This window comes from Lepisosteus platostomus, chromosome 1 (genome assembly GCF_059453375.1).
Source record: "Lepisosteus platostomus isolate fLepPlt1 chromosome 1, fLepPlt1.hap1, whole genome shotgun sequence".
Classification (NCBI taxonomy): domain Eukaryota; kingdom Metazoa; phylum Chordata; class Actinopteri; order Semionotiformes; family Lepisosteidae; genus Lepisosteus; species Lepisosteus platostomus.
Genome location: NC_142611.1, coordinates 59787360 through 59931538, shown reverse-complemented (window position 1 = coordinate 59931538; position 144179 = coordinate 59787360). Strand labels below are relative to the sequence as shown.

At 36.2% G+C, this 144179-nt stretch overlaps 2 protein-coding genes across 5 annotated transcripts in view; one reads left to right on the top strand and one right to left on the bottom strand.

Moving 5' to 3' along the window:
- The window catches only part of glrbb (glycine receptor, beta b), a 26581-nt gene extending 21569 nt beyond the window's left edge, over positions 1 to 5012 (bottom strand). The window contains exons 1-3 of one of the 3 annotated variants that reach the window (XM_088633252.1): positions 4671 to 5012; positions 1825 to 1976; positions 83 to 189 (exon numbers count right to left, since the gene is read on the bottom strand). In XM_088633252.1, coding sequence (XP_088489378.1) covers positions 83 to 189; positions 1825 to 1976; positions 4671 to 4673 — 262 coding nt within the window. In that variant the 5' untranslated portion in view covers positions 4674 to 5012. Of the gene's footprint in view, positions 1 to 82; positions 190 to 1824; positions 1977 to 4327; positions 4468 to 4670 lie in introns of those variants that run through there. The other 2 variants (XM_088633253.1, XM_088633255.1) reach the window with 2 other exon arrangements.
- Positions 5013 to 23187: 18175 nt separating this feature from the next.
- On the top strand, positions 23188 to 132953 carry pdgfc (platelet derived growth factor c). Of its 2 annotated transcripts, XM_088633250.1 has the most exons (7): positions 23188 to 24058; positions 75676 to 75871; positions 85173 to 85353; positions 101583 to 101738; positions 123972 to 124179; positions 129530 to 129747; positions 130838 to 132953. In XM_088633250.1, exons 1-7 carry the CDS (start codon positions 23947 to 23949, stop codon positions 130952 to 130954), a joined length of 1188 nt encoding a protein of 395 aa, XP_088489376.1. In that variant the 5' UTR covers positions 23188 to 23946; the 3' UTR covers positions 130955 to 132953. The 2 variants fall into 2 exon arrangements, with proteins under 2 accessions (XP_088489376.1, XP_088489377.1); XM_088633251.1 differs by lacking the exon at positions 101583 to 101738 and having other exon boundaries at positions 23189 to 24058.
- Positions 132954 to 144179: the final 11226 nt, after the last annotated feature.

Genomic DNA, 144179 nt, shown 5'->3' with positions numbered 1-144179 from the left:
ACTCTAATATTTAATGACTGCCACAAGAACGAGCAATACATTTTAAAAAACAAACGTTTTGGAAAAAAAACAATAAACTGACCTTTGAAATTTGGTCGAATTCTGGGATCATAACTGACCAGCAATCTGTTCAAGATGTTACTTGTGGAGTTTGCAGGTACCCGGGCAAGATCCTCTGATGATAACTGTCTGTGGAAGTTTGAAATATTATTAAAAGAACATGGAAACATTGAAGGGTTGAAATGGAAGTCTGAAACTAATAAACCTCCATCTAGAATTCTGAGACTGATAAAATTAAATCTACATTCCATCCTTAGTTTACAGCTGTGGCAAATCAAATCCTAGAACACCTACAGTACAATCATGCTCCTCAGTTTTGTATGTGGAAAAAAACCCCATTAAATGTTGCAAATAAAGTGTCATATAGTAACTGCTGACAACCTTAGTAAATGCAACAGGGACCACTGAGGTACAGTATCTGCATTTAACAAACAGCAGAGCTAGTCAACCTGTTAAATGACAAAAACTTGCTTCAAGGTTAGTCTGAAATCAATGGTGCAACCAACACCATGGGTTTGCTCTGGAATCAGATTCAACAAACTAATAATGTGCTTTTCTCTGATTAATTTAAAATTAAGATTTTTCTGAGCATCAACAACGTTAACCTGAAATGTGTGCTTCAAAGACAATCTTTGCCTTTTGGTTGAGCATAAATGTGATCTGATTAAAGGATGGGAGGGAGATGACCAGAATTTCCAAGGACAGAGTCAAACTGTGATTATTCCAATGAGATGTTGATGCAATGCAGTCACTGATAAAAGCAGACATACAGTACCAAATGTTGGACCCTGTCTTCAGGGTCAAGTTAGGTTCAAAAAGTAGATTGCATTGTAAGACCATAGGGTGTAAAACAATTACCTGAAAGTAATAATCATAAATAAGAATTGTACAAAAAGCATTTGCCAACTAACAAAAAAAAAAAGAAGGCTTATTAATATAAGGTGGAGCCCCTTTAGGACATCTGAACTCTGGAGAAATGTAATACAAGATCACAAATACTGTACAGTATCACTCAGAGGTTTTTCTTGCATTGCTTTTCACCATAAAAATGTTTTTAAAATTCCCTAATTTGAAATTATTTTTCCTTGTGTATATTCAAATTAGATTGTACATTTATTAAAATACACTATATATAACATAACTAAAAACATCACAAATTACAGTGAATTTATAAAGAAAAATGGTGTTGTAAACAAAAAGGCTAAGATCAGCTAAATATTTTCTACCATTCTCTAGTTGTGGACCTCCATCTCATCTGACTCAAACGAAAGGAAATGACAGGAAGTGGGAATCAGCATGGGCTGAATCACTTGGGTGATTCTGTTTACCATGACAACAAATGATACATAAGTTGGTAGTTGTGGAATGCAGAAGAAATGAGGTTACCCAAATCAAATATGCATCGGCCACAAATTATTGGCTAAATGGGCGATCTGAATAATCACTGTGAGCTGATGAATTCTGCAGGTGCTAAAGACATTGATGACATTGGCCAGAGTGAGTTTCAAGCCACTGAAATCCAGATTCTTGACATCTAAGAAAGGTGGACATGTTCTGATTCCCTCAATGCATTAAGAAACCAGTAAAAAACCTAGGTAAGATGTTCAACAGAGGCTGCATCCTTCAAGCTGCTAACAAGGCCAACAGGCAAGACAGATGTTTTAGGACAGTGGATACATGCAGTACACATTACAACCTATAAATCAAACTTATTTTGTATCCAACAAAATCACAAAATCCAAAAGTGATCAAGAAAACACATACGAGGGGCAGAGATGTTGTTTCCTTTTTCCTTTTCCTTTCTTGGATGACTTTTCCTTTGTAAAACCTTCTTCCATCCAAATGGCGAAGACAAGGATCAGAAAGGTCAGCTTTATCACTTTCATTCTGGAAAGCACCAAGCTCACCGAAAAAGGCTGGAATAAAAAGGCATTGACAATTGTAACTATAGTTATGCAAGAGGTTTTATGTGGTTTCTGTGAAACAAAACTGTCATGGCAAATCTTTACATAGAAATCAACATGCAGAATGTCAACCAAGAAAATAGGCCTGTGCTTTTTCCTGCAGCAAATCTAACACAAGCCAAAAGACTAATTTGACAGTAATTAGTTTTTCATTTTGACATTCAAGAAAATTAAAGTATGAGGAAAAAAATGAGTAGGTAAAAATGTGTGGATGTTACTTTAAACATCATGTAGATTTGGCTGTTTGTACTTTAACCTAATTAAAACTATATAATTCAGGATACCAGGAAACAAACAACAATGTGGTTAGAAAATTACTCTGAACAGTCAAGCCTCTATGCAACAAATTCCTCCTAGTATCATTTCTTACTGCCTGCATTGTGAAACTTAGTTCTTGTTTCATTGTTGAAAACGAAGTAGTGGTCAAGACAAAGGAAATGAATAAAGCCTCTGTGTGACAAGTGCCATTTTCTTTTTTTGCAGGGTAATGACCAAAATTAATGTATACTTATTTCTTATTTTAAGCTTCAACATTGCAAATATTTGAATTTTAAGATTTACTGTTTTGGGGCAGGACTGAAAAGGTGTTGTATTGTAACACAGTACTTTTATACACATTGATACCTTAATTAATCCAAGAAGAATTTCTAAAAGCAAGGAGTTGCATGCAGATGTGGTTTAATCATCCCTGTACAGCTAAGTTGATTTTGTCCCAATGCAAATTAGGAATGAAATCACTGGAAACACCCTTAATTATTTAACTCCATTAAATTAATTTGTACACTGAATCATATAGCATCCATTACTGGAATGCTTGAGGAACATTAGATATGAAAAAATGATTGTATTTTTAAAAATAATATATGGAATAACTTGCAAATTTTAAGTCCACGTTTTATGTTAATATAAAAAAAAAACAAAAGGGCAAAGTTTTGATTTGCTGTGGAAAATATTAGTTGCCACAAATCTTCAGAAATGTAACAAACAAAAGGTAGTGAGTATTTTTGGTTACACAAATAATGTTAAAAAATAAACAATTAATAAAATGGAAGAAAATTCTGTTCACTGATACATACTGCAGTAAAACTTTCATACAAACCACAGTTATGTTGAATCTTCCATCCTTAGCTGTATTTAAATTAGAATGTCAGGAGTGTAATTTGTCAATTACAAATGTTCAGTATATTTATATTCACACATGCATAAGAAGTTCAACAGACAAGCAAAAAAGATTGCTACCGGATCCCCAAAACAATCTATAAAATGGCAAGAAGATGGAATCAGGTTTGCAGGATGAACTAACAGTACAACTGAAGGTCGGAAGACTAGGAAACTGCTATGGTAGCCTTGATACATTGGACAACCAAAGTCTTATTATAAGTATATTTACACAGCTGTGAAAAGTCTTAGAGATTCTAGACATAAGGTTCACAATGGATGTATGTAATGAGCATCTACTGTACATATTAATCAAAGCCCCACTAGTGTTTTCTATTTTAACTTCGATACTAACAGTTTAGTTTGGGTGGAAAGAAACCAAGATTGCCATTTATCAATCTTTAGTTCACACTGATCAGAATCTTCAAAAACTTAAGTTACCTTAGGTAAACTATACATGATCATCAAACATGAAGTGTTGTGGCTAATTTATCAAATTTTCTAACCAAATTTAATTGACTTGTCAGGTGTTTTTTGTCATCAAAACTATTTGTTCTGCTCTCACACTCATAAAGGTAACAGTAAAAATACAAATTTATCAGGATTAACTGTTACCGTAAATCTAAGTGGCTAAATGTTTAGAAGATCACCAATGCATTGTTTTTAAACAAAAAATGAAAAAACACGAGAGTGGAAAGAGCAGAATGATAAAAAAAATCTGCATAGCATTGCACACAAATAATGAGCATGCAGCATATTTCAAATAGGATACATATGATTCATTAAGGCCTGCAGTGAGCACACAGGAGATTGTCAAAATCGATCATTTCACAACATCCCATTAGACTAACACATTCTTCATGTACTCCTCAACCCCTTTACTGTACAAAATGCTACCAGGGAAACTGAACAAATACTTATTTGCCTAAGCTAGCTATGTGAATCTTTAATATAAATAATAAAATGCAATAAGCCTATAGTATATTCAGTGTTACTTGCATTATCGTTGCAAACCAATCCAAACTGTAATTCTATTGTCACCTCTACCTGTTTCACCTTAAACTTCTGCAATACATTTAGCGATAACAGCCGGGCAGTAAAGGTAACAACAATTATTTTTTTGTTTTAAATCAAGGATTATTTACTTCTTGTACTCACGCTTCCAGACAAAACGAAAAACCATGAACAAAATTATAGAATATACTGGAATTGTGATAAATCAATTCAGATGATACACGTTTGTCAAAGATTTTTAGAAATACAACATAAAGTTACTCTCTTCACCCACAAACCAAAAATAGTTGTAAAGATCGCGCCGACATAAAAGCATCTTATCCACCGTGCTGCGTAAAAAGAATGCGGGAATGCAGAAAACGTCAAGAGGGAAAAAAAAACATCAATACTGACTTGAATGGCGTCTGTTGCGCATAGTTCAAACACAGTAATAACGACATATTTACAGTTACTAAAATTATAAAGTACACTTACCATCCAAGTTTTTATTTTTTCCCAAGTAACCGTTTTTGGTACCTTGTAAAATTAAAAGTAAACGCTACAACACAGCTGATTGTGCAAACAGTAGAAAGCCATCACTTAAAAAATGCACACTGTTTTCTTCAGTTAAGACTGTCTACAATTTACACAAACCTCTTAATCATATTTTTTTTCGGACTGTTTTCATTTCTTCATTCTGTCCTCTATCTGTAGCTCAAACTATTTTAAATATTATACATTTATCCCTACCCTTTCCATCTACATCAAAATGCCCAAGATGGAGGCTGCGTGCACCTGCTACATGCGCAGTAGCTCCAAGGCGATTAAATTAATGACTGCCTCAGCAGCAGAGCCGTCCGGCTCTATCATTATGTAAGACAGACTTCTGCTGTTGTTGTAATTCCTTAGTACTACAATACGGTAAACCCCTAAAGGGCTATCCATTTGAAATCACGCAGGGTCGAGCAAAACGCTTCAAATGTTTTGCCAGTAAAACGCTTTAAAATTACAGCGAGTTTAGCATGAACTGTGTAGTATGGTGTGTGTCATAATTATGTTTTCATCAGATGGAATGTTCTAAAATCAACAATTTGGACAGATTCATTCGCAATCATTGTTGCATAAATGTTATGATATTTTGTGATAATACTGAACTATTACCATTTGTTGCCATGAAGTATGCCAATGTTCTATGTATGAGACGATTATTAAAGTATCCGACTTTTTCCAAGGGTAGTCTCTAATGAAGTACTGTAGTAATATAAACTATTATACGAGAACAGAAATCAATTTAAAAATGGTTTTGTTTTTATGAGCCTACTATAGCTACAGTACAAGAAGATATTGTAACGCTATGGGGTTCACATAATATTGTGATGATTCATTTCTGTATTAATAGCTCTATTTTTTAATAAATTGAGCATACATGCTTTAGCTATTTAATGCGGCACATTATTTTAATCAAAGGTGTCTTGATTTTCAAGTGTTTTATGTGTTTCAGACAAACTGTCAACATGAAATACAGTACATTCCACTTTCATTCTTGAATAAAGTCCATCTAAATCTCTTTTTGACAATCTGTGATTTATTCACACTTGTTCAGTCAAGCAAATACAGTTTCCTTTTAGGACTTTTTTAAGCATGTGTCTGGTTTGATTTATTTAAAAAAATTATATAAAAAAACATAACATTAAAAACACAGTAGGGGTGGCTCATGAGTAACTCAGCTACTAACGGTACTTGCTAACACAAGTTGAGGTCCATAATCCAGACATGTTCTGCTTGAGCCAGGGATGCATTATCCAACTGATATCAAGATTCAGCAAGGACATGCCCACAACTGCCTGAGCACTGCAATGGTTGGATGGTCTTTAGTTAATCAGGTTACTTTTAGATTTTCTGTGCACGGAGTGATCCCTGGAACTTTCCATCTTGCCCTAGTCTGCCATTAATAAGAAACAAACTTTTCCCTTTTTAGCTTCTGTGAACAGTGTACAGTAGATGACAAATGGTGAAGATGATCTCTGCAATTTCTACACATGCAGCATTCTTTCCTGACACATACTGTCCTAATTCTCTTACAAAAATAAAAACATAAGAACATAAGAAAGGACTGCAGATGAGAGGGGAACATTCAGCCCATCTTGGTCGGTTGGTAAGTGTGTAGCTAAGTGAATCAAACTTCTTCTTGATGTTTTTTGAAAGTACCCATAGTTTGGGCCTCATCCTGTCACGATCGTTACTCCTCCTCTTGAGGGCGCTCCAGCCCTTCCTCGTTCTGTCCCATTCCCCACACCTGTTCCTTATTCCAGCCCCTCTTTAGTTCCACCTTTAAAGCCAGATGCAGGCGTTTGCCTGAGGCTTCTCATTGAATCCCGTTTCGTGAGAGCCCGGGGTCCTGCCACGTTTGGTTCCGTTATGGTTTTAGTTTCCTGTTCCTGATTCCCTGTCCCGCCGGTCCCGACCCGGTTCTGGTTTTTAAATTACTTTAGATGGATCCCCTGGTCTTGGACTCTGCCTCTCGTATTGGATTTCCCTTTTGGATTTATGCTTGGATTGTTTACCCCAGACTCACTTCCCCTGGACACCTGCTCACCTCGGACACGCCCCCCTGTCTCCTGACCCGCTCCTGCATGATATTTTTCCCTATTGTTTCTTCACCTTCCGGATCGTGTTGTCCGCATAGGGCCCGGAAAGAACTGTTCTTGACACATCCACCTGTCTTGGAAGCCTGTTTCAGATACTGTACCCACCACTATTTAAGTAAATAAGTCTTTTTTTGTACATCCTAAATGTATTAAATTGATTCCTCTTAGGTTTTGAATTGTGACCCTGCGACCTTGGAGCTTGATCTGTAATGTGGTGTACAATATGTATTTAGATGTTGTCTATTTTGAACACCTCAGTGAAATATTCATTTAAAGTATATTTCATGTCTTCATCATTATCTATTATTAGTCCCCTATTATATTGTAGACTATTTACTTCCACTTTTACTGTTACTTTGCTGTTGAAGTAGCAAAAAAGCACTTTGCTGTATTTTTTACTTTATTTTTCGTCTACATCTTGACAGTTCTAATATATTTAGTCAGCTGCTCCTGTAGTTCTAAAGTACTGTATATACAGTACAGTACTCTTTTTCTATCTCTGAAACATGGCCACTTACAGTATATGAACTGTGTGGAGTGCTCCCTTATCTACTATTTTTTTATCATCTGTTTTTTTATAATTATCAACTCTAATTTTAGACTATTCTTGTTGAGTTTTGAAGTATACATCAAAAGATACTGTAGTATCCACAGAGTCACACCAGGGCCAATTTTCCCAGAAGCCAATAAAACTACCAGTGCATCTTTGGACTGTGGGAGGAAACCGAAGCACCTGGAGGAAACTCATGTGAACACAGAGAGAAAATACAAGCTCTACATACTGTAGAACCAGGACCCCTGTGCTGCGAGTCACCAATGCTAACTATTGTGCCAACATGCCACCCCTAATTTGGACCTATTCTTAAAGTTGATACAGTATATTTGATATAATAATGTGGCTATTCATAAGACGGGAAGGAAATCTTAGTATCAATTCCAAAGCTAGCTTGCAAAACTGCCAATTTATTCACTGAATGAAACAAAAAGAGAAGGTAGTAAAAAAAAAAGGCAAAACAAATGTTATTATTATTAATGGCATGTTTCCAAAAGTCAAAATCCATTGTCTCATTTATTATGGCTGTAATACAGGCTGTTAAAATAGACGTTTCTTACATAACATATTTGTTTCATTCTAGTAGTTCTAGTGTTTTTCCTAGCTGTTGAGCAATGTAAATAATGACATTGTAACTTTTAAAACATTCTGGAATGTCTGAAACCAGCATCAAGAGAAATGTATTATTTGTATGCATGCACAACAACATTAGTGAGAGTTTATTGGGCACAGGTGAGGAAGTAATTTAACCTGCTGAATTTTAAGCATGAAGACAATCAAGAATGAAAAATGGAGAAAGGAACCAATATGCCTTAATTATCATCTTATCAAGAGAGAAGCACTTAGATATCATTGGTGTTGGTGGCTGCACTACCTCAGTGCACTGTTCCTTTCAATCTGGGATGTTCACATCCAGCAGTTTTTAAACTGGCCATAATTAAAAGCCAGACTTAGTATCTATTGTCTAGTGTAAAACAGGTATCACAGATGTATTACTCCAATCAGTGGCCACACATAGTGCTAGGTGGTGACTTTCACAGTAGACCACTTGTTGATCAAGCTTCCTCATGATAAATACTAATTAATATAATGAATTTACATATATCATGTCTGTTCAATTAAATGTCAGTTCAATTATGTCACTTTCATGGAATTTTGCTTCAGTTAAGACTGTCAAATGTATTTTATGTTTATGGCATGCCTTATTATATCAGTATGCTTTCATAACCCCAACAAATGGCTTCTATGTTTGCCATGAAATTTCCAAAAGCTGCAAAATAGAATTCATCTGCAATTAAAACACTGCACCATTATTTTTGTCATCAGTTCAGATACTGCATTGTCCACCAAAGTCAGTGATTATGATGTTCAACTGAGTGGTTCTCAAGTATACAGTACACATATTTCTGCTAATAGCATTCTACAATCATTCTGCTGATTTGCTTAGTGCTTCTTAGTGCAGTTTCAACTGCTGTTGCCACAGTGGTTAAAAAATCCCGAGATACAGTAAATGAATGTATTTGATCTGGACAGCATCATCAGCTGCCTATCCTGATATGGATTATCTCAACAAAGCTGATTTCTGGTATATTAAAGTTGAGTTACTCTTAACATAAAGAGGTTGCATTCAAACATGGTGACATTTAAATTCTTATAAAGATATTTTATAAAAGATATTTAATAGTTTAGGCTTTGTAACTCCATTTGTTCAAACAGTTTATTATGAAATTAACATTTTTTAAATTGACTTTAGAAAGATGGATGATACCATGAATAGTTTCTCAAAGGATTTTCCTGGCTAAATATATGAATTGATCTTTTAATTGATTGAACATAAGGCAGTGTCGAGTTTACCATTATATTATTGAGTATTAGGGCAGACATTGGAATTTATATTAATCAAAGAATCTCATTAAACTAAAGTGCTGAAAATGCTTATTTTATACACAACATTATGTAGGGATTCTTAATAACATTTCTGTATTAAATTGACTAAAAAATATAAACATAGAACAATACATAAAAGTTCATATCTTCTATAGAAGATAGACTTTGAAAGTTAAATATCTGTAATACATATATAAACATTGGAAACATTAAACAAAATGAGCTTCTTATTCTAAAGATACAATGTTTCTGATAATGAAACCTGGTTGGCTTTAAAATACTGTTAGAATATAGTGCAGATGTTACTTTTAAAATTTAAACTTTATTGTAAGAAATACAGCCCTGCAAAGACGCCAGCATCTGCCAGGTTAAGCTCCTAACCTTAACTCAGTAGACATAGAAAATGGAAACAAGCCAGAAACATTTACATTAACTTACTATTTATATACTATACAACGTGGGAAAATATATAAAATGTCTATATGGTTAAATAATTTTCTTAAAGTATTGCAGGCAGAAATCTGACTTGGCAAAAAATCTAGGACAAAGACCTCCAAGCACCAACGCAGTAATACTTATTGGTCACTCCACATCACCTGTTATTTAAATGTTTTGGACACTTGTTACAAGTCTCGAAAAAACAGATTTAATGGTTACCTGTAAAGCCTGCTGGAATGGGGGTCAACAAGGACCAGGGCTAAAGAACTCTAATCTTTATTACCCTTTAGTTGAGAACAATATTTTTCACTGTACGCTTAGCAAATATTTCATACCTTCAAAGAGCTTTGCTTGGTTAATGAGAGCATGTCAAAGCACAGATTATTCTTTTTATTACACACTAACAATTGCAACACAATAATTCAGACTCATTAAAGTCATTAAACAGTAAAGTTCACAAGTAGATCCTGTTCTTAAGAATGTACAGTATATAAGAATGTATACAAATGAGAGGAGGGCATTAGGGCCATTTAGTTCACTTGGTTTTAATAAGATAATTGATCCAAGGATCTCCTTTCAATATATAGTATGGTATGTTGAAAAAAGCCAGGGTATCACTTTCACCAACATGGCTGGAGTGTTCACTCCCACTGTTTTGTGTAAAAATACAGAACCTTCTGTTCCCTGTAGTTTCCACTTACAGTATGTCCTCTGGTTCATGTTTTGTTGTGTCACTCTAACAATGCCTTTGAGGATTTGGAATACTAGAATCAGGTCCCCTTGTAATGTCATCTTTTCAAGAAATGAACTCTTTTAGTCTGTCAAAGAAGACCATCTGGTTTCAGAGCAGGAAATCCTTTTTGTATGGTAATAAAAATTGTACATACAATTCTAAATGAGGTTTTGCTAGTGTGTTGTACAATTCCTTAGTGAACATACTGTATGTTGAGTTAAATTCTCTGCTTTTAACTACATAACCCAGCTTCTTTTTGCCTTTTGTATTGCTTCCCTACATTGTCTGAAAGATGAAAATGTGTAGACAAACATTCATGTCAGTCTTATAAGCAGCTTCTTAAAGCCCAGTCTTTCCTATTGAACAAACATAAGGTACAGTAAGTACTGTAAGTACTCATAAACCACCAAGGCTTGGTGGGACTTACAGGACCCAAATAAGTGGAACCGCTGATTTATGGGAGGTGTCATTTTTGCAGGTAATGGAAAGACAGGGTCATCAACAGTAGATATGTTCCATGGTTTATTTTTGATAGTTTTAAAAATGAGAAATACTTTGGCATAGTTTTCTTGACAAACTGTTATGGTGGCACTGGGCAAGTACAGCTAGTGGGGAACAACTGTACATTAGTTATAAGCTATAATATTATATATTATTCAGTATACACTGAAATGAATGAAAACAGCAAAACGTGGATAAAATAGAATAATGCCTGTTTGCTGATCCTACATTTTCATTAAAGCTATCTGGCTAATTTCAGTAAGGTGTTAACTACAGCCATAGACTATAGCCATTTCTAGTTTGTGGATCATTAAAATATTTTTATTTCATATTTCATTTTTCATTTTGCAGGCCCTAAAAACATGTCAAAGCTGTTTTACATTGACAAGGACACAGCAGACAAAATGACAGCAGAAATGCCCTCAAGTCTTCCAGTTCTCAAAAATACAGAATCATCAACACTTACAGTAGCTCACATCTCTTTATGTACTGTAGTCTTCCCTGATCTTTAGTCAGTATAACAAGTGCTGGAATGTGATTGGGGAAAGCTGAAGCAATCAGCCTTCTACTCAGTTTTGTTCCAGAGCCACATGTTATTTAAGAATTATTTGTTCTTACTGATTAAATAACCTATAAATTACATATTGCCTCAAATATGAAAAGTTGTGTTTTCTGAAAGGTTTTGAATATTTTAGAATTCAATTATATTAATTAGAAATAAACTACTGTTGTCAACTATGTTATTCTCATGTGAGCTGTACTGTCTTCATATCAACTGTTATACTATTATACATTTGTCTAAAATGCAAGAGGAATCACATCTAATTTGCTCAACTGTATAAAAAGTATTTGATCTTTGTGGGAAAATAGTCTATTTTTTACTTTTCACAAAAACCTTTCACTCAAAACATTGCCAGCAGTTGGCAAAAAGCTTTTTGGAGTTAAATTGCATGAGAGGTGGTTTTATCATATAAATCAACCCAGAAATAACTTATTATAATAACTCATTGCCTTTAGATATATTCCTTGCTTTTAGGAGATTCTGATATTTGTAGTATCTGCTATCATGTGGGAATTAATCAAGAGTTTTCAATTGAAAAAAATCATAATTTTTTATGATTATAAAAATCATAAAATGGCCAGCAGCCATATCATCCTGCAACTCACAACTGGCAACCCACTGAAGCTAAGCAGGTGTGAGCCTGGTCAGTACCTGGATGGGAGACCTCCTGGGAAAAACTAAGGTTGCTGCTGGAAGAGGTGTTAGTGGGGCCAGCAGAGGGCGCTCACCCTGTGGTCCATGTGGGTCCTAATTCCCCAGTATAGTGATGGGGACACTATACTGTAAACAGGCGTCGTCCTTCGGATGAGACGTAAAACCGAGGTCCTGACTCTCTGTGGTCATTAAAAATCCCAGGGCGCTTCTCGAAAAGAGTAGGGGTGTAACCCCGGTGTCCTGGCCAAATTTCCAATTGGCCCTTACCAATCATGGCCTCCTAATAATCCCCCTCTATGAATTGGCTACATTACTCTGCTCTCCTCCCCACTGATAGCTGATGTGTGGTGAGCGTTTTGGTGCACTATGGCTGCCGTCGCATCATCCAGGTGGATGCTACACATTGGTGGTGGTGGAGGGGAGTCCCTATTACCTGTAAAGCGCTTTGAGTGGAGTGTCCAGAAAAGTGCTATATAAGTGTAAGCAATTATTATTATTATTATTATAATTAATAAAAGCTTTATTTTGGAATAAACTCATTACTTGTTCCTTTGCAGCCTACGCATGCTGATGCAGCTACCCACCTGAATAATTAATACAATAAAATTACCAGTTTTCAAATTACTATACATTCTCTACACATTTACTCATTGTTTACAGTATACACATGATTTAAAATTCTGTGTGGATCTTTGTTACATATTAAAATAATTCACACTTACAGTAGGTAAACCTGAAAAAAAGATACTATATTAAGAACAGACAATAAGGTCCCTGTGCACAGGCAAACAGACAAATTTACATGAGATACTGCTTACATCGGCACCAACAGGACTCACTTCATAAAGGCATTACTTTGTTGGCTATTGCAGCAATTTGACATACTTGAATTGTTTTTGGGTTGCATTCCCACATTTCGTTATATTCATGTCTGTGCAAACTAGCACAGCAATTCTGTCAGTTTCTTCTCCCTTTACATAACATTTCTCTGGCCTTTTACTGTGTAAATCGATATTTGAATGAATGTGATATACTGTAAGCATAGGCTGAAACCTTTTTGTGCTATTATGCTTAAATATGGAACTACTGTAAACCAACAGAAGGTATAAGACTGATAGTAGTCATCGTAAATATATTGTTGTTCAGGTGGGTAGCTGCATCACCATGCGGACTCCCCACTTTACAAGAAAACAAAAGCTGGCTAGTGTGTTCTCACGGGCGCTGGTGACACGCTTCACTCCTCTCTTCCTGTCACTGTCTCAGCCAGCCTGTGGACTTGACAGACTCCTTCTCACTGCTGCAGCAGGATGGACATTATATTGTAAATATATTGTGTTCATCAGTCATTGGAATGAAATTGAATAGATTAGGCAACAACCTATCTACACATTTTTCTTCACATTAACAATAAGTTTGTAAAGCTGTAACTTTTCGACCTTTGACAGAAATTGTGAAAATGACCTATGTTTAACCCAGGAATGCTCGTAAACAGGGAATTAAATTTGATGTATAGAAAAGATTACTAATTTCCACAAAAGGGAGTGTTTTTTGGTTAATTAAACTTTCCGTGGGGCAATATTATTGCATGTATGACAATATATTAATGTACATTGGATCGATCTACAATTATTTTATTGTTGCTTCTGTAGTCTTGCAGGTCCTGCAGTCACAATTAATTAGACTCCACTGGAATCCATCTGTGTGCAATTAAGGTGCTGAACAGCAGTTAAAGTTAAACACACCTACCTGTATCTCTGGAAGTCACACAATTAATTTGTACTTCTCCCAACAAAAAACAACATCATGAAGACATGATCTGGTATAGGATTTCTGGGTTAACGGCATGATGCTTTGATGAGCTAGGGCCTGAAAAACTTCTAAAGATAAAAGGCAAAATGTATGCAGCAAAATGCAGAGAAATCCCTAAGGAAAACTGCTGCAATCTGCAAGAGACATTGGACTTGGGTAGATGATTAATCTTCGAGGTCTCCATACATACAAACAAAGTCACACTGGAATGGCTTAAAAACCAAATGTCAGTGTTATGGATTGGCCCAGTCAAAGTCCAGACCTCAATCCAATCAAGAATCTGGGGCAGGATTTGCTGTTCACCAGTGGTCCACATCCAATTTAAGAGAGCTTGAGCAATTTTGAAAAAAATTCAGAGTCCAGATGTGCAAAGGTGATAGAGTCTTATCCTAGAAGACTTGTGACAGTAGGATCTTCTGCCATAGGTGCCTCTACCAAGTGACTCAAGACAGATGAATACTTGTGTAATCAGTTATTTTCTGTTTTGTAATTTAGGAAGATCTGTAGAAGTTTCTTTTCACTTTGACAATAAAGATTTGTGATGATCAATCGCAGAATTAAATTAAATACACGATCCATATTATAACAATGTGGAAAAAGTCTGGAGGGGATGAATGTTTGATAGCCACCACACATCTAACATATAAAGATCAAAGATATAGAAAATGTATATTGTCTATACAGTAATCCCTTCCCATTCCTGAAAACCCTCTCAGTAGGTAGATTTGTCACGAATGGTATGAAGAACCCTATGCAGGTCGGGTAGCGAACTAATCCAATAGGATGAGACAAAGTCGGAGTGGGAAGGCAGGCAGTGTCGAAATCCAGGAGGGTGAAGAGAGGGTTCACAAAAAGGTTTTGAGGGTAAAGAGCCTAGGAAAACAGTAGACTGTTTAATACCAAGTGGTGAAGTGAGGGTTGAAGAGGTTTATATAGAAGGAGCGGTGAGAGGCGAGAGACTTGATACGATGATTAGATTGTGCGCTGTCGTTTTCAGGAATTGGATGGGGCTGGTGTCTGATTGACTGAGGTCATGGGAATGCGCTGGCGTGTATCAGAATTCTGTGACTGGTTATGTGAGCGTGTGACAAGATTCATAAGACCTTATGGGGAAAAATAAGGTTAAGAGAACAGAAGTCATGATTCAACCTAATAAAATCCCTCATACATTTTTTTTACCTACTGTATAACAAAGTATAGTTTCTTTACTGTTATTTTTACAATAGTTCCAAAATATATATTGTTTTAATGAATTTGATATCATTCTTACCATTATCAAGATAATGCCCATGTAGATCATGTCATGTGGCATGTACAAGACCTTGCAGGTACAGTATGTCTACTAAACAAAAGAGGCTGAGAAAGAACGAGACCATATGATTGCTCTCTCTCCTTGTAAAAAGAGCTTGTGCCAGCATGCATTACATGTCATGGATGCTTCTTGACTGATAATCAGTCTGGGAGTCATGCAAGGAAAAATGGTATACAGAAAAATCTATGGGGATACTCAAAACTCGGTAAATTAATTTACAGCAGTTGGACTGTATTAAATTGACTGTTTACAAAAAAATGTAAATGGAAAGTTCTTGACTGAATATCACATTCATTCTTAGCATGGATGAGCAAAAATCCTAATGCAGAGTATTGACTAGACCTGGCATTTCCCTAAGCATACACTACAGTCTAAAGCTGTTTTTCCGTGGTTGAGCCACATAAGGAAAATTGAAGAAATGCATATGTAAAGCTTGCAGCAAGACCACAAAAAGTGCTGAGTGATTGCAAATATTACAAGCGATTTGGCCCATCACTCTTGTTTGCTTCCAAGCAGTTAGTCAGAGATCTTGACCACTTACTTCGCAAAGTAAGCTGTAGTATCTGATTAAGTAACCTACAGTAGCTCGGTTGAATATGACAGCGACCAGTGTAACTTAATTTAACTGGAATTTGGGGTTAGATATCAATTTAAACAAAAAGAGTAGCCCAGTCAAACATTTCTGAATTCATATATTAATAACTGATATATAAACATACAGAATATTGTAACGCAACGGGGGCTCAGGCGGGTGCCCTTGCCGCATCTGGTCGGCCCAAAGTATAGGTGGCTCGAACCCGGGACTTCCGCGTCTCTCTGCAGCGACTTAGCCCCGTGAGCTAGAGAGAGATCTCTCCACAGCCCAGTAGCTGTGGTCCTGCTATCACAGGGAAGGGCGGTGACGTCACCCGCTCTGGTACGCCGGCTCTTACACACAGTGCTTGTCGGCCGTAAGCGTTACACTCTCCCCCGCTTAAATCGCCGTCCCCGGCGAAGGGCTATCCCATCCCGCTTCTGACACCAATGTAACGCAACGGGGGCTCCGGCGGGCACCCTTGCCGTATCTGGTCGGCCCCATCCCGACTGGAGGCTAGAACCCGGGACTTCCGCGTCTCTCTGCAGCGACCTAGCTCCGTGAGCTAAAGAGAGATCTCTCAACAGCCCAGTAGCTGTAGTCCTGCTATCACAGGGAAGGGCGGTGACATCACCTGCTCTGGTACGCCGGCTCTTACACACAGTGCTTGTCGGCCGTAAGCGTTACACTCTCCCCTGCTTAAATCGCCATCCCCGGCGAAGGGCTATCCCATCCCGCTTCTGACACCAATGTAACGCAACGGGGGCTCAGGCGGGTGCCCTTGCCGCATCTGGTCGGCCCAAAGTATAGGTGGCTCGAACCCGGGACTTCCGCGTCTCTCTGCAGCGACTTAGCCCCGTGAGCTAGAGAGAGATCTCTCCACAGCCCAGTAGCTGTGGTCCTGCTATCACAGGGAAGGGCGGTGACGTCACCCGCTCTGGTACGCCGGCTCTTACACACAGTGCTTGTCGGCCGTAAGCGTTACACTATAAAGGATTCACGTATATACGTATATAATTATGAGATTTTAAAATTCTGATCATTTGAATGCAGTAATTAAAACTCTGCTTACCATCATATACCTTTATATCTTTTGCAAAACAGTTTTCAGTTCTTGTTTCACAGAGCAGAAACAATGTATTTACTTTGTCATTGATGCAGCAGTTATGCTTTTTTTACCGTTGTCTATTTCTTACATTACTCTCATTTTACCATGTCATGCCAAATATAAAATCACTAATTACTATATAAACTTACTTATAAATTACCTGAATAAATCAGTGTGCTGTCTAATAATGATTTACAGTATTTGTTAAATACCATAAGTACTATATTTTCCAAACATGCAATATAGCACATACAGTAGAGAATGTCGCAACAGGGCTCTCAAAATAGACAGGTCCAGGATAAACACCAACAAAGCTGAAAGTTTCCAAACCAGCACTCTATTTACAAAGGTGGGGAAACAAACCAGTTATACCAAAATAAAAAGCTAGCTTGTATCTGAGCTCCTACCTCACTTATGGTCTCTAACATCTTACTAGAAAGCTACAGTAGACTACTTACCAGCTTCAAAACAGAAATTTGAAGTCACAGAGACTCCCCAGAAAAGCATCATTTCTCTTCAGTTCTCAAGATCCAGGACCTTAGTCAGTCCTGTTTGAATGCACACACACAGAACAACTACCTTCTGAAATATCACACAACATTCCTCCCACTCACTAAGCTGACTGAACTCTTCATTATAAGATTATTAGTATTCAAAAAATTCTACCTGTTTCAAATCATAAATCTTTTCACAAGCCTGTTGATCTGAACTGATGTATTCAAAACATTTATTGAGATTTGCTTTTAAAAAATCAGATGAAAGTTTACTTATGAAGTTTACAAACAAGAAAAGGGCATTCCACTCATCTATGCTTTATTTTAGTTAGAAAATAAATGATCCAAGGATCTCATCCAGAATCTTGAAAGAAACCAGGGTATCTGCTTCAACAACATGGCCTGATAGCTCACTTCACACTCCCATAACATGAGATAAAGAAGCTCCTCCTGTTTTCAGTTTTAAATGTACTTCCATGTAATTTTTATTTGTGGGTCACATTTCATTGTTCACTGAATAATCCTTTGGGGTGTTGTGACAAGGTAAAATGCCACTAATTTTGTTGCTTTCTTTCTTATTAGCAAGCTTTATATGGCAAACTTTGTGGTTGTTGTGCTGGTTTACACAGTTACTTACTGTGGAAAGATCCCCCTTTCTGATAGCATGGCAAGGGGTTCTTCACATGAACCATAACTGTATATTTCCCCAGATAGCAGTGGCAAGAACCTCACTCAGTCGATTCTGGTTGACCAGGTGCAATCATTAACCACCTTCTTATTTACCGGTCTCCTGACCCAGAAGGCAACCGAGGCTGCTACCAATATTACCCTGCTATAATCCTTCTGTGATTAGTTGTACCAGAAGATCTCTCTACCCTCTGAATCTTCCTTTAAACTGCTCACTGTTCTTTTTAACTCTGAGGATATTTCTGCTCCAGGAAGTGCTTTCATTGGAAGCTAGGGATTCCAGATGCAGCAAATTCAGTGATTTGCTCATGAGAATTTGAAGAATATGGCTCACCTAAATGAGATGACTCATCCCCTTAGTGATTCACTGATGCTCCCAACACCTACAGTACACTTACCTGTTTCCTCAGGCTGTGGGTGCACACACAAGTTGGAGAGGCAGGCAGGGTAAATGTACTGGATTTAGATGAATACCTTAAGACATGTACAGTATAGAGGAAAGGCAACAATATACCCACTTTATTTTGTATTGGTTTGCAAGTTGCTTTGGCGGGTTAATGAGTCAACTAATTTCAGGCCTAGTTCCTGCCTTTCTCCTAAGGGCCCTAAGAAGGAAAAGGACACATGCTTTTAGTAGGCCTCTTATATGCCTGTGACACATAAAAATTGTAGGAATTATGAAGGATTTAAGATATTTGATATATTTTTGTATTTTACTGTGTTGTTGGTCTATTATTATTAAGTGTGTAGCAATCTACAGTAGATTGTTAATATATGTTTGTCTGTTTTATGATTCAAATTATTCCATTGAGAATGCTATGGCCCAAAGGTATATAAAGGGATGCTGAACAACGTTCAGGTAGTTAGTAATAATTACTCAGGGAAGAGGAGAGGTCTAGGAATAGTGATTTAGCCAATGTGTACAGTCTATAATTACTAATATGTTTGTTGTTACTGTACCTTCTCTCCAACTGATATTTTTGTTATCCTTTGGTTTTTTTGTTTATTATGGTTGTTGTGGTCCCAGTTGGCACACACACACTTGCAAATAAATGGGTAAAGCCACTTTTTTAACCTAACTGTTGACTTTACATTGTGAAACTTTCACTAACACTTTAATCCAGATCTGGTGGTCTATTCTACCCATTGAGGATCGTCTAGTGTGACAGTTGCCCAATAGTCTTCTCTGTTCAATACTAAAAAGGTTCAGTTCTTTTGGCCTGTGAGGAGATACATTCCTTTAAACCATGGAATGTATCTTGTTGCTCTTGACTGGACTGATTTCAGAGTGGTAATACCTTTCCTAAAATGTGGTGATGAAATTTATACACAATATTCTAAATGAGGCCTTCTTAGTGCTATGTAAATGATGTGTCAACATAAATACCTAAGACTTTTGTGTTTTTGCACAAGAAGCCTGCCTTTGTATCCTTTTTAACTTACAAAAATGAAAATAAATTAAACAAAATCAGTAACAGAGCCACACCGGTATTATAGAACTGTTTAGTTCACAAAAAAAATGTAATGTCATGTTGTGGAAGTTTGTATGTTTTCTTTTATTTTTATGAGAGAGAGGTTAAAGAGAAAAAAAGTTTTGGTGTACAGTAGCCTCAATGTTTCTATTTTTGCATTTATAGTTCTTGTTTTTACTACCTTTGCCATATCTTGCTATACTTCTCTACATTAAATGTCATCTGCCAGGTGTTTGACAAATCTTGTATTTTATCATTTTTTATTTCATTTTTTGCTTCTACAGTGTTTGATAATCCTCCTGATTTGTATAATGTGTGAATTTTACTAGTTTACTATTTACACTGGAGTCTAGATCACTGTGTTTTGGTTGAGCTTTTTCAATTCTAAATACAGAAAAAAAGCTGAAATCAAATTATCAGAGACATGAAAAGGAGGAGAAAGAGGTGCACATATTTATAAAAGCATGAAATCATTTTTTCTTTTTTCAATACATACTGTATTTAAGTTGTATTTCAGTTTTTTTCACATTTTATTTTGTATGAGTATTTTTTCTGCATTACTAAAATGCTCACATCTATGCAAAAACTGTAAAATCTTGGAGAACATCTAAAAAATTAAAGTACACCCGCTGTACACATTTACTGCATAGCTGGCAGTTCCTGATCTTTTGTAACGGTACAAAAGCATTCAAGGCAAGTTTCACGAAATTAACTCTATACGGTACACAGAGAAAACAGTAATGCTACGACAAAATTAAGCCACCAGGTGGCTCCAGGCGCTAAGCACTGAGTAAGTACCATTCCAGGCAAAAGTGAGTGAGTTTTGGTAGAACTAGCATTCAAACTTTTCGTTATTCTTAACATGTTTTCTTACTCAAGAATGGTTTTTATTTTACGCTTATGAAATAAACTTAGAATTTACAAGTTGTCAAGCATTTATTCTTGAAATTCTGTAAATATACAGTATTGTGGTAGCTAAGCATGTATCGCTCATTTTACATTGACAATTTTAATGAAAAAGTGAAGAAATACATTGTTTTTCAACAATAACGTTTTTCTAGTAATACATATAAACCAATTATTATTAATGTCACAGTTCTAATTTACTTCATTTTCTTCATTAGAAGAAGAGGTACTGTACAGTATGTATACTATAATTTTAATTACACTGCAACTTTAATGACGGATTCAGTGCCTAATTGCCACATTTAGTCTCATAAATTATATGTTCAACAGAGCAAAAAGATATAAATCATATAAATAATATTTTGCTGGGTAAACGAAGGGGGTATTTACTAGTTTTACTGGGTAACTCACCAACATCCTCAAAGGCATTGACAAAGTTAACCTTCTTTGGAATCAGCAGTGAAACATATTCAATTGGAAACAAGTGGAAATTATATGAAAGTGCATTTTACACAAAATGTTGTGGGATTATAGATCTAGCTACTCAGCCTCGTCGTTAAAGCTGATATCATGGCTTCTTTCAAGAAAAGAATGGATGAGAACTCTAGATAAATTAGATATTAAATACAAATGAGCTTCTGTAGATGACACTCCTCTCATTCTTATTTAAATAATTATTGTTCCTATAAGAGTTATTTTTGGATGTGCTGTGGTGTTCATTTTATATAAAATTAATAATACAATAAAAAATTTCATCTTCTGTATAAATTTAAGGATAGCCCCAATTATACACTTTAGATTAATTTACGATCATGCCAAAATGTATGCTTTGTACCCAATACACCCTATTGTTTTCTTTTTAGCCACAACTCACATTTCTGAGAATGCCAGAATTTAAAATCCCCATCGATCTAACTGTCTTGGTAGTCCACAATGTCCCTTGGAGCAATATATTTGTCTTTTTTTATTTGTGGAATTTCATTTTCTAATATTGGAAGCCAGCTGGATCTGTAAACCAGCAGAGAAAATGAAAATGCTGAGTTATGGAGACAAGACCATTGAAAGGGGAGAAGAGATTACTGGATGCTGAAGTGCTGACATTTGCAGCAGACTCTGGGGAGGAATGTGATACTTTTTTATACATAAAAGTGCAAACCTGGAACAGACACAGAAAGGTTGAAATATGATTGCTGATTTCTAAAGCTAAACTATGTGTATTATACAACATTGAATTATTAGTGTCCCTTATTATTAAGTTTAATTATTAGTTATTTTCTTGTAATTATTCTAATGTGAGGTGTTAGTATAAAGATCATTCACAAAATATTGTGCTATTTAATATCTTGTGAATTATCATCTTAATTCATGGATATTTGATCTATTTTATTTTTTCTGAAATTGAAATACATTTTTAGACCACTGGTATCAGAATCTGCTCAGAGATAATCCTATCACCCCAGTGTTTGCTCTGTGTTTTCCCTCCTATTTTACACATCTTTGGATAATCCACTAATAGGGAAAACATTAGAACTGGATAAAGAAGTTATAGTTATAGTAATTTACCATAAAGTGGCAACATATGGAAAAAAACAGTAGTTGCAGGCCTGGACGATGATGATGATGAACATGGGACAATGCATGAAAAAAAATGTCAGTTGCACATAACGGAGTATAATCTGCTGTTAAAATAATGGTTTAGTATATGATCACTGGGAAACAACAAATATTTCCTTCATATGTTTTGTCAAAAATATTCTTAAGAATTAAGTCTTGAAAATATTACTTTTAATAAGGGAATAGTTGCATTTGAATAAAGTCGAACATGCAACATAATCCTATATATAAATAGTTAGGCTTCAATATTTCATGAAACAGGTGGGTTAAATGGATCCACTGGGTTTGGCATCGATCATTCATAAATGACAGATGTTAGCTTTAAGTGGGATCCTGAAATCTATTAAGACCAGCTGCATGCACTCATTAAGTAGTAGTTATGCCTCATTTTAGGGATGTATCTTTGGGTGCCAAGCATGCAAAAGCAGAATGTTAGGAGTGGATGATACATAGAGGTACATTTTCTCAGACAAGCATAATGTAACAATAAAATTTAAAGTACTATGAAGAAACATATATCCTAATAAAAATAATAGGTTGAGGTCTGTCTGACTAATGTAAATTATTTCCTGTTCTCCATAAATATGCTACACAAATTTGGTCTTTTCCAAAGATATGTGGAGATAGAGGAAGTAAGGTTAAATAATCCCTGTCTCTGCAAGAAAAAGTTTCATTTTGGGAAATCACAGGGTTCACAAATTTTCAACAACAAAAAAAAAACTTCCAGTTTTAAATATTTAAGTAAATATGGGTTGAAGTGGAATTTAACTTTAACTTAACATTTAACCATTTAGATCTTTTGATTCAGTCCTTCCAAATATTCAACTATTAATCCCTAAAAAGTTTATACTTCGTTATTCAAAGTGTTAATGATAGAATAATTTCTCAGCTTTAGGAGTCGATAGTTTTTTTGATTAGCTTTACACATACGAAAAATCCAAAAAGCCCGTGTCAAGCCCTGTAACCAGAATAAAAAGAATTCAGGACAGCAAATGAAAGGTTAAGTACTTCCCTGGGGGAGTTTCCTGTGTTGGGAAAGTTTTACTTTATGTATAGCACCTGTTGTGTCGCCAGTTGGCAGTCTGTGTTCACCCAAGATTCAGACCCTGCAGTCTCAGCACTACAACTCAATTCCATCTGCTGTATATGGGATCAGACTTCACACAGCACTGGGAATCCTTTTTCTTTACGGGATCATTTGGAATTTCACTAGTCTACTGACAGTTAAATCTTTACCTACGGCGCGACATCCATCTGTGCCTGGAATGCACGACTTGAGAAAGCACTTTTGAGCCTCGGACTATAACAACTCCAAAAAAACATTCGGATAGCAAACAATCACTGTCTAAGGAGAAGTGAGTCTTCTTTAAAATCAAAAGTGCTGTTTACAAGCTTTATTTGTATGGGAGTGATAGACCTCGCCTGTTGTAAAAGCAGTGCAACAGTTTGTACAGTATCAGTCGGAAAGTGATCTTGAAGTTTCTCTAAGTCGTGCCAAGTTTTTATAAAGTTGACAGGTGCTCTGCACTAACATCTCGCCCGGCTTCGTATGCGCGCCTGACTTGAACACCCATCATTCCAGGAGTATTGTCTTTGGTCTCTGGGTGCTAGCGCGAGTCAGGGATACTTTTATCACTTTTTAATGTAGACGCAGAGCCTTTTGGTTGGGATTATGTGGATACTACCCTGCGATTATCTACTACCAATGTTGCCAAACCAGGATCGGTGCTTTCTTCCATCCGAAATTTGTGCATGTTGAAATTAACATCGAAGCGACAGACTTGAAGTACATTATACGTGCTGTTTACAACAAATCCAAATGATCCTGTCATTCTTATTCCTCGTTATATCGTCAATCCAACAACATGGATCGGAAGCTGAATCCAGCCTCAGCAACAAGTTTCAGCATACCAGTATGAAAGAACAAAACGGTAAGATTTTGTTGATCTTTATTGCTTTGAGAGTGTAAAAACACTTACAGTACCAAAATCTAATCTCAGTTCTGAAAAAGTTAAGTAGTTCTCAAAAACCTTCAAACAATCATCCTATCGCTTGAAAATAGCACCAGAGGCAGCAGTATTTCTTGAACGTTAATGTATTGTAAGTGAAAGAATACCTTTTGTTCAGTACGTACAGCATAATCCTGCATAGGAAACGAACATTACATTTACCTTTCAAGCGTACCTCAAGTGTTTACAAAACCCTCAAATCCCGTCTCCCTTAGGAGCAAGTTTTCCTAAAGATGTGAAAGGTTTCTTTCATGCATGGAAGACAGCTTCAGGGTGTGTAATTTGCTTATCCTTTGAACCCTTCCTATTTTAAACAGTTTATTTCTCCAAATCAGTTTGTTTCCGGATTGCATTTACTTTTTAATCTTGCATTAAAAATCGAGATTATGGTGAATTTATGATCCAACAACAAATGTTGAGTTAATATTTCATCCGTAATTTCTCCCTTGTAATTCTTTTAACTCTTGTATATAATTAAATAGTAGTCTATTAAACCTCTTTTTCACATTGACTGGTCACAGTGTAATAACTCATGCACATTTTAATTCTGCTTTAATTTACTTCGCATAAAAACGCTTCTGTTGATGCCCTCCATGTGGCTCAATTTAATTTACTGCCTTTAATTAAACTTTGATTTTAAAAGAGAGTTAATGGATCCCTTTCATCCTCTACACCCCAGGCATATGTGAACACAACCAGTCTCTTATGAATTTAATGAATTTCTATTAATTTATCAGGTCATGTCTCAGTAACTGCATACACGTATAATGTATTGTTGAAGGTAACACAGAAAGAAGTTTTCATTTTCAAGTATGAACCTAATCAAAGGTTTACTTTCAAAACAGAGACAGCACAAAATTATTTCTTGATTTCTGTTTAATTCCAGGAAAACACTCCACTGCAGTATGTACTGTTATATTTATCCACCTGTTTCCAAAGATAATTTTTTGCATATTACACTTGGTTCAGATTGTAAATAAACATGGTGTCCTATATTAGTTTTATGGTAATGCTTATTGATAATAACTTTATGTGAAATTTTTATCTGGATTTTACAGCATCTTTGGAATTCCAGTACTCATTCTATTAAAACCTTTACCTTGATATATGAAATCGATGTTTTCTTAACTAGTTCAAGGTTAATTTGAGCACTGTAGAAGTATCCATTTGATTTTGTTTTTGTTAATATAGGAATATCTTATCTCAACAGTTGTTGTGACTATTGCTTAAATCAGTCTGAATAAACAAAAAGAAAGTGTGACATTTTAAATCCAAATATAAATTATAATGCATAACCTTGTTACAAGCATTTATATTTTAAAACATGTTTTTGGTCATGTTTGAACTGTTCACCATAAGACATTTATGTACTTCCTTTTTTATCAGTGGCATGACAAATTTGTTGTGGCCTTTCATAAGCAGTTCACAAATAAGATGCTTATTTAAGCAGACGACCTTGTTATGCTGGAGGAATGAATGCTGTCACTCCATGCTGTTTGTTAATGCGATGACATGTAGCACCTGCAGACTGTGAGGGCTACTGATCAAAGCCCTGCCCCAGGATCAATGTATAATCAGTGTGGCTTGGGAAAAGCTGGGTGGGGAAAGTGATCAAAAGAAGCTGAAAACCAGCAACTCATTGAATGAAAACCAGCCAGAGTGTAACCTTTGACATGAACACGCAGTGCTCTTTTTTCGGTTGGCTGATATTAGATGCCAAAAGGCAAGCTGCTATTGATCTGTGAAAACTAAGAGCTGGGCCTGCATGCATAGTAGAAACAGAATTTCTGGCCTCAGAGCTTCCATTCATTTATGCAGAAAGTGCCACGTGATGGCTTTATCAATGCAGTACATGCACAGCTGGTGACCTATACAAATTACCTTATACTGTATAAAGAAGCTTCTTTACAAAAACCAGAAGCTTTTTAACTAATTACTTCTAAACAGTATACGGTCCCTTAATTAGTAGTATAATTTCTCAATCCAAGAGGAAAACTAAATCTACATGCCCCTAAACGCCATTTGTTGTAACCACATGATTTGGCTTGATTAAAGTTTACCCACAAGAAGATGTGGAATCTTCTTAGCTGTGGAATGTAACTTTGGGAAACTGTTTTGTCAGTTAAGTATAATGTTAACGCAGAAATAAATCTGAACTTTTAGACAAATCACTAAGGCTATAACAATTGAATGGTTAAGGGGCTATTATTGCTGTTTATATGCAAAGTGTTAATCTCATGCTTCTCACCTGATATCCCTCTATATAGTTTGTGATACAATGCCATTGCTTTGAAAAAATGTTCTTCTTCCTTGGATACATGTATTTTTTAATAATCAACTCATGACACAAGGGTAGTAACATTTCATCATTATTGTTATTGTTATTATTATTATTGGTATGCTATTGGGAAAAACACTTTAAGCTGGTGTGTTGGGCTAGTGATTAACATTATCTTTAAATGATTTTTATCTTTGCAAATTTGTTGTTTTTTAGTCATATAGCAGACTTGTACAAAGTGGCTTTCTATGTACAGTACATATTTTGGGGGGGCTGCTGTACAGTATATATATATAACAATAATACAAATAATAAGAAAAGGGGGACGGAAAAGGAACTATTTGTAAGTAAGTAAATTTTGTAAGTTTCAATTCCAATACCATATATATGCTTTGTATCAGTCTCTTATTCTAAATGCCATGTTTCTCACTGTGCAGCTCTTAAGAGAGTAATTACATTACTTTATATAGTATATTCATATACACTATAAGAGAGCAGGTAAGGATGAAACTAGAAATAGAATGAAGACCAGATCTTCATAAAACCAAAGCTTTATTTTAGAGTTTATTTCTAAGATTGATATCTTAAGATAGAAAATTAACCAAAAAGGAAAAAGAGTCAGGTTCAAGTATCACATATATACAATATATAGTAGTTCAAGTAGGGAGCTGCGTCAGCGTGTGTAGGTTGCAAAGGAACAAGCAAAGGTTTATTCAATGATGAAAAGAGTGTCACACCCGAAGAAGGCTCCGTAGCCGAAACATTGTGTTTCTTTTCCTCTCTTTTCAGTATGGAATAAACCTTTACTTGTTCCTCAATGTTATATAGTATACATACTGTATATCATGTATACATTGTAAATGTACAGTATGCATATTATTGTTGCCATGATTAAAAGCAAAGAAAGATAACCAGACTGTGGTCAACTACTGTGAAGTTTATTTTTTCTCTTTTGCAGTGGTTAGATAAGATGATTTTCTATTTATGTAATATCTTTCCATTAGCTGATTACCACAGATTTTCTTCACTCCCTACCACAGTAAGTGTAAATGTTCTGCTTTTTGTGATAAACAAAATATTACATTACACTTGTTAAAAACATCTGGCACATACCATTAAATTCTGTTTACGAAGGCAGAGTATATAAATTATAAATCATAAAAGTGCAGTTGTTCCATTTAGTGCATCTAATAACATATTGCTTGAGCCAATACATGCAGCGACACACATGGAGGTAAATGAAACAGTGCCCCAAAATAAACTATGGCTCTTCTTTGTAACAGAGAGGATTAGAAACCAGTGGACCGGTTCAGCAGTTGAAAACCATTACTCAAACATGACACCACCATCTCCTCCTATCACTGTCTGTGAAAGCCCACCCACTGCAGGAGTGTTCTGCATAGCTGTGACCACATTTAAAGAACCAGCTGCAGACACTGTATTAGAAACAGCTTATCTCTTCACAATTTACATGCTTACTTTCAGTGCATTTGAAATGAAGCAAACATGTGAAAACTCCTTCAAGAATTAACTCAGAACAAATAGTCGTATCCTAAAGTTAGATTATGGGATTGCTGTCTTTTGGGTTTGTGGTTTACTCACGTCTTGTTTCAGCCACATTTATGCTATATGCTGTAAACCATGCTGAATACTTTTCTTGCTGTTTTGGGAATTCATTATGTTAAACATCCCTCATAAAATTTTGTATTTTAAACATCTAAAACCTATTTTAGTTATAATCAATCATTGCAGCAAATCCATGTTTCATTTACATATAAAGAGTGAGAAATAAAGAATGATGCCTTTTAGTGAAAATATTCTTTTAACCCTCTCTAAATAATGTGTACGACCTCTGTTACAGGAGCAACTAGAAAGGTCAGGGCATTTATTACACAGGGGTTTGAATTATTTGCAGCCACAGTTCATCCCATTCCACAATTCCAGCTGGATTGCCTATAGTTGAGATTGTGAAGAAAGTAATGGTATGTGGGGAATGAACAACATGTTTTACCGGCTCCAGGAATTCCCAGTAGGACTGAGATCTTGGCATTGTTCTGGAAATGAAAGGTGAAGGACTTTAATTGTATATTTGACTGGGGTTCCTAATATTTTGGCTATTGAGTACAAAATGGAAATCCTTTTAGAAAACTACTTTTTTCTAAATCTTAACTTGCATCATCGTATCCATGTTGAGAATTATGTTTAGAATGGTTCCAGGCTGACCTGATCATAACCTTTTTCTCTGAATTTCTTAGAATCTGAGACACTAACACACACTGTAAAATTAATAACTATCCAGAACCTAAAAGTGGATTTCATTGTACTAGCTCAAACATTTTCAGTGTAATATAATATACAATACATTGTACATTGTAAGGTATAAGGAGAGATTGATTCAATTGACTTTTCCATGTAAAAAATACTTCCTGTAACAGCAAACCCCATTCTGTTATCTCTGAGGGTAGAACTACTATGCTACCTTTGTCAGACCTTTGTGTGGGGGGCAAATGAAAACAACAACTAAAATGCTCTGCACTGGATGGCAGATGCCTGTGCAATAATGTTTTTGATGTAATTTTATCGAATGCTGTTCTCATAAAAAATAGTCTCCTTTTAGAAACACAAACTCACAAGCTAAAATAGTACATTACCTCTCGTACTGTTCATTTTTTTTCTGTTCATCTCCCAGGTCAGCAATATGGTGGTTTGTCACCTACCCCTTACCAACTCTCCTGTCAAGCTTTGCACATAGTGTTTCTGTGCGGTTATGGTCTGGTGACATGGGAGGCCCATTACTTTCAAAAACTGTCACTTGTCATTCAGAAATATTTCATCTACATTTTTTCCGGCTTTGTTTTGAAGGTTATTATCAAATCAAGTAACAAAATCTTTCTGTGGACATTGCATGAATTCTGAATTTCATTTACAAGCTTGCTGGTTGTTTTATTAGATTTCCTCTCTGAGCACCTGCAAAACAATCCTAAACTAACATTATTAGATCCATGTTGTACTACAGACAAAATAAAATTCCCCTGGTTTTCTTTTCATATTATGTTTACTCTTGGAAGGTATTATTTCCTTATCACAGCCAAGTTTTAAGCTACAACTTTCCTCATCACGCCAGCTTCACTTTAATTTGTATGTGCAGTATATAACGACTTTAGAAATTAGAAATTAGCAGGAGGCTGATTTTTGGCTTTCGAATATTCAGTCTGTCTTTAATTGTACAGATGCATCAGTGTTTTGCATTCTGAATCTGTTGATTTTACAATGCAAAACATTGACCCTTCTTCCGATATGCACACTTCATAATTTGGGGTATGAGATCATCACAGTCTGCGTCCTTCCTTGCTGCCATGGTTACTCACTCACCATATAGTCCTCTACTCTTCTTTAGGTTTCCTGGTTGAAAGATTCATAAACAGATTGCCTCGCCTATCACCTGCTGACATGTCACCATTTTCAATTTTTTTGTGTAAGTTGTCATCTGTTTCTGTCTTCAGCCATCTGAATGAATAGGTAATTAATGTTTCACTCTACATTGGGTAAATAGGGTAAACACTGCTATAACATATTCACTTTTACAATGTCTTTTCAAAGGAAATTAGGCCCAACCTTTTGCTTAAACCTATAGTTTAAGATGTATTTCCCTTCTTAGTAAAATATTGACTTTGAGGTAGCCCCATAATTTTGACGGAAAATGTTTTTTGACCTGCTTAAGTGTATAACATTTTTTCTATTTAACTTCTACACTTAGCTGGGTTTATTGCCTGTGATACTGTTAAACAGGATATGCACTTCAACAACAAATCTTTTTATAATCAAGTGCCCACTCTGTGCTTACTGAGTGAGGCAGTAAAATAAAGCAAACACCCAAACCATAAAGTGTATAGGTTAACCTACTTATGTAATACTATTTATGTGATTTAAACAAGAAAATGAAAATTTTCCCTCTTTTGAAATTAAATTTTATTGTTTTTGGAACATTTTTATGAGTCTAGTGAGACTTCTGATGTTGTTTCAAAGAGGAAGACAAAGTGTACATTGTAGCCGATTACTCTGAGGCAGATACACGATACACTGCTTTCTTTTAAAGAGGTCACCATTGATAGAATATGGTCTTTCACAACGCTGCTGGAGTGTCAGTTCCTTAATACTGTACATTAAATGATTTTGTCTTGATGACAATAGCATTGGACATCTTCTGTGTTGCAAATGTTTAAACTCAGAAACTGAGTCCTTCCCAATTTAGTGCTGTAAAGGAGAGTTTGATCTTCTAGATAGTAACCTTAAAATGGCATCTTAAAAACATGTTTTTCTTTTTTACAGTATTCACAAATTGATCTTTTTAGCAAATCAACCCCAAGCATGGTAAGTATAATCCTTTGGATGGTAGTATTCAATTTTACAGTTGTGTTCCTGCATAAACTGAGATGGTGGCTTGGTCTGTTGTAACTACAACTTCGAATTTTCAAAACTCGGTTATAGACTAACCTGTTTCATGTTTGTTAGCTATAAGCTTTAACACATACTGTAGTTACTGCAAAATGATATGATATTGTCAAAAATGATCAAACTCTTTCATCCATGCTTGAATGAATCAAGGCTTTAAGGCCTTGCAGTGTTTGGACCCTGGGTTCAATGCTGGGTTCTGTGTGGAGTTTGGATGTTCTACCTGTGTTCATGTGGGTTTTCTCTGGCTCCCCTGTGACACTGAATTGGACAAAGCAGTTAGGAAATGGATGGATGTTTGATTAAAATGAAACTTTGAAAGTGAAAGTATTTTCCATATATTTAAATGGGTTTTTGTATCTTTTTTAGACTAGCAATCAGGCCTGAATCAGTCAGCTTTCATTATGCCAGTACTATGTGATTTTATCAGAACCAACAATAATCTTACAGCAGTCCAGAACTAACAATGAAAAATGTATTAACAACAGAAATGGAAGGAAAAGGAATTTCACTCATCGTTTTTTTTTTTTCATTTGTGATCCATCAATGCATTTTCTAACCATTTTATTCAATTCAGTGTCACAGGGGAGCTGGAGCCTGTCCTGGCAAACAACAGACAGACACAGACATGCACACGATTTTCCAGAATCCAGTTAACCTACCAGTATTTCTTTGGACTGTGAGAGGAAACTAAGATGAACATACAATTAAACCCAGGACCCCAGCTCTGCAATGCAGCAATGCTAACTAATGTGCCACCATACTCCCCTATATACTGTACAGTATGATGCCACCTCCCTTATTTTTAACAGATTTTTATTCAAGAAACTATTGTTATTACCCATTGGTTTATAATTATTTCATTCAATAAGAATACCATAATGACAAGGGAAACTGTATATCCTTTTTTAAAACAGGGAATGGTATACCAATTTTCTGAGTGAGCCTTAATGTATGTGCACTCAAGGTACAGTACATGTACGGTACATTTTAGTCTGGAGGATTATCTATACTGTATGTACATGAATTGTATGGGAAATTATGTTATAAATCGGTGTGTGTGCAAAAGAAACAAATGACGAGCTACCGAAAACAAACGTAGGCAACATTGTCAAACTAGTCAGACACAAATAGCTAAAATGTGTCTCTGTGTGTAGTTTAATATTACTGGAATAGGAAGGTCCTTGGCATAAACAGGCAATTAGCTGATACTATCTCATGGCAGAATTAAATTTAAACATTTCAGCCACAGCAGACAAAAATAAACTTGTCGGAAAGAACATTAAATATTTGTGTCTTCTTAGCAAATCAAAAATGAAAGTACATACTTTCTGAAGTGTTCTTCCTCTTAATTATGTCTTCTAGAATTCTAGTTTGTTGGTGGGCTAGTATTTGTTACATAAAGCTTTTTTTTCAGAGGTGGTAGGAGGGGGTGCATTTCACTGCCCTGATTGACATTGCCCTTACATTGATATTGTGCCCATCTGTATAAAATGCAGACCACCAGCAATGTCACATTGGCAGTTGTGTAAGACTAATGATCTAGCTTTTGTTTTTTCCAAATATTAGGCTTAGTGAATTTAACATAAATGACATCACAGAAACCAGATGACTGTTTCGAGCAAATGGATATGTTTTAATTAGTTGACATGGTGGTCCACATCTGTGGTGGGTTTTACCTTGAGAAACATAAATACTGTGTAGTGTTATGCTAACGTAATACGTCAGATTCTTTTAATAGGACGATTGTCACCAGTTTGCTGAACATTGTTTTTATCCCCTAGTGAGCAGCAAATGAACAGTGCAAATGATAAGAAAATTAACTGCCTTTACTTATTGCAGGTAGTGTAGAGTATTCTAGATAATATTTGCATTCTGATTAAGTCACAGAAAGCACAAACCTAAAATAATTGTTAAAATAAACTCATGTGTCTTTTTATTATCTTAGAGACTTTAATTTAAGTACAGTAGTTTTAATTAATTTATGTAGCATGGTTATGTTTATGTTATAAATATGACCAAAGATGAAGAACACTGAGAATTTTCTGTCTGAAAAACCATCTAAATTCAAATGTTCTGCTTGTTTTTTCAAAATATAACCCCAAGCAAATGTATACAGTAACTCACTGTGTAAAACCATAAGATAAATATAAACTAACTACAAGGCTTTTATGTAACAAAACCTGTTTTTAACAGTGGAATTACCTAAAATATATAAACATTTTTTAAATGAACTGTTATGTTAATTCTGGATGTGTTCTGAACCGAAAGACAAATTGGGGTGCTTTGATTTATAAACTATCCAACTTTAAATGGGATTAGGATTTTAATCAAACAGGATTATTAAAATGTGTGATGTTTTGAAATAGATGGTAGTATTATTAAACTATTTATTCTGAGTGAAAGTATGCATAAAAAATGTCATGTACGGTATTAGACCACATGCCAGTCAGAAAACTGAATCATAAAAGTGCATTTGAAAATTCAAAGTAATGAACAAAGCTGTAAAAAAGTAATGTTGGATGTGATTACTACTTATATCTGCAGTCACATAAAACAAATTCTGACATTGAATAAATTATACACATAATTACATAGTTATTATTTATTTTTATTTTATTAATTTATTAATACTGTACACTAGGGTCTCAACATTTGCAAGAGTTCAGTGCAGAAAACCACTCCAAATAACCAAATTCATACAGTATATAACCATGTCCGTCGCATGTATACAGTACTACAGTATTTTGTATGTATGGTTAAAAGACACAAGTAACCCTGCATTATATGATAATTAAAGTATTAATGCATTGTTTATAGGTTATTTTAAATAATATTGATCAACTGAAATAAACAACAGTAATAACTAATTTATAGTAATCGGTTAAAACAAATGACATGAATCCCTTCTCTGTGTTCAGCAGATTCCTGCACTTTCTCTGCCTCTGTGATTAGCACACCCCACTGTAATGAAATGGGCAATTCAACTCTCAGAGAGCCTGTAAAGTCGTCTCCAGCCTGTCATTCACTACTAAGCCGATACAGAACAGGATATGTTTGTTACAATATTGAAACAAGACCATGCTGGGATACGGACGTTGAGTAGTGGCTACCTGGGCAGGTGGCAGGGAGAGTCTCACTAGCTGGATTTGTTTCACCATCCTAGTCTGCTAATTTGAAAGTTGTGATTAACAACCTTCATTTCAGTTTCATCCCAGCTTTGCTATTCTTACATCCGAGACACCGTTGGCTGGGCTGAATCACGAATAAACAAACCTGCGAATGTTAAATTCACAGCTGTGGAGACTGGAAGTGGAGTTGTCTAGTTGTGTGATTGGCACATGACACTTACTCATTGTCCTTAAGAAAAAGGCAACTGATCACCCAAAGTGTCCACACAAGGAGACACAGCCATTTCTTGAAAGAAGCCAAGATATTGTCACTGACAAAATGTCCTCCTCTCACTGGGAAGATGACAAAGGATTGCAGATCATTCCCCATTTTCTCCTATTTATATGAATCTACTACCTGTATATAATATCTTAACATCTTGTCTTTTTATTGCTTTCCTACCTTGAGAATTACGTATCAACAAATACATATTTTCAAAAAGTAGTCTTTTCACTATCAGTGTTTCCCATTTTGAATTTATAATACATGTATTTATTACATAAATGCAATATTCTGGAACAACAGTGATACTAATACAAATCCTTGTGGGACTCCCCTAGTTACTGTACATCACCCCAGATTGAGCATTTACTATTTATCTGCACTGTTTTCCTTATCTTGAATTACTACAACTGAAGAATTAATATTTTATGAGGGACTTTATCGAAAGCTTTCTGAAAATCTAAATATGCTATGTTATACTGTATGCTCTATTTGTATCAATTTATTACTGTTGCTTGTTTAAAGAACTTTTTAAACTTTTTTGTTTAAAGGTTTTTTAAGCAAGACCTACTGTACCTTTAAAAGTCAATGTTGATTCTCCCCTAGAAAATGATTGCCATGCAGATGATCTTCTAGTTTAGTTCTAATTATCATTACAATAACCTTGCATGTAATTGAAGTAAGACTTATTGGTCTTATTTGTCATCCTTTATATATTTGTGGATACTAGGGATTTTCCACTCGATGGGTATTGCCACTGCTTTGAGAAACTGCTGGAAGAATTAATGGTCTATGAATAACATCTCTTGTAAATACAGATTGTAGAATACTTGTCCTGGAGTTTTGTTTATCTTAAATGCTTCTGGAATCTGTAACACATCTGCCTCTTAAACACTAATATTACTTAATATAGAACTTTACAGCCTGAGGCATGTTGCCTATTTGTTTTTGGTAAAGTGAATTGTTAGTCATTTAATACATCAGCCATTACCTTTTCATTTTCATTTATGATTTGGCTGCCCTCATAAATTACTGTTGCAAAGTAATTAACAATTGTAATTACATAGTGTTAGGATTTTCTTTCTGTACTGTATTTAACTTGATACATTTTATCGCAGGTTGTCATAAAAGGAAAATAAATGTGTGTTGCACTGAGCAAGAGGTATGCTATATACAGTACCTAAGAATGTTGTGTACTGTCTAGTATATTAGCCAGCAGCCATATCACCCTGCAAATCACAACTGGCAACCCACTGAAGTTAAGCAGGTGTGAGCCTGGTCAGTACCTGGATGGGAGACCTCCTGGGAAAAACTAAGGTTGCTGCTGGAAGAGGTGTTAGTGGGGCCAGCAGGTGGTGCTCACCCTGTGGTCCATGTGGGTCCTAATGCCCCAGTATAGTGATGGGAACACTATACTGTAAACCTCGGTGTCCTGGCCACATTTCCCATTGGCCCTTGCCAATCATGGCCTCCCAATAATACCCATCTATGAATTGGCTTCATTACTCTGCTCTCCTCCCCACTGATAGCTGATGTGTGGTGAGCGTTCTGGCACACTATGGCTACCGTCGCATCATCCAGGTGGATGCTGCACATTGGTGGTGGTGGAGGGGAGTCCCCATTACCTGTAAAGCGCTTTGAGTGGAGTGTCCAGAAAAGCGCTATATAAGTGTATGCAATTATAAATTATTATTATTATTATATTGGCAGTAGTATTAGATGGTCTTCCATAAACCGTATTAACACACATACTGTAGCTCACAGTGCTCCAGAATGCTGCATCACTTTTGCCTTTTTATAACTCTACTAAAATATGTGCAGGACAAACATGCAGCAATCCTCTGCATGTTTGCACCACATTGTGGATTTCTACAGACATGACAGTGTCTCCAGTCAAGATAGAATATAGCCTGTAATAACAGTGCAGTGACTGCATACTGTACTAAGAACCTTTGTCCCATTCTCTGGTAGTCTTATATTGAACATTCAGTTACCCATATTGTACCTCTTACTCAAGGCTGGATAAAGGTGTTAGACCTATATCAGTATTATAAACAATATCTGAAAATAAATATTTTACCCCTTTAAATTAGTGTTTTTCCTGTTTCAGTAGGGAGGTAGGGCTAAAGACGAGTGCATTCTCATGTAACATCAAAGCAGCTATTACAGGATGCAGGGACAAGCCCAAATTGTATATACAGTATGACCTGTACTATATACAGTACTGTATATAACCTTAATTTCTGTTGTTATAAACTAATGAAATGAGAACCTTAAACCTAAAACCCATTTATTCCATATTAGGAATAGTGTATCTCCCTAGTTGTTAAATGGTGGTTTGCATGCTATAACATACAGTATATGAAAGGTAAACCTAGTTATTAAAATGTGTATGTTATCAAAACCAAAATCTGATCTACAGCACTTGTCCCTGTATTTACTGTAAGTATCTCGATCAGTGTCCAAAAGCGCAGAATTGGTAGTGTTGTGGTTTTTGAATCAGTAACCCAGCTTTCTGTCTTTTAAAAAACAATTTATATATAAAAATGATTAACTTTTCTACTTTGTACTAGCAATTTCTTCCTGAATGTTTTTGCTACAAACCAAGCTTGCTATACACTAGTCTGATATTCTTTGCCCAACATTAATGTACAGGCATGTCTATTCATACATCTATTACATTTATGCTTTGAAGATTCTTTGGGGTGTTTCCAATATTATAAATCTGACTCTGTAGCTGTTCCCTCTACTTCTGCCTTATGTGAGGTGCTAGACTTCAGAGTTCTAGCTTGGAAGGGATCCATATTGCAACATACATTTCACAATATAATCTCTACCATTATGTATAGTCGACAAACAGATACAGAGAAATATCTCTAACCGTTTATTTTTTAAAATCTTACATTTGTATTTAACTTGAGCTTGCATGGTGCTTGATTGATCATTGTACCATTTTACCTTTGGCTCTTTTGATCTGTCATCACAAGACATGCCCTTTGAACCTGGAATATGCTTCATTGTCCTCCTCTGTCTTCTCTGGCGTTTTTATGGGGGGTTCCATGTGAGTTTCTAATGTTGCGTTTTTTAATTTTGTTCTTACAAAAAGAGGTACAGATGAACAGATACAATCTGGATCTTAGCTAAATCATACAGTGTAAAAAAAACTGTAAACCTGTAAACCCCCAAACTACCAGGAATTGTCCATAAAGGGTTTTTAAAAAACTATAGACTAATGAAACTAATTATGACTGTTAATGTACTATCTATTAATTATTTTTCATTGTATATAGTGGGAAAATATTTTTGTCTTTGATGGTATATAACTTCTTTCATATTGGCACTGTTACCTCATTTCTAGTGAACTAGTAATTGCCTGAGGTTGGAATTGTAACAAAAACTAGCTGTGAAAGTCTACAAGTTATCTTTCCTCCTCTGTTTGAGAACATAGGAATAAATACCCTGAGGTACATTAGACGTATTTGTTTTAAGAATCTTTACTTTAATCCTTTTAGTACAGATGTTTCCTCTGTACTAAAAGCACAGCACCTCTTGTTGAACCCTTATCTTAAAAGATTATACCCTTCAGTCTGCATTTTCTGATTATTTAGCTTTATGCATCATACTGTATATCTATTGATTTGTTTCTTTGTAGAGTGCGCAGCAAGTCAGAATATATAATGGACTATCATGAGCATCTGCCTCTTCCTGCAGATTACTTTAGTTGGTATAGCATTAGGTAAAAGCTGTTTTCATGTTTTACAAACGAATGCACTGAAAGTGAGTTTTCTTAAAGTTCTGATGAAAATTTTTACATGTACGTTTTCTACTCTAAAGGTACTTAAGATAATAGATAAGACTCAGAAAGATGTGTAGAATTTATTGCCTGCTTGAAGGCCAGACCTCAAATCTTCAATGTCTTTAGATCTTTCTTGTAGTAACATGATCTGTGTTTATTGCAGATGTAGTGTATTTCACTGTACGTTGGCCTCATGGGAGGATAAGATTTGTGATTTTTTTTATTTGTGATCGTGAGATTAAGATGATTGATAAGTAAAATGCCTTTTACAATTCCAATTCCATGCCTACATTTCATCACATTTGAACAAGTATTGTCAACAAGTGTCAACAAGAACAAGTGGTCAAGTATTGTAACACAGTTGCACAGTTCCAGAGGCCATGCATGACATTACCTCCAGAATGCTTAATAGATGAGGTAGTGTTCTCTGGAGCATCTGCGGCTTTCTTTGCCCGCATTTTAACTTTGTACCAGGTTACCATTTAAAATGTACCAACAATGTGTAAAGTTAAAAAAGTAAAAAAATTCCAAACTTTCTGTGACTTGAATCATCTTTTTTATATTATCAAATGAGTTCTAAACAGCTTGCTTCATGTCCTGCCATAACTTTTTATGGGATTTAGGTCTGGATTTTGACTTCCAATCCAAAATGCAAAAGTTCTTCTTCTGCCATTCTGTTATAGAGCTGTTTATATGTATATAAATGTCTTGTTATATGACCTATAATTGGCTCTGCTTCGGCTGATAAATGAATGGCCAGACATTGTCCTCAAATTTGCTTTTGTAACACTGGATTTATCTTGATTCAAGCTTTCCAGGTCCTAAGGCAGTAAAACAGCCCTGAAGAACTCTCATCCCCATGCTTCATGTTCAGGATAAGGTTCTTTTGTTGGAAGGCAGCATTAATATATAAAGCTTATACAGTATAGAAAAAAATCTTTTTTTTTAAATCAGTGTTTATCCATCCAGCATAAACTTCACTTGGCTCTGAAACCTATTCTTTCTATAAACATCTCAACCTACCTCTCTCCTACCTGCTCTCACCATTACTGTAGTAGCTCACTGTGCTGGGCTTTTGCTTGGTCACAAATCTGAAATGAAATCACACTCATTCTATTCCAGGAAAGGTTTGATGCATGCATACTACCCATGAGTTGATGTGATCTGAGGCCTCCTCCCCTTTTAGTGTTGTTGAAGAGATGTCAGGAATCCTCAATGAAAAGGTATACAGATCCTGTGCAGACACAGGAGCAAGTAGATATTGAGACAGGCGAACAATCCGGAACGTCATGTGAGATCGTAGTCAATAGGCAAAAAGTAGATCAAAATCCAGGAAGTACAGAGAGAAGCAAACAATTCAAAACAGAAGGTGAGGTCCAAAGTTGAGAGGTAAAAGGGAGTTCAGTAACCATTAAGCGAGATTCAGAGCAGCAGGAAGCGGGTCAGGATGGTTTAAATAGTGCTGCTTGCCACACGGTAGAGCGTGTGCTGATGAATTAACACATGTGGCGGCGCTTGTTATTATTAATCCGCTGCTGGTACTGGTTAGTATACTTTTGTGAGTTGATCTCCGCTGGCTGGTGGTTGTGACAATTCTGGCTATTTGTTAGCACCCTACAGTTGTAATTGTTCCTAAGAAGAATAGACCTAAAGCTCTCAGTGACTTGAGGCCAATAGCTTTGGCTCCATTAGTTATGTAGACTCTTCAAAAAAATAATCAAGTCACATATTGTGGCTGCAATAGAGTTAGATCTTGACACTCTCGAGTTTGCCATCCTGGAAGGGGAGTTGACGATGCTAAATTTTTTAACTCTATGTTCTTCACAAACACTTAGTGTGTAAAATTCTTCAGTTAGACTGCTTTTTGCTGAATTTCCATCAATGCAGAAATTTTTAATACTGGTTTTAATACTTAATATTTAATATTAAGTTAATATTAAATATTAATAATAATTAATATTTAATATTTTTAATACTTAATACTGGTATACCACAAAGCGTTATTTCTCCGCTCCTTTCATCTTATAATACTGATTAATCTCTCTCTGTGGAAATCACTATATCATCAAGTTTGCTGATGACAGTGTATTAGTCTCTCTTCTCTCAGAGCCTAGACGAACAAATGAACCTATCTTGGTCACATTTGTCAACTGGTGTGACACTTCTTACCTTGAGATGAATGTGTCAAAAATAAAAAAAGCAATAGCATTCCCACAACAATCCCCAGTGAGACTGTTGGTATAGTTCACAGTTACAAACATCTTGGCACTGTGTTTGATGATAAACTTAAGTTCACTGAGAACACCGATGTCATTGTGAAGAAATCCCAACAGCACTTATATGGTCTGAGAAAAGAGAGGGGTCATTTGGAGTTCAAAAAAGAATTCATCAACATTTGAAAGGTTTTTAAAATTTTATCAAATCAAATTGTATTACATTTTATCAAAAGTGTTTTAACATTTTCTTTTATCTGCTGGTTCACCTCACTCAGTCAAAAAGACAAAAAAACATCTTCAGAATGTTGTAAACCTCAGCTCTAAAGTCAGTGGTGAGCCTTTAAGACTCCTGGCACAGTTGTATGCCCAGCAGATCCTGAAGAAGGTCTTATCCCAACATTGAAGACCCATCTCATATCCTTAATCAGTCTTTTGAACTTCTGCCTTCAGGAAAAGGTTTTTGCTGTCCACATTGTCAGACAAAGGGACATTTTATCTTTGTTCTAGAGGCCTTTAGGCTTGCAATGAATGTAAAGAAGTTTTAACACTATGATCACAATTGGATAGAGCCCCCTCTACAAATGTGCATGTAATATCTTCTTAAATACTACACACTCTTACCTTCAATTCAATTCAGTCGTATTTGTATAGCACTTCTTACAATGGACATTGTCACAAAGCAGTTTTACAGATTTCCAGGCCTGGACCTTTAGTTAGTAAGCCTAAGGCGACAGTGGCAAGGTAAAACTCCCTTAGACTAAAGTAGGAAGAAACCTTGAGAGGAACCAAGGCTCGAAAGGGGGAGCCTATCCTCCTCTGTCCGGTACCAGGTTAAATTAAAATAAACACATATGAGAGTCATCTATAGTCTATTACATGGTGGGAAAAGCACAATCCTGTATGGCAATGTCCAACAGCATTTGGAATGTTCAATTGGTTTCCTTCAGTTGAGATTTCTCTGCGAAGGGCTTTGTGGAGGATCAGCTGTTGGTTTTATGACCGGTAAAAGGAGCTGGATTCTGTACCTGGGCCACCAAACAGTCCACCTCCGAATGGATGGATAGAAAGTATTAGTGAATGACTGTGAAAACAGAAATTGGTAGTTTGCATGTCTTGTTTTTCCTAAGTATTTATCTGAAAGCTTGACTAAAAGTCTCTTGTTCATGTGCTGGGTTTTAAGTATATTTTTTTCTTAGTAATGGTGTTTGATTTGTTATGTGTTGTATGTTGCACCGCTTGCTTCGTAAATTGCCCCACTGGGGCTGCTCCCTCATCAGGACCTCCCTGAAATGTAGATGGTACTCTGAGGTTTGTTGTGTCTTCACGGATGATTTTCTGTGTTACTTTTAGGAAGATCTTGGCAGGACGTCCAGTCCTGGGTAGATCACTGTGGTCTTGAGTAGTTCCAGTTGAGCTACAACATTTTAGAACTGGTTCTGTTACCCTTTCCTGAAATATGTGCTTAAAATGACTTATTTTCTGAAATCCTTTTGATTGTGGTATGACTTGTTTCCACTACCCTGTATGATAAAGACCAGATTCATTAAATTCCTGACCATCATACAGGAGACATCTGCCAAACAGTACCCCTTGCTTCCTTGCTGTCCAATTATTTAATCACCTTCTTATTTTAATTACTGTACCCCCTTATTCGTACTTAGTAAAGCAGTGGTTCATTAATCATTTCTTATAAACACTGGTTCTTCATTTTTTTCTACTTCATGCAGCCTTTCATTTTGAAAAAATCTGACTCAATAAATTTAATTTTTATTTCAGAAAAGACCAGTTGCCGTGATCAACAATAATATCAGGGCAAGAAGTTGGAATGCCCATAATTAGTGTATATTAGGAGTTCACAGGCTTTTTCTCTGTGCTATATGCAAAACCTGAAAGATTAAAATTAGCATTCAGAACAATTATATTCTTCAGTTAATATAAAGTGTCTAGGTATATACAGTAGACACCTTAACAAAAGAGACATTTCACTCTGTCATCTAAATAGAAGTAGGTTTCAGAGAGAATAGTTGGTTTCTGTGATAAGATAAATGCCTTTGAGTAATTTGCTAGACACTCAAACTTGCAATACTAGAGACTCAAACACATTAGTAAGTGCAAGGTTTCTGATCTCCATTTAAGCCCTAACGTCCAGGACTTGAACTGATGGATTATTGGCAATTCTGTCTGATTTTTTTTTTTAAATGAACTGGGCCATGATCCATATAGTCTCAAGGGCACAAAGAAGTATAGATATATACATGTTGCTGTTTTGGGGATTGGTTAATTTCTTTTATCTGTATAGTTCTGACATCAGACAGCTTTGATGAGTTGAGCTTTCTTTCTGTCTCTACAAGCTTTTGCAGAGTGCACACCTACATTCCTTGCTGGATTTCATCACTTTTTGACAATGAAATCTCTTAAAAGCTTCCTATTTCTGCTCATTATTTTATTCATGCATGTGCACTGTTTGCATATTACCTTTACTTGACAGACAAAGTGATCAGAGGCCCCAGAGTAAACAATGATAAAACCTTTAAAAAAGCAAGCAATCATGAGACTGCTTGCTGTGTATTGCTGCCAGTACTTTACTGTGTAGGAAATTAGAGGTTTTCAGCATGTAACTGCAGGTAACATAATATAAAACCATATGTTTACTGCCCTTTTCTGGAATGTTGGCCTTATATGTCAGTCTGAAGGCAAAATGAAGCTGTACTTAAGTTGTTATTTTCTCCAACTTTTGCAATTACGGTGACATGTTATATATAGACAAGAACAGAAAGGTGCTCCTAGGCATAAGAAATGATAAAAATAAGAAGAAACAGTTGGTCTATACATTATTCTGATTGTCTGAAGAAGAATTTAAAAAAATATTTGACAAGGCTTGGGATTTCTTGTCCACTTTCTAATCTTAAAAACATGATCTTTGAGATCTGCTTACTAATAATTGATGATATAGTGAGTATAGCTGAAAGACTAGCACATGGTTGTTATTTTAAGATAAGTGCCAGTTGCTTTAAATTCTTCAGGAGTAAATGGCCTTATAATGGAGGTGTGTCAGCAGCACCTGATGGACCACATACTTTACATTGCACATATGCAGTGTACATTTCAAAATTGTACATACACAGAGCTTTATATTGAAAGTGCAAGTTGTTTCCTGATATAGACCATTTCTATTTCTATGTTGAAAATATTGATAAACTATTAAATAAAATACATATTTTAAAACTAAAATCTATTTGTGTTAGACATTTTAATTTGAAGTTATCAAGCAAACTGGGTGTCTCAAGTACAGTATTCCAGCCTAAAATAATGTATTTTCCTGCTTGTTTTCTGAACATAAAGACTAATGGTGAATATGTGGAAAAATTGTGTTTTTTGTTCTTTTTCACATGCATACTAGAAAACTACTGTGACATAGTTTTATATAGTAAATACATATATTTTCCTGAAAATTGTTTTTTTCATTTTTCAGTTAAAAAATTATATAAATCTCCCTAGTTGCAAAAACAGAATTGCTCTTGAAATACAATTGTAGGTTGCCCAGAAACCACTAGAGTTGTTTGAAATTTTAGCCAGCTAAGAGTGGGAAGTGCCACTGGGCTTGGGCAAGTTCTTTTTCAAGCAACGCTGTGTTGTGTACAGGGGTGTTCTGCAACAACCCTTTGGTAGTGTCCAAGTCTCTATCAACTTGCAAGATGATCACCGAGAGCAGTGCTAGTCCTCCAACTGAAGGTGGACTGTATTGTTTGTGCCAATAGTCTGCATTAACATAACGGAGCAGACAATTGCAGTGTACATTTCTCAGGATCCATACATGTAAAGGCATGCCATCTGTGCTTGCAGAGGGGCTGTAGTGCTGAGTTGAGTTCCACAAGATTTATTGAGTACAATAGAAACATTAATTTGAAAAAGAAAAGAGAGTAGATAAAAATACAGTGTGGTTGCAATGTTTTTTTCTTTAGAATAATCCTTAAAGTTGAAATTTTTTGTCCAAAACCTGACTGGAAGGTGGGTGTGTAAACTTATTTTGTGAGTTTAACATGGAAATAGATACAAAGTGTTGTGTTTTACAGGCTAGTCATTATAGTTTTGTAATGAACATTAAACTAATTTATAAGACTTGATATTTGATTGTTCAGTGTGTGTCTCTTAGATGTCTCTTAGATATGGATGTAAAAATTGATTTTTACAGCCATATTTTATTTTGCATCAATTAGTAGTCTGTCAAAAAATAAATTAACTCAGACACAGAGGTTCATTGTATTCTTTGTCATAATGAAATTTTCTTTTAGACTGAAACATTGACATTATGAATTTTTGGAGTATCTGAAGAGGTTTGTTGGAAATGTATTTTCTCCAGTATTTCTCAAATACCTAACATCTTAGAAAATGTTTGGATTTGCTTTTAAAATCTTCTCTACACACACACACTGCAAGTCTGACCAAAGCTAGCTGAGAAAAAGTCCAGGTTTGAGTTGAGGAAAAGATGGCAAAACTATCCCAGGCTGGTGATTCTGGGCTGTTGATACAGAGGTAAAAAAACCTCCCAGTAGGACCTAATCTCTATTATATTCTGAGGCAGGACTAAAAGAAATTAATATGTATCCTGAGCATTAATCCATCTATCCTGCCATTATCCATAACCGTTTCATCCCATGAAGGGTTGTAACATTAGCCTTATGATGAATACATATTGCAGCTGAATTACTTTATGTGCATATGCCAGTATAGTATTCTTTAGTGATGTTCTGAATAGCTTTACATGTATCATGAAAATGAATAGAATTAGATTTAATTTTGGTTTTGCAGTTATGGACAGATCCATAAAAGAAATGCATCACTGAAATCTTATGTCATTATCCTTCCTCTTATATAGCATTTCTAGATTAAGGCCCTCACTGATGCTGAAATATTCACTTCAATATAAGACTACCATAACTCCTTCCTTTGGAATACTTTCTAAGGTTCTAAATAGCCAGAATTCTGACTCGTTTACTAATGAAAAGTGCATAACTGTAAATTGCACTCCCTATAAAATTAAGAATGGACTTTAAAGTTTTCCCCCTCATGTATAAGGCAAACATTTTGAGTTTGTGGAAATTTGCTAAATACCTTCAACTCACAAATGGCAACCCACTGAAGCTAAGCAGGTGTGAGGCTGGTCAGTACCTGGATGTGAGACCTCCTGGGAAAAACTACTGGAAGTGGTGTTAGTGGGGCCAGCAGGGGGTGCTCATTTAGGGTGGGTCCTAAGGCCTCAGTATAGTGACAGGGACACTATACTTTAAAAGCTGCCGTCCTTCGTATGTCTAACATTAATGGCTTTGGCAAGTTGGTCTCACAGCTGTTTTATTAGGTTCAGGTCAGGAAAAAGGGTGACTAATGCAGGACCTTGACATTGTTTTCTTGAAGTCTTGCCATTGTAATCCTATTGTTAGTTGCCCCTCCCACCTCAGTATCACCTAAGACCACCTTAGCAGGAGAAATGTATCCTATGGAAGACTGCAAACTATGAGTTTTAATTTTAGCACTTGTATGATAGTTCTTTAGTGTTTAGTGCTTTCTAGATACTCTACCACAAATTATGTTCTTTTTTCCTGAACATTAACTTTGTTTTATTGAGGCCTAGAAAATGATTTAATTTGTGATATTATGAATGGGTTTCCTATTGTTAAATTCCTATTGTTAGAGCCTACTCTAACAGCTCTTTTTCCTTATGTGGAAACCCATTGCATCTGAGTGTCCCTCCCTCATTCAGACCAGCTGTGCCTCATTCGCATGTTTTCCCAATTTACCAGGTAGCCATCTTGGCTCAAGGCCACATCACAGGGTCTGAGTTTTGAACCAAGATAGCCACTTTCTCAATAAATCCACCTCTCACTATAAGACTATAATGCCTGTTCTTTACTCTGTGCCTTCTTCCAGTCCACTACCCTTATTATAATATCCACTCTGCTCATCCACTCCATATAATGTAGGAAGACTCTGATTCTCTGATTGCAGTTGTTAGCCTGTACAGTATGTACATATTTTATGTCCTTGCACGATAACAAACAAAAAATGCTGTAACACTCCTGCAGAAAATATGCTGTATAGATTTGATCAATGTTATTACTAAAGCAGACTATCTTTCTTCTTTAATTTCCTTCCTCTGATCTTTCAAGATTTTAGAACCAAAGGACATATCGTTTTGCTACCATCTATTCTTGGCTATATTCCTTCGTAATCCCATATGCCATCTCTTTATAAATCTACAAAAAACTGTCTCAACGTGTAAATATTAAAAGCATTCAAGCTGTCACTGTGCATTTCTCCCTAAGCAAACTGTAGTTGTGCTATGCTGCTTCAGTCCACAAGTTTGCTCCTGCTCCCCTCTCACTGTCAAGCTACAGATTCATACTGTATATTCCTGTATAACTGGATTTAAATCATTAAGATGTGGTAGTAAAAGAGATAAATATCGCTCTTGTTTTATTTATAACAGTTTTGTGGACAAATACTGCTTACTTTTTAAATCTGCATGCAAATCACGTTGGAACATTTCTGCGGTGAAACGTCTGTTGCACAACCTGGACTTATTCACTCGTACATTGCAAACATTAGTCATTACATTGGCCAGCAAGCAGGAAGGGCTGCATCACATCGCTATTTGTGGTGGTGAGAGACCAGGGGTTTCTGACAACATGGTGACTTACAGTACTTTCACAAAGTTAAAAGTTTTGTGCTGAATTTGAAATTTGTATTATTTTTTTAGAATGTCAGTGAATTTAATTTGTTACCAAGATTTAACTAATTGCCTGAGAAATGGGGACTGCAGTTCTCCTTTAAGGAAAACTTAATATTGCTGTCGTCTTTGTGTATGTTTTCATTTTTTTTACTTTATGTTGTCATTTTTTATCTCCACTCCAAAAGTTTTGATCTTGGTTCCAAAACCTTAGTGGAAGTACTGTAATTCCCTTGATCATGAAAACATCTTCTCTGCAAAATGTACTGTACTAATGTTATTCTATTTGTATTTTGTATGTTTGGAGCCCTTTATTTACAGTAACTGTTGTTTGAAACTGTGAAAACATTTGTTCACAGATAATATAAGGCTTTGCAATGCAGTTTTAATTACAATTGTCAGCTTGTAAAAAATATTTTTACTTTCCATATAGAAATTCAGCAAATGTTTGATTTCCATATGTTTATATCTAGTCAACCGAGGTATTCTAGTGAATTCATTGTTGTGCTATTTGGGACCTCAGATTGTATACTAATTAAATACTTATTCATATTGAAGAAAATAAGAAGCTCTACATACTGTACAAAGGGTCAATTACAATACAAATAGAATCTCTTCAGTTCAGGTTTTTGTTTAATATTTATATAAATATTTCAAAAATTATATAATGAAGTAGTAGCATTTCCCCCATTAAAATCAAATCACTGAGTTTACAAAGAAAAGGAACATGAAATTGACTACAGATCATAGCATAAAAAACCTAAAAATGTCTTTGCTGTAATAGAAGTTCACAAGTTAGATAAGAATTCTGTGTAAAGACATTCTATTAAACAGCTGAGAAAAAAGTAAGATTCCATCATTAAACTATTTTGACATTTTATTTTAATAGGAATTTCTCTGTTATTTCAAATACAATATTAATGCTTGTGAATTAAATACCATAATAGAAACATATTTGATGTTTCAATTTGGTATTTGATATTTATATTTTGAAAAATATTGGATATGTTTTATGGAATTTTTGAACAAAATGGCAACAAAGTATTAATAACATGACATCATATAAAAAGAGAAAAAAAAGATTAATACATAATTAGGTGTTTGATTCTTATTAAAGTACTATATTATTATTTACTGGTGATTTTGTTTAAATTTGATTTTTTTAATGTGTAATCTGTTCTACAAAGATAAGTTTGTTACATTCATTGTGATCTACAAAGATAGTTCTAACTTACAGTACTAATCATTTAAGAAAAACATCAATGGACTTTGTTACAAACTACACATTAATATAAAATGTGGTTAAATGTTTCACAATGCATAGGTATTTGTGATGGCATTTGTTTTGGATCATTTGTGGTGCAGCTATTTATATTAAGTTAATTAAAAGAGTAATTTTGATAGCTAAGAATTTTGTTCTCCTCTTCTAACCCTAAATGTCTCTGTTATCCCCCTATTACCCTCCAATACAGTACGTCTGCCTTTGAGAAAAAAAAAATGTTGCCTGGAGCTGTGTATAGATTATAGAGATTCAAACAGAAAAAAAACATTCCTAACCTACCGACTCATCCTTGAGTGCAGGATATGGAAATGCTTGGTATTCATTGTTGAACCAAGGGAAAGTCTGCCATTAAGGCTTCATGTCAGAAGGAATCAGGCCCATGACAGTTTGTGTAACACTCTCAGGATTGCACAAAGAGACTAATGAAGACACCAACAGTATTTCAACAACATTATAGTTCCTGAATGAGGGGTGAGGTCTGCGTGCTATGTGTAGATGACACCTTTGTATTTAGAAAAATGTGAGAGCCTTGTGGAAGATGTTAAGATGTAATTATAGTGGCTGAGATGGTATGGAATTAAGGTGCAGCTAAGCAAGTCAGACTTATTTAAATCTGTGTTTTGATCCAGCGATGGTACAGGCTTTGAAAGATAAACCAATTTTAAAGAGATGGTGGGTGAAAAAAGAAGCTTTTAGGATTACTCTGCTATTTTAGACAGCATTTCAAAGACTTTACTTGCATTGCAAATCCCTGGCAAGATTTATTGGAAGCAACCTCTGTCAACAGCAAAAAAACCCAAAAATGAATAAGTAAAGAGGAAAGCCACAAAGAAGCGCAGTGGAGTACCATAACCCCATTGCCTAGACTACTAGTCACTAATAAGTTTTAGATGGATTGATAAACTGATGTGAAAACGTATCTCAGTCTTGGAGAGAAATACTCTCATGGTTCAAGGCCATGAAAGATCAATGCATACTGTTGCTTAGAGTAAATGCAATTGGTGACATCAAATGTGATGGTTTATTTCACCAGAAACTAAAGGTTTTACAAATTGTCACCTTCTACTTTTTTGAAGAGCCAACCAAAAGGCTGGTTTACTGGAGCATTGTTTAAAGATTATTTTTCAGATCAATTTGATTTTTTTTTAGGCATTTGGTATTTAGAATTTCACTACTTCTTAATAATACTCCAGTTCCACCCAGTGTGTGATGCCTCAATCTTGATATCAATGCAAACATTATGGTACTATTTGTGCTACCATACAAAGCCTTCCTCATTTTTCCCATGGATCAGGGCATTATTCAAGCTTTATGAATATGGCAGAATCGAATGAAAAGAGAAATATTGAAGAATTTTGTAAGACATTTAACATCATGATGGGTACTGACATGTTCAGAGAAACCTGGAAAGGTGTTATGGATCAATGCCTTAATGGTGACTAAAATGCATTTTGCCTGTTGCTGTGAATGATTTGTAAGGTTTTGTTGCAGGTGAATTAATCAGTGATCAAAGGCATGAGATTGTCAAGAAGGTTAATTTTGTGGGTTTTGATTAGGTCAAGGTAGAACACATTACAGGGTTGTTTGTTTAACATACTGTAGGAAGGAACAGGTCAGCTGGATAAGGAGTATCAGAAGGAAGAAAAGCATGTGAAAGAAAATTAAAGGCCCTCCTCCAAGTTCTCATGATTAAATGCATGGGTGGTGCATTGGAAATGTCTAATGGTTACCTAGCATTCTTTGACAAAAATGACCCCAGTCATGAAAGATGTGCTGAGGTTGCCAGTGTGAAAAAGGAAGCCAAGGATGCCTGCTACACTGAGCCTTTCAGGGAGAATTAGTACAGTCTTCCTTGTACACATTTTTTCTGGAAACATTACATTCTTCATTTAATCAACTGGCTCATGACACTCCATTTCCTGGTGAGAGACAGTTCATCCCAAGTCCCAGGCTCTGCACACACAAAACAGTACAATCCAAAAGTCTTTATTTTATTTATTTTTAAGGCATCAAACAACAAACACAAAGACAGCGCTCAAAAACACCCAACCCCACTCATACTGTGCATTTCCTTTTTTACCAAACACTTCCGTAATATATACAGTACCAAATACCATCATGTAATTACACCATTGTGACAATGTGCATTCTTAAACCCTTGACCAATTTACTAGTAATTAAACAATTCCCTCTAGTATGGCTATTTACAAGATATTTATGTGCAGTGTAATTACAACAATTACAGCCCTTTCTTCAGCTGGCCTGCCACACACCCCCAGTCAATAGATATTGCTGCCACTTTATGGTAGGTCCAACCTCCATGAAGATTAGGGTCCACGTTGATGAAAAATGGATTGAAGATTGATGTAAAGTATGTACAATTTGTATTTTTATGTGAACTGGGTTCTTGGAAGTAAAGGTTTTTTCATTTCACTTAACAATTATATCAATGATGCCCATAAACCATGTTATCTGTAGTGAAGGGAAAGAACGTATTTTTTTCTTGGAAATTACAATCAATACCAATTTCTTTACACAAAGCATTGTGAATACAGTAGGTGCAGTACAGTTGCAACAGAAACAAAGATTCAGATCCCAATTATGACACTGCATTTGTGCCCTCGATCAAAGTACTTTACTTTCAAAGAGAAATTGCTCTACTTACTGTAAATCCTCCACTACTGTATATAATCAGGTTAAAATGTTTGTTGTTTTCAATAAAAGCATTAGCTAAATAAATTAATACTAATATGGACAAATGAATGAACATATTTATTTCCAGGATAACAGGGAAAGAGGTATGGAAAGACATAAAAAGTAATATTTTTCCTGTTAACATCATTTTTTTGTAAGGCAGAGCAAATTAGAAAATGAGTAGTGCTTCAGTCAGTTTGTGATGTTCTCTGAAACAGAGGAAGACACGGAAAGGTATTTCACGATACTTGGAGGGAGAACCTAGAGGGAGCACAGAGCAAGGTGAAGTCTATTTTCTACGTGGGTAAGAATTTGGTTGTCAGATAGCTGTTACTGTAGCCAGTAGTTTCCTGTTAATCAAAAGTAAATTATGTTTTCTTTTGAATGATTGAGGAGCATTAGACTACCAAGTCCGTGTTTCAGGAAGAACTGGAAAGGTGTTAATTGTAGGTGTGAAGGCTGACAGCATTTAATTTGTAGAGAAACAACACAGCTGTTTCTCAGCTTTACATCTCTAACATGTAGTTCTTTGCATGAGGTAAACTACATATTTAATACTTCAAAAAATAAGTTTAAACAAAAAATCTGTAGCTTATGTGGCATGTGGAGCATTCTGGAAGAACCGTAACAGCTATAATACATCTCTGGTAACGTCTACAAAATCCAGATCCTTTAAAATAAAAGGATCCAGAAAACTGGATTATGTACAAAAGGCACTCAAAGGGCTCCAGAGACTGATGATTGATTGATTAAAACCAACTTCAGGGAGATGTGCATCCTGGATTGTAGAAGAAATAGCTTGGAGAAATGAACTGTGAAAAGCTGGTTGCAGGTGTTGAAATTTAATGAATTTCACAGGCTCATTCAAACAATACCATCCAGCATTACATCGCCAAACACATTTTCTGAACTCCAGGACCTGGAATAAGATGTGAGAGATCAAGGACAGGGTAGCTCCATCACTGACAAGAAAACTTAATCTCTGGTCACAACTAAGAATACAAAAAAAGATTTGGTGATTATTGAACATGCCATTGTCTGGGATACCACAACCCAGATTTGCAGATGCCATCTGAGATGGCAACAGTTTGCTTATTTCCCTGATTCTAAGGTATTATCCTTTATATTTGACAGTCTTCTAGTTAGGGCAGTCAAAAACCCAGCAGTTATTGTCTATGAGGGCATTAATGACATTGGATTTGTGAGAGTGCAGTAGGTTTGGACAAGAAGCAGTGGGAAATGAGTTGCTGCCCTTGGTCACCTGTCCAGTTGTGGGAAGACAATTGGTCGGATGACACTTAAAAAACCTGGAAGCAGAGCCTTTCTGGATCAGTCAACATCTGCCTTCTGGAGACTGAGGGCAAATCCTTTTGTTATGTAAGCTGCCCCAGAGGGAGAAAGAAGAACCTGACTGAAATTGTTTTGTCACTTTTTGATGTACAGTAATTTTCGGAAGAGTCAGAGAGACTTTGTTTGAAGCTGCTAATCAGTTTGGCTGTTGTGCCAGGAGTTAAAGTAGACTAAAAGTCTACTTATTGTTTTGTTTGGTTTTGAAGTCTTTTCTTTGCAGTGTAAATAAAAGTGCACTTTTGTCTTTACCTTATGGATGCTTTGTGTGTCAGTTTTACCCTGACCTGCAAATTGACCGTTACTGTTTACCTCATCTCCCTCTTACACCATATTTGACACATCCTTGAGCAAGGTGTTGTAAACAGGAATGTCAGACACATAAAACAGTTGTAAGGTAAGGAGAAAAAAAATAACAAATGATAACAGATATAAAAATAATACAAATGTACAGACACATGTTTTCCTTCTGTCTGAGTTATGAGCTCAGCATCTGCTTGGTGAGGTTTAGATGGTAGCTGCTAGAAGTGGCAGATGTTTTGGATAGGTTGTATGCATTCATCCAATAAACCCATATCAAGAAGTTTCTAAAATAATTTCCTGTACCCCTTTACACACTTTCTTTTTCTGCTGGTATGCAGACATGGTTAAGACCTTTTTACATTATTAAGATTGAGCTTTCTCTCAAGTACCCTTGACATAATAGAAAAAAAAGCTTGCTATGGGGTGAAAGACTGATGAAAAGGATTATTTAAATCTATATTTTTTAATGTGGATAATCAAGCTGCTTTGCAATTTTAGCAATTAAGTTTAACATTTTTAAAATGTGCAAGACCGTCATTGCTCCAAAGAGGCAACTGAACATTCAACTTCAAATTCCATCTGCACCACTCAAAGGGTTAAAGGAATTAGTATTTTCCATATGTTTTTGTAACCTAAATGAAGTATTGTATGACAAGCTTTATCTGGGTATCTTTGATGTCCAAGGAACACATCTCCCCATTTCATCTATTAGTTCCTATGGAAACCTTGAGTCTTGTTAATTTGACATACAAGAGGAAACCCAGGAGTGCTGTATGTACTTAAAACAGGGGTCTATTGTATATGAAAACATATCACACATAATGTTAAGAATTTAAAAATAATTTGAAATAGCATTGTTTTTCCTTTAGACATTCAGAAACTGGTAAAAATATTGAAAGAAAAAGTGAAGCTGTTCTTCACAGCCAAATATTCTAAATGAGTGAGTGTTATTTACTTTTACTTTTTATTACAACAATTTTTGATATATTAGTTTGATCCAGTGCTGACTGTTTTGTGATGTGTTTTTACATAATGAGTTAATTCTTTTTTTGTAATTTAATGTTAAATTAAACATTACACACGCAGAAAATGAAAATCTGATGACAGCATGAAACTTGCTTGTCTTCATCTTCTCTTGTTGTAGCTTTCCTGATTTACTCTTGGAATGGCTTAATTTTCTGAATGTGTATATGATGAAAGAATCTTTACACATTATAGGGGTACTACTAGCTTTCTACCCTGTGAAAGCAACACATATATTTTAAATTTAAAGAGATGTCTGCCCTATAAAATGGGTTTTTTTTCAGATGCTCTGAGCAGTTGTATTTATTAAATTATTACTCATTAATGGAAAGTCTTTAATTAAGGAATAGGTCCATAATTTTGCCATCCAGATCTGAAATCATAACATTATCAGAAAAGGGGGCTCTCAAGGTGAGAGCTGGTAAAGGCCTCGGTCAGTGAAAACCTTCCCTCGGAGAACAGGGTGGACCCAGTACTGCACAGGCTCCTAGTTTGAATCTGGACTACATCAAAAGATCACTGTGACTGGAAACTTGCGGACAGCAGTATGCAACTGGCAAAGTGCCAGGAGTACAAAGTTAGCCAAGGTTTTCTCAGATCTCTGCACAACAATTATACCCTGTAACTTGTTGAGTGCCTGTATTAGAAGCAAGATCATAGTCAGTCTGCTGTTTAGCACCTTAGACATATTACATACAGTATATTATTTGGCATATACTGGGTAAAGAATATAACTTTGACATTTTCAGTTGATATGTGTATCTCTCTTAAGATAGCCTAAGGCCTGCAGCAGTAGGCAGAGTTGTCTTTAATAAGAAGTAGCTCAACTAACATTTTCAACAAAATCTCCTGCTACTTGGCATGAGAGGTCAAAGAGTGAAGTGAAACATAATACACAAAGCAACATCAGACATCTCATTTGCCAGATAAAATCTCACTGCCATAATCTTTGTCCCTCTGCTCATGCATAGAAAACTGGCTTAAGAAGAAATGAGTGTGTTTTGGATCTTCCTTAATTTTGTAGACTTTTTTAGTTTTTTGCATTTTCCCTAAGCTTATCATGCCTAGTACGGATCCAAAGTAAAATCAACAAAAGAGTATAAATGCACTTTTTGCTGCAGAATTACTGGCTTGCAGACAAGAACTGACAGCAGTACCTCTCTCTTGAGAGCAAACCTTGCCACTGGCACTATGAAAGAAAATTATGTTGCAGTGCAGCTTTGTGGAATGCTTTAAGGAAAAAGCTGCATAAGATACCTGGAGTGATATCCCATTCATAATTGTAGCCCCAATGGGATTGCCTACTCTTGGTGAGGTATAATCTCCCACTACATCATTTTCTTTTAAAACATTTGCATTGCTGTTTTTCATTAATACTTATACATTTCAGCATTAACACTATCTCAGACCCCTGCTGATTAATGAGATTCTATTGATGTTAACATTTTTTCTTTTGTTTTAATTTGTTATAATATTTCACATACGCATTCGATTTCATTTTAGGTACTATTTCCCCTTTTCTTTCAATGAATGGTATTAATGTGATGCATAATACAATTACTATAATTCACATATAATAATGTCAGTTAATGGTTTTTGCTTTATACTGTATAGACAAAGTCTTTTCATGGTGACTGGAAATATAATTTCTGAATTTAAAGCAGTGGACACTTACAATGTTCATAAGCAAGTTCTAAATATTGAGTAAAACATTTATTTTAAAAATTACATTCAATATTGATGGAGTATTGTGAAAGACTGCTGCTGGGTCAAATTTCCTGTATAAGAAGTTGTATAAATCCCATTGGGTCTAATTTAAAATGAAATAATATTTGGACTGTTTTCTACAGTGAAATACAACCTTAAATTTTACGGAACTCATTTAAAAGTTGGACTCGTTTTCTAGGAATGTTCTGTAGAAGCAGTGTATTCCTTATAATTACTGGAGTTTTTTTTGTCCGCTGACAGTAAAATAATCAGGAAGAAACCATGGTGTGGTTGTGACTCACTGGGGCAAACCAACTGACATTCTTCAATCTGAAGGAAAATGCAGTCAATTGACTTAGACTTTTATGTCATCCCTACTAATAAAATGAATCCTTCTAGACTTAAATCTGTCATGTAGGGTAAATAATCTGAATCAGGAGGTATTTTTAGCACAAACAATAACTAACAACTAAACCTGTTGCCATAAAAATGTCATGTTCTAGATTATTAGTATACAATTATTTTTTATATCAATAAGCTCTTTATATTTTAGTACTTAGTCTTCTAAGACTTTTTTATCATGTTGTTTGTTCGGGATATGGGGAGCATTTTTAAAAGCTTCTTGAATATATAAATCACATTGTCTAAAGATCAGGGATTGCTGTAGGGAACATCAGTAGCATTCATAGTAACATTTCCTTTGGATACTATTTCGTCAAAATGATTACTGGTCTGAAATTGACAAATGCATTTTGATAGTGACCACTTGGCTATTATGTAAGTAGGCTACAGTAGCTGACGAAGATGTGTCTTAGGAACTATTTTTCATTCCAAAACATCTAGAATGCACTAATGCCTATGATGGAAGTCTTTTTGTAGATTTTAGTTTTAAAGTGATCATCTTGTAGAAACTACTTTAGAAATTAACCTTCTCAACTTTAAAGTTCTCAGCTTTGACCGTTCTATATAACTTTGGATTCTTCTACATTCCATGTGGTGAAGTTTAACAACAGATTAACAACAAAAAACAATTTCACTGAACATCGATACCACTCAAGCATGTGTAATTTACTTTTGTGCTTTTTGTTTACTATTACCTGTGTTTCCATCCATAATTATAAAAACATGTTAGTTGATAGCTAACAATGGATAATGCCACTTTTGAGGAACTGAGATGCATCTCATTTAGAGGCTGAAGAACTGGTGGACCAATGTTTAACTACAAGTGGGGAAAACAAAACAAATTAGAGCAAACAAAAGAAAAAAAGAAGGTTTATTTGGAACCTTTGTGCCAATAATTTTGACTATCTCAAGTTGATCTGTACAATTACATCCAACAATCATCAGTTAGCAATATCGGTGCCATTGTGAAGAAAGCACAAAAGCAATTGTTTTTCCTTAGACAGCTAAAAACATTTGGTGATAATTTCTTCTGAAACTTTATTCAGTGCTCTAACTATTTCTTCAGCATGGTTTTGAATTCTGACACAAGGAAATTTATTAAAGTTGGCACAGCATCTGAGATCATAGGAACAAGTAAAGGAACAAGTGTAGGAACACCCGAAGGAGGCTCCACAGCTGAAACGCTGGGTTTCTTTTCTTCTCTTTTCAGCAGGGAATAGACCTTTGCTTGTTCCTTTGCAGCCTATGCATGCTGATGCAGCTATCCACTTGATCTAAGATCATTAGCTGTCATTTGCTTAATTTATAACTCATGAATAGCTGGAACTCAATCTGAATGAGTAAAATTATAAGGGAAAACAGAGATACAAGAGTGCTTAACAGTGACATATGCTTAACACTTAACTTCAATGAATTTGTAAGCCACATCTGCTGATAACATGCTAACAATGAGACTTAATAAAAACAATTTATATAACATACAGTATGCCATACCAAAACATATGATAGTGTCTCAGATGGAACTGTTGTCTAGTACATAATGATTGGGTAACTATATTGACAAAAATATGTTATGGATATATTTCTCATTTTTTTTCATGAATGCCATGAAAGCATGATTCAATCACATTTGTGGTTTAAAACGTTGGAGTAGGTGTGTTATTCAAAGAGATGTGCAATGTGTTTACTGGGTTTGTTCCTCCTGGAAGGTAATGTCTGCTTGTCACTTCTCCTTTTCTCATTTTGCTCTCTGAACAAATAATTAGTTTTTCCTGTGGAAATGTAATCGAGGTGTCAATGAGATAAAATATCGACTGTGTTTAAGATTATTTTTAAATTGTATACATGGGTGTTAAATTTTTCATGTCGCAAGGAGGTATTAGAGCTGTGCTAAAAGGTCCTGGAATATGAGCAGTCTCAAATTTAAAGGTACAGTACTGGAGCTGAGTTCCAGCACAGATTAATCACTGCCTGCTACACTCTACACTGAATCTGGGTCTCTTCCTGCTGATCAAGGTCACCGAACCCAACACTGGTTTCAGCTTCTTCCATTTGGCAGATGCTGTAGGTCTATAAAAGCAGGAACAGTTTTTGTCCAGCAGCAGTACAAACGTCATTGCTAGGGCTAATGTAATTTATTAGTACAGGTAATAGTCTACGTTATTTGTGTGTACAGTTGTATCCATTGGTAATTAAAGAATAATGTAATGTTTGTGTACAAGCATACTGTAGTATCATGGTTAGCAATGCTTAGAATCATGGTTAGCACCATTTCTTAAGGCATTTTGTGTCACTTTTGAAGCGGCTTCAACAGTAATGGTGCTTGTGAAAATGGCTTCTTTGTAATTTATTCCCAGTAATCACAAATACAGAATGTTAAATTATTTGAAGTCCCTAAATCATGCAGAGGTTGCTTGGAAATATGTTAAAGTTCAATAAACATTTTCTGTCGAAAGCATTTTTTACCAGTACTGTACTGCTACAACTACTACTGCTCTTACTTTGAATAAGGATGAAAAGTGAAAGAATGAATACAAAGTTGACCCATGACCTCTAAGTGAACTTGTGTAGTTTGTTTGAGGAGCAAGAACAGATGACCGCAGAGCACACTTATCATCATACCCATCCTTGTTGTTTTTTAACATTCTTGAAAAATCTGTTTTGAGGAAAAAAGAAAACAAATAGAGCTGCTCTATGTGGCTTGCAGACACATGCAGCCGTAAATTTTAATTAAACATACTGGAGAATTATTTTAAGTGTTAATTTTTTTTAATTCAGCCATACAAAAGTAGGGTAGCATCATGGCATTTAGCATTACAACCTCGTACTGTAGCTTTTCAGTCCTGAGTTATTTCTGGCCTACTGATGTCTGTGTGGAGTTTGCATGGTCTACTGTGACGACATGGATTTTTACCGGGTGCTTTGGTTTCCATTCATAGCCCTAACACATGTTATGTGTGTTAATTATTGTCTCTAAATTGTCCTGTGGATACTGTATACTGTATTTGCCCTTCATTGGACTTGGGTCTAGCCAGGGTGTATCCTACCTTGTCTCTATGGCTAGGCTTCAGCTCCCTCTAGTTCTGTATTGAACATTTAATTCATTTTTTACTGAGGCACGGTAGATTTACATCCCCATTTTAAGAATGAAATCCAGTATTCTAAAAGGAACATCATATATAACCTGGCTTAAGTCTGACAGTCTACAAATGGAACATAGTTTAAACTATTGAAAGTACACTGTGAAAAATACATGAAACACAAAATATTGAAAATAAATATTTACAAAAATAAGGATCGTTATTTTGCTTCAAGTGTATCAGTAAGGCTCACAATGTATTGAGAAATCAATGCTATCATTTCAGGGAGTGTCAGTAGAATACATATCACATGCTTAACAAATGTGATCACGAGTACATTTAAAACTAAAACAGAGACACATTTTACACAAAGGGTTGTAAAAGGCTGGGGGAAAAAAACCTACCCAGTCATGTTTTTGAAGCTGATGCCCTGGCTTCTTTGAAGAAACAGCTGAATGATTTATTGAATCAATAAATTTACAGCAACTAAATCAGTTAGATGGTCAATTGCAATCTCATTTATAACCGTTCATCTGCCCTATGTAAGTATAAGTTACTGAGTCATCGGCTGCCCTTCCAAGATATCAATTTCGACAACTTCAACAACGTTCAACAACTTTTCAGTTTTGTTGCTGAGATCAGCCTGTATACAAGGTTAACAGACGTCAAAGGTAATTTCATTGTTTTACCTTTCACTGTTTTGCCAAAATGTGCCACAGATTTTAATCTTATGTGTTAAAATTAAAGGAAACAGGAATCTGTTCAGAGCCTGAGAACTGTACAGATTCTTTGTTGGTTTCGTTTTAGGGATTGCATTGAAATTAGGTACAGTACATTAGCTCTATGTCCTTCTCCTAGCAATGAAAACCAACATTCCAACAGGAGCATCACATACAAGCAGGCTTAAGTTTGACAGACAACAGACTAAACATAATTTGAATATTGATAGTGATAGTACACATTGCCTTTGAGAAATTGTAAACCTGGATGTCAAATCATAATCATCTAGTTTATTTATGGCTATATCAAAGCATGAATGGCTGCCACTAAGGTTTTATTTTTTTTAACATTGCTTGAAAGAACAAACTGTACATTATTAAGAATACTGATGCGAAATGAGAGACTAGTTGTTGTCTCTGATAAATTATAATAAGCAGTGTACTGTAATAATTTGTTATGATTATTTCTGTCTTCCTTAGTGTACTGTAGATTCTAGATTAGCCCTTGCCCTACAGGGAATGAATCATGCTTAATAATAAGGATAGACATTTCAAATACAAAAAAATATTAACCTTATGTAAGTTCATCTATAGCTATGCAAACAATATACATAAGTGTGCAGTTAAAAATTTACTGAAGGGATATGGAGCACACCAACACACCAACGGCAAATGCAATTTCTTGGGTCCCTGATCTCCAAGTAAAACACAGAAAAAACAGAAAGATTTGCAGAACAAGTAAGAAATTCTAACACGTACAGTTGGTTCTTCCCATGGTATCTGCTTAGAATTTGGCTGTTATCTTGGTCACAGTGTGACTTTTATGATTATTATGTCCTTGTAAACTGAAGGCTGTCTGTACTAGGCCAGCTGAAAAACCATGAGTCTAAATCCAGGGCCACAGATTTCAGGTGTTTTTAAGAAAAAAGTCATTTTTTTTACTTTTTTTGTTCCTTTATATATTACTTTTTGGTGAAAGAAACAATCTGTGTATAATTATTTAACAACGACAACACTGGAGATTAAAATTCAGAGTGAACATCTTTGTAAATATTTTCACAGTTGTATCTATTATATGGAATTCCACCTTTTCTGCATACATTTAGCTTTTCCAATGGATAAAGACTGTGTAAACTTGAACCCTGTGATTTGCAGCACCCAGAAGCTGTTTATATTAACAGATTTTTTTCCCTTCCCTGTTTTCACCCCTTACTCCAGGAGTGTTCACCCCTTTCCACAGGCTGCCTCTTGCTGCTCCTCAGCTGCATATGTGCTGACAGTTCAAAAGAAACAGTCTGAGCTCATTCCCACAGGACTGCTGCACAGCTGCCAGGCTAGAGGGAAAAAAGTTTTATCTCAGTGTTTTATCTCAATGATTTCATTTGAACCAAAGACTCACAACTCAATTCATAGATCTCTGTAATACCCTTAGTATTTCTCCATTGACAGTACTGCATAACACAGACTACACCACTATAACTTGGTGGTGGTGGGGAGTTATTATAGTTTAAAAACTTGGTATTCAATATAAAAACATTTAATAAGGTCCAATATTAACATTTAATTGAATATTCTTGATATTGCATTCCTGATTTTATTTCACTCAGGCCTTGTGAGTTTTAGAAATCAGTTGAGAAACACTTATTTAAACACCTACTTCTGTTTCAACAATTGATATAGTTTGCAGACAATGTTAAATCTGAAAGTAGCAAACCGCTGATGAATTACAGCTCTCAAGTGTTCAATGAGCCATGGAAGTAAAGATAAGACCAGTTTTCCTGCTCAGTATGAAAGGACTTAATCTGGGCAATGTCTAGGTGGTATGTTGTGCTTTACATCACTGAATTAGGGGAAATCTTATACCTTTCTCATGTTCTGTGCCCTTCTCTAAATCTATCACTGTGTTTTGGGAGCTCCTTGCTCTACATTGCTTTTTTTATCTTTCTTTGAACTTCGCTACATGTCTGAGGGGCCTTTATAAATACAGGTGTATTTATTCTGAAATCTAATGAGCCACTATAATTGTACACATATAGAAGGCACTCAGCTAATGGTGTGGCTCATTAAGGTTATTTTGTACATCAAAATTAATTTGGGTTTACCTTAGCAAAAGGGGTGAATACTTATGCAGTTAGCATATTTTAGTTTGACTTTTCTTTGCACTTTTTGCTAACTTAAAAAGTGCTCAGTTTGAACACTTAAGCTGTAATTAACTATATTCACTTAAAAAAATCTGTTAACATAATTTATAACTCAACAAAACTGGACATCTTTGGAAGGGATTGAATACTTTTGCAAGGCACTATGCACCAAGGATCAAGCTGAGATATTTTGGGTGAGAAATCACAATTTTCTTTTGAAAAAATGAAAGATTAAATAATTGACTGTGGTGTAAGAAGTATATTTGACTGTAGTGCACTAGGGATTCATTGCTACTGTGAATGTAATGATTACAGCAGCAACCTGAGATACAGATGAGAACTTGTAGTTGCAATAGAGACCTTTGCGGTTTCAACTAAAGGTAATACAGACAAGTATTTCCTCCTGTATTTCTTTTACATCTAGACATGAAAGCTCTACTTATCCATACTCTTCTCACATCATGAGCTGGAGTAAGGTATCTGTTTACAGATGGAAGGCAAATATTTTAGGGATCTATCTATATTTTCTAAATTATAAGTTTCATCCATTCAGGCTCTGCAGAAGCAATCGTTTTAGGATCTGAAAGTCAGACCACAACAAAGTCCAGTATTTTGAATGTCTGTCATCAATGAAATTTTATCCCTGAATTTTAAAGACCTGGATTTTTAATCAGTCTTAATAACAGTATCTGGATCTTGCAATGTAAGCTGTCTGCCAGTTTGGCGAGGCTGGATAACACTGTAATTTGCTCCCTAGTTCCAGCTGCCAGTGTCTGACAGATGTGACTACAAAGGCCACAGAACTCCCTCCAATGTAAGACCCCACAGCTGTGAAGAAAATTACTTGGTAATTTCTGAAAATCTGTGACATGTCCATCAATAGCTGAAAAGCTGCCAGTTGAATGTTTTGTTACACATTTTTGGAAGACATTTCTTACACAATATATGAAGTAAAATTGCACATTATGTAAAAGTAACATATACACTGTTGCATATACAGTAATTTATATATATACTGTATATTTGTTTCTGCATATATGGTGATTTTCTATAATAAAACTTGAGTTTTCTTTTTGTGATATTTGTGTGTATCAGCCCACTTCAAAAATATGTGATTGTTGTGTGGTGGAGAGGTTTTGGGATTGAGATGGGCACTTTAATAAGGAGCTTTATGCCTGTGAGTCTTACTGACTTTCAAGAGACTAGACTAGGGGCAAAAAGGATATTAATATCTTTTTTACAATAGAGAGTATGGGAGTAACAAACAACAAAAAACTCAGTTTTACTTTATTGAGGGGATACCACATTTAACAAATACCAAAAAGGTACATTTTCAATTCACTATTAAACATTAAATCTCTCTTTCTAAAGAGGAGAGTAAAATGATATTTCTGGGAATCTGGTATAAGTGATTGTTGATCATTGAGCATGAGCTCAACTGAGGAAACTGTCCGATTGTCCTACAATGGGAAATAAACTATAGACACTTATCAAAAGAGGAACATGTATTAGTACAGTATGTATTATTAAGGGAAGGGTGTAATTTGCAGATTTGAAAAATAGCCAGTTTGAAATAAAAATAGAATCTAAGATGGAAAACAGAGGGATTGTTGAAATAATGTTGGCACCTGCATTAAAATACTGAAATGGCAGCATGAAGATGTGTTCATTTGCCAGTACACTAATAGAAGTACAGTAGTAAAAGTGGATAGTACTGTATGTTTGTGAGGAAATTTTATTATTTCACATTTCATGTTACTGCTAGGAAAATGATCTGTAGATAAAATTATTTCTTCAGCACTATGACTGGTTCTAAATGCACAGCCAACTTCAAAATAAATCACAACAAAAAAAAAACTAATTTTGAAATAAACTTACCTTGACCTTTAACATCTTGTTGAAAGATGAGCTTCATTGGAGAAAACAAAGGAGTACCATCAGCATGGATGTAGTCTTGCACAGTATTCAGGCTGTATGAACAAAAAATAGCAGTGATGCATTGCTCTATTTGTATGACAGGATATCTTGAATGTGTGCAATGGTGATTATTAATGAGGTTATTTTGATGAGGAAGGTTTCCATTAAAATACTGTTGAAGCATATTGTGTTTTCTGTTAGATTTTGTGTTTTCAAACAAATTATTTAATCAGAAATTGAAGCCAGCTAGGTGGCAAGGTTAGAGAGATGAAGATATGGAAGTAACTTTTAATTTTTTTTTAATCCCGCTAAACCAAAAATCTAGGATGTATTATATTACAATAATCTTGGTTTATACCGTACATAACTATCCCTTGATGAATTAAACACCTACATATATTATTGATGGTTTTCTGAATTATTTTTGTTGTAATGTCGTATATTCTTTTATCTGTGTGTATTGAGTTTTAACATTGCCATTACACTGATACTGTACTTTCCAAACAGATTATTTTAAATCTAATATAAACTGGAAATTATTTTTTTATTACTTTTTCTTGTAACTCTGAATATTTTACATTAAACTAAATAATTTTGTGAGAAGCCTATTGAAAATCTCTGTCATTTTCAGTGTATGGTACATATTTGTTGTTTCTTGAGCAGTGTTATGGATACCAAGATTCCAAAGATGATGTCATACTGTATCTAAGTTAAGGCAAGAAATCCAAGGTGGAAGTCAAGTGGATGTAACCACTGGTGCTGTGCATGCAAATACAAATCTACTGTGAAAATCTTCATGCTCAATGTGTCAAAAGACAGCGTACAGTATATGATGATACAGAGTTAAAGTCTAACAATTACTGTAGGTTAGTTATAAATTATAATTACATGAATTCCTTAATATTATTGTATTTTCAAGAAAATTAATGGTAAACCTTTAAATTTAGTTTGACCAATAAACCTCCAGCCGTTTCTTATTCTAAAAATAATAAGACAAAAACCATTCTAAATTGCCATTCTAATCCAGTGGGATTCATAGGTTTATTGCTGTTCATATTTTTCTGGTTATCAGTTTATAGTTCTAAATAAAGTGTTTTTCTGCATCAAATATACACCAATTTTATATTACTGTATATTAACACAGGTGTCTACATGTGCAGAATTGAAGGGCATGTGGTAGTTAGAGGTTGACACCAACATTGTGTATATAGATTTGAAAAGCTTGATACTGTGAACCAAATTAACACACACGGCTGCCAGATAAAAGTGTTGTATATAAATGTTGCCCATCACCAGGGCTTCTTTTGCTGTCTCTCCAGCATATTCCCAGCCTGGAGCCACAGAGCCCTGCTAGTACAGTTACACGAAGAGGCCACGCTTCCTGTTTCAGAGGACTTCCTTGGATTCCTAGAAGTCAATCACCATTCCATTGAGTCAGCCCAAGCGTGACACTACAGAACAAGACGTTTACTGTACATACTGTAGATTTAAATTATTATGGGCTTTGCAGAAATGTAAATGTCAATTAATACATTTTTATAGGCTATGTAAATATTGCTTTAGTTGGTAGTCAGATACTTAAAATAATTGATACATTTAAGCATATACTGTATACAGAAAAAATAATTTAAATAGTCCCACCAAGGGAGTATGCTGTGTTGCACCCATTGCCTGTCAGGTTAGGCTCTCAAATCCTATACTGAATAAAGCAATATAGAAAAAGGATGGATTGAAGAACTTTAATAACTATATAACAAATCATGCAATTTCTAAAATAAGAGTTTAAAACATAATGGACAAGAGAGTTAGGTTTGGTAAATGCTGTCAATACTTTTAGAATTAATTAATTTCTTACTTAATTACTTTATTTATTTGTCATCTAAACAAGACAAGAGCATTGATATATTTCCCATTGATGCATTTGAATGCTGATTGAAATTATAAAGTATATGATTTAAATTATAAAGAGCACTAATCCCTCACTGTATGAGCCACCGTTATGCATGTTTTTGTTTATAAGACACATGGTAATTCCTTCCATTTAACAAGCAAGTTTTTTAATTTTATTTGAACTTTTTTATAATAAACGCTTATACTGTACGTGTTTAGTGCATATAGTACAGAACAGTACTTTATGCTAATTAATTTGGTAATCACTTTAACAATGTAACTACTGTACAAGAGTGTTATTGGTTTCCTATGTATTTTCTATATATCAACAATTAACTTTAAGTATGTTACAGTACTCAAATAATTAACCCAGAAAGTTACTGTTTTCAGACTTAGACACCATTCTGTGCTGTATTAAGGTGAAGTTTGGGTGTTTGAGTTCTGGAATCAAAAGGAGATTATAACACTGGCAGTAATGGGGATTAACCAAGTTTTACCAGATTTCACCACCCTTACAAGCAGTTTTTGGGGAATAAATTAAACATGTATAACAAGGGATTACTGTAGTTTAAAGAATTGAGTGAAGCTGTATCAGTGTGAGTGTCATGAAGCGTTCTTTTAGGGCCCTGTGCAGACAACACAATCCGGGGGGAGTGAAGAAAACACGGGGAAAAAGGCATGCAAGGGGCTGGAAGGAAAACAGGGGGGCGTGTCCACAGTGTGCTGGTGTTTGGGGGAGGTGTGGCTGAGGCAAACAGTCCAAGGGAGTCTGAGGCAAATCCATGAGTGAAGCAAATGTCCAAGACCGGGTAGTCTATCCTGACAGACAAACAGAGTTAAAAACTGGAGCGGGATCTGGCGGAGGGTCGGGGGGATAAAGAGGGTAACGGGACCAGATGCTCCCTAATCCCGGACTCAGTAGGTCACGCCGTGATGAAGTCTATGCCGTCGAGTCGCTCCTGGACTCGTGGGTAGGCGGGCGTCCATCTTCCAAAGCTGAGCCCCAATAGGCAGGAACGTCTGGCTTATATAGCACAGGAGGCTGGAACTGGAGGCAGGTGCGGGAGATGAGTATAAAACCAGGAAGGGCTGGAGTGTCCTTAAGAGGAAGGGTTTATTATTGTGACAATGAGTGCTGTAAAGAACCAGTAAGTATCAATTCCACACTGAAAAGTAGAAAGTAAAACCTGAAAATGGCTCAAAAGCCAAAAGGTGGTGTTGTTTCTATCATCTGTTCAGTAACCTCTACTTGTTACTAGTTTAAAGAATGAAATAAAGTGTTTTAAGGGATAAATTGTCATTTATAACAACAGAGAGTATCCACTCACAATTTCAAGGCTCAACATAATGATATTTTTACATTAAAATGTTATGGGATTGAAACTTCTTTGGAAGAGAGATAGTAGCAATACCTTGTTTAATAAAGGAGATGCTTACTGGATTTACCCTTCAATTTTTAAAAAGCTATTGCTTAACTGCAGAATTAGACTTATGGTAGTATATGAAAACATATTTTTTATAACACCCTTTCTTGTAATACCTATAGGAACAAAGATATTTATGTAAGCTTTTTTTTCTTACTGGAACCATTAGCACTTTGAAGTCTGCCCATCTCACATTTCAGCATTTCTCATTGCTAACCCAGATCTGTTATGCATTGTCTCCAAATCTAATTAAAATGCAATTAGTCAATGTCCCACAATTTTGTCCATGTCTGTGCATCTAAGGTTACATCACCAGAGAAAATGCTAATTCCTGGAGGAGGATAACTGCTTTAAGGTTCAATACGTTTGGAGTTTACAGCTTGTATTTCACACTTAATTTTTCTAATAAAATAGCAATTAAATATAAAACTGGTACTTCATTAGTATTTAACTTCAATTAACTTTTTCTCTCATCTGAAATTTATGATCAGTTTGCTGCTTTTGTGGGGACTGTGTGTGGATTCAAAGTTCCTAAGCAATGCAGAAGTTATGTGATCTCTAATTATTATTTTAACTGCTTAGTTACCCCTGCTTAAAACAATAGTCTTTAAACATCACATTCTAACTCTCCTCTGTCACTTTTTGATTAGAAAATGCAGCTCAAACTTCCATTCGACATTTAATATCCCCTTTATGCATTCCATAAACTAAATATAGCCTTGTCTTTTTTCTAATTTTAGTCTTTTTAACTTAGGAATTCTGTGTCAGCATTATGGAGTCTCTTGCTTTGTTCTTTTGTGGGTTCCAACAGCCTCGTAATGCATCCTCTTCCTCAGACAAGTTAAACATACTATTTCACATTATATTTTTTATTCTTCCTTCAGCTAGAGTTTGTCTGAACTACAGAAAAAAAGTAATGATTTTCATGATGATGATGGTGATGACATGACAAGCAGTGCCCCCTAGAGGTGAGGAAGACTGACACCATCCTGAAAGCACAAGTATACGGATACTTACGGAGTTAGAATTTCTAGTTGGAGCTTACTGGAAGGGCCAGAATCCCCCTTCTTGCCTTAGAAAACGTTCTCAAGTACAAATAAAACCAGCAAGAGACTATGGGAATCAAAACGTGTCAAAAAGCATGACAGAATATCATCACAATAATAGCAAGAGCAGAAATCATTCATTTATGTAAAGTTTTATCAGTGCAAAAATCCTTAGTATAGGTCCTTTTGTAAAGGTGCTTTAGCACTGACTGAAATCAGGGAAATGTCTTAGTAATAAAAGTCATCAACACTGTATCCAATGTTTTATTGGTGATAAAAACAACATATTGGGATGGTCACAAATGAAATCATATTCCTGCATCCCTATATTAAATCATGAAAGCACGAAATTAAGAATACTGTCACTACTTCCCGCAATGTTACAACATGTTTTACATATTACATATTACAGTACGTTCTACAAATAGCATCACTGCCTCACAGCGGCAGGGCCCTGGGTTCAATTCTGGACCTTGGGTGCTGTCTGTATGTAGTTTGTATGTTCTCCCAATGTCATTTGTGTTTCTGCCTGTTGCTCTGGTTTCTTCGCACAGTTCAAATACATACTGGTAGGTTAACTGACCCTGGTATAGTATTTGTGTGTATATGTGTCTGTGTGTGCCCTGTGATGGACTGGCGTCCCATCCAGGTGTATCCTGCCTTGTGCCCATTACTTGCCAGGATAGGTTCTGGCTCAAGCTGGTGATGACATTGCAAACAAGTGGCATCACCAGCTAGAGGTTAGGCACAGAAAAGATAGATTATGTTAAAGGATACATTTCAGGATTGTGGGGAACATTTTTATGGCATGGTAACATTACTAAATAGTACTGAAAATGTAAACAAAGTAATGACATTTAAATCATAAATCCAAAATAAGAACAAAATATACAATATTAGGTTTCTCAGTTTGATGGGTTTCTCCGTGATTGAGTACTTTTGAGTTTTTCTCTCTTATTTACTGCTAGTTGGCCACACAACTAAAATAAGAAAATGGAAGGGAACAACTGCAAATGCAAACATAATCATCAGCTTCACATGACAACATTGCAGACATGTGGAAAGCGGTTTGGCTTGATTTGTGTTCAACACATACGCAGCTTATGTCGCACAGCAGAAGGATGAAAGAAATTATTAAATAGAATAAGGAAAACAGTGAAAGAAGGAAGCACATGTGACTATCTTGTATTTTTTATGTTGTCAAAATTTCAGACTTTTGTATTAAAAATAAAATATTGCATGATGTTACTCTGCTGTTATATTAGAAATAACCTGATAAAGAATTTATTGTAGGGAACAAAGTGTCCCAAATCTTCACAACCATCTGTGTGACAGATTCAGTTAAGAAACGATATTCTCATAAAGCCGTATTATTTTCAAAGCTAAGAAAAATTCACATGCACCATTCACCACCTTCTCTGACCTACTGTAAACCCAAAAGTAATAAATATCTGAAACCAGGCTTGGAATTTACTGCACCTGTAGTAACCACTACAAAAGCTTTAATATTTAACAGATGTGTGTGTGTGTGATTTTTAGTGGCTGGAAAAGCCAGCTTTCTTAAATCTTGAATAAAAGTAACAATATTTTTAATTAAAGCTATGTTAAATGCATTACATTTTATGTTTTGTTGTACATACTAAATTAATTGACAAAATCTCTTAGACAAGTACACAGTTTTTAGTAGACTGAAATATTTTTTCATTGTTTTAGGGGTTAAATGTGAGTGTGCAATAGGAAATTAAATTACCTGACTTAGGAAAACTGAATACATTGCTTATTGCATATATAAAGTATGAAAAACATGAACATTTTGATAACTTTGATTAAGCCAAGGTGAAAAACTATTAGGTTGCTTGTTTCATGTCAACAACATGTTGTTCATATTTTCTAAAACAAGTTTTCAGAAAAAGTGTTTTCTAGTTTTTTATTCTCAGAAAAAAGTTAATGTTTAAAAAATAAATAGTATGACATCTTCATATGAGTCAAGTGAGAGCAGGATTGAAAATAAAAGCAAATGCAAATCTGCAGTTTGCACAGATTTGCCATGTGAATGAACTGGTTTATCAGCATACTATGGTGTCTGTAGTATAGTGTATAGTGTCCGAAAAATCGTGACTAAAGTTTGCAGACCCATTTTGCAGCCATCTAACACCTTGCTATCTTAGACAATCATAGACCGATGCTTTTACTTTTAAAGCTTTTACTTTGACTTCTTTGCTCAAAATAAAGAATGGGATGTGGTCTTTTAAAAGAAAAGCAGTGTATGCAATTGCTGGTAAATAACTTCCAAAGGTAATAGAGGTGCATTTTTTCAAAATAAATACTTATACATTACTTTTATATTATAATAAAGCAAATGCTGGGACATTTATTTATTTTATTTTAAAACAATTGTGGTCAACTCAAAGCCAATAGAATTTCTAATCAGGATTAATAGTTTTTGTTCTATTTTCATATATATGACAGTTTGTCATTAGGTGTTGTTTAAATGCATTGATTTCCTGATTATAATAGATAACGTGAAAAAAATTCATTTTTTTTCCATTTAAGCATAACTGAACTGGAGTTTCATATTATTTAGAATTAGAACAGTAGAGTAATATTTGTGTTACTTCAATATTCAATTGAAGGGATAGGTGTCTACAGTATATAAAACAAGATTTAAATAAATATTAATTTACTTATTTTTATTCTAGGGATGTGATTTTTTCCACATACAGAAACTAACGAAACTAAAACTTTGATTAAACAGTAAACATATTTTGCTACTTCGTGGTACTTAACATTGTTCTTTTAATGTGATTATTCCCAAGTTCACATACTGTATAAAATTACACAATCATGTTCATGTTTTTTATGGATTGTTTGTGTCCTCATGGAGAAAATGATAATTTTATGCTGGATAGATTTTGCCATTGAATTACATTCCTGACACAATATGCAGTAAAATAAGACACACTTACATCTTTGTATGTAAAAAGTTAGTGATTGAAATTAGTTACATGGTTTGAGGGGTACTCTCACTAATCTGTAACAAAATACAATAGAAGTACTGTACTTTTACTGTAACCCAGTTCACTCTTAATCTCTGATGAAAAACTAGAAAATGAGGTCAAGGAAAAGTCATGTTTAATGTAATTAACCCTGATGACCAAATTCTGTTTTTAACATTAACATTGATTTGCCAGGAAAGTGGGGTCATTCTTTGAGTCTGCACATCACACAAAAACATCCTAACAGCAGGAAATACCCTAGCACCTCAAATATATGTTGGAAACTATCTGGGAAGGATAGAAAAAAAACAATCCTTTGGGTTGTTTTTCTGACCTCATGTGTCAGTCCTTATCTAGCACCGTACCTGAAATTGATAAGCGTATTCATTCCATCCTCCAAAAATACAGACTGGGGTGTCTTCCAGTTTTTTATCAATCCAAAAGTATGTTAATGCAAATAAAATTAGTTCAACATCAAATTGCTAACCAAAACCATATTGCAGACCTTCCTTTCCTTTTTATCAATAATTTTGTAGATGGAGATCTGTGTGCTTCCACAGCAAGTTTCGCTATAAACCTGAAAAGCATTAGGATTTTTTGGAACATAATAAATTGATAGGTATTTTCTTAAGAGGCTTTTGTCTGAAAATTTGCCTAACTAATCGAGGACTTAGCATTCTGTTAATTTGTGTTCCTCATAAAATGACTAAAATATTGAAACTTTAATTTTGGGTGAACATGATTTAAATTAAGTACTTAGCACAGTTTTTTTCTGGATGCCAGAGTTAAGAATGTATTCCAGCATTTTCATTCATAATTGAACTAGAGTGTAAGCAGAGGCCTGCACTGTATTAACAACCATGTGTATTCTTTATACCACATGGATTAGACTGTTATATGTCTTAAATTTAAATGTACATTAATCATTATGTTTTTTATAAGCAATGTTATTTCATTAGTATAATTCAGAGGTAATTAAAAACACACTGTTGTGATGACTGCAGCTGCTTCTGTGGTAAAGAAAACTGTGTGTATGTGGTTTTTTAAACATTCCAATTTTACCAGAAAGTACAGTAGAAAACAAAACAGTGAGGAGAACTGATCAAATACAATGCTATAAAATGCTCTATGGAATTACAGGCTCCATCATGAAAAAACATCCAAAGATTCTTGACTAAAACTATAAAAGCATGGCTTTTTATATAACCCAAGGACATTAAAGGTCCCTACTCAGGCTGTGTGGTTTAATGACATAACTAACAGTTATTACTGCACAAATGTTCATTAACATGTTATACTGTATACTGTATAACATACATTATTCTTACTGTATAAGAATAGTCTTGTACAGGGAAGTGCTTTCTTAATCTAACCTCATTTGTAGTATATGGTATACACTTAGGCATATTATTCCAGTAGTTCAGTCAAATTGTAATAATGATGAAACGAGCCGACAAATATAGTAAAGGAGTTGTGTTCTTGACAGTTTTGCGTTAACTCACTTAATTATGTAGTGCTGGCCGGGTCAGCAAAGCAGGAAGCTGCTGCAAGAGTTCAGTTGCTTGGAGTGAGGGGAGCTAGAAAAGATATGTGCTGAGTGGTGGGAGCCAGTGAGTATTTACTTGTAGGAGAGTGAAAGTGCAAGATTACAATTTGACCTGTCCCCAGACATCTGTTAAGTCACACTGTATATACAGTAGAGTGTTAGACATAATATGCCACCAATACCAAAATTAATATTAACCAATAAGTAGAAACTAAAACAAAAGCATTAATGTATCTCACTTTGTGGCACAGAACACACCAAACAGTAAGGAATCTAAGATATCAATATGCTGTAGTTTGACCTATTTTTATATAAATATATATAAATTAGATTGGGATGATTTTCATCAATAATGCTTAGCAATAAAAACTCTTGTATCAGGCTAAAATGACTTTAATATCCAGAGCTCTTGCTACATACATCAAAACTCAATCCATAGAAATGTCTGAAAATTATTCGCATTAAAAGAGGGATTTACTATACCCTCAGATTTCCAAAAACAGAAGACTTGGACAGAAATTGATGTCTTAAACTCACCTGGTTTCATCTCATTCTGATGAACAGATGATTCTGTTTTATGCAGTTCAAGGTATTCAGTCACTTTTCAAGTTTTCTTGTGCATATAATTTATAGTTTGAATCTCTATCAGTGTTTCATTTTTTTTCTGTTTTAACATAGAAAAGCTTACTGAACAGTATAGTATATATTGTACTTAAATGTATAGATAATGAGTTAATTATTCTATATCTCTCATAATTTGACTTCTATTAAACATTAACTTTAACCACCTGCAAAAACCATTGCAATAACTCATAACAAGAAAACATGATTAGAATTAAAAGTTTCTGAAACTGTAATAGTTACAATATATCAGTATCTCTAAGATATTTGTTTTGTATGGTAATTCAGAAGCTCCAATTTAATATTGTTTGATTCCACCATCTAACTTGCTTTTTTTTACACGTTTATGTCTATTCATTTTCTTTTATATGTCTGACAGTTTCATTGATGTTCATGCAGTATACCACATATTTTGACCATTAAACTTAATGGTTAACCTGTGTTAACCTGTTATTATTATGTGCCAAGAATATGAATTAATCTTTTTCTGTCTTCACCTCAAGAAAGACTGGCAGTTGTAAAATATTTCCTCAAGATTTTCCGTTCCTTAAGATCCTGATTTGATTTACATGTGTGCTTTAAAACCTGTCTATGACTTTAGTGTGAAGATCTTGTAAACATGTGTGACAGGGTTTTTTCAGAAACTAATACAGTATATGCAGCAAATATTTTGCATTAACTTATTTTAAGGGGAAAGCAATGATGTACCACCAATGATATAGATATAGATATAGTCAGTTTACATCATTAATAATGTCCTCATATATCATAAAAGGTTGTTGAAAAAAGTTTTTTAAAAATGGCTAAACTGTTATCTAATGCAACAACAGTGAATTATTGTCAAGCACCAAGTGTATAGGAAACAGTACCATTTTCAGAGCACTAGCAGCAGTAGTCTTAATAAATACTATAGCTGTTGTAACAACAGAAGCCACTGTAGAAGTATAATTATAACTCTATAAAATGTTATAAGATCAAATATGTATGAGTTTTTCTGTTCCAGCTAGCCACTTTGCATAATAATACAGTGAAACATGACAAAGAAAAGGCTTTGCTTCAAAATGCTTTCATATTCAGGTATAACATTAGCACATGAGGGCCAGAAGCTCTCTTTATTAAAAATCAATATGCTTTCAATTGCAAAACATATTGTCTAATACTGTGTATAACTTAATTTTTAAATTTAAATGTATTACATATATCAAAGACTGTGCAGTGTATGTTAGTATTGGAAACAATCCAATAATGCGCTTACTTTTTTCTTAAGACAATTTAAGTCTTAAATTGACTTGGGGAGCTGTGTCAGTGTGCATTTGCTACAAAATGGAACAAGTAAAGGTTAATTCCACGCTGAAAAACAGAAACAACCTTTTGCCTGTATAAGCCTTCTTCAGGTATGATGGAAATAGAGGAAGGTAGCAGGGAAATAAGCATAGTAGAACAAAGGACTCTATATCTTTTCCTCTCCTATGCTTTTTATCCCTTCTTCCTTCAATCCTTTCTGCGTTCTAGCATACCAAAGTAGAAGGGAAAGATCAGATGAATTACAAATTACGTAGAGAAAGAAAAAACCATGAATGCATGGTTGAACCATGATGGAAAACCAACCTCAATCAAACTGAAACAAGAAAGTAGAGAACAGGTGCAGTATGAAAATCATGGTCCAAAAGGCAGCCCTCCTTTTTAGCAGGAAGAGGTCTTTACATTTTCTGAGGGTTACCCATGTTTGGTAGCTAATCCCTAATGCAAAGGCTTAGACATGTTTTCTTTTTCATTTTTTTCCCTAAAGTGAACTACTTTATTTTAAAATTATATTGTTAGCTGTATTTTCTGGAGTTTGTAACAAAGGTTTAGCAGGAACATTAGGTCCTTATTTTGCTCACTTCCTTTCACCTACTGTATGTACTATATATAATTCTTGCACCCAGGTCTTACATTTTGCAAATCACATTTGTATTCCCTCCCCACCTCCCCATCTACTGTACAACGTTGCAATAGACTCCTTAGCTCAGTCCTCACATAGTGAGTGGGTGTGTGAGCAGCCTATCTGCATGACTGCCATTCCCTCACCTATTGTAAGTGAGTCATGCAAAATGCTCTACATGTTTCACCTTTCTGTCGCATTCATGAGGATGTGTTGAACTCAGAAGATTGTGGTGTAATTCAGTGTTTTCAGAGAAATGAAATTGTTGGCTATGATGTGAAATTCAGAAGGAAATCTGTATCCTAATCTTGCACACTTCCACTTGCATGCATTTGCCTGGGACTTCCTTTAGCACGTCTCTCTTGTACCCTTCCCACCACCCCATTTACACCCATGAAGCACCTCCCTGGCTCAATCCTTGCAATACAGGGAAGGATCTGGGCAGCCTCGCCACATCTGGCAAGACTGCCGATTCCCTCAGACAGGCGAGCTATGCCAAATATGCTCTGCATATCTCATCTCTCTTGCTTTTATTAGGATCTGATTTATCTGCTGAAATTTTCACTAGTATGTCCTTGTTGAGTGGTAACTAAATGTTCCTTTTTTATTTTTTTAAAGGAGTACAAAATTCTCAGCATGAGAAAGTCATTACAGTTACAGGAGATGGAGTTGTGCACAGTCCGGAATTTCCCCATACCTATCCTCGGAATAAAGTGCTAGTCTGGAGACTAGTTGCAGCAGATGAAAACATGCAGATACAGCTAACATTTGATGAAAGATTTGGGCTCGAGGACCCAGAAGATGGCATATGCAAGTAGGTAGATCTTTTGTGATATTCTTTGATTAACAGAGACAGAGCGGCAATGCTAACCACTATGCCACTGTGCCTCCCCGATTTTGAATTTGTAGTAATCCATAAGTCGTTCCCCATTTCATCAGGGGTATGAATAAATCTGGAGGGTATTGTAAGTGCAAGGACACTATCTTGCTGGACATAATTTGTTAGAGGTTAACATATAGAAAGCTTTAAAGAATGTGAAAGGGTATTTATCAAGATATGTAGGATGTGCAACCACCTCATCACAAAAATCTAATGGCTAATATCTTTTTTTATTGAAGCTGTCCTGCCCCATAACATGAGGTCACACTGTATGTGTTTCATGGTCAGATGCACACATTATCTCCTGTACTTGATTTTCATGACTCTGTTCAACTGAAGAATAACAACACATTCTTTCAAGGCACTTCACAGAATCACCAAAAACACAGAAAACTGGCAATGCTTGCAGAGATTTTTTTTTGATGATTTGAAGAGTGATGAAGAATTCTCAGTAGTGGAAGAATTCTCTTACCATTTTAATGCGAATGTATGAATGGAATTACCATACTGATTGCATTGATTTAAGAATTGTTCACATGCAAAATTATTTATGATTAAAACCAGGATCTTCTTTAGAGCTGACTTTGACCATACAGAAAAACATGTGTATTTCTCTGCAAACATAATCTTTTGCATTCATGATATACAAAAGTCTGACATTAATACCATCAAGCTCTTTTATCAGCAGTTTTCCTGATATGACTTATTATGTTCCCCAATTACCACAGTCTCTGTTTAATAATAATACTTTTAACTAGTGACAGTCTCATTAAACAGAACATTACAAACTGGCTGAGGGCATGTCATTGTTTTTTAAAGTTTTTCTGTATTGCAGACTGCACAAGTTAATAGTGATTATTCTGATATTTGTGATTCATGAAAGTCACAGACATACAGTAAATAATGCATGATGAGTTCTAAAGTAAATCCAAGCTTAAGTGCACATCACTTTGAATGTAATCTCTGCATTTTAAAAAGATTGAAAAAAATTAGAGAACAAAAACTGTAGTTTCAATAAAAGCGATGATTTACTAAATAGCTTATTTTGCCTAAATAACACCTCTTAACAAAAAAGCTACATTGATCAGAATGCAGTCTGGCAGTTATAACAACACTAACATTTATCCCATTTAATTTACAATTAGGGAATATAATTGTGTTTTTGGAAAGATTATACTTTACTGAGAATGCTCAGGAGACAGATCTGTGATAGGCACTTTAATGGCATCATGAAACTCCCAGCTAAATTAATCCTGAACATGAACTGGCTTTTCAGGTAAAGAGGTTTTATAACCATTCCTAGTCTCAAGTGGAAATATTCTGGATATAGAATTATAAATAAAAACTCTAACTATGCTTTGTAATAATAAGGTATAGGAAATTCAAGGACTAATTTTATTTTTAACTGAAGAGAGTGGTGCAGTCACATATTCTATAGAATGCTGAGTACAATTAAGAAGGTTTCTAAATAAATGTTAGAAGCTTTATAATTAAAGTAAAGTGTCATGAAAATATGCTCAAAGGGTTTAAATAGCCACACTGCTTGACTTGTAAATAGGTCCATTATCTGAGCTCATCCAAGTTTCCTATATTTGTTTTGGCATGTGAACCAGAGTCAGCTGAAATTGCAAGTACTGTAGTGTGTATCACAGCAGCATTCCTTAAAAGAATGTAAACTTTCAAATCAATCATTGGATTCTGCTGAATCAGTACTCTGGGAGTGAAGAGTTGGCATTAAGTCATAGAGAATGAATTTTAGTACTATGACTGTAGTATTCTTAAAAAGTAAGTATTGTAGATGTACTACATTTGCAGTTGTCAAACTTAAAATTAAGATATCAATTGCTATCCCTCTACACCAAAGTGTGCAACTGGCTGTATTCAGTGTTTTTCAAATTGCAGTAGTTCTGTATATTGAGTTGGCTCCATTTCCTGCTACTGCAGGAACACCTGGCTTGTGTGTAAACAGTATCTGGATAGGTTTCAGTTTCCAAGGGGATATAAAGTCCACCAAGTGATGTTTGTTTTTTATTCAGACAGAGAGGGATTGGAGTGAGGCAGCAGCTATCCGTAGCAAAGCCTAGGAAGAGAAGAACTCCATACCTCATTCTGTGCCAGGTGAAAACACCTGTTTAGTCATTCAAGTCATTCAGGTCAAGTATAGAATAAGCCAGCAAAAATCTCACCTTTTCAGTTTGTGTTCTACCTAATCACTAGTTCTACAGCTTAATACCTAATATCTGCCTATAACTCTCATGACTGTTCTGAACAACACATCCTGTAATTTAGGGAAAAAGAGATAATAAAAGAACAAGGAAATAAAGTCTTTACACAGGTATTTTTGTCTTATAAATATTACTTGGGTGTTATACTACAGTTATACTACATGGGTGTTAACTGTTACTCAGGTTAACACCCATAGTTTTTCTTTTTCTAAATAAAATTGTATTTAATCTTGTTCTGAAATAAAGAAGGGAACACAATTTACAACATAAACAATATTCCTGTTTAATGAGGCTATAAGACTTCTACATAATGTAACAGATAGTGGAACACAATACAGATGAAGTTAGCTAGAAAAACATAAATAAATCAATTTTGTTGTTCAAATGCTTATAAATAAATCCATCTATTTCCTTAACACTACTTACAATTCAGGGTATTATAATATGTAGTGCATTCATAAAATGTAGTATCTGGTGATAACAAAACACATACAATGGCATACAAACTACCAAGAATGATTTTGCTTGCTTTCTATTCATTGACTTTTCATAACAATCTGTGCACATACTGTATACACCAGGAACCTAAGTGTCTTTCTATACTACGTAACCAATTTTGAGGACTCAGAAGTAGTCTAATTAGTCCAATGTATCCACACTGCAATCCTCTTTCCCTTTTCCTGTTAATGTGTATATTTACAAACAAAATAGTTCTTTTACACTGGATAGTACTGTAGAACATCATCTGGAATGAGTCAGGTCAAAAGCTAGCACATTAATTCCAGAACTTAATGAAGTATCTTACGTTAACACACTAAAAGAACCGAATCTTTTATTTCTTTAGCAGGGAAGAGTCCAAGGGGATCTTTGGGGACTGAATTTGATTCAAATTTGATTCAAATATTCAAAGTCTTCAGACGCGAACTGAGTCGAACCAACAGATATCTTCAGAAAGAGCAAATGAAACATAAATTAAACGACACAAGTGGAAATGACAAGGAAGTGGATTTAAAATTGAGAACAGGAGGCACTTTTTTTCCAAAAAGGGTTGTTTGAATCTGGAACAAGCTACCCAGCCATGTTGGCAATGCATATACCCCGGCTTCTTTCAAGAAATGCCTGGATAAGATCCTTGGCTCAATTAGCTACTAGAAAGTAAGCAAGCTGTGATGAAAGAAAACCAAATGGCTGAATGGCCTCCTCTTGTTTGTAACCTTTGTTACGTTATGGGATCACCAGTGTAGATTTCCTAATTATGACATTCTTGCTTAAAAACACAAGGTATCAGTTAATATGAAGGCAGCAGTACAAACACAGGTGGTTTATACATAAACAGAATGTGAGTAATTGCATTTTCTGTGTCCCAAATATGGGGTTGTGGATTATAACAAAGACAAAATATAGATTGGTATCATCTCCACACTTCTGACAAACCATACTAACTAATGTGGCTTAATTAGAACTAGATTGTAGACTATACCCTGATGTGACCAAGTCTTGAATGCAGGATTAACTTCTCTGCAGTGAGAGCATGAAACAGATTATTCGGACAAATTTAAGCACTTCATTAATAGTTTTCTCCCATTTGTGTTCAGATAGTTGACAATGGTTTTTAAAGTGTTTGTGCATATACTTTTTCTGTGATCTGCTAATTCAGTAAGCATTTCTTCAGAAAACATGAATCACTTTTTCCTGTTTGTTGCAATTTCCCTTATGTTAGAATAGTTTGCTTACAATGACTCTTACGTATTTTGTTAGGGTCCAAAAACCAGAACAGTTATTCAACAAGATATTCAAGATGTGTGGAGCAAGACACAGCTGTGCCACAATCTCTCTTAACTTAACACAATGAACAGACCTACCCATAAATATTGAACTAAACCTCAAAAAACAAGGCAACAAGGCAGCTCAAATCTTTACCTTGTAGATGTTTTACATCAGCAGTCACAGTGCCTCGCAGAAAAAAAAAAATCACAGTCTCACAGGAATCACTGCCAGCATTTTTTTCCACACTGAACTCCACCCTGTCATAGCCAGACTGGGAATTAACCATTTACAACATAAACCTTTCTTGTCTCACTACCTAAATTGCAAAACCTTTTGAATTGTGTATAAATTAATATTACCTGCCAATGAAAAAGAGTAATGAACTATAATTGATTGACCAAAAAATGAAATTATGTGAGAGTTTTATTAAAAATAAGTTGTGTTCTTATTTGTTGTGTGCCTCAAAAATAAACAACATTGTGCTATACTTTGTCTAAAAGTTGTTGTGATGAGACATCAGTTTGTGTACACATATATAATGCTGCCATCTGCTGACATCAACCAAATAGCAGTGGCCTAAAGTAAGTAAACAAGAAAATTTTAGAAGAAAAACCACCCTGCCTGGATTAAGCAGCTTGAAATACAACTGTTCCTTGAGCAAATACCCATTTGTGTACAATGTCACTTACGTCAAAAATATTGGATCCATTTATAATACATGTGACAGCCCTACTCATATAATGGATTAAGAAAACACATTTCTTGCAAAGTTACATTTTATCTAAACTCTAAAATGCCTAACAGATGAATTAGGTTTTTCTGTTGCAGTTTACCTGCTATCTCCACTTTTGTTGTATACATTAACTATAATAATTAAATCATAATATCAAATAATTGCATGAAATGTGAAATACAATAAATCTTAAATCAAAATATCTCAGTTATATCAACTACTACAGGTTTCAGGAGACTCAACACCTTAAGATATTAGATTTATTACCAATACAGAGGGGAGTTCTGTACAGTGCCTTGCAAAAGTATTCAGACGCTCCCTACTGTGTCCCACTTTGTGAAATTGCAAAGTGGTGCATATGCATTTTTTAGACTTCACTTTATTTTTCAAAACCTAATGCTTAAAGTGAAGACTTCTAAGGTTAATATATGTCACAGTAAATGTTAGCAAAAACATAAAAAGCTACAAAAACAACTTAAATGTGTTGATTGCATAAACCTTGGTAGAAACATGTTTGATAGCAATTAAAACCACAGGTCTATTAGGGTAGGTCTCTACCAATACTGCACATTGGCTTGGATTTTGCCATCCTGTTGCGTGCGGATGTCTTAAAAAGAGCAGGTTTCATGTCTTTTCACAGATTCTTAATAGAATTCAAGTCAGGACTTTGGCTAGGCCACTCTAGGATATGCACTTTCTTACGCTAATAAGTCTCTCCAGTGTAGCTTTGTTCTTATGCTTTGAATTATTATACTACAGAAAAGTGAATTTGCATCTCATTCAGTTTCATTTCATTCAGTTTGTCTGTATTTTGCTCCATCCATTTTTTCATTAAATCTAACCAAGCTTTACAGTCCCTGCTGTTGAGAAGCATCTGTAGTTATACTCAGTGTTGTTTTATGACATTATATGTTTGCGATTACTGTACACCAAAAAGTTCAGGTTTTCACAGGTGGGATTTGAGATAGCAGACCAGCTTTGTGGAGTGACCACAAAACCATTGAACTCCATAGCTTTTTCAAAAGTGTCTATGGGTTCACGATCAAACTGGTTTCCCACTTAGCTGGCTACTCAGTTTGGGGAGACAGCCTTACCTAGCCAATGTCTTGGTGGTATGAGGCACCTTTCATTCCTTGATGATTGTGCAGACTGTGCTCACAAGAATATTCATAGACTTTGATATTTTGTACCCTTCTCATGATCTGTTCTTTTCAATTATTTTACCACTGACTTGCCTTGAATGCTCCTTAAACTCACTACCTGACCAAGGTCCCACAGGGCTTTCTTTCTGTCATAAAAACCACTGTAAATGCACACAGAGAAAAGACGCTTAAATCCATAGGCAGCTCACTTAATAGCGGCTCATTAGGACCATTTTCTGCAACTAAATTAATTTAGGTTTTCTACAGCAAAGAGTTTGAATATGTACTGTATACCATCTTGACTTTTACTTTAATTTTCTTTAAAAATAATAATTTGACTTCTTTATTTTTGGTTTTGAATATGTGGAGTAGGTTGTGTATGTAACAAAATGCACAAATTAATTAAGGTAATAGTACGTTCAGCTCATTGGTTAAAGGTACTATTAGTAATATTAAAGAGCACATTAAGAAGTATTCAAAGAGAAAAATGTATAATGAAGCTAAAATTAATTATGTTAGTTAATACATATACAAATATTTTATTTGCCAAGTGACAAAGAATGCACTAGGAATTTGTCTTAATATTGCACACAACCATTAATACACACATTTAAATGGCACTAAAAGTACACACTCTTATGGTCCAAAAATATTCAATATTAATGGTTTTTTTTACCAGTTGTTGATGAATTTAATGTTAATGCTACTGAACTTACATGTATGCATTTTTGGTGCAAATTCAAATTGTCAATGTTTGGACACAGCAGTATATATAGTACAGTATGGTACAGTAGTTTAGGACTAGAAATTACACAGAAATGTGAACATTTTTGTTCATGTTAAAAGTAGAATTGATTTTTGTCAATGAAAACACAAATAAAGTTAACAAAATAAATGTCTGCAAATGAGGGAGGGTCCTCTGACCCAAAGGGTAGTTTATTAGTAGATGAAACTGAAGTTTTATCCAGCTGTTTCTTAAAGGAGTAGTCATCATCCTGATGTTATAATATTTTTGTAAGTATACAGTATATGGATAATGTAACAAGAGCTAGAAAATAAAAACACTTTTAAAATAGTTTTAAACTTTGGTGAAAATGCTGGAATTTTTTATACATTCAATCAATAGGCTAATGTACTTCAATTTTCATTTATTGCTCCTTCCAGGAAATGTATGGACTTCTCTGCACGTGCAAGACCTCACATGTTTAATGACTGAATTAAAACTCCCCTGTGTTTGTCAATGTACAATTTTAATCACAGGAATTAGGAACATTCCATGATCTAAGACAGTGAGTCCTGGTCCCGGAGGGCCACAGCCCACAGGCCAGGTTTTATTGGCAATTTGGAAAAAATGATGATACAGACCAATTAAATAAAAATTTGTGAAATTCAAATTAAGTCATGAAGACTCCATGATGGGATGAAATGCACAATAGCCATGACCCAACCACAAGGAATAAACTTAGTGCCCTCCAATAATAATAATAATAATAATAATAATAGCAATATTATTATTATTATTATTATTATTATTATTAAGTAGTAGTTCAAGTAGGTAGCTACGTCAGCATGCTTATTCTTCTGGAAGGCTTTACCCGAAGAAGGCTCTCCAGCCGAAATGTTGTGTTTCCTTTCTTCTCTTTTTAGCATGGAATAAACCTTTACTTGTTCAATAATAATAATAATAATAATAATAATAATAATAATAATAATAATAATAATAATAAATCATAGTACTATTAATTACTATTGATAATAAACCATAATAGTAGTACTAAGCTTATTAGTAGAAGACACCGTCTTTATCAATAAACAGGGACAGTAGTACTTAATATTAAATTCCCTTCTGAGGTTATACTGTAGGTTTCATTTATTATGCTGAGCTTTTCTTTCATATTTAATTAAAGCTGGAAATAAACCCAGAAGTTCCCTGGAGGAAAATAAGGCCATGGAAACAATAGCTATAAGCCATTTAACAATGTCACATTGCCCAGAGGGTACTTGGATGGATTACAGGATGGTTTTGTAAATACTACAGTATACACACAGAGGTTTGTGCTATTGTCTTCTCTTGCAGCACTGTTAAGTTTATGTGTGTAATTACATTTCTGCTAAATTAAATACAAGTTATTGTGAGCAGAAGCATGCCCAGATTTCCACTGAAATCAACTTTTGATTCAAATAGGAACAGATGACATGAGAATTGCTTCCAATTGTACATGTACAGTATATTGTTATGGCTGCTTTTTGAGGTTTTACTTTCAGATGCTCTGTAAACATCAACAGACAGCAGTGTGGAGTAGTGGTTAGGGGCTCCAGATTCCAGAGCAGAGGACGGTGCCTCAAATGCTTAGAGAGATGCATCTTTTGTACCTTTCTCTGGGAAAGAAAGGTCTCCAGAAGATGTTGTTGACCTTACCTGTTGTAAAAAATAACATGGTGGCAATACTGGTGAAGACAGCTGTAGCAGAATAGAGAATAAATATCTAAAAAAACAAATACTGTACAAATACTATGTATGTTATTCCAACCTTTAGTTAATTCGTGCAAAAGATGTATATGTGTCATACTGTATATGATCATCTTATAAATTAAGTCAGATGTGAAAAATATGGAGTTAACATAATTGGAGGTGAAATCATGCCACATTTCCACTTAGCTACAGTGCATACTCACTATATACTTACAGTACAATACTCACTGGCTGCCCAGAAGTCTGCATGCATCTTTGTTTACACCTCCCTCAACTTTAGCAGCCCCCTGGTTCATTCCTCGTAAGTGAGGGTCATTGTAATAGTGCTAATCTTCGACCAATGTTGTCATTCATTGGCTAATTTCATTATTATTAGAATTTTGCAGATATACTGAAATGAAAAATTGCAGAATTAGCTTTATGTTATTGCTTATAGTCTCTTTTAATGTAAATGTTTGAGCATTTAGACAAAACGTACGATTTTTCAAGGTTTTTAAAGTTGATTTAAAATATGGGCCTTTATTCACTATGCGGTGTAACGTTTTGATTTCCTGGTGATTAATTTTGTCCCATTTAACAATTAAGTAAATATCTAGCGTGGAATGAAAGATACATCTAAGGGATTGATTTTAAAACTGAATAGAATCCTCCTTTTTTTGTTTGAACTATGATCACTTTTAAAGCAATAGATGTACAATTACGTGTGTAAAATAATAAAAAAAATGTATGTATAGTAGTTAAGGAGAATGTTGCAAGTTTAATCAGTTAGCATCTTACTTAAATCACTAATAATATCATGATGTTAGTCATGTATTATTCAACACATGTATAATAAAGTAATCAGAAGAATCAAAAATATTTTTCAAAAACAAACCTCTTTCTTTGTCCATTTTAGGTATGACTTTGTAGAAATTGAAGAGCCTTCAGAAGGCAATATTCTGGGTCGGTGGTGTGGATCCCAATCTGCCCCAGGAAAGCAGGTATCCAAAGGGAACCAGATTAGGATACGCTTTAAATCTGATGAATACTTTCCTTCAGAGCCAGGATTCTGCATTCAGTACTCCCTTCTTCCCAGGGTAAGCACCTTTTCTCAGTCTTATCAGTAAATTAAAAGGAAAATGATATCTCTAAACACTTATTACACACTAAATTGATGTTCAGAATAGTAATTCCACAATTTATTATTCCGTTTGTTACTGCCTAAGAGAAAATCATCCAGTCGCATAAGTCTTTTCTGGTTCCTGTAATGCTTATCTAAGCCTTGAGCCACTTTGCTTGAGGTTGTACTGTAACTTTGGGGGCAAGAATCTTAAAGACTCTGCAGGATATTGAAAATACACTTCATTATTTTATTTTTTTATGTGAAACCATTTTTATTTTCTAGTTTCATTTAGAATATATTTATTTAGGGTTTTATTAACAATATGCCAGTTTCAGAAATCAGTGTTTCTTAAATATCATTTTTAATTGCTAGACTTTCTATCTCAGTCCAATTTTTTATGTATTGTAAAAGCATATGAGATGGCACAGTGTTGTTGTCACTTTAAAAAACATCGTGGTGTTGCAAAAGACACATGGAGGCAGCACAAAATATATTTATAGGGCGTAATGCAGAATCAGAAAACACAAATCAGGACTTCATTAATCTCTAACTAAATTATGGGTAGCTTGGCTGCTTACAAGTCATAAAGCAATAAAAAATAAATGTATTCCAATCCATTATCTTTGATCACTTCAGTGTAGTTTTTATTTTTAATTTAATTTTAATTTTGGATATTTGTTGTTTTTATGTTGCTGTTTGATTAAATTCATGAAGTATGACAAAGTATCTCAGTCACTGCTTAACATATTGCTATGCATGGGCTAGTTGACCTAGCAAGTATTCTATGTGTGATTAAAATTTAATTACCCACAAATATGAAAGTACTGAAAGACCGCAAAATCAGTAAACATCTTTTATACATGAAGATAGTTTGAATTTTATATTCTTAGTATTTTCCCATTGCAGTATTTAGGTAGCCATTTGTTTTGAATCATGTTGCTGAACTAAGTGTAAGGTCTAATGTTAGTAGATGTGTTAAATTATATGAATTAGCTTTTTTCCTAGTACTCCTGTTAAGATACTCCTGGAATAACAGGGAAAATACTGGCATTCATGAAAACTATGAAGTTCTATTGACAAGATTACATAAACACTACAAAATGTATTTTAACTTGCTGACCCTGGATAAAAGAAATTCCGTGATTAATTATTTTAACCTGAAAGAAAAAGGATTAAAGAGATTCTGCTAAAGGTTAGCCAGGCAGACTGAACATTTTGGAACAACTATAATACAGCAAAGTTGGACTTTTCTTTCCTTAGAAAAGAAAAAAGTTCTTTGATTCACTGATACTAGAATTATGTAGGAGATACAGCCACCTTCAAATGACAAACCAGTTCCAATTCTTACACTTCTGAAAGAACAAGTACACTCTCCGACAAAAAAGAACCCAAATAAGTAGCTTAACTATTTCAGGAGCACAGACTAATTTACAGAGGTTTCAAGTACTTTTTTCAGGAACTGTCAATGTTGACCCTTGATCAGCACATTGTAGCTACTGTAAATCTGATTTTATCTGTGCAGCACTCAGCTTTAGATTTGTCTGTATGATTCTAGTCCTTTCCTTAGTTGTATCACATGGACGACTCATTATAAACAAATGACCAAATAATTGTCTTTTAAATGTGTTGTATAATCTTTATCACTGTGACAGACTCCACCCATGTTCCAGGAATCTAAATAAGCAAGAAATCACTACTATAATATTATACTGAACATGAGGGTTTATTTAAGATATCTTTCATGTCTTTACAACAAACCAACTCTTCATGAAACTCCCCAGACTCCTATCACACACATAACCACCAACTGATTCCGTGTGGCCCTTTAAACACTAAACATTCCACTAATTGACCCCCATGTGACAATGTTGAATTAGCCACCACCAATTAGCTTATTAACTATCACCTGTTTACAAATCATAGCTTTATGGCCTCTCTAATGGCCTCTGACAGCAAGTCAGCTGTTGTAAGAGTCCCCTGAAAAATTACCTCAATCTATTCTCGTAACACTTGATTATTTTCCATATTTGTATAATAGCATTTAATCTATGAATATCTCTATTGCTCATATAGATTTATAGATTTCATCCTAGCACTATATCATCATAGTAGTAAACCTCATGCACTTTAATGTGCTACATTTGTTTCACTACATTCAAGAGTATTTTCTAATTAATATCTGTGGATTTTGACCTAGGTCAGTAGTTGGGACCCTCATTTTCTGAAGATTAAGCTACTGGAACCTTGACTGCAATCCATGGGACTTTTCTTTTTAACTACATAAAATAACACATTATACCCACTGTACCCCTGTTCCTCCACATCCCACTGCCCTCTAAGATCCACCAGTGTGGAAACCCCTCACAATAAATATCAGAACAAATAACTCAAGTGACAGCCAGTTGTGACTGAACACACTTATTAAGAGTCATGTACCACTTCCTTATGTTTTTTCTAAATTTCTTTTCTCTTCCCTCCAAAGATTGTCTCAACACTACTGTATATCTCAGAGCTGTATCGCAAATTACAGGCTCTGTGTTTATTAGTACTGTAGGTGTAATAGTGACGACCCATTACTTCAAGATTAGAACATTTGATGTTAGTGTATTGTATTGTGGTTGGAATGTAATTTTAGTTGAATATTAAAATAAAATATCTCTCTCTGTGTCAGATGCATAAAAACATTAGGTATTAACTATATAAGTTCAATAAAACGCTACTACTACATTTGGAACACAATCTAGTGTTCCTCTTAGTATGGTACGAAATTGTTTATTCAATAGCAAGAGTTGTACTGTCTTAGTGGCATTCTTTAGTATTCTCTAGGGGGCAGCACCATTTACTTTGGGCTTGTTGCACTTGAGAACATTTTTAGGATGCCATTCGAGAACTAATTTTAGTGGCCAAGTTTGCTGCAATTGGTATTAACCTTGCACAGAGAACTAGAGCTGCGTACTAACCACTGGATCGTCTCCAGTTAGTATGCTGCTTTCAGTTCATTGCAATTAATCCTGTTGTTTTCGGTGGAACTCTTAATAGCTAAGCTCTGAACACGTAATGAAGCTTATATTTTGAGTGGTGTTTCAAAAGCTGTGTGTTTGACCTTAAAACAATTATTTTCATACAGAGTGGTACATTTAACATTTTTTTGTGAAACAGTTACCAAACATTCCAGGAATTTAAAGAAAAGTTTAATGAAGGTCAGCAAGCATGTTAAAGGGCAGATGCCACATCTTTTAGCCAGTTGGAAGCCAGCTATTTATCATTTGTGAAATGGAGTATTACAATGTCCTGAATTGCGACACAGAAGGTTACAATCTGATGTGAAATTGCTTGAATTTCTAAGTACGTGTACATGCTGCTGTTGAGTGCAATAGACATTAATTCAAATGCTGTAATTGAGAATTGGGAGCACATTTCTAATAAAAGTGCGTTGAAACAGCACTTCATACTGTAGCTCCCAAGGAGCTCAGCTAGTGATAGTACTTGCTTGGAGCAAAGGTCAGATTTTAGGAAATTGCCTTCAAAATATGTTTCAGACTAGGCAACCACAGCTTTCTCATATTTTCAGCAAACAGAAACCCATATTTATTTGTGTTTGCAGGCTTTCAGTGGCATCAATGAGAGACATTCTGTTCCTTTAATAAACTTTCCTGTCAGGCACTGTGGAGCTTGTAGTGTCTCAGATAATGCCTTTGCAGGTGATCATCTCATTCACACATCTCACCTTAGTGGAATTCAAAGTCATAGCTAAAGACCTGAGTCTTAAAACAATTGGTATATCCAACTTACTGTAGGTGGGTGTAATAGAAAAACATATTTGTAAATGTATAAAATACCCCCAGTGGCCAGCCCTTTAAATTGTCATTTCATCAGCACATTATTTGTCATGTGATTAGAATATTCCTAACGGTATTGCTACCAGTCAGAGCTGTGTCACCTTATTTAAAAGGTTAATGCTCTTGCAAATGAACAATGGTCACACTACAACATAAGACCTTTCAAGTAATAACTCATATTTCCCTTCCTATTTTTATTAAACTTATAAGTTAAACTTTACGGCCTTTTCATTTTGTTTATTTTGTTGACATGGAATCAGTGATTCAGCATGTAAATGCTTCTGCTCTAAAAAAGGGCATGAAAGACAAGAAAGGTTAGATTCAAAAGGATGAAAATTAGTATTTGAACAGAAACACATTTAAAGGATTCTGAGACTGTGAGATTGCCTTTTTCTCTTTTTAACTTGCCAGTCTTTGTCGACAGCAGGGGATTCAAAAGATATTTTGAAAACTGATATACATGTTAAACTATGTATAATATAAACTCAATTTTTCCATACTTGACATTGATGGTATATATTGTAACCCTACTTAATTATGTCATAAAAAAACATAACAGAAATAGTATAGCCATAGTGTTTAAGTATGTCTTTTCTGGTTAAAGTTTTCACTGAGTCACATTTGTGACAAAAATGTGCTGTAATGGGCTTAGGTTTCTGATGTTTAAACTGTTTATACATACCACATGTAAAGCAGTTTAAACATTTTTACCCATACTGAGGTTTAAGGATATACGAAAGACATGTCTAGACAGCCACCCAGACAGGTAGACTAAAGAGAATTTTCTGATTAAAGATAGATTTTATCTACTGTATGTGAGAATGATCAAACTCCAAAGAGCCGCAACTGCTGTGTGTATCATAGTTTTTTAAACTTTTTTATTTATTTAAGAATTGTGATGTGCTGTGAAGACACAAAGTAGAAACATCGCTGTAGATATTCAGTTATAATAAATAACTAAATTGAAGCATATAGTTAGTTAGGCTTCATTGACTGTCAGGGAAAACTTCACCACATTATTGAATTAACTGTCTTTAGTGGGAACAGAAGGGTCTGGGTGGACTGAATAGCTTTATTCTTTAAAATAAATAAAACAAAGAAATGTTATGCAAATTATTATAGTCAATTGGTCATGTTTTAAGTGGACTACAAATGGATAGATGGACCATTGAATGGTATTGTTTTCTTTTTACATCAGTTGTCATACCTCCTAATTTTTGGGCCAGTGAAAAGAAATTAGCTAAACTAGTGCAACATAAAATGTGTAAGTAATGTTCTCTTAAGTAATGTTCTCTTTAAAATAAATGAAAACTTTATCACTGCCCATGTAACCTGTTTTGTTTGGTGTTATTCTAAACTGGAAATTTAGATCATATATGTATTCTTTTTTCTCTCCGCCCATTTTCTGAGCACTTCTTCAAATTCAGGGTCACAGGGGAGCCAGACAGAGTACACCCTGGACAGGATGCCAGTATATCACAGGACACAATCAGAAACACACGTGCATTCACACCAGGGCCAATTTTCCAAGAAGCCAGTTAATCTACTGTATGTGTATGTTTTTGCACTCTGGGAGGAAATCAGAGCACCTGGTGAAAACCCTGAAGAAAAAGGCGAGAACATACAAACTTTAGGGACAGCACCCCAGGTCCACATTTGGACCCAGGGCCCCAGAGCTGTGAGGCAACAATGCTAAACACTGCGCCACTGGGCAACCTGAATTTTTATTTAAAAAATGCCAATCATTTCTGTTGTACACATCCTGTTAGATCACAGCTACAATCTCCTACCTTACAAAGGAGAGAATGAGGAATTGTAGAACTGTAGGACTCTTCTGATCCAAGCAACTTTGAGCCTCTCATCTTCTAACATATTTCACACTGACAGCACCATAAACCAGTAAAGGCCAAGGAGCCAGCAGAGGTCATTGTGTCAATGAGAGCCAAGAGAGTCCTTACCTTTCCCTCAGCATATCTCAGTCAATTACACTGCTGCTTGGGAAATCCTGATCACAGTCAGAAAGTGACTTGATCCAGGCTTGAACCCATGATCAAATAGTTCAATTAAATATCCTCTCCAGCTGAGCCACTAGGGAGAGCCCAGATCATATACTGTATACTTTATATATAATCTATAGAGCATTAAATTTATGGTAACAATGCCCAAAATAGGCAAAAATCAGTGGACAGGTATGTCTACAGTACAATAATTCCATTAGGCATTTATATTTAACAGGTAACAGGTTTATTCTATGCTGAAAAGAAAAGAAAGGAAACACAACGTTTCGGCTGTGGAGCCTTCTTCAGGTGTGAGAAAGAAAGGGTAGACGGCAAGGATTAAATAGCACAGGAGAACAAAAGCTGGAAAGGTGGAGGAGGAAGGAGAGGGGAGAGGCAGAGAGGCCACTCAGGAAGTGCAAAGTGGAGAGGGGTGGAGAAAGGTATGAAGTCAAAACCTGCATGAGAATAGAGAAGGTTACACAAAAATAAATCTGTCATTGAGCTAAGGGGGAAGGTGTGAACCTAGTTTCAGGATGAATTTAGTTTCTGTTGTCTTTCTGCTGTGGGAGTTGAGAAACCCTTCTTAAGAACAGAGACAGATTGATCAGTTTGATCATGGCCGTCTGAGGTGAAATGAGAAAGTATGGGCTTGGAGAAATCTTTAATCTTCACAGCCCTAACATGTTGTCTGAAGCGGTCTCCTAGTCTCCTTCCGGTTTCCCCATCGTAGACAGCTGGAAATTTTTGGAAGAGATAGAGTGAATGAGGTTGCTGGAGATACAGGATGTCATCTGGGTGATCTGGAATTGACCTGAGGGGCCCTGAATCAGCGTGTTGTTAGATATTTGTATTTGCTGGTGATGCAGCGAGTTCTGTTGCAGGGGAAGGTACCTAGGGGGGATGATTGCCGAGTGCAGTCAAGGGAGCTGTGAACAAGAGTTTACATAGATTGGGTGGTTGGCGATAAGAGATGATTGGGTGGTAGGAGAAAAGGGTACAGATGGAGAGATCGTCCTGTAAAATAGAGTAGTTGTTAATGATGGTCCTGGGGATAGAAAGTGTGTTAGGGTGGTAGGGAAGCAGCAAAGGAATGTGGTTGTAAGACCGGAAGTTCCTGATCGAGTTGATGATCTGAGGGCTGTTTTTGGCCTGGGTAAGGGCCCTGTCGATAACCTGGGTGGGGTATCCTCTGTTGATGAAAAAAAATGAATTTTGAATGCTTAGTTCTGGAAATCCATATCGTCACTGCAGAGTCAACATAGCCTGAGGAACTGTGAAAAGGGGAGAGTGTTTTTGGTGTGAGCGGGGTGAAAAGAGCTGTACAGGAGATAGCTGTGTGATTCTGTGGGTTTGTGTTCTAGACCTAGGTAGAGAGTCATTGATGGTTAATAGATAATTATATGTCTAGAAACGGAAGAGTGGTGGAAGATATGTTATGTGTTATGTAAAGATGTGTGTCCAGAGCCGAAACGTTGTGTTTTCTTTCTTTTCTTTTCAGCATAGAATAAATCTACCTGTTCCTTTGCAGCCTACGCATGCTGACGCAGCTACCTGCTTAAACTATTTATATATAACTCTTTATATTATCATTTAGAATTTATTTATGGTATAGTATAGTGTTATACTAGTATACTAAGTCCAACTCCTGTCACATTAGTCCTGTGCTAGTTTTTATTACTTTGTAATATCACTGTAATTATTATGCAGGATATTTAAAGAAATATGAACAAAATATAAAGGGGATGTTTCTCATTTCTTTTCCACTTTGAACTTTTTACTTTTTCTCTGTAAATTATCTTTCTATAAAAAAGGGTTTTGCATGAGGTGGGAAGCTGTCCACTTTGTGTTGGCTGTCTTACAAACTTCAGTATTGTAACAACTGAATAAAAATGCATGTTCATTCAATTTGTGCCAAGCAGTATAAATAGAAAAAATAATAACTACAGGAAAAAAAAATTCAGTGGAAAATCCTTGTTGTTTTTTTTGGAGATTTAATTGAAAATATCAGTGCTTGAGTTCTGTAAGTAGCAGGGTTATGCAAAATTTTATCTCTTTATAATACTGGGCTAGGGAGTGGCTATTTAATGGTCATTACAGTAGCAGTTTCAGGAAAAGCTCAATGTTTTCAAAGAGATACAACTTTGCATGAAGCCCAACACACTCTGGCAACTTCTGGGTACAGCTCAAGGTACTGAAAAGTATAATAGCTACTGTATTATACCTACTTTTCAGAACAGATATTTCCATTTTCAAAATCAAACCCTACAGTACATACTACATGTTTCCATTTTATTCATTAACAAAGGAAAATATTGGTGCCTTTAAAGGCCTCGCATATCCCATGTATGGGCGGAGCGGTGGCTCTGTGGCTAAGGATCTGCGCCTGTGACTGGAAGGTTGCCGGTTCAAATCCCGTGGCCGGCAGAGGAATCCTACTCCGTTGGGCCCCTGAGCAAGGCCCTTAACCCTAACTGCTCCAGGGGCGCTGTACAATGGCAGACCCTGCGCTCTGACCCCAAGCTTCTCTCCCTGTCTGTGTCTCCATGGAGAAAAGCTGGGGTATGCGAAAAGACGCGTTCCTAATGCAAGAAATTGTATAGGGCTAATAAAGAAATATTATTATTATGTATCAAAACATAACAATTGTACAAATTATTTCCACATACTTTGCCTGGTTATTACAAGTTTATATATTGCCATTTTAAACTCATTTGTAACATACATACTGTATATACAAGCAAGCAGAATGAACTTATGTGACATTTTTGGGCATTATGAGAGAATTTGTATGTAAAAATAAAGATTTGAGAGAGAAAGAGGGAGAGGGAGAAAATGAGAGCTATGTATTGTAGCTACAGTATATAGCAGAACCCCATTTTCCTATTTAACCTCTTCTTCCTCTATCTGAGGATAGTCAAACTCTCTCAAACCCCTTTTCTTCCACTGTCAGGAGTAAGGCAGTCTGTCTGATACAGTCAATCTGATACAGGTTTTCTACAGTCAAATGAAACTATGTGTGTTCTTCTTCTAAATTGTATGATCTGGCAGGTCTGTTGCTTCTTTCTAAAATGACAGCCTAACAGTATGAGCATCACAGGGAAAATATTTGAAGAGTCTTCCATCTTTCTATCTGCCACCATCTTAGCCGCTTCACTGCAACTTCCTTCACATTATCAGCAGATTTCTCTGCACATGTTTCTTTAGTGGATGACAGTGCTTCAATTTTTTTCACTTAGATCATGCATTTTGAACTTTGTTTTAATTTCTTCTTTCAGTTGGAGATTATGATTCTCAAGTATTAAAACTTGGTTCTCTTCCCTTTTTCTTCGTCTAACTGTCCACCAGCACAACCTTTGTAGGAAGAATTTTTTCCTTTGGCTGTCTGTTCCTATTGATGTCCCGACTGAGCTGGGACTGAAAAGTGTCCACCTTTGCCCTCATGTCCTTCACTTTTGCTTCTGTTTTGAACCGAAGCTTGGCAAGGGAAGTTGTCTCTTGCTTGCCCATTTTCAGTTCTGTCTTGAGGCAGCTGCTGTTGCCCTGGGACATCCTTAGCTCTTCAGTCTTTCTGAGTCTTTCTTTTATCACTCAACACACAAATATATTTGATGCACTCTTGAAGCAGTTTCTTCAACTCAGCATTCTGCTTACTTTCTGTCTGGCTGTAAGTCCAATCAATGACCTGAGGGTATCTTTAACCAACCCCCTCTAGCAGTACTATATGGCAGAACAGCAGCTCATTTTGATTCTTCTGCTCCTGCTATTCCTGTAGCTCTAGGGAAGTTTGTTCATGTCCCCAATCCAAAATATCTCAGGGAATGGACTTCTTTGCTTTCTCCTCCCCTTCACTCCCTAAAATAATAACACACACCACGAGAAAAAAAAAACAACAAGGCTCTTCTTTGAGCTTCTAATTAGACAGTTGTATAAGTAAGATGTTTACCGGCTTCAAAACAAGTTTCCAAGACTCTACACAAACCATGCTTCATGTCCCTAGTCTAGTTGATTGGTCGCCCACTTCATTAGACCTCTTTTCCCTCTGAGTATCTGCTATCTTTGTAGCTTTACTAGTTCAGCTTCCTGGTTTTAAATGTTACCCGACCAATTGTTTTCCACCATTTGGTCAGGTTCTGTCTGGGGAATAAGATCTAGAAAAGGATCTCCATCTCGTCTCCACCTACCGCCCTTTTACTTTATGTTCCTTTTTCCCAGCAAGTTAGAATAATGCTTTACATTTGTTTAATTAATGTTAGCTTTCTCAAATGAACTATATAACCAATGATTAGTCTAACAAATTTCCCATCATTTTCTTCTAATCTGTATCCTACTAAATAATTGAGAGAAGCTTTTCTTATTATATCACTGAAAAAGGTTTAATGGATGTTCTTGCCTTTGATATTTAATGCTTAACTTAAAAGCCTTTTTCTCTGGTGGAGCTTATACAGAGGTCATGCATGACTGAACACATCTTCTTTTTTAAATTTGCCTACATCTTGTAGCGGAAGAAGACTATAGTTTATGCTTTTTATTACACACAGGAATTTATAATACGTCTCTTTAAAAACAGTTGGATTTCCTAGAACATTCTGTAAAAGACTTTATAAAAACAAACACTGTGGGCTAAAATACGTGAGAAAAATTGTACGTAAACCTGCTATTGGAGCTAATATAGATTTTTACAACATATTCAATTTGGGAAACAACCCAAAGTAAGCTTTCACTGAATGATGGTGTAGGATTAATGTTGTACTTTATATAGTATAACCAAAAATCTACAGAAAATTGTGTTGTTTCTTTTCTCCCTTTAAGTCTTTGCTATACAGGAGTGCACTTTAAAAGTAAAGCTTGGCCACATCATGTATCATGTATTAAATTAATTTATTAAAATCCCAATTCATTATTTTTTACTTTAATGTATATAAGCACATTCACCTCAGTTCTCATTAAATAAATTATTGAGGTGCCATCACTTACCTTCATTGTACACAGTAAAGTGTAGTGTGTACTCTTTGAAAATAGGGATTTTTAGCCCTAAAGTGCCTGTTATTGGCCTGTACGTGTGCTTTTATTTTTTTGCCTTCAAACAAGAGGTGAAATGCTTCAGTCTATGAAGGCCACTGGGTTTTAGTTTTTTTTCCCTTCATTAAGCAATATTCATGTGCATTAAATTATGTTTAATTTTAGACATGCATGGGACATGTATTTGGTCATGTTAGAAAAGTTTTCCATCTCCAGATTTACCATAAGAAAACTACATTTATTTTTGTCTGTTCACACATTATTATGATGATGATGATTACCATGATTTTTTAGACACATCTTGTTAAAATGCAGGCTAGGACATCAGTGAGCTGAAGTAAAGCAATATGAAAGTTTAAGAGACACTGATTATTGTGTAATTTTGCTCTGATTTTGTATTTCAGTAATCTTTGATCCACATTATATTTATTATTGTAGGTTTATCATTCCACACATTTAAGGTACTGAAAACCACAATATCTGGTGGTTAGAATCTATTTCCTGTATGAGTAAATGGAATGTTTAGAAACCCTACATGCATTAAAGCACAGTGGCGTTTCAGATGTGAGTGGACATTGAGGTTATTTTATTAAGATGATTCTAAATTCAGTTGTTTATATTTTCGGCACTTAGATCTATGGATTTATTTTAGTCTATTGGTAGCCTCAACTGTATTGAGAAATGACTAAACAAACGACCCAATTTGTATGGCAGGGCTGTGATTTAACCAGTTTTTTTTAGATTCCAAGATTCTTAAGAAGGTGCATTTCCATGCTTGTCTAAAGTGTGTACATCAATAGAATATACTAGCACTATACATTCACAGCTGTGAAAGCTATATTGTCCTGCCAATACCAATTAAATAGATTCCATTGAAATATATTTGTTTGTTGCTGATTTTTATTTGTTTTCCATCATGACAAAAATGTGATGTCTGTTGTGAATAGTGATTTTTTTTCATTAAAAACTAGTGCATTATTGGAAAATAAATGCATCAACAAGGGGGCTTGATTTAATTTTAAACAGCCTGACTGATTAGTAATGTTTAGATGGTTTTATTCTTTTCATTTACCTTGGCTCTTAATCAGTGTTTTTTCCTGAAACTGTGCAACATTCCAGCCAGTTGGCAAAAAGATAACTGTTTGAGTTACCAGCTGTCTTTACTGAGGCAACCTTTGTTTTTTTCTGAAATAGACCATCAGGAAAAATCTATTTACAAGATTATGGCAAGATTATATTTAGTGAAGAGCAATGTTCAGGGTAGTTGTTTTTTCTTTAATTTTCTGATATTCTGCAGTTTCAATCTGATATACAGTATATATTTAAAAGTTAATAAAAAACATTGAAATGCAATCTACATGAGGCACTTTCTAACACATAGGGTTATGAGAGTCTAGACTAAGTTACCCAAGCTTGCCAGCTTCTTTCAAGAATCATCTGTGTGAGTTCCTCTAATCAAATGAAGTAACAACCATCAGCCAAATGAGATAAATGGCCTCCTCTCAGTTGTAACTTTTCTAGGGCTATTTTGTACAAACAATAGTTTCAGTAGTTTTAGCAGATAATATTTTCTTTAATGTTTGTTTAATATATCTCTGTATTGTGCTGCAAGGTCATCATTTACATATTTTTTTTGGAAAAATTAATTAACTAGCTTTGGTAAACAGCAGAATTTATACTGTAACATGTGTGCACTAATCCCACTGAATAATTTACGTCTCAGCTTCTTTCTAAACTAATCTTAATTCTTAGACTGTATGTCACTATGATCTTTGGGAAAACAACTAAAAATAACCAAATAAATCAGTTGTCTTAGAACAGCATTTTCACTCACAAAAATCTAAAAATAAGCAACAATAGATGAGCAAATTTGCAGAGCTAAAACAAAAAAATTAACATTAACTGCAGTAGGGACATTTTTAAAGCTTCTTGGCACATTTCTGACATCAGTATACATTTTTTTAAGATTTGCAAACCACATAGCATTCGTAACGTGCACAATTTTAATTCAGGCACCACATACTGCATTTAAATTTTTCTCCTACCTATTCTTTATTGCTCCAGAAATGTGGTACAAATGAGGTTAAAATACACATAATTTTTAGCCTATTATTATGTAATTGCTTGCTGAATAAAAGATCTTTTCTGTTAATTTAGCAATAGATCTGTCATATTTATTCTTTTTATTTGCTTTTAAATTACTATTACCTGTTGAAAAGCTTCCTCATGACATGACAATATAATTGCAATTTTAGAGTCTTCTTTTAAGTTAACTAAAGAGACTTTAGTTCAGCTGAATTATTGGTTTTATTATTGATTTGACCTCTGTAACTTGTAAGGTTGGTAGACAGAGTCACTGTAGGTGAAGTATACACAAGTGTTGAGGTTACTTTTCTTTATGTATGTGGGTGAATATAATTAGAAGAAGTAAACCAGCAAGTCACTCTTTTTTGGGCAGCTTGCCTATGTTCACTGCTGGTATGCACAAAAGAGAGAAACCAAATTTCTAAAGCTATGCCTGTTTTTGCGTGTGTATGTGTGTGTGCGTGCATTCCTTCATTCTAGAGGCTCATGCAAACAGCAGCCCTCTGTTTCCCTGTGGTAAACCAAAACTACTGGAACCTTCAGCCATAGGGCAGCAGTTAGTTTATATTTAAACTGCAATAATTCCCTTTTCCCACTTCCATGAAAGGAAAAAATAATGCCAGCTGTGTTTTTTAGGAAGAGATTTTGGAAACTGTAAGGCCAAGCAAAAGATTGTTAAAACACTGCTCACAGAAGAAAGATTGACTTGAAAACACTGAAATTAAATTGTCTTTAAAACTTCAGTCTTCAGGAGCCTGTTCTTAGAAACCTCTCAAATTTGGCCTTGATTTCCCCCAATACTTAGAACCATTGTGTTCAGACATTATTACTCCACAGTGGCTTAAGTGCCGAGGGGGAACTTAGGGAAAAAAGTAGTCAAGTAATTTCAATTCAGGTTGTGAAAATATTGAAATAAAAAATTGTAGTTTCTGGCAGCATATTGTGGGGACCTCTGAGTCAGAGGATGACCATGGTAAAATTGACACTTTTACTTTTACTTCTAGTTCATTGCAGCTTCCATAGTAAGGGAAACGAATTTCCTTCCAATTATGTTTTCAGAGAGATTATCATTCTGATAGAGTGGTTCAGATTAAGATGGAGCAATACAAAGTCCCACTTCAGATTGTTAGTAGTTATTATGCCCACAACCTAGAAGAATATTAATGTAAGATAGTTATGGGCACTGTTTTTTTAATACAGTGCTTTCTTAGATTTCCTCAAGAGGAAGAATACAAAAAGATCACTGACAACTAAGAAAACATCTGAACAGCTTTATGTTATGCAGGACTCTCATTTCCCTCATGTGATCTGAAACACAACAACAAAAAAATCAGCTGCATTGAGGGAGATTGTACTTTTTTTCTGAATGCAAAATCAGACTATTGATGGTAGATCTACTGTATCCTCAAACAGTATGAAATGTCTCCAAAATGTTAATAACAAATCAAATTAGATTTTATACTTAAGTGAACTACTGTATTTAAGGTGGGTAGCTGCATCAGCATGCGTAGGCTGCAAAGGAGCATGGTTTATTCCATGCTGAAAAGAGAAGAAAGAAAACACAACGTTTCACCCTTTGAGCCTTCTTCTGGTGTGAAGAAGGCCTGAAGAAGGCTTCACGGCATAAATGTTGTGTTTTCTTTCTTCTCTTTTCAGCATGGAATAAACCTATTACTTGTTCCTTTACTGTATTTAATATGCTCTGTAAATTGTCAAGAAAGCAAATGTGCTTTTATTTTAATTTGTTTACAAAGATACAGAAAAAAAATCTAATTAAGGTGGGATAACTCCGAGAGCTGTAACTGCAGATGCTGTTAAGCTGCATTAGCATGTAAGCATGTAGAGGTTATTTTCATGCTGAAAAGTAAAAAAGAAAGACAAAAATAGCATTCTAGCTACAGAGATTTCTTCTGGCTTGTGGAGGAGAGAGAATTTCTCTGTTCATTTACAGATTGCTGCATTTCACATTTGCCTCTCAGATTTCCGTGTCTTTAACCCTCATTTTACCTCCCCATGCTTGTTCTCACATTCTCTTTCTTTTGTCTTTCCTACCACACTTAATCTCATATTTCTTCTTCCCATACCTGAAGAAGGCACCAGAGCTGAAATGTTACTTTTTTGTTCTTTTTTAATTTCCAGCGTGGAATTAACCTCTGCTTGTTTCATTCTACATACTGCCAGTAGTTTACAAAATTAGCTATCATAATCTTCCCAGTGTTTTCAATGGATATGACTTGACTAAAAACTGTTTGCTTTGCAACAAAACAAATTATTTCATTCAGTTTTGATGTGATTGTAAAGAATATGGGCTGTAGGTTGTTTCTTCAGAACAACACACTATGGTAGCCAACAGCAAAAGTAAGATTTTTTTTTTGGAACATCAATAAAAAATGTGGCAAAAGCCAGAAAATTAGGAAAACTATGATAAGTGACCCTAGGGCACCACTCTGGCAGCAGACAACATCCCAAGGAATGCAGCAAAATGTTATGGAATTTCTGTGAAAAAATGCAAAATTCCAGAAGGAGGTCTTTTAAAGAAGATACACTGGTCTCTTGAAGGCCATAAAGGTTAGAGGTGATCCAAAAGCTGAATTGTAGGACCTCTAAGAGTAGAGTTAAGTGTTTAAGTGTTATGATCCTGGGGAGGTGTGGTAAAGAGTGGAAGCTGGAGATTGGTTAATTAATTGTGCCTTATTAAATTGACCCGGGTGGAAGAGCATCTTTGATTGTGGGGCCTTGATCTCATGACACATAGCCCCAGAGAGAGGCCATTGCACTTGGCAACTGGGAAAGAGGAAGAAATTGTGCCCTAGTTCATTGCACTGGAGAAATGGGTGAATGACAGGGACCTCACTGGAGGATGCCAAGCTCCCAGTTTGTTCCGCCCACTTGAATGGAGAGATGACCTTCAAGTGACTGTTGCTGACCTGCAGAATGTCATCACCTGACAAGTTTGATGAAGGCAAGTGATAAGGTGATGGTATAAAATCACCAAGTGGAGGCTTCTGAGCAATCTACAAAAATCTGCTTCCTTAGAGGGGAGAGCAAAATTTAAGGAAACATTTTAGATTGCAATGTGGACAGCGACTATGTATTTTGTTTTGAAGTTGGTAACCTTAGATGCTGAACAGATAGCAGCTAGAAAACTGAAGATATTCAGTTTAGTGAAGAGCTCAGTGATGCTATTTGTTCTCATATTTATTTCCTCTCCATAGTATATTAAAACACTGAATCACTGCCTTTATGCATCTGTTTCTCAGGACCCCACCACATGCAACATCACAAAGAAAGATGGAATGAAGTGTGTTTTGCTGCTCTGTCATACAGAGTCCACCCTTCCTTTCAGTTTCCATCTTTTGGTCTTATTCCAAGAATGGAACTTGAGCATGTGGAGGCCCATAAAACACAGCACAAAGGTATGCTTTTCTGTGTACAACTTCCATTAAATATTAAGATGATGCCAGGAAAAAGATGTTGTCATACATACTAATGATGATCATCCTCTGGTATCCAAACCTACTGTAGCTAGGTTTTTCCTCAATGAGTAGTCCGTAATGCCTTAAATCAGAGTGGTATAAAATGACTTTCTGATAACCTAGACAAGGTTTTGAATAGCTTTATGAATTCTTTAATGAGGCAATATATCTGTATATTTAATGCACAGCATTCATGCTCTTAGTATAAAACCGTTTACTATTTTGTTGTGTTTAAGCTATTGTTAATATACAACTAAATTGCAAGCATTTTTTAATCTGATAGCTCCATAAATGATAGATATTAATTAAGTGGATAATTTGTGTTATGTAGGCCACTCCTGTTCAGGAATAAGTAATTACAAAGAAACATAAAATACAAATATAATACAATAAAATACAATAAAATGTGTAAAATAAAACATGTATGTGATTTATTATCCAGACAAGATTGGTTGCTACTATCTTGAAAGATATAATTAAATTTAAATGTTATTATTAATGGTAAAAATTTTGAACAAGAGCAGAAAGATGCTGATTACATGTAATTTTAGTAAGTTTATAGTCAAGTGTTATTTCTAAAGAATAAACACTTAGCTCTTTATTGTTTGGAAAAGAATAGAAGCCCATGCTTTCTTAAGTAAAAAGAATGCATATTCAGCAAGATTTTGTAAGGTGGCAAAAAAATAACTATGTTGCACAATGATTATTTACCCTGATTTATGTAACTAGATATCTTTATTTAATTCATTTATAATTCAGCAAGTTTATATAGACAGTTCTTAAAATTCCTCTGAAAATGATGTATTTAGAGACAAAAAACAATCATAAAAATTGCTTTGCACTCCATTTCACATCTTTTCTCTTCAATAAATTGTGCTGTGCATGTTTCATTTGAGTTCTTGTTTTCATAATTGGCTTATATATTCTCTGGTGTTCTGATAAGAGCTTTTGGAACTACACATTTGTATGTTTAAGCAGTGAAGTGAATCAGATCAGCTTACTTCAATGGAATGCTTTGAGATTAAACCATATTGAATTTTATTCAATAGGCATGTTTCTAGTTGCAGTTGCTTTCTACTGTAATGGTCATCTGTATGATGGAACAGATGTTTAATGTATGACAATTTCTCAGATGAATGTTGTTAAGAATGTTCTGTTTAGGCACTGTGAAATGAAATTGTCTGAAATAGTTTGCATTGTATAATTTTAAGTCCTGTTATTTGGCTTCTGCCCGCAAGAAAAGACAAGCTGTGATTTGCAGTCTTTTTTCTAAGGAATGCTGGGTGTGTTAATGTATATTAAGTCTCGTCAGAAAACTTAGAAAATGAGAAGCTGTCATAAATAAAATAAGGATATAAAGCATAAAATGTTAAAAGGTTGGAAATATTCACTTTCTCAGGCAAATATTGATTAGAGTTTATAAGGAATATTGCTGTCTGCAGTCCATGTAGTGTTTGGTTAGCCTGATGTAGTTTGATTTTTGTTGGGAGAATATTGTAAATGGGAGTCTTATCATTGTAAAAGAGTCATTTTAAAGCATGAGAGATTTCTGTTTTGCACATCAAGGTCAAAGCTCTGGACTTGTGTTATTACTAAAATAATGGGAACCTGTCAAACAAGTACTATAGTATAGAGCTTTAGTTAGATTCTTGTGTCACTAAATAAACAAATACTGTAAGTAACTTAAAACATTATTTTTTATTTACAGGTGTTATTTATGGGTGTGTCCACAGCCTTGGTCTGCATCAATTATGGTGCATGCCTTGAATTTATATATTGCCTCAGAAATCTTGTTGTTGCAGTGCTCTGACTTATGAATTAATCAGCTTCCTAGATTTTGCCTTTACTGTTGTTTGGACATTTTCAACCCATGGAACAAGTAACGGTTTGTTCCGTGCTGAAAAGAAAAGAGATACAATGTTTCGGCCGTGAAGCCTTCTTCGGATGTAAGGAAGAGAAGAAAACCAGCAGTTGAAAAGGCATGGGAGAACAAAAGCCGGAAGTGGAGAGGAGGCAGGAACAGGAAAGAAGCAGTATTGACACTTGGGTGGTGTGAAGAAGAGAGGTGTGAAGTCAAAATCTGCAAACGAATAGAGAGGATTAGAAGGAAACAAGTCTGTCATTGAGAGAAAGGGGAAGGTGTGATTCTAGTTTCAGGATAATTTTGGTTTCAGATGTCTTTCCACAATAGGAGTTCCAAAACCCTCTGTGAGGATAATAATAATAATTGCTTACACTTATATAGCGCTTTACAGGTAATGGGAACTCCCCTCCACCACCACCAATGTGCAGCATCCACCTGGATGATGCGACGGCAGCTATAGTGTGCCAGAACTCTCACCACACATCAGCTATTAGTGGGGAGGAGAGCAGAGGGTAATGAAGCCAATTCATAGATGGAGATTTTTAGGAGGCCATGATTGGTAAGGGCCAATGGGAAATTTAGCCAGGACGCCAGGGTTACACCCCTACTCTTTTCGAGAAACGCCCTGGGATTTTTAATGACCACAGAGAGTCAGGACCTCGGTTTTATGTCTCATCCGAAGGACGGTGCCTGTTTACAGCATAGTGTCCCCATCACTATACTGGGGCATTAGGACCCACATGGACCACAGGGTGAGCGCCCCCTGCTGGCCCCACTAACACATCTTCCAGCAGCAACCTTAGTTTTTCCCAGGAGGTCTCCCATCCAGGTACTGACCAGGCTCACACCTCCTTAGCTTCAGTGGGTTTCCAGTTGTGAGTTGCAGGGTGATATGGCTGCTGGATGGAATGGATGGAATGGATGGAATAAACCTATTACTCGTTCCTTAAAATTAAGTATATTAAATCTGGGAGGGAGAAATAAAGTATTTAGAAGTCACAAGATTGTCTTGTAATTTTGTGAGGTAGAGTTATATACTGTATAAATGTGTTTCCCGGCATTGCTCATTGGGTGTATTCTGTCCATACATTATCATAAAGTTGCTTGTGACTGGTAAGGGTTGTGGGAATCTGAGACCTATTCTGTTAATTTAGGGCACAAGACAAGGCTATTTTCTGTTTGGAAATATATATACCACATTACTATATCAGTGCATTATTTTCAATAATATTTTAGATTGATTAGAATGATCTGAAATAAATAATGCCATTTTTCTAAAAAACTCACTCCAGAAGGCTGCATGGCTAAGATTGAACCTGGGACCCAAGAGCTCTGAGGCAGCAGCACTTATCACTATGCAAATGTACCGCCCTCAGAAGTCTCCCTCAGTTGAAAACATGTTTTTCAAGTTGTCAGGAATATTAAAAAAAACATTCAACATCCCAAAGTTGTATTTTCTGTTTCTTTTTCTAAAATGAATTGGCAGAATCCCAGGGACCAAAACAAGAAAACTGCTTTTATTTCCTCAGAGTTAGCATAACGTTTCTTCTCACTGGATAACTAAGGGTATATGACAGAGTGGGATAAGTTACAGACTCTCTCTTATATCTCTGTATTACAGGGTTGCTGCTGGTACTTCTACGTAGGCGTTCTGATTACTGGAGCTTTTAGACTAATGACATGCTGTGCAGTATAGCTGTTGCTAGTTTCCAGCTCAGGTCATCAGTACCACAGGAGGGTTTTGCTTGTTGTCTGAAGTGGAGTAAAACAAGCACAGAAAACTTAAAACGGAAAGAGTGTATTACAAATTGCTCAGCGGTTTCACAGCTCTTAACTACTCAGAATTAGGGTAATTGTTAATTGGTCTGTATGGTTATTTTGTTATTAGTAGATTATTGAAATTATAATCTCACCCAGTTATTGTTAAAAGAAGCCATAACATTGCTCAAACAATATACAGTAGTTAGCATCTTTTATGTTGCATACTATCACATCCCTTTGTATAAAGAAGTGTCTTCTGTTCTCGGATGTAAATGCACCCTCACTTCAAGTTTACACTTGTGATCTCTGGTTTGTGTAATGGTGTACTATATTTATAGAGAAAGATAATTCTAGACTGCATCTCCAATCAAAATGACCATCTTTTCTAGTGCTTTATCTTTATCTGAAGTCACTCGCTTCAGTTGAGAGAGGAAAGTCATATAGAGATAGATTTGCCATCCGGTAAGAAAGTAAAGCAGTGCGCTATGTGTTATGGGTTCGGTAATAGGGACCGAACCAGTGAGTGAACCCACTTGCAGGAGCGAACAAAACCAAGTCGTAATCCGAAAGCAAACCGTAATCGTAGGAACGAGCCGAGAGTCCAGGGGAAGCCAGAAATCCGAAAGGGAACGAGTACCGAAGCCGAAGCGAGATCCGAAGTCGTAGTCCGTAGAGCAATCCGAGAATCCAGGGGTAGCCAGTAATCCAAAACAGAGCGAAAGTAACCAATCCAAGCCGAGATCCGAAAAGCCGAAGTCCAAAGGGAAAAACCGCAAACCGAAAGCCAAGACGAACACAGAGTAGAAGTAGCGCAACCAGGAAGCTCGAAAGGGAAAACCAATACTGAGCAACGAGGTAGGGAAGGACAGGTGTTTAAGTAGGATGAGACGGGGGTGTGGTGGTGAATGGGAAAACTGATAGGTGAACTGATGGATAGGGGCTACGCCTACTTCTGCCTCCTCCGTTGCCGGCAGGCAGGGATCGTAACATTACCCCCCCCTTTACGGGCGGCTCCTGACTCCCTAACGGGACGATCCGGGAAGTTAAGGTGGAAGTCTTGGATGAGGTTGGGGTCCAGAATATCCTTCTCCGAGACCCACGAGCGCTCCTCCAGACCGTAGCCTTCCCAATCGACGAGATATTGTAGGGATCCACGAGACCATCGGGAATCCAGGATTTTATTGACCGTGTAAGCAGGGAGTCCATCAATTACTCGAGGCGGTGGGTTTTTTTTTGCGGTTTAGACAGGGTGGATCTGTGAAAGGGTTTAAGGAGGGAAACATCGAAAGTAGGGTGGATCCGAAGGGTAGGAGGCAAGGTCAGTCGGTAAGTCACAGGGGTGATCTGGGCGAGGACACGAAAAGGACCAATGTACCTGGGAGCAAGCTTGCCAGAAGGTTGCTTAAGAGGAAGGTTACGAGTAGATAACCAAACAAACTGACCACGTCGAAGTCTGGGTGGGATACTACGGCGCCGATCAGTCACCTTCTTCCGCTGAGCTGAGGTGCGAAGAAGGGTGGCTTTGGCCTTCCTCCGGAAGGTCTTCAGGTTAGAGATGTAGTCCCGAACCGAAGGTACCTCTGTGTTGGGATGGGAGTCAGGGATAAGAGGAGGCTGATAACCTAAAGCACACTTAAAGGGAGACATGCCGGTAGATGTGGTATACAAAGAATTGTGTGCATACTCTGCCCATGGGAGCAAGGACACCCAATTATCATGGGTAGAGGAGATATGTCCGTAAATAGGTCAGCAGTTCCTGATTCATTCGTTCAGTCTGACCGTTGGCCTGAGGGTGATAAGCTGAGGTAAGTGAGACTGAGGCGCCCAGTGACTTACAGAAGGCCCTCCAAAATCGGGAGACAAACTGAGGGCCCCTATCAGAAACAATATCCTTGAAGCGCCGCCCACCTTCTCAGAATCCTAAGGTGAGTGAGAATATTCAATTCCCTCACCTTTCCTCAGGATTTTTTATTTTTTCTACACTATTCTGGGGTAATGAAAGGAGACCTCTTCTTGCTTTTATAGACTCAGGGGCGGCGGGTAACTTTATAGACGCCGCCGTCGCTTGAGCTTGGAAACTACCCTTGACCCTGGTGTCTACCCCTCTTCGTGTCCAGTCTATTGATGGCTCCCCCGTATCTCCAGGACTTATTAGGTGGCAAACGGAAATAATAAGCCTGCAGATAGGCGCCACCCATGTGGAAGACATCTGGTTTTATCTCCTTGAGACCCCAACACATCCTCTGGTGCTAGGCTTTCCTTGGCTACAGCAGCATGACCCACACATTTCTTGGTCCCGTAAAGAGATAGTAGCTTGGGGATCCAGATGTGTTAGAAAATGCTGTCGCCTACCAGTGAAGATTGCACTCATGGCGATGTCCCCTTCAGGGGTTCCTACCATACCCCCTCAATACTCTGATCTACAGGAAGCCTTTAATGAGCAGGAGGCCTTGGCCCTCCCCCCTCATCGACCTTACGATTGTGCCATTGACCTTTTGCCTGGTACTATCCCTCCCAAAGGTCGTATTTTTCCACTCTCCAATTCTGAGTCTGAGGCCCTGAAAGTCTATATACAAGATTCTCTGAAGGCTGGGCCCCTATCAGAAACAATATCCTTAGGGATGCCATGCAGTCGGAAGATATGTTGTACAAACAATTCTGCTAGTTCCCGAGCTGTCGGTAAGGATGGTAGGGGAATAAAATGGGCAGATTTGGAAAAACGGTCTACATCCACCATAATAGTCGTGTGTCCATGGCTGGGTGGAAGGTCAGTAATAAAATCTACTGAGAGGTGGGTCCAAGGATGGTCCAGGATGGGTAAGGGTTGAAGAAGGCCCGCTGCCCTCATCGGGGAAGACTTCATTTGGGAGCAGATAGAGCAGGCCTGGACATATTCCTTGACATCCTTGGCCATAGTTGGCCACCAGAAGTCTCTGGAGATGAAATCCAAGGTACGGTGGAATCCAGGCTGTCCGGCGAAGCGGGAGTCGTGTCCCCATTGTAAAACTGCCGATCTGACGGAATTAGAGACAAATAACTTGTCCTGAGGGCACTGAGGAGGTACCGTCTGCCCTACCAAGGCTCGTCGGACAATTACCTTAATGTCCCATCTTACCGCTGCCAGGAACTTTCCAGACGGGATGATGGGTTCTGGAATCAAATCGGCCTCAGGGGGGTCATGGATCCGTGAAAGGGCGTCTGCCTTGATGTTCTTGGAACCTGGAGTGTAGGTGATCAAGAAATTAAATCTGGAAAAAAAAAAGGACCACCTAGCCTGGCGAGGACAAAGACGTTTGGCCGACTGCAGATACTCCAGGTTTTTATGATCAGTGTAAATTAAAAAAGGGTGATGAGCACCCTCTAACCAGTGCCTCCATTCCTCCAATGCCAGCTTAATGGCCAAGAGCTCACGGTTACCGACGTCGTAGTTCATTTGGGCAGGTGATAGCTTCTTAGAGAAGAAGGCACAGGGATGAAGAATCTGTTTTTCTCCATGACGTTGGGAGAGAACAGCACCCACACCATGGCCAGAAGCATCCACTTCGACCACAAAGGGCAAAGTTGGATCAGGGTGTTTTAGGATGGGGGCTGTAGTGAACAGGTGTTTCAGACGCTGAAATGCTTCTTCGGCTTGAGGGGTCCATTTGCCTTGTTTAGGTCCTTTACGGGTCAAAGAGGTTATGGGAGTGACCACCGAGCTGAAGTTTCGAATAAACTTCCTGTAAAAGTTAGCAAAGCCGAGAAATCGTTGAATGTGTTTTAGATTCTTGGGAGTGGGCCAATCAGTAATCGCCGAGACTTTACTCGAATCCATTTCCACCCCCTCCGGCGAGATGACGTACCCTAAAAAGTGAATCCTCGAAGCATGGAAGGTACACTTCTCTAGTTTGACATATAGCTTATTCTTAATGAGCTGGGAGAGTACTTCTCTGACATGGAGAACATGATCCTGGAAGGAATCAGAAAAAATTTATATGTCATCTAGATAAACCAAGACAAATCTTTGTAGGAGATCACGAAAGATGTAATTAATAAAAGATTGAAACACTGCTGGAGCATTAACCAAACCAAAGGGCATGACCAAATATTCGTAATGTCCATGGGTTGTCATAAATGCCGTCTTCCATTCATCCCCCTCCCGAATGCGGATTAGGTTATAGGCCCCTCGTAAATCCAGTTTTGTAAAGATCTTGGCTCCATGCACAGACTCAAGTGCTGCTGGAATTAGAGGCAAAGGGTACCGATTCTTGATGGTGATCTCATTGAGGCCACGATAGTCGATGCAGGGACGGAGCCCACCATCCTTCTTCTCCACAAAAAAAAAACTGGCACATGCTGGTGAAGTGGATGGACGTATAAGCCCAGCCTTCAGAGAATCTTGTATATAGACTTTCAGGGCCTCAGACTCAGAATTGGAGAGTGGAAAAATACGACCTTTGGGAGGGATAGTACCAGGCAAAAGGTCAATGGCACAATCGTAAGGTCGATGAGGGGGGAGGGCCAAGGCCTCCTGCTCATTAAAGGCTTCCTGTAGATCAGAGTATTGAGGGGGTATGGTAGGAACCCCTGAAGGGGACATCGCCATGAGTGCAATCTTCACTGGTAGGCGACAGCATTTTCTAACACATCTGGGTCCCCAAGCTACTATCTCTTTACGGGACCAAGAAATGTGTGGGTCATGCTGCTGTAGCCAAGGAAAGCCTAGCACCAGAGGATGTGTTGGGGTCTCAAGGAGATAAAACCAGATGTCTTCCACATGGGTGGCGCCTATCTGCAGGCTTATTATTTCCGTTTGCCACCTAATAAGTCCTGGAGATACGGGGGAGCCATCAATAGACTGGACACGAAGAGGGGTAGACACCAGGGTCAAGGGTAGTTTCCAAGCTCAAGCGACGGCGGCGTCTATAAAGTTACCCGCCGCCCCTGAGTCTATAAAAGCAAGAAGAGGTCTCCTTTCATTACCCCAGAATAGTGTAGAAAAAATAAAAAATCCTGAGGAAAGGTGAGGGAATTGAGTATTCTCACTCACCTTCGGATTCTGAGAAGGTGGGCGGCGCTTCAAGGATATTGTTTCTGATAGGGGCCCTCAGTTTGTCTCCCGATTTTGGAGGGCCTTCTGTAAGTCACTGGGCGCCTCAGTCTCACTTACCTCAGCTTATCACCCTCAGGCCAACGGTCAGACTGAACGAATGAATCAGGAACTGCTGACCTATTTACGGACTTATATCTCCTCTACCCATGATAATTGGGTGTCCTTGCTCCCATGGGCAGAGTATGCACACAATTCTTTGTATACCACATCTACCGGCATGTCTCCCTTTAAGTGTGCTTTAGGTTATCAGCCTCCTCTTATCCCTGACTCCCATCCCAACACAGAGGTACCTTCGGTTCAGGACTACATCTCTAACCTGAAGACCTTCCGGAGGAAGGCCAAAGCCACCCTTCTTCGCACCTCAGCTCAGCGGAAGAAGGTGACTGATCGGCGCCGTAGTATCCCACCCAGACTTCGACGTGGTCAGTTTGTTTGGTTATCTACTCGTAACCTTCCTCTTAAGCAACCTTCTGGCAAGCTTGCTCCCAGGTACATTGGTCCTTTTCGTGTCCTCGCCCAGATCACCCCTGTGACTTACCGACTGGCCTTGCCTCCTACCCTTCGGATCCACCCTACTTTCCATGTTTCCCTCCTTAAACCCTTTCACAGATCCACCCTGTCTAAACCGCAAAAAAAAACCCCACCGCCTCGAGTAATTGATGGACTCCCTGCTTACACGGTCAATAAAATCCTGGATTCCCGATGGTCTCGTGGATCCCTACAATATCTCGTCGATTGGGAAGGCTACGGTCCGGAGGAGCGCTCGTGGGTCTCGGAGAAGGATATTCTGGACCCCAACCTCATCCAAGACTTCCACCTTAACTTCCCAGATCGTCCCGTTAGGGGGTCAGGAGCCGCCCGTAAAGGGGGGTTTAATGTTACGATCCCTGCCTCCCGGCAACGGAGGAGGCAGAAGTAGGCGTAGCCCCTATCCATCAGTTCACCTATCAGTTTTCCCATTCACCACCACACCCCCGTCTCATCCTACTTAAACACCTGTCCTTCCCTACCTCGTGGCTCAGTATTCTGTTATGGGTTCGGTAATAGGGACCGAACCAGTGAGTGAACCCACTTGCAGGAGCGAACAAAACCAAGTCGTAATCCGAAAGCAAACCGTAATCGTAGGAACGAGCCGAGAGTCCAGGGGAAGCCAGAAATCCGAAAGGGAACGAGTACCGAAGCCGAAGCGAGATCCGAAGTCGTAGTCCGTAGAGCAATCCGAGAATCCAGGGGTAGCCAGTAATCCAAAACAGAGCGAAAGTAACCAATCCAAGCCAAGATCCGAAAAGCCGAAGTCCAAAGGGAAAAACCGCAAACCGAAAGCCAAGACGAACACAGAGTAGAAGTAGCGCAACCAGGAAGCTCGAAAGGGAAAACCAATACTGAGCAACGAGGTAGGGAAGGACAGGTGTTTAAGTAGGATGAGACGGGGGTGTGGTGGTGAATGGGAAAACTGATAGGTGAACTGATGGATAGGGGCTATGCCTACTTCTGCCTCCTCCGTTGCCGGGAGGCAGGGATCGTAACACTATGGTCCCGTTCAGACAAGGGTTGAGTGGAGACAGATCTTGACTCCTGCACAAACCACTGTTGTCGAAGATGTCAAGAAGAGTGTGAGTATGGAATGGAGTGTAGTGGAATGGTCCCTCTGAAAAGAGTGTAACTGAGGTAGTACACTTGAGAGACATGAAAAACACATTTTTCTAATTTAACATAGAGATGGTGCTCTATGAGATGTTCAAGAACTTTTCAGATGTGAGAGATATTTTCTTGCAGAGAAGAGGAATAAATGAAAATGTCATCAAGGTATACCAGCACAGATCTCTGAATCATGTCCCTAAAAATGTCACTGATAAAAGCCTGAAAAACCATTTGCATTGATGAGACCAAAGGGCATCATGAGGTATTTATAGTGCTGTCAGTATTCATGAAAGCCTTCTTTCATTCTTCACGAATTCGGATCAAATTATAAGCACCTCAGAGGTCCGCTTTGGTGAATATAGTTTCTCCATGCATAGATTCCAAGGCTGCTAGGAGGATAGCGATCCTTGATGGTGATTTTGTTTAACCCTCGATAATCTATGCAAAGACAAAGACCTCTGTCCTTCTTTTCAATGAAAAATAAGCCAGCACATGCAGGAGAAGTAGGTGGATGAATAGTTCCAGCTTTGAGAAATTGTTGAATGTATTGTTCCATGGCTTCAGACTCTGGACAAGAGAGTGGATAGACCCGACCCTTGGTTGGTAGAGTTCCGGGGAGGAGGTTGATGCATAGTCATATGAGCCAAAGTCTTATGTGGAGGCACTTCATTGAATGCTCCTGCTAAATTGGAATGTTGTGGTGGAATCTGAGGGTGAACAGTTTGTGGTAGAGGTTTGGACAAGTTTTAATGGGAGGTGACCACAAGTAGATTGACATTGAGATCCTCAAGCGAGTAGCTCTCCTTGTGCCCAGGAAATATGTGGGTCATCTTGACACAGCCATGGAAAACAAAGTAAAAGGGGATGAGATGGTGTATCCAGTAGAAGTAAACATTCTCTGTGTGGATAGCTCCAACCTGAAGGGTGAGGAGAATAGTATGCTAGTTAATAAAGCCTGTGGCTATAGGGGATCTGTCTAGAGCTTGAACATGGAGAGGAGGATTCACAGTTTAAAGGGAATATTCCAGGAGCATGCTAGAGTGGAGTCAATGAAGTTTCCTGCAGCACCTGAGTCAACGAAGGCAAGATGAGGAAGTTTAATATTACCCCAAGATATAGTGGCTGGAACAAAGAGACCCTTAGTAGATTTACTGTAGAAAGGGGTACCGCTCACTAGTGACTACTCTCTTGCTGGTGAGCATGGGTGTCTTTGATGTTTCACTGGGAAATGATCACAAAAGTGTCCTTGGGTACCACAGCAGAGGCAGCAGTCCTCTCTTTGTTGTCTTTTTCCCGGCAGATAGCCACGTGTGCCCAAGTTGCATGGGTTCCTCAGGGGGTAAAGGAGAGGATTTGCTGGGTCTACCCAGAAGAGATAGGTTGGGGGGAGAACTCTGGGTACGTTCTTTGTGTCATTCTCTGATTCTATTGTCAACATCAATTACAAGATTGATAACTTCATCAATTTGCCCTTCAAAGGATGTACTATGAGATGGTCCTTTATTTCCTCTGAAAAAGCCCTTGACGAAAGATAGCAATAAGTGCTTCATCATTCCTTGTAGCCTCCGCCACCAGAGTGCGAAACCCAATAGCAGTTCTGAGTTCTGAGTTCTGAGATGAAGAGCTGCATCTTGACCAGGACAAGATGATTAAAAACTGTCTGGAGACGTTCGTGAAAAAGTTCAAAGTTTGAGGCTTCAGGGGCATTTCTCTCCAGAAGGGCAGTGACCCACTCAAGGGCTTGTCCAGATGACAGGGTGATAATGAAAGCTATCTTCTCTTGTGGTGTAGGATAATCCGCAGGGTGCAGTTTAAAAACCAGTGAACACTGTGCCAAAAAGCCACAACATTTGGACGGGGTGCCATCAAACCTCTCCAGGGTAATTAGAGGTGGTGACCAGTGTGCAGCAAGAGGAGGCATGGGAGGCTAAGGAACTGGAGGTGTAAAGGTTACTGCTAATTGTGATAAATGATTAGAGAGTTGCTGGATCATAGTCTGGAGCCGAGTCAGGGAGAGCAAATGCTGAGCCAGCACTGCACGAATTTCGTTAGTTTCCGCAGAGTCCATGTAGGCGGCTCAGTATTCTGTAAGGCTGGTCCACAGCTCGTAAACAGGGAATGGACCCTATGTGGGTTCCAAGGTCACAAAGATCCCAAACAGTGAATAAGGGAAATCCAAGGCCAAGGTCTAAACGCGAGTCCAAACCAGAAGGACAAGTCAAGAATCCAGGTCCAGGAACATAGTCCAATAAACAGAGTCAAGAAACAGGCGAAAATCCAAAAACCAGGTTAGAAGTCCAGGAGGAAAACAAAAGATCAGGGGCTGAGAACACTAAAATGAAGGAAACCAATCGAGGAAGCTACAAGCAGAAAAATCAGGAACAATGATAAGGGTAGAAAACAGGAGAAGGAGACAAAGGCAGGGATCAGGGAAGAATGCACCGAAGGCTAGAACTAGAGCTCAGAGTAAAGGCAAGCATACTGAGCACTGTTTTTTTAAATGTGAAATTTCTTTAGTGAAATTAGTTATTTCCAAAGCTAGCATTGCTATTGATGACATGTAGAAAATTCAATTACTGTAGCATTAATTGTCTCCCAAACGTATGTTCATAGAAGTTAAAAATTGATTTATATCATTATATCTAAAACCAACCATATCCATCTGATATACGGTATATTGTGTATTCCATAGTTTATCACGAATACCTTTGCTTAGAAATTTCCCTACCAGTTAACTTCAATTTGAATTATTTGCTATTAGGTGGGCTCTTTATTTATTATTGTAATTATATTTCAATTATTTAAATGGATGAAATTACAATTGTTCAAAATAATTTTTTTTTTTTTACCTGAAGTTTCTTTGTACTTTTAAGATTTAAGTATACTTTACTTCTTTGTACTGTACTTCTTTTTTTCTCTGTGAAAGACCAGAGAACATCCTCAGAAATCTCTTCTGTCTGGCTCTTCATTTAGCTTTTTTTTCCAGATTCATGCCTACACAGTTCCTATTGTCAGTTGTTCCTGGCAAGCATACTTGCTTACATGCCCATGACTGCATTCTAAGCCATTTTCCCAATAGAATATTGACACAGCCTGCAGCCAATTTGAAACACTTTTTAGTCAAAGCAGTGGAATACAATATAATATATTCTTGAGTGACTTATGTTTAAGACCTTTGGAGGATACTATACACAATTTTCTAATTCTCCCTATGAGACCAGGTCAAGTTAAAGGTTATATCAATGTAACATATATGAAAACATTAATATCAAATATGTTGATTTGAAACACAGGGAAAGAACAGATTTACCAAAAATTGCTGAACTGAAAAGCTAACATTTTTCATTTAAATGTAGTGACTTAACTACATGGGAGTGGTAACAAAGGTATAAAAGTACTTCACAGACCTAGTGTCCTCAATCTACATCTTACTTGAATGCTAACTGTTTATAATTAAAAAATGAATCTTTAACAAGGAACTTTATCAAAAACCTTAAAATCTAAGTATACCATGCCATACTCTGTGTGTGTCCATAATAGTTGAGCTTGTTCAAACAACCCAAACAAGTTAGTTAGGCAAGACCTACTGTACCTTTTCTATCCATTAGATATCCCCGTAGAAATCTACCTAAAAGAGCAAAAGTCCATACAAGAGCAAAAGTCTTCAGACCCTTGCATATTTTTCATATTTGGTTGCTTTCAAGCTTACGTTCAAATCGGGGGACAAAGAGCTGTACAAGAAATCACGGTATGCATTAGAAGAAGCCATAAAACGCGCCAAACGGAGCTACAGAGTGCGGCTTGAAATGCAGTGCGCTGACACCCGGAGGCTGTGGCAGGGATTACAGTCAATCACAGGCTACAAGGGCTGCAGCCAGGAGATTGACACGAACAACACATCCCTGCCTGACGAGCTGAACCACTTCTATGCCCGCTTTGATGCTCTGAACACGGGCACTGCTGAGAAGACCCCAAGCGTGCAGGGCGAGTTTGTTCTGAAACTCTCAGAGCAGGACGTGCAGAAGACTCTGAGCAGGGTGAAAATCCATAAGGCTGCAGGGCCTGATGGGATACCACCTCGCGTCCTGAGGACATGTGCAGCCCAGCTGACCACAGTGTTTACAGACATCTTTAACTCCTCCCTGTCACAGTCCATGGTCCCCACCTGCTTTAAAAAAAACACTATTGTTCCAACCCCCAAAAAGACAAAAGTGACATGCCTGAATGATTACCGCCCAGTAGCATTAACATCTGTGGTGATGAAATGCCTGGAGAAGCTGGTGTTGTCACACATCAACTCCTCCATCACAGAGTCCCTGGACCCCCTGCAGTTCGCCTACCAGAACAACAGATCAGTGGATGATGCTGTCTCCCTGGCTCTGCATACAGCCTTGGAACACCTGGACACTAAGAACTCGTATGTGAGAGTGCTGTTTGTGGACAACAGTTCAGCATTTAATTCCATCATACCCTGTCAACTGGTGACAAAGCTCAGGGGATTAGGTCTGTGCAACTCTGTCTGCAACTGGCTGCTGGACTTTCTTATCGAGAGACCACAGGTGGTGCGGATAGGCAATAAAACATCAACACCACTCACCCTGAGCACTGGAACCCCACAAGACTGCTGTCTGAGTCCAAGGTTGTACTCCCTATTTACTCACGACTGCACAGCAAGACACAGCAATAACCGTATCATCAAGTTTGCCGATGACACCACTATAATAGGACTGATCAGTGATGATGACGAGTCCACTTACAGGGATGAAGTTGTACAGCTGCTTAGGTGGTGTCATAGCAATAACCTGGACTTGAACATAAAGAAAACGAAAGAGCTAATAGTGGACTTTCGGAGACACAGGCCACACACTCACAGCCCACTCAGTATTGATGGAACGGAAGTGGAAACAGTCACCAGCTTTAGGTTTTTGGGAATTCACATCTCTAAAGATCTAACCTGGACTGTGAACACTGACTCTATCATGAAGAAGGCTCAGCAGCGCCTTTATTTCTTGAGGTGCCTCAAGCGATGGGGGATGCCAATACATGTGTTGGTGAACTTCTACCGCTGCACTATCGAGAGCGTCCTCACCAACGGGATCACCGTGTGGTATGGCAACACCTCTTCGCGAGAAAGAAAGGCACTGCAGAGAATGGTCAATATGGCCCAGAAGATCATCGGCTGCGGTCTCACCGAGATTAAACAGCTCTATGAGGACCGCTGCCGTGGTAGAATTCTGGCCATCACAGAGGACAGTCACCACCCAGGGCATGAGCTCTTCACCCCACTGCCCTCAGGCAAGAGATATAAGAGCATACGGACACTTACCACTAGATTCTTCAATAGCTTCTATCCACAAGCAGTGAGACTGGCGAACACATTTAGCCATCCCCCTCGGACCACACCTACACCATCACCATCTACCTCATTGTAATTTATTAATTGTACGTCTCCAGTCATTGTTTACACGTCTGTATTGTTTACATTCAAACTGTCTGCATGTTTACTTGCACATTGTCTATTGTTTGTCTGTACATTGTCTTGATGCACTGTTTGCACTTTGTTTTGTTTTTTACACTTGTTTTATAATCGAGAGACTTTCTGTAAGTAAGAATTCCATTGTACCAGTACCGGTTACATATGGCAATAAAGTTCAAGTTCAAGTTCAAGTTCATTATACTTTGAAGTATAAATCATATTTTTTGTATACCCAGTCTATACCACATACTGTACGAAAAGTAAAACAAAAAAAATGTATAATTAATATGAAAGAAAAATGGAAAAGTAATGATCACATAAGATTTCAAACTTTTTAGTAGAAAACCTAAATTAATGTAAATTACCTTAATGTGTCACATCTGTGAGTACAAATGTTAGTTCTTATGATTACAGAATAAAAACAACTGTCTCTTTAAGGTAGTAAACGTCAAGCAAAGACTCAGGCATGAAATCTAAAGAAGTCAGGAATTGTGTAAAGGCACAGATTGGGAGAGGGGTATAAAAGATTTCACAGGCTTAATATGTCTTTGAGCATGGTAAAGTCAATCATTAGGAAGTGGAAGGCACCTGGACACTGCCTGGATCAGGTTGTCCCCCAAAATCAATCAGTCAAGCCATCCTGAAGCCAGTAGCAACTTTAAAAGAGCTACAGAGTTAGGTTGCTGAGAAAGGAGAAAATGTCCATGCATCAACAAGAGTCCATGCAACAAAAAAATATCCAGTCATTCTACAAAGGGAGCTTGTATGGAACTGAAGACTAATCATCTCAAATCCCAGAAGTGGTTGGCAAAAATATACCTAAATGATCATGTAAATATGTGACAAAAGGTTTTATAGTCAGATAAGACACAAGTGGAATATTTTGGAGTAAATTTAAAGCTCTCCATCTGATGCAGACCCAACATAGTGCATCACTCAGACAGCATCAAAATTCACCTTTTAGCAGTAAAACAATCCAAACACAAGGCCACACCTAAGAATAAGAAGCAAATGTCCATGAGTTGCCCTGTTGGTGTCAAGAATTGAAAACTGCTGTCCATAAGAGATCCCCAAACAACTTGATAGAGGTTAAGAAAAAGTTCCAAAAAGAATAGACAAACACTTCACCAAATCAGAGTACAAAGTTAGCAGAATCTTACCCATAAAACCTGCACCTGTAATTGCCTCCAGAGGTGCTTTGTTTAAAGATGGAGTTTACAGGTCTGTATGCTTCTACAATCAACATGTTTAATTTCTATTTCTATTTTTCTATTTCATTTTCTCTGTTTACTGATATTTACTGTACTTACCCTTAGACGTCTTCAGACTGTTAGGTTTTTAATAACATATGAGGTTTAAACAAATGTATAATCATAATTTTGTAATTTCACAAAATGGGTCACCATAGAAAGGGTCTGAATACTTTTGCAAATTACTGTATAGTTATAGATATATTTATAATTAATTAGGTACTGTACAGTTATAATTACTGTTTTTTTATAAATTGACACATGCTGTAACTGAAGTAAAACCTATTAATCTAAAGAATAAATACTTGTTTCAGTTCTATCACACTTTTATATGGATGGGCACGGCTCTGCTTCAGTTTGGGTTACTGCCTTCAATCTTTTAATTTACTTGCTCTAAAAATAATTATCTACTTCAAACAGGAACTTTCTGAGGTTCTGTTTGCCAAACTTGGTCCCCTCATGTGTTTTGTCTTAAACATAGCATAATTTATTTTGTTTTTCTATTTAAGATATGTTTGGTATGATATATTACAATTGGCTTCAGCTCTTAAAAATGTGTGTTGAACACAGATAAAAGCTCATTTTAGGAGTGTTTTATATATTGTCAATCCCTCCTGTGTCTATTAATAATGATTTGATAACTTATTAAGAGCTAATTATTTGCTATTGAGCTGTGGTCCATTTCCTGTAATGGAGCAGATAATTACTTGCACCGTATTAAACTCACTTTGGGCTTCAGTGAGTGAGTGTTGGAGTGTGTCTGTGACAGAGACCTGCCTGAGAACCTGTGTCCCTGTGTGAACCACCCCATGCAGCATCACTGTACCTAAGTATAATAAGTATAATACTAATATATATAATAAGTATATACTTAAATATAATAAGTCCTATATTTGAATATTTCTAAAATGAAGCCCTTTTAATGTTAAGATATATGGTGAATGACAATGATTCATATAGTAACTTCAGGAGCAAGTCAAATTTAAATTCCTATGAGCTGACCTAAGGAAGGATAATGGAGTCTTCTTCATTATTTGTAAGTTAAGCTGTTAAGATGAAATAGTTTCCTGTAATCTGAAGACAATTTTCAAACATGTCCATAAATTTAAGTAGAAATTAACTTGCTGGTACTGCCAATAATTCATTTTTAGTACTTGAAATATTCTTCAACAGAGCCTTGCAAAATGAATTATGATATATTCATTAAGAGAATGAAAAGAGCTCTCAACAGAAATAGTTTTTCAATAAAAACTATTTTACTTAAATAGTTTAATTGAAAACTATTAAATGTGCACCTAAATGTATCAATGCTAGAACCTGTAAAGATTAAGGCAAATTAATAGCAACTGATTTTTCTCTTCTATTTCAGTGTTACCCTTTATGCATTTATAATTGACGTTCCTAATTCCTGTTTTCAATAAATACCCTACACTTGTCTGTCTTAAATATCATCTGTAGAATGAGAATTTGAGGATTGTAGCTAAATATTTTTGAATTTCATTTACAGTGTTTAGTCATCCTAAATACTGGTAACATCTGCAAACGTGAGTGGTTTACAAACCATTCCGGAATCTAGATCATTAATATAAATTAAGAAGATCCCTTTCCATCTTTGAGGATGAGGAGGCTGGGATCCCCTGTAGAATGAGAAGTTACAAAGTGGTAGCTGAAGGAGGGAAGCGACAGACAAATGTGAAAAAAGAGGCATTTGATATTGTGAGAAATTCAGTAAAACAGGTCATGTTGTAGTATGAGTTATTGAAATAAGATTGACAGGCACACACAACTGCAATACATTAAGGATTCACGTGGCAGTTTTATATTGTAGTCCAGTCCTGCATTAGATTATTTGAAAAAATATAATGATATTATGTGGTGGTATTCACCATAAAGCAGCAGTTATTGCTGTATACCAACTAACACCTTGTGCATTTTCAATGCCTGCATGTGTATACGAGCATTTCCTCTTGTAGGTGCTTTAACAAACCGGGTAAGAAAGCTGTCGTTTAACCCTGCTTACCATTTCAGTTTCTGCTGCTGATATTCCTATAGGTCTTTCTCACGAAAGTTGAAGTCTCTCCTAAAAAGTTACCTCTTATTTTGTTTATGTGGTATATTTACTAATGTTACATTGCTCTCCACCATTTTTGGTTAGTTAGGTTTCTGTGATTCCAGTAACAATATAATTGCCTGCTAACTTCTGTCTCTGTCTCTTCTGATTTGGCTGCTGTCTCATCTGTTTTCATACTCCTAGAAATTAGATATTAGCATGCATTTAGATGATCATTTACTGTACTTTATCTTTCCCTTTGATTCTCATTTGGTCTTTTTTTCACTGTGTAACTTCCTTTTCAACTATCTTTGGCTTCTTCTGCCTTCCTTTCTAGTTTAGATGATTCTTGTGCCAAGACTGCTGGTGATCATCTCATCTGTACTGATGTCCTTTACCCTGGAATGGTTTCCATTGGCCCAGAAAGCTGAAGTCTTCTTCCGCACATTATGGCCTTATCCATGTGTTGAGCTGAAGGGTTTACATTTCTAATTGTTTACTTAAGGTGGTCCAAGATGTTGCAGTCCTGATTTTTCATGGTATCTGGTTCCACCACAGAAATTCAGTGTAAAAATATTAGCAGCCCATGAAGGAGGAAAGTGAAAAAAAGGAAAACAAAGCAGCAAGCAGAAGATGAATAAAGAAATTGAAAAGTGGTATGGAATAGATGAGGGACTGGATGTACTGTATGAGGGGGAGAAGTGATGAAAGAGCAGTACAGTACGTAAAAACAAGGACCTTAAATGGTGGAAGAGTGAATACTCTTTTAGCCACAGGAGCTTGCATATCCAATTGTCAAGCTTACAAAAATAACTTAAATTCACTATTTATCCACCTACACTGATGTATTGTTGATCAATTTGTTTTTTCTGATTACAGTCATACAGTCAGATTTGTCTAGCTGGTTTATACCCAATTCATAACCAAATTTATTTTACTTGCATGTAATGGGAACCCATAAAACCCATTCTGTCTTAGAATTTTGAAAAGTCAGAGAAAAAGAACTCACTGTTGTTGGATACTTTATATACTTTATGTAAAATGTTAGTGTCCTACTGTATGTCTTAGGTCCTACAATTATTAGAGTTTCCCACAGTATCATCAAAAAATAAGTTCATCTGATGAGCAAAAGATCCATTATGTCTGAGAGACATACAGTATGTAAACAAGCAGTTTTTTCTTTCTAATATTTCTTCTTTTTAAATAGAATGTTTGTAGGTTAATTTAGTGGATGCAATTAGAACTGTATTTAATCTATAATGAGGAACATTCTACAATGTTTACTTTGTGATATTTTAATTTGGATGACAAAAAACCACATCAGTAGAATTCAGTCATAGACTGGTCATAACCCATGTTTCATAATCATTACTTTGTAAAACAGTCAATTTGTATGGAAAATGATGTTATGCAATAATACACAATAATGCAACTGCATCACATTTAATGGAAAATTATATGCTCATACAATTAAGACAGAAACTGAAGTAAATAAAGAATATGTGAAGCAACACTTGTGTTACCTTAATTAGTACTATCATACTAAACATGATTGATGGAGAGTGATGGTGATGAATACAACATGAATACAACACACTTGTCCAAAGAGACAGGGGAGGTGAAAGAGGGGGTACAGCCCTGCACCATATTCAAAATCAATGTGGTCATCCAAAAATCAAGAGAAGCATTTGAGGACTGTCAAAATCTGGTATACATTTCAAAGGAACCTTCCAAATCAAATGTTTACAATTTTAGGAAAGCTTTTTGAAAGAAAGCTTAGAGAGTAGAGGGTGGATGAAAATATTAGAATGGATGGAAACACTGTAAAGAGATGCTGTTTGGAGACTAGGACAGATTTAGGAGCAAGAGCAAGTATATCAAAATCTAGAAAATTGTCCAAATGATGTAATAAATCAATTAAAAAAAAACAATGGAAAATTAACAGATTGAATTGCAAGCTTGGGTAAAAATGATATTGCAAAGGCAAGAGGGAGAGAGCAAAACTGCATGACACACTAAAATTACAAAATAGTTAGCATAGCCAGAGACAGAAATGTTATTGGTACCTGAAGAATGTAAGGAAGTATAAGTAGAGTACAAGTCTCTTCGGTCTGAAGTTATTCTACAAATTATACTGAAGGAAGTGAGATGCTATTCATAGGCCATTTACAACCTTTTTGAAAAGAAGAGGAACAGGCTACCAAGCCATGGTGTTGAAGTCAATACTTAAGCTTTTTGCAAGAAACACATGGATGAGATCCAGATTACCTACCTACTTTAGGTTTAGGTTTAGATGAGCCAGATGGCCTTTTCCCATTTCTGCCATTTAATATGTTCTTATGTAATGACTTGTTTAGGCCTCCACAAAAATAACTTTTCCTTAGCTGTATACTGTCTTAAACACTTAAACAAAATGTTAGTTACAACTCATCAGGCCAAATTTGGACGATGTGACATATACTGTACGATGTCCTTTCCATTTTGAGATACAGTACTAGTAAATGAAAAACCTTGAATAGAGTGTCAAGATCTAAAAAGCAAAAATAAGAGCTATTTATTCTCTGAATTAGATAATTACATGGCAGTTTAATGCAGGTTAATATGTCAAGTAGTCTTTGGTAAACAAACAAAAATATTTAATAAGTACATACTGTATACTATATAGAACATAATTGTTAGATTAATAACAAGTTAGGTAATATACTGTAATTGCTAATTTATTGGCCATATACAATTTCTTGCATTAGGAATTTGTCCTTTCACATACCCCAACTTGCTCTCCAGGAGACACACAGACAGGGAGAGAGAAGCTTGGGGTCAGAGCGCAGGGTCAGCCATATATTTATATGGCACCCTTATAGTAGCTGGGGTTAAGGGCCTTGCTCAGGGGCCCAACAATGTACGATTTCTCTGCCACAGGCGCAGATCCTTAACCACAGTGCCACCAATCCGTCCAACAGGTATACAGTGTACTTTTATCCAGATGTTTTGTCATTTTGTTTTCTAAATATGTTTTTTTGTTTAAAATTTTAAATTTAGAGCCTACCTGAACCAGAATCCCCTGCAGTGCTGCCACCCTCTCTGCAGACTATGGACATGTTAATTGAAGCAGTTTCTGGGTTAAGTACAGTGGAGGAGGTTATGAAATACTTGGATCCTGAAAGATGGCAGCTGGATTTGGACGACTTGTATAAGCCAACATGGCACATACTTGGCAAGTCATTCATCCATCCCAGGAAATCCAGAGGTAAAGTGTTTCTTACGACTTCCATTTACGATGCATGATAGACCTTCCTGGAGGGTACCCAGTGGTAACCTGTGCTAAAGTGTTGTATTTTGCAGTGGATTTCAAATTGGCCCTTAGTTTTGAACAGTGTCACATCAAGTCCTGGTGTTCCTAATTGATCACCTTTCTTCCAGGACTGACGCTTATCTTCTGCATAAATTCTAGGTATAAAACAGCTTGATCATATAAAAAAGAACATTGACCGCCACTCTCTAATTTGAATTTGAACAAGTTAAGATAGCTGGGTCAAAGAGAAATGAATCTGGCAGTCATAAAAAAAATACAAGATTTGTCCGAAGGAGACGTTGGGATTGGGTACTCCAAATAAGCAAAAAAAAGGATGAAACAATATATTGAATGTTTTTAAAATAAAAATTAATACAGTGAATCTCTGTTATAATAAACCAATCACGGAAGATGATGTTAAATATATTTGTTATGAATATTAATACAATATATATAATGGGTGGCATGGTGACACGACGGTTAGCATTCCTACATCAGTTCTGGACTGGGGTGGTATCTGTGTTGCGTTTACTCTACATGTTCCACCCATGTCCACTTGGGTTTCCTCTGGGTGCTCAAGTTTCCTAACACAATCCAAAGACTTTCTGATACATTAATTGGCAAATTAAAAGGTAAGTAGGTTAAGAAGTAAATGTCTGTTTTTCCGTTTGCCCTGCAATGAACTTTCGATGCTTTCTTTCATTTTTCTTATTTGCAACTGTCATGAGACTGTTGGTGGCATGGTACTATTTACTATTTATTTAAGTAGTTTGGGTGTGACTGCCAACTACTTAGACTCCATCCATGTCACGCAACTAACATACGTGTATATGCTAAGTTTACATCCACATACTGTATTAACACTGGTCATTCAAGTGTGTTGTATCCCTACATTCTGTGTTGATGCTTTTATGGCCCGTGCTTGGCATTGTACCTCTGACCATGAAATTTGAGGGGTCCAATGGTATACATTACATTGATGCGATGACCTGGATCAATTAAATGATGCCCATCAGTCAATGAAGTTGATGTGTCAGATCTCAAAGTATACAGTGAGATTCCTATCGCAACATAATTCCCAAGATACCTCAAGAACATTTAAACCCACCACTACAAGGAACTAGTTTCAGTAGGGTTTTGGCTGTCATTTGAGCTACAGTATACACCACGTGTATTGCCAGTAGTAGGAGCAGTGGTTTCAGTCCAAGATCTGACCACATGTGCAAGACATTCCATTCATTTTACTGTAGTTTACAGTAGCAGTGGCCAAACAAACATTATTTTATTCAGCACATTAGTTGGCACTGCGAACACTTCGAAGAGTTAATGTTATATGAAATTGAACAGATCTTGGTAAAACAAAGTCTGTGACCTTTAAGATAACATGCCACTTAAATCTAATTTCTTGTAAAGACTCCCTAGGAATACTGATGATTGGTGAGGGGCTTGTTTGTATTAGGAACTTGCTGAAAAGTAATCTCTTCTCTGATGTCAGACCAGTTTACACCAGTTTTGAGACTGAGCAGTCTTTCCTTCATCAGCTAGAAGAAAGTACTGTAACTTTTCTGTTATCTGCTGACACTAAAAGTGCATGGGTGAACAGTCTTTTGCTTATGTATCGTGAGAGAGTCAGAGAAGAAGATAACCATGCAAAGAAGATCAGATCAGAAGCAAAGCAAATTATCCTATTAATGTTGCTGCCCAGTGCTTACCCTCACTAGCGGATACTACGACCATAGTCATGAGAGCACATAGTATTTGTAAAAGTTTCATTTCACAATAAGAGAGGCCTCTCACCTTAATTTTTAAAGTTTTCTATACTAATCAATAGCTTATCCTTCAGGCAGCCAGAAAGTTAGATACACCATCTTGCCAACAGGTTCAGTCCTTTTCTTCCCAGATCATCCTGCCTTAATGAACTGTAGTTGAGCAAAGGCTTATCCCTGGTGTATAATTATTTTCATCAGCTAGGAATACGTTATCTGAAAATCTACAGCGAACACTCCCATATGTTTGATGTGCCAAATGCAGTTGAAAGATTACTCTTGGAACTGCAGTGAAACAATGAAAAGTTTATTGACAACAGCTGCTGCTTTAGTGTTACACACTGGACGTGGAACTTTTGTTTCCTCTCTGAATGTACTTTTTTTCATGGTCGGTCCTAATACTCTTGCTGCCCAATTTAACTGTATTTATTTTGGGCCTGTGATCTATCTACTGTACATGTTCTATATCTTACAATCATGAAAACTCATTATTTTCAGTCTAGTAATAAGGGTCACAGCATACAGTATATTGTAAATGTTTACCTTCATAGTCAGTATTTTTTAGTTTTGAATAGTGTTACAGTATTATGGAGCTCACTGTTATATCATTGTGGGATTATTGAATATATTTAGCTTCTAGAGCTCATTTTGTAATGCTATAAACATGAATATTAAATTTGTGCTATACAAATTTAAATAGTTTGACAAACATTCAACAATGCTCACAGGATCACAGAGGCCTATGGTTAACCTTCTTATGTTAAAATAAGCATTAGGACGTCAATGCTAATTCTTGCATGTTGAATAAAACAAAGGGGGTTCTTGTAGAATTTATACTGTAGGTTCTTGACAGGAAGATTAATTTTGTAATTATAGTAAAATGGTTTTAGGTGTTAAATTTATTGTTTTTTTCTGTCAAGATTTGGTAACACTTAACATGAGTTATGCTTCTTTTCAGTGTTTTTGAGTCAGCGATAAGGTGTGGACCAGAGGTCTTCAACTCCTGTCCTAGAGGTGGCTGATACAGTAGATTGGTGGTCTCCTGGATTAGGGTTGGGGAGCCCTGTGTTAGACTCTTTGAACCTCTACACCATCCACTTTACAGATACTATAAAAATGCAAAAATTGACATAATTCACATTAATCTTACAGAAACACATCAGTGTTTATATTCGTATCCAAAAGTCTGATCAATTTCTAAAACTTCAAGTAGCATTCTAATCCAAAGCAAGAAATCCAGATCAGGATAAAAATACATTAGTAATTAAGATCTCTATAATTTACATTCTATATATACTATTTTCTATAAAATAATTATATTTTTTACTTCATCTGTATTACTGTGTGTTACTATAGCAGATGGTCACTTTGCTAGTAACTGAAATTGGAATAAGGGAGTTTGTTTCTCTGTTTCCATTTTCAAAACAATATCCAGCACTAGTAAACCCAGAAATGCTGTGATTTTGATTTTCCGTTTAATGCTTCAATGTATGAAACTTTTAATTGCAGGCAAAGATGACATAAACTTGGAGCTCTACACACAGCCATTATTCTGTTCATGAGCCTATCAGTTCTTTCCTGTCATTTTCCATGAAGATGATAAATTATCCTGTTTACAGGAAGACCTCCCCAGTAGAGTTTAGCTCAGATCAGGAAGTAAAACAACAGAACTACCACTGTTCCAAAGATGGTGAGAAATACAGTTTAGGCAAATTTTACTTTAAAATATTAACACACCCCAAACATTTTAGCATCACTACTCCATCATTGTTTGAAAATGATAAAATACTATGAATAGAAATAAGAAAATGCAATATTCTAATTTTCTATTCTATTATGCACCTTTAAACTTATTCTTAAAAATAACTAGAAGTATGTGGTTTAACAATCCAAGGGTTTAAGGTGGAGGACTTGCTCCTAGAAAGTTTCTGGTTCAAGACCAGGCACTTAGAAATATAGGATTAAGGTGTATTAAAACGCAGTCAAAATGATGCTGGGTTGAGGTACAAGGCTTCCTCTCAGTATAAATCTTGAAGGTTCCATTAACAGATACAATTTGTATAGTATGTTTTTTTTTCTGTTCATTTAAGAAATTGTATCTTGTGCTTTAAATTCATATATTTTTATAGATAAATTGGTTTCAGTTAAAAAATAAATTTGTTCAAATAGCTGTTCATATTGTATGCTTTAGCCAGGATTGTCTTTGCTTGTGTATTCTGTTACTAGTGATCCATTGTCATTATTCCTCTCCAAATTATGTGCTTATTAAATATTCAAATCAATTTTAATAATTGGAGACATCTGTGGGATAAATAAAGTGATCATGTTGTACATTTATTTTGTTATTGAAAAGTGGAACAGTGGTGGCAAGATTAGAATGACTACAAAAACTGTAAACTAAGCATTCAAGACGCAAAATGTAAACTTACTATGTGGAGATGTGGTCCAATATTGTAGATGTGTCCATATTAAATCAGCTGATTTGGCTATCATCAAAGTCTCCAACACTGGTCCTGGACATCCCTGATCCAGTTATTCTTATAGGTCACCCTAAATCACTTATTTAAAAATTAGAAAAGCATATTTAAGCAATTGATCAATTAAGTAAGTAATGGTTCATTGAACAGAACACTGGTCCTTGGGGGCGGCTTGGTGGCACCGTTGTTAGCATTGCTGGGGCACTGGGTTCAGTTCCTGGGGTACTATATGCGTGGAGTTTGTATGTTCTCCCTTTCTTCATATGGGTGTACTCCAGGTGCTCTGGTTTCCTCCCTAAGTACAAAGACATACTGGAAGGTTAATTGGCTTCTGAGAAAATGGTGTGAGTGTGTGTGTGTTTTTTTGTGTGTGTGTTCTGCAATGGACTGGCATCCCATGCAGGGTGTATCCTGCCTTTGCACCTGTTGGTTGCCAAGTTAGGCTCCAGCTTCCCCTGCTACCCTTTATTGGATAAAGCAGTTAGAAAATTGATGGATGATAAGAACTCTTTGTTCAAGAAACTTGAAAAAGGCCTGTGTATGTCTTGTCTAACCTCATGGAAAAGAACTGGGATTTGGCACAACTTTTAAGAAACTCCAAAGCCTTTTGAAAGTTATTTACTTAAGGGGAGGCCCTACAATAACATTTCAAAGAAGAAATGGCTGATAAAGATAGTCTATCTATGCCTCATAAAGACATAAATATTTTCGTTTTTCATATAAACAGTTCTCAAAATGAGATGTTTTTGGTTTATGTATACAGCGGGTTTTACTTTTTATTCTATGGTTTCAAAACTTTTAAAATTAAATCCAAACCATTTCCATACCAGTGTAATTCTGTACATTTTAAACAAACACCTGTCAAAGCTAAATTAATTACTTTATTATCTCCTTACTGCACACCTGGCTTGGCTTAGTTTATCTTATCATGTGAGATACTTTACAGTAGACATGTTATGATGTTCATGTTAAAATCTGAAATAAATACATGCAGCACTTTTGCCAGGAAGAGATAAAGAAACACAAGCCTCCTGTCTTAATATTTTCGACCTTTGTCTCCAGTGGTGGATCTTAACCTATTGAAGGAAGAAGTGAGACTGTACAGCTGCACCCCACGCAACTTTTCTGTGTCTCTCCGTGAGGAACTGAAGCGAACTGACACCATCTTCTGGCCAAACTGTCTTCTGGTCAAGCGATGTGGTGGGAACTGTGCCTGCTGTGCCCAGAACTGCTTTGAATGTCAGTGTGTTCCCACCAAGGTCATCAAGAAATACCATGAGGTACTCTTTGATTGATTTTTTTCAAGATCTGATCAAGCATAATTCTGAACCTAAATCAAGAGGATTTATTATAATTTTCTGTTCCCCTTGAATTATTATTTATTTAGATGAAGTAGTTACTTGCTGGGTGGCACAGTGGCCCAGCAGTTAACATTGCTGCCTGTTCTGGTTTCCTCCCACAATCCAGAGAAATATTGATACGCTAATTGGCTTCTGTAAAAACTGGCCCTGCTATGAATGTGTGCCTGTCTGTCTTGTGTCTGTGTGTGCCCTGTGATGGGCTGTAGTTCTGACCGGGATGTATTCTGCCCTGTGCCTGATGCTTGTGCTACAGGGTTCAGCTCTCCCATGACCCTGAACTAGATGAAGCAATCAGAAAGTAGATGGATGGACGGTTACTTGTTTATCTTAATTAACATGTCTCAAAGTTTCTTAGTCAGCACAAATCTTAGTCAGTTACTTTTCAAACATAGATTACTCAGAAAAAGCAGGGGATATTTGCAGCCTGTTACCAAAAGGTCTGGCAATTGAGAATTGGTTGCGGTGTATTTGCAAGCATGCTGAGGAGATTGCTGCAAACAATTAATAAAATAGCTCATAAGTCCTTATCTACTGAGCTGAAAAAAATCAGTAAATCAGCATTTGATTTTAAAGCACAGTGACAGAAGTATTGAAATATATATTTTTAGAAATAAACTGATGCATGGTTTATTGGGCAAGTCACATTTAACCACATCATAATAAGAAAATATAAAAAATATAGGGTGTACATTATTTTTCTCATTTAAATAATGCAAATCACCATTAAACTGACAGAAATTCTAGCAATATAATAATAAGTACAGTATTAAATTTGAAACTTTCCTCCTAATTAAATACAGTTAGAGCAATTATTAGTCACTTATCATTGTATTTCAATGTGATTGTTGTACAGTATGTTGGGCAGAGATTTTGGATTCCCATGACCAAATTTTTATTTCCCCATTTTAGATTATAGAATTCATTTTATGTATGTGTTACATCATAATAAATCAATGTAGTCATTGATTTAAAAATAAAATATAGATTAAATGCTGAAGTTCTCTTTTAGGTTCTCCAACTAAGACATAGAAGTGGGGGAAGAGGATGGCAAAAATCAATGACAGACGTACTCTTGGAACATCATGAAGAATGTGACTGCATGTGCAAAAGTGATTCAGATGGATAAAAGAGAGCACCAGTGTACTTGCCTCAAAGCCCAAGAATATCTTTAAAGAGATCAGAAAGGAATGCCAGGATTCGCTATGTCTCAAGGTCAGCATCATGGATAACTACAGAATGGGGTGTTGTAATTCCAGTGATCTGGTGTACATCATAATTGGATTTTGAACTTCTGGTTGAGTCTTGATGCTGTGAAGAGCCTGGGCATTGTGTAAGATCCATTTAAATAAAAAGACTACATAAACTGGAAAGAAGGAGTTGCTCCTTGTTTGCCATATTGTGTCAATGAAAGCCTTTCAGTAGTTTTCAATCACTGGATAATCTGGTGAAAACAACTCTATGAAGAGCTCAGCTGCGTTGGTGTTATGTTGGCAACACCGGTTGCAGACTGCTTGCATACATTTCTTCTGAAGAAAGTTAAAGTTCTGAACACATAGTGTCTTAATGTTCTGGAAAACATCCCTTTTCAGTCAAATATGTCTATGTATTTTATAGAACCCATCAATGTCCTGCTTTGTGGTACATTATTATACAGTACTTAAACAGAGCATTAATCTTGTATTATAATTGTTCTGAACTCATCAGTTTTCTTTTACAGATTTGAATAAATCTTTTAAGCAAACTATTATGTTCATTCACTATGTTCCTGAACTGTTCCTATTAATTTTGTTTTGAAATGATATATTAATGCCTTTCTTTTAGGAAATTGTTTTTCTTTTTTACAACCCTCTCAAATAACGTGATGTATATTTTGCCAAAGGAATTTAATGTTGATCTGTCTTGCCAACTTTCTGTTGTCTACTGTTTATGTTATTTGTACTTGATCTGTGTAATAAAAGTGAAAGGTACAAAACTGATATTCATATCTTAGGCAAAGGCAAGGACTACATCACAAAAGAACATAGATCTAGGATCATATGTACATTAAATCTTTCTAAAAAGAATGCGAAATGTGTTAGCTATCATGCATACTACTGTATGAACTGAACATTTGGATCAACGTCAGCTGGCTGCACGTTTCACAAACTTTTATAAGGTTTTTTTAGGGAATGCTGTCATGAGATGCTGCGTCCATCTCACCTTCAGAAGAAACAAGGTTGAAAATCGTAAAACAGTTAAAAGGATTATCTTGAATAACAAAATATTCACCTTGAACTATCATTGTTTTTCTTGTTTAAAAATCAACACTGTTTTGCTTTTAATATTGTGCATTATTTTGTTTAGATAAGGTTATCTATATTTAGATTAATTCAAACTGTAAGAAAAACAATAAAAATAAGATCTCAAACATTCTGTTTTTTATACTGGATGTGTGATGGATATATACAAGAGACAGAGTGATAAATGGTTTAAGTTTTTTAGAAACTGTATGTTATATGTCTGAGTTGCATTTAGAACTGTATTGTTTTTTACTTTCATAGATTATGTTAGCATTTAGCAATGTTCTGTTCCCCACAGTAAGAGTGGATACTTAACAAGAATATTTCCTACTCTGACTGTTTAAATTTATATTACAATAAATTGTTTATTATTCAATAAAGCCTGTTTATGGACAATTAAAATGTCTTAACAGGTAAAACAAACCAACAGTTAAGAGATGTAATAGATACATAATTGGAGAGAGCTTTTATGCATAGTTAAACAGTGACTCGTAATTCAAGTCTCAAATATTTTACATACTGTATACATCTTAACTTATAAATATAATATGTGCTTCTACACTGCTTAACATAAATAGGAAATAAACAATTCCAATCTCGTAAGAGATCTTACACGATTTACAGTATACACTATATGTGATAAGTAATTTTCAGTTTGCCAGGCAAATAGGTACATTACATTTAAAAAAAGCTGTACAAGATATAATGATATCCTCCACGCACTATGAGTATTCATAAAAAACAAAAGAAATAATGTCATAGATACATTTTCTGTGATTATGCACTAAAGATTTATTCTGTTGAAACGTCTTGTTGAGAAACTTAATAAAGTGCTTTTGTTTTCTATCTTTAATGTAAATACAGTTTTTTTTAAGAGAAGGGAAATCTCTGAACTCAGTTTGAAATTAACTGGATTCACTTGTTGATTGCTTACAATCCATCTATTGTTTTATGGGTTTTTTCAGTGATTTCAGAGCTAGTTAAATTTTTCTAAAGATTAATCATTAAGATATAGTAAGTTTAGGAACTCCTGACTCACTAAGACAAGGCTCTGGTTTAATGTGGATTAAGTGCCTACAGCATGAAATTGAGTTCTCCTTAGCATAATTCAAACAGGAATAATAATAATAATGTAAGTAGCAACATTCATGGCTTATTTAGGACACAGCTTAGCTAGCTGACTTTTTTTTTTGTTATTCTACTAGCATTAAACATTACCAGCATTGTAAAACGTGTTTTTGTTGAGTGATACCATAATAAAATACAATTACTTTTGTTTTACAATATTACTAAAAATGTTATTCTAAAATATTCTATTAATAAAATTATATTCTTTTCTTGAGGAACGCAGTGTAAATTAATTAGAAATAATCAGAAATAAGAGCAAAATACAACATATAAGTAAAGAGAAAGAAAAACAGAAGGAAAAATAAAACATAACATGCAGAATCTACCATCCTTAGCTTGTGCAAATGTGTGATTGAATAAGTCTTTAAAGTTTAAGCTTGTGGAACATGACTAAACTTTAATGTTTAAAGAACATGACTCGAGTAGATTTTATACTATGAAATTCCCATATCAGGTCACTTACATTTCCCTGCAGGCAGTTTGAGAACTACATGTTTAGAGTTCATAAAGGTGGCAAGTTGAGGTTATTGAAGCTGTTGCATGAGCAATGATAAATGTTTTACTGTGGCCAATTCACCAACTTCAAAGCAGCACCAAGCCTCTCTTGGTATTAATGCAATAAAGTAACAAAATGCAGTTTATTACATGTTGACCTATCAAAGTCATTGAAAATAAGTTTTAAGTCATTCTACTAAAATGAATAAAATACATTAATGTATGACTATGAATTACAGCTACAACTAACAATAATTTAAACATCTTCAAGGCTCCTTTCATATACAGTAATAATTAAATAATTAATTATATGCTTTCTAACATGGAATGTAATCATATTAATATGGTATCTGTCACCATTACAGTACAAATATATTTTAGGTAAAAACATTACAGCCAGTTGAAGTCAGTACTGATTCAGGAAAAAAAATCTTAAATGTTCTCGAAGCAAACATTCCATGAAGAAACTTGGTAAACCTATACCCTTACAGCATGAACTGTGAAATCAATTGTTTCTGGGCTGTAAAGAAAATGTTTGAATAGCAGAAAGTGATCCAAAACGGTTCTATTTAACACTCTGAATGGCCATCTGGATTGTGTTGGCTTATTTTTTACCATAGAAAAGGGGAGGGTGCTGAAATATTATTCATACTCTGATGTCAGGAGGCACGGTGAAAAAACTGGGAGCATCTGGACACACACAAAGTTAAATTCTTAATTCATTCCACTCAACAGAGATTTAATTATATAGAAAACCTGACCTGAAAAATCTACAAATGCTCTTAGTAATGGCTAATAAAATAAACTGTATAATATTAAGCCATACTGCATGAAGTATTAAACAATTCATAATTCATTTTGACAGATGTATTATGTTAATTAATGTTAACCTAAACATATTTCATTTTTGCTTAACATGTATTGCATAATATCACATATAATACATGCCTTCCTTAATTTCTTTATTAGCATATATCTATAAAATAAACTGTTCTTTACAGCAAATAACCTAATACACTGCCACTTATTGTATTGTAGTGTATTGTATACACTTAAGTATTCAGAACTGGGTACATTGTTCAACAGTACATTTAATTAATTTTTTAAAACCTTGCATTAAATCTACATCTTCGCGGATCAGAAAAGATTTGGTTATCCCACTCAATTATACCAAGTACCTACTATAACTGGTACTGAAAAAAAATAACATTTTTTTTTAGTTTGAAGTGTATTTTTCTCTTAGTATGTGAATTTGTTTTTTGTGTTCTTACACACTTTTTAAAGATGTACAGTATATGACCGAGAACCCTTTATTTACTGTAACTTAAATGATTAAATAATCAGAACACATTGAATGTCATAACAGTCCTCTTAAAACTGAAGCAATAGCTCAAAATATCATAATGTTGGGAAAACCCATACTAGAAAATAACTTTCATTAGTCAACCAACTTCAGCAGCACAAGTAGCTTTAGTCTATTAAACTTTAACTTTTTCAGGATTTACTAGCTCTATTCTACTGTACTAATTGTACTGCTGCTGAAGAAAATATACATATACGTTTTAAAAATGTCCAACTATATTTGAAACTATTACAATATAAAGCTGTCTTCATTGGAGGAACTGACCATGACTAAGTGAATAATTGTGCAACGGGAACCATGCCAAAGTGAGTTAAGTCCATCAGTCCCAAACCACTTTGACATCAAGTGACTCCTCCTTTCTAATGTTGGACTAGGATTAATTATATATGCATACCACACACTACACAAAGAAACCAAAATAGATCAATATTAACAATCTGGAAATGAGAGAACAATATTTGCCCAATCTAGTTCTTTTACTTTTTAGCAGCAATGTAATCCAAGGATCTCATGTATCTATTTTCCTGGAAGAAGCAATGATAATGCCTTCAACAACATACAGTAACATGATAACTTGTTCCAGACTCCCAAAACCCTTTATGTAATGAAGTGCCTCCTGTTATCTGTTTAAATGCTCTTGTCTTATATTTCAGTCTTCGGTTCACTGTTGGTTCTGAAGAAGTTGATATACATACTGAGCAATATAGACAATGAAATATGGAGTTAAGGTGTTTCTTTATATGCATGTCTCACACAATTAACTGTTTTTGCAATAAAATCCTGTTGTAAATGGCACAATACTGGTTGCAGTATGATTCAATACTATAAATGTAGACTGGAAGGCTTACTCATTTGTAAGGTCCAGATGTCTGCCTAAATTAATTATTTTGATCTAATGTAAACCCTGGCAGAAATTCCCTACAAATTTACTGCATAAGTCTAGAGAATCCTGTTGTGGTTCCGCTAATATTAAGCAGATTTTAACAATTATTTTCAAGCAAGCCTCCCTGAATTAGCATATATCATGAGTGTATAATTGACTGATTGGGAATTGACTGCTACTCAGTTTTTAAAATCTCCTTCCATATCCTTATTTTATCGTAAAAATATAAGGGGTACTTCACCAGTTTTGTGACCCAAGAGGACTTTTATTTTTTTAATCTTTAACACAACTTCAAAGTTAGTTTCATATTATTGCCCAAATAGCACATAGTACTAAATTAGAAACCATACAGCATAAGAAGATAATAAGGTTTCAAACAGGAAAAAGTTATTTGGCCCAAATTATTTGGTTAAATATAACTGATTGATCATTTGATCTCATGCAGCTTTTTCCAGATACCTCCATTTCATTTTATGATAAAATGCCTCTTATTTTCTGCCCTGATTTGCAAATCCACTTAATTTTAACTTGGGTCCACTGATTATTTTCTAAAAGGTCATTTTTAAGACATCCTCTGAGTCAGTGTTGTCATTATCCTCCAGGTTTTTGAATACTTGTATGAAGTTCCAGTTAAATACTAAGGATATTCAATTTCTTTATATTATTTATATTGTGACACCCTACACATACTGTAAGATTTAAGGTGAAACAGTAATTCATTAGCTGATATTTATAGCATATGACTTGGATCCGGCGTAGTATACAGGTGAGGTAGTTGATTTTTTCAAGGCAGCATAGGGTGTAGCAGAGGCAGTGTGGGTAGCTGTAGGACAATCGCTGTAGTTGTGTCAATGTTCCAGTGGCTAGTCCAATGTGTAAACAATTGAGGGAAAAATATAATGGCCAGTCTTCAGTTCTGAAGCTAATGAATATAACAGCTCTGTGTTGGAGCAAAAATATATCGACATCCTGCGATATGGCCAAGGCTGTCACTAAACAGTTGAGGAAAAGAATATCACAGCCAGTCTTCAGTCATCTCTGAAACTGGTAAATGATGATTAAAATGATTATATGATTAGTATTATTAGTAGCTTTAGGTGCACTGACATAGAAATTCTCTACAGATCTTGCTCATCTAATCTGGAATCACTATATAATGTCACCCCTTTGTACCTACCGAGGGAATTTTGGGCTGTTATATAATGACCTGTATATGCATTCACCTGCATACTATGCTGAAGTGGCAATCGGCCAGCTCTATGGCGTCATCTGTAAATACAAAAAAATGCATCCAGAAGCTGTCTCTATCGTGGCTTTCAAACTGGCAAAACAGTAATACATGGACAAATTAGAAAAACAGCTTGTGGGTGACTTAAGGCACATGTGGCAGGGCTTGCAGCCTGTCATGAACTATAAAGGCAATACCAGCAGTATTTCCTTCTGAGATGAGCTGAACACCTTATACTGTACATCTGCTTTAAGAACACCAAGCCCATTATCAAGGCTCTGTAACCAGGGGACTTTGTGTTACAGATCTAATCACGAAGTGTGTTGAGCTTTTAAGAGAGTGAAAACCCAGAAAGCAGTCAGTCCAGACTCCCCTCATATCCTTAAAACATGTACAGGCCAGCTACAGTATCTCTTGTATATACAGTACAGATATTTTTAACCTCTCTCTGTCTCTGTCAGTTATACCAGAGTGCTTCAAGAAAACTGCAGCCGTGCCACTGCCCAAGAAGTAATAAGGTAACTGGTTTGAATGATTATCACCCAGTGGCACCCACTTCAGCGGTCATGAAGTGCCTGGAACGCCTAGCATAGTGTTATATAAAAATTCCTTTGCACTATCCCAGACTCCCTTGACCCGCTCAGTTTGCTTACTGCTCAAATTGGTCAGCTGATGATGCCATATCTCTCGCACTACATACTTCCCTAGAACATTTACACAGGCTGGGAATCCTTGTTAGGATGCTGTTTATAGACTTCACCTTGGCCTTCTTAAGATAATCGTTACCAAAACTCAGGAATCTGGGTTCATGTACTGTAACTCCATCTGCAGTTGGATACTAGAATTCATGATGGGCAGGCCTCACCTGGTGAAAATTGCCAACAATATCTCCTGCTGTCTCAGTCCTAGTATCTCCACTATAGTAATCCTAAACACTGGAGGTCCCCAAGGCTGCTGTCTCAGCCCTAGGCTGTACTCCTTCTTCACCTGTGACTGTACAGCCATATACAGCAAGCAGCATCCACATTATCAAATTCGCTGGTGATTCCACAGTTATCTGGCTGATCAGTAACAATGATGTGATGATGTGCTTGCATATAGAAGTGAAGTATCTTACAAGAAGATGCCCTGACAACACTCTAGCCCTGAATGTTAACAAGACAAAATAACTCATTGTGGACTTCAGGAGACCCAGGGGGTGTCACACCCCAATCAATAGTAAACCCTCAGACTGCAGATCTCCACAAACTTGGCTTGGTCTCACAACACTATAGCCAGCCTGAAAAAGGCACAACAGCACCTGCACTTTCTGAGGTACCTAAAGAAATACAGTTACAGTATGGGAAAGTAACTACTCATAAACCTTTACCACATCACCACAGAAAGTGTCGTCACTAGTGGTATCACTCTGTGGTACAGCAATACTGCCATGCATGCCAAAGGGTTGTGGCATTGGCACAGGGGGTTATTGGATGTGACTTACTATCAATCGATGAGATTCACACCATCTGCTGTTGCAACAAAGCCCAATCCATCATTCAGGATCCCAACCATTCTGGCCACAAGCTGTTTTCCTACCTGCGCTCTCGCATGTGGTACCGCATCATTAAAGCATGGACTACTAGACTTAAGAACAGCTTCTACTCTATGGCATTGTGCATCATAAACATCTAACTATGCAAAGCTTCAGGACTTAATGCACCTCTGCACTTGGCACTTTTGACTAGGTTTTCCCTGTATGCTTGTTCACTATCATGTATTTATTATTCTCTACTATGTATTTATTGTTTGTACATACTATGTACAGTTTTGTTATGTACTGTACTGCCTAGATTGCGTAGTGTTGTCTGTTGTACTGTGTCATCTGCTGTATTGTGCATGACCTGAGAAAACAGCATGAATAAGAATTCCAATGTACATGTACATATAGCAATAAACTCCTCTACTCTACTGTAAAATAATTACTATAGAAATAAGTAGCCTGTGCTATTGCAGCAAAATTGCTCTTAAGCCTTGAAGCAGGAAAAAACAATCAACCTGTGCTGCAGCAGGTGGCTGTTACAGTTGTAAAAAAGCTGGACATCAAGAAGCTGTTGTATTAGTATCAGTTCCACTCTTCATCACTAAAGCTGAGATTCCAGAGAGGAAAAACATAAGCAAAAAATCTTCAGACTGGATTTTGTAGGTTTTCAGTAGTGCTGAGGCTACGAACTGGCAAAATTTGTTCTCAGATTTCCTTTCCAGATTGTCACCTGCTGCTTCCTGGTTCAGCTTTCTATTTATCTGGTCTGAAACAGGGTGCACAACTGATACCTGCTCCAGTGATTGTTTGTGTCCAGTCTCCTGTGAGCTGCACACTACCACATTAAGGAGAGCGAAAGCTTTGAAAAATTATAGGTGTCTGCAGAGAAAGTTCCAACACAATGTGGAAGGTTTTGATTAATATAAGAGACAGTCTTTTCCAGGCAGCAAACAGGGCAATCTGAGTGGATAATTCATTCAGGGTGAGTGAGACAGCCAGTGGAGTTTCAGGGGAAAAGTCTCATGGGGTGAAGACTGGTTAGAGACAGTTAGTAGTGGAAGGTTGAGGACTCCTAGGGTGAGCTGTCTTGTGAAGTGAGCTGTCTGGGAGTAGGGAGACAACTAGACATATATGGTTAAAGTTGATTATGAGAGCAGGAAAGCTCTCAAGGAGTAATAGTCTTGGTTGTTTCTGTGTCAGCTCACCGGTAAGGAGAAGGAAAGGGTCGAAACTAGCCAGATGGAATTAACTGGATTAAGGTGAATTCCAATGCTATTCAATCATAAGTGAACATTAAAGTGGTTAAAATACTGTACAACAACTTACTGTAGGTCCAGACTCTGCCTTTAAAACAATTTAAATGGGGGCTAATGTGACAGATTTCCCCCATGCTTGGCCACCATCCAGGGGGATCTATAACCTCTGGTGTCAGGGGTGGGATAGCACCTCTATGTTAAACTGATCCACAGTTTAGAAAACAAGGAATGGACACTACGCGGGTTTCAAGGTCACAAAAATCCTAAAACGGTAAATTAGGGAAATCCAAGGCCAGCGTCAAGAGGCGAGCGAAAGTCCAAAGCCAGAAGACAAATTTAGTATCAACACAATCTAAAAGCTAAGGTCAGGAAATTGGCCAAAATCCAAAAGTCAGGCAAGGAGTCCAGGAAGAATTCAGCAAAGGCTAGATCAAGGGCTCAAAGAGCTGAAAACAATACTGAGCACAGCTTGAACAAAGAGCAGGGTTTAAACAGGTTTGGGGAGGGGAGGCATGGTGAGGTAGCGACACTGCAAGCAGGGATTGGTTACTGCCATCTGCTTGATCTGTGCCTCTGCTGCACAGATGAAGTAGGCACCAAAGGTTGGGGTGCCCTCTGGTGGCAGGATGCTGGAACTGTAACACTCTAACAGTAGCTACAGTACAGTATGTGTCTATAAAGTATTTCTACAGTGTCTTAATCACATTCATGTTAGGACTTTGACTGGCCCACTTAAGGACATTCACGTTCTTATTCTTAAGCCATTACAATGTAGCTTTCACCTTTTGTGAATTTTAGCTTCTAAGTCTGTAGCAGACTGAAAAAAGGTTTTCCTTGTAGTATTTACCAATACTGTGCTCTGTCCAATTTTTCTTCAGTCCTAACAAGCTTTCCAGTAGCTTGCTGAGTAGAAGATCTAGACAGTTTCCGGGTGGTACGATGGGCCTTCCATTTCTTGATGACTTAGTAGACCGTGCTCCCAGGGATAATCAGAGACTTCTGATCTACATGTATGCTTTCAATTACTTTAATTTATGACTTGCTCTGAAAGCTCCATTATCTTCATGGTTGAGTCTTTGTTTGAAATTCATTACCTGATCAAGGAATCTCACATAGACAAGTGTTTTTATCTGTCATGAGAACCACTATTATGATAATTAATTGTGTAATACTTAATTTAAGGTAATTTTGTGCACCTAAATTAATGTAGGGTTACCACAGAAAACAGTTTGAATGCTTAAGCCTTCATGAGTTTTTCATTTTTCCTTTAGATTAATCCATTATTTATGTGCATATTTATTATTTACTTAGTTATAAATGTTTGGAGTTGGCTGTGCATATAAAAATATTCATTGCTACTTCAAAGTGTCATTGCTGCAAGCTTTAAAGCAAAAAATGTGGAAACTACACAAGTGTCTTGATACTTTTGCAAGATACTGTGTTTATCTCATAATCCTGCACCTATCCTTTCAGTTAATTTAACCTGTTTACCTTTGCCTTTTTCATAGGTTACAATATTTCCTAGATGTGGACACTTTCAAGTCAAGATAAACACTTAAAGTAAACATATGGCTTCTCCATGATCTATGCCTCCCATCATATATTTAAAATGAATGTTCTTTCTACCTGCATATAGTACTTTACTTGCCTCAAGTACCACAAATGAGTTACTGCTTCATGAAAGTTCCAGGCCCAGTGGTGAGCCAAACACACATGCCTATTTCCTGTTGTTTTCTTAGTACCCTTGTGCCTCATTCCTGTAGAAACCACTATACAGTAAGTAGTCTCCTCCTTCCCAGACGTATCACAGCATTTACAGCACATACTAGAACACCCCCACACACCCTACACAAATTTGCACTTCAACTTTCTCCTAGACAATGATGTTTACTTGTTGAACATAATGCTGTCCCTATTATAAACTTTATAATATGTTAATTTGTGGAAGTGATTTTGCTCATTAATGGAAGAAGGAATGGTTTGTGTGGAGAAAGTGTAAATCATTATGTGTGCAGAATACCCTGCCAAAAAAATCACATTTTGTAGTTTTCCAATTTAAATATTTATTTTGCCAATCAATAATACTCATTTAGCAAATGAATTGTAAAGATGCCATATTTGTGAAAAGTAGTTTCACAAAATTGGATTATGAAAGTCAATTTGATACTGTAAGTCTGTAACTAATTGCATAATAATTTACTCACAAGGGACAGCTCAATGTAGTCTTCATTGGTAATACATTCAATGCATGTGTAATTACAGCCATTCACTTTTGGTGAAACTACTGTATAGTATAATATATGGCATTGAATAAATACAGTAAGCTTTTAGATTAGAGATAGATTTATACAGTATTTGATAGAATATGGTACAGATAATGATTTAATTGAGCAACAAACTCATTTATCAAAATATCCATCTATCTGCTTTATCCAATATGGGGATGTGAGGAAACCAATGATGGGCAAGCAACAGGAAGGAGGCAGGATGAACCCTGGACATTATGTAATTCCATCTCAGGGTACATACTGTACAGTACTACCACAGACACACACACTCACACCGGGGGCCAATTTTCTCAGAAGCCAATTAACCCACCAGTATGTCTTTGGAGTGTGAGAGGAAACCAGAGAACCTGGAGAAAATGTTTATTAACACAGGTAGAACATAAAAGTCTACACACATAACAGCCCAGGAATTGAACCCAGGACCGCAGTGCTGCATGGCAGCAATGTTAAGCACTGCACCATTGTGACACCCAGTCATAAATGTTTAACTCAAAATATGAGAAAGCTCAAAACTGAAAAGATTGTAATTAATTTAAATTAGTTACTGTACATAATTACAATATTTTATTTTTTTCTTTTACAACAATAGGGAAAGTGCTGCCATACTTTTGGTGCTATATTCCTGGAAACAAAAGATAAACGTATTTTTGACAGTGTCAATTTCAATTTCTCCATTTTGTGGCTCATTTTGTCCTATCTAAAAAAATGTACTGGTATTTTATATACTTGTGATTGAAAATGCTAAAACATTTTTGTATCTGGAGAAGTAATGTTTCCATTCCACTAAAATAAAAATAATATATCAATAACAAAGTCTTCTGCATTGTATAGTTTATGTTTCAATGGACATTTTGATTTATTACACCAAATTTATTTAAATATGTTTACAGAGCAAATAAACAAAGCGTATTATGGGGTCTGTATTGGATTGCTACATCTCTGCTACATCATCTGTATTGAATTTGCCCTCTCCTGAGTAATGTATGAGAAACTTATGAACAAACTACAGCTCAATGAAAACTTATCTTCATACTTCTTAAAAAATATTTAAAAAAGCAGATTTTTTTAAATTGTCATTCTTGGGGGTTACTTATCAACATAACTAAGAGATACGTAAACATTACAGCCGACTAACATTTTACTAATTAGCTTAATTATGCAACATGATCAAATTTAAGACTTAAGGTACCTTACGTTTAATTCTTTCTACTACTGTGCATTGGCAAGATTTCCGAATTAAATGGGTAATTTGATGTATATGTACATTTGGGCTTGTTATCATCATGAATTTAAAAACCATTCAAGTGAAAAACATCTTTTTTTATTTAATCCCATTACAAACTAAGATGATTGTCCAAGTTTTCTGATTTAGTTTATGAATCATGTGTATCAATATTTGGATAAATTATACTGTTATAGGAGCAGCCACACTTGACAAAATCCTGCTTTCTAAAAATCAGATTTGTGCACCCCTGTCATCTGAATGTTTCACCTCGTTGACATGAATGTGGAAATTGCCTGATCTCATGTGCATGCAATAACAACTGCCATAAAAACACTATTTTCTGCCAAAATAAGATGCACTCATGGCCTGGGAATTCTAAAAAATGTGAAGATCAGTAGCCTCAAACCTCTGATTACGGAAACCAACAGTAACTTTTCCAGAAGGAGCCTCTCCCATCATGTCATGTCCGTCTGTAATGATAACTTTCTTCTCTTGATGTGGTGGTGCAGGCTGAGACATTTCCCCTTCAATCAGTCTTATGCCATTGAATCTGAGGCCATTCTAAATTAAGCAATTTAACAAAATGAAGACCCTTAACAACTGGAAATAATTCAACCCTTGTTCTTTCTTGATTAATATATGTTTGTGCTTAAAATGCTATTTACTAGATGTTTTTCAACTGTA

Excerpts from the sequence above, each read along its gene's own strand:
- pdgfc (XM_088633250.1), top strand. The coding sequence starts at position 23,947 with ATGATCCTGTCATTCTTATTCCTCGTTATATCGTCAATCCAACAACAT. Across the intron at positions 85,354-101,582 it reads AGTACTCCCTTCTTCCCAGG|GACCCCACCACATGCAACAT; the intron begins GTAAGCACCTTT and ends TCTGTTTCTCAG. Across the intron at positions 101,739-123,971 it reads CCATAAAACACAGCACAAAG|AGCCTACCTGAACCAGAATC; the intron begins GTATGCTTTTCT and ends TTTTAAATTTAG.